The 126,802-nt window shown below is 40.9% G+C and overlaps 5 protein-coding genes and 1 long non-coding RNA gene across 9 annotated transcripts; 4 read left to right on the top strand and 2 right to left on the bottom strand.

Moving 5' to 3' along the window:
- Window positions 1–4,331: 4,331 nt before the first annotated feature.
- Window positions 4,332–13,066, bottom strand: LOC145457313 (uncharacterized). Of its 3 annotated transcripts, none has more exons than XM_080335510.1 (5): window positions 12,779–13,066; window positions 9,202–9,495; window positions 8,606–8,724; window positions 5,474–5,534; window positions 4,332–5,412 (listed from the first exon to the last, which is right to left on the bottom strand). In XM_080335510.1, the coding sequence occupies exons 1-5, from the start codon at window positions 12,868–12,870 to the stop codon at window positions 5,112–5,114; spliced, it is 867 nt and encodes a 288-aa protein (XP_080191636.1). In that variant the 5' UTR covers window positions 12,871–13,066; the 3' UTR covers window positions 4,332–5,111. The 3 variants fall into 3 exon arrangements, with proteins under 3 accessions (XP_080191636.1, XP_080191634.1, XP_080191635.1); XM_080335508.1 differs by having other exon boundaries at window positions 5,474–5,609; window positions 12,779–13,060; XM_080335509.1 differs by lacking the exon at window positions 12,779–13,066 and adding an exon at window positions 11,608–12,747 and having other exon boundaries at window positions 5,474–5,609.
- A 9,568-nt stretch (window positions 13,067–22,634) lies between these two features.
- LOC145457660 (TATA-binding protein-associated factor 172-like) lies at window positions 22,635–55,073 on the top strand. 2 transcript variants are annotated; one of them, XM_080335884.1, is made up of 42 exons: window positions 22,635–22,817; window positions 23,149–23,275; window positions 30,266–30,380; window positions 30,435–30,581; window positions 31,199–31,298; window positions 32,339–32,399; window positions 32,459–32,562; window positions 33,984–34,001; window positions 34,991–35,075; window positions 35,538–35,696; window positions 35,752–35,847; window positions 36,437–36,515; window positions 36,584–36,681; window positions 37,777–37,920; window positions 38,368–38,492; window positions 38,554–38,674; window positions 39,316–39,417; window positions 39,482–39,616; window positions 40,517–40,635; window positions 40,693–40,852; window positions 42,279–42,434; window positions 42,495–42,570; window positions 43,397–43,611; window positions 43,833–44,010; window positions 45,100–45,242; window positions 45,766–46,011; window positions 46,663–46,797; window positions 47,451–47,514; window positions 47,581–47,729; window positions 48,489–48,641; window positions 49,482–49,619; window positions 49,678–49,823; window positions 50,094–50,171; window positions 50,240–50,369; window positions 50,903–51,044; window positions 51,140–51,270; window positions 51,332–51,442; window positions 51,780–51,957; window positions 52,697–52,877; window positions 53,131–53,260; window positions 54,215–54,415; window positions 54,884–55,073. In XM_080335884.1, exons 1-42 carry the CDS (start codon window positions 22,795–22,797, stop codon window positions 55,028–55,030), a joined length of 5,346 nt encoding a protein of 1,781 aa, XP_080192010.1. In that variant the 5' UTR covers window positions 22,635–22,794; the 3' UTR covers window positions 55,031–55,073. The 2 variants fall into 2 exon arrangements, with proteins under 2 accessions (XP_080192010.1, XP_080192011.1); XM_080335885.1 differs by lacking the exon at window positions 33,984–34,001.
- A 175-nt stretch (window positions 55,074–55,248) lies between these two features.
- LOC145457659 (cilia and flagella-associated protein 47-like) lies at window positions 55,249–99,168 on the bottom strand. The gene is made up of 60 exons (XM_080335883.1): window positions 98,880–99,168; window positions 98,318–98,472; window positions 97,452–97,706; window positions 96,303–96,528; window positions 95,025–95,179; window positions 94,048–94,184; window positions 92,539–92,768; window positions 91,469–91,647; window positions 91,323–91,406; window positions 90,432–90,626; window positions 90,276–90,373; window positions 88,920–89,086; window positions 88,238–88,357; window positions 88,054–88,181; window positions 86,868–86,999; window positions 86,662–86,800; window positions 86,479–86,595; window positions 85,652–85,837; window positions 85,379–85,507; window positions 85,026–85,173; window positions 84,753–84,853; window positions 84,205–84,407; window positions 83,541–83,702; window positions 83,313–83,477; window positions 82,187–82,318; window positions 81,905–82,129; window positions 81,319–81,458; window positions 80,485–80,619; window positions 80,029–80,126; window positions 79,419–79,630; window positions 78,971–79,141; window positions 77,931–78,032; window positions 77,232–77,478; window positions 76,936–77,048; window positions 76,696–76,879; window positions 75,330–75,488; window positions 75,175–75,267; window positions 74,680–74,792; window positions 73,346–73,577; window positions 72,500–72,640; window positions 71,663–71,884; window positions 69,914–70,097; window positions 69,443–69,616; window positions 69,002–69,240; window positions 68,221–68,415; window positions 67,980–68,146; window positions 67,719–67,923; window positions 66,801–67,003; window positions 65,734–65,869; window positions 65,455–65,674; window positions 64,473–64,682; window positions 63,132–63,351; window positions 62,261–62,372; window positions 62,110–62,194; window positions 61,504–61,611; window positions 61,287–61,442; window positions 59,092–59,263; window positions 57,288–57,449; window positions 56,090–56,258; window positions 55,249–55,553 (listed from the first exon to the last, which is right to left on the bottom strand). Exons 1-60 carry the CDS (start codon window positions 99,027–99,029, stop codon window positions 55,335–55,337), a joined length of 9,816 nt encoding a protein of 3,271 aa, XP_080192009.1. The 5' UTR covers window positions 99,030–99,168; the 3' UTR covers window positions 55,249–55,334.
- Window positions 82,585–82,965, top strand: LOC145457661 (uncharacterized). Its single transcript, XR_013920952.1, has 2 exons — window positions 82,585–82,851; window positions 82,892–82,965. It is a non-coding gene; the product is annotated as an uncharacterized LOC145457661 (long non-coding RNA).
- Window positions 99,169–100,332: 1,164 nt separating the features above from the next.
- LOC145457539 (pleiotropic regulator 1-like) lies at window positions 100,333–102,469 on the top strand. Its single transcript, XM_080335757.1, has one exon. The coding sequence runs from the start codon at window positions 100,426–100,428 to the stop codon at window positions 101,791–101,793; it is 1,368 nt and encodes a 455-aa protein (XP_080191883.1). The 5' UTR covers window positions 100,333–100,425; the 3' UTR covers window positions 101,794–102,469.
- A 1,053-nt stretch (window positions 102,470–103,522) lies between these two features.
- On the top strand, window positions 103,523–116,905 carry LOC145457048 (uncharacterized). The gene is made up of 9 exons (XM_080335205.1): window positions 103,523–104,802; window positions 106,650–107,975; window positions 110,430–110,496; window positions 111,792–111,921; window positions 112,175–112,260; window positions 113,299–113,425; window positions 113,497–113,670; window positions 114,310–114,563; window positions 115,451–116,905. Exons 1-9 carry the CDS (start codon window positions 103,812–103,814, stop codon window positions 116,049–116,051), a joined length of 3,756 nt encoding a protein of 1,251 aa, XP_080191331.1. The 5' UTR covers window positions 103,523–103,811; the 3' UTR covers window positions 116,052–116,905.
- Window positions 116,906–126,802: the final 9,897 nt, after the last annotated feature.

Here is a 126,802-nt window from a genome sequence, read left to right on the forward strand (position 1 = left end):
CAAACCATAAACTAGATTCCGCTTATAGGATTTTGCATTTACAAATAACAGACACTCATTTTCGAGTTACCACCAATTTGTTCTAGCGTATGACGCATTCGCCAGACCTAATGTCAATTCCTTTGTGTACATATTTTTTTTCTTCTTTCGTTTATTGTTCTTTTAATAAAACACAAAAATTGCCTCAGATATGACCAATTCGCCATTTTGACTATATATTTAATCTAACCCTTAACGTGTTATCGATACACTATCTCATATATGGTTTCATTGCTATCATGTTGTATAAATATTGCAACATCAGGCTACAATATTGCATTTTAATTTGGTGTTATCGCCTTTCTACCAATACTTTATTAACTACACACTTCGACCTTACCACATTAAACCACACACTATGTGATATCCGTTGCAATTATTACGTTTCGTAATTGTACTGCTATTCAATGCATGTAAATTTCATTTTGTATTGTCGCTATAATCACGCCTTTTTAGCAGGAGGCGATGTAGGACGCCCTGCGCCCTCTCACGGTTCATACACTTTGTAAGATACAACATCATTATGGTACATCGCCCATATCTGTATATCACGTGACTTATATCTTTCTTCTCGCTACCACGTGACTTACCATTTATCAGCTCGTGCATCTCATTTTACAAGCTAGACTCATCTGCGATACCCTACTGTATATTCCATGCATATTCGACCAATATATCTATCTGAGGCAATACTGTCGTTGGATTCACGTTGAAGTTGTCAGACCAAGGACTAACGCAGGGACGTGTGCCTACTACCCTGAGCTAAGTATATCTACCCAGCCACCCATTACGTGGGACTCAGGTTACAACTCTAGCAGGTTATCAGACGACCCACTTCTTCTACAGTATTGACTCGGCTTGGACTCGATTCATTGCGCATGACTCGAGCCAAGTCATATGACTCGAGACTCAGTCGGCCAAGACCGACATTTCATTGTAATTTCGAAGAACAGTAAAGTAACCACTCTATTTTCTATGTTTGTAGTTTTCAGTACTCTTGATTAGGAATAGTTCGAATACGTTCCGAGTTTTTTTTTTAAATAAAGGGTATTCTACGTATCATGAATGAAACATGAAGAGCTTGAGATTGTCGCTAATTACGTCGCTACGGTTGTCAAAGAACACCTCTCTACCGAATCAATTACATGTTTACCAGTAATTGTAATTATTACACGTTTAACAGTAATTGTAATTGTAACTATAATTTGATATTTTTAGCATTGTGTAATTGTAATGTAATTGAAACATGCAAGGGAGTAATTGTAATTGAACTGATTTATTGTAATTGGACCAAATCTGCACTGAGTTGAGTTTTATGGAATAATCTGCCAAAAAGTAGTTATATTCACGGGCGAAAACGACAGTAGTGACGGACCGTTATATCAAGTTTGCATGGATAATATATTATTTACACAAAAGATATAATTCAAATATCAGTGCATGGTCGCGGTGTGCGGTTTCGCATTTCTGACTCAATAGGTCCCCGGAATCTAGAAAAACCTGAATCGTGATGTAATAAGAATACAACAAATTCAAAAGTCCGCGTTTGCAGTCTAATCTCTTATATTCCTACGCATAGGCTACACACGGCTAACGCCAGATTACGACTTATAAGCAAATGGAGCATGGAAATAAGTGAACTTGTATGATCGTCCCCGCCACTGTTTTAGCAGCGGTTCACAAGTGTATTCAACCAGCCAATCATCACCGTCAATTCCATTGTTCGCAAATCAAGGTGTTGCTACTTGCTAGAATAAAGCCCCTATGATCCCTGATACAATTGTAATATACTATTATCTTTATATGCTTGGTAATAAGTGAAAAGCGAAAAGTGACGCGTGCGGCCCGCGATCATTTGGAATGTTTGTCTATGTTTATCTAGACATTCTGTTGATGTGCTTACTGAAGCATTAGCAGTTTGAAGCGATCCCTAATTTTAAAAAGTTACAAATTCGTTTCCAATCATTTTGCATCGCGCGGACCCCCTGAAAATGCTTCGCAGACCCCCAAGGGTCCGCGGGACTAGACCTGCTGACCAATGCACGCAATGTGTATGTATACCATTTCAATTTAGTCATGATCGATTTTCTGTTGTTGCCTTGATCGTTTCCAAGTATACTGTTTTCGTTACCTTAGCCAATAAGTAACAGGCCCATCAAAGATTTTATGATGTGATGGCCTGATGATAAAGATGTGCCAACCCCTGATAATAATTTTGACAACGCACACAGCGCATGGAGTCGCATGTTGCCGAACGTGTGTCTCATATCATGAAAATGCCCTGTGCCAAATGCTAGCTATCCTATAAAATATTCGCAATCCCACAAACTACACAGTGCACATGCACTCTCCTATACTAAAGCATCCGAACGGTACATACGATTTTAGGTTGCCGTATAAATGTATTTTGTGGGGTTCCCAAAATCACGGTAAATCGCGCGGGGCGCGAAAAATATGTCTAGGATAATTAAAACCTGCCCCGCAAGACTCAGTATTATGTTGATTTATCAAATTTTTTTAGCTTTTTCATTGTGACAACTTATGTGCCATGTTTTGCAACAAACATGGCACATAAGTTGTCACAATGAAAAAGCTAAAAAAATTTGCAACAAACATGGTTATAATATGTCGGGTTCGTCGTATTATTTGGCGTGCCATGAAAAATCGTCGGGCTGGCAGGGGTTTGTCGACCCCTGGACTATGCGAACGCATCTATTCAATAGCCAGCGTAAATTAAAGGCATTTGAGTCTAATTCCTTTTATTACAATTTCATTGGCTTCTGTCGGTAATTGCAGGAAAATTTCATGAAAGCTTAGAGGGTACGATCGCTAAAAAGGTTAATACTGCTCTGTGATAAATCAATTAAAATGTGACCTGCTTATAAATGACGAACAATGTGATCGTTTTCCACTTTTAAAACCCCTTCTGAACTCTAGCAACTCGCTACTCCATCTGAATTCCAACTTGTGGAGAGCGATAAGCTCGCTTCGCGTTCTTGTGCCATTTGCAAGATCAGTCTAGTGCGATGTCTGTTTTTCTGCGGTTACGCAAAGGAACCGAATTGCCGCGATTAAATCGCTCCTCAAATTATTTGGTGTTCTAACCTTAGAAGATATGAGGAAGCTAGAAATTGCAAAGTTTATGTATCAGTTCCATTGCGGTCAATATATGTCCCTCAAATTTCAACGACTACTTCACCTCGGAGACAAAAGCGCACAAGTACAGCACACGCGCGTCAACGAAGAACAACTACCATATGATCAGGACTGAATACAAGAAAACGCACTGCTCTATCAAGTATGCCGGACCCCAATTGTGGAACAGCATCTCGCCGGCTATCCGACAGTCGTCGAGCATGTCCGCATTCAAGTCGAAATACAAGCAATTTCTTCTAAATGAATACTAGCCAGTCTTCAGGATTACCGGACCACGACCTCACGTCGACCTTGCCCTCCGCCACATGCCACCTCATTTTGTCGCTTGCGTCTTATATTCTCTGCATTAATTTTCATTCAGTGTGCATGCCTCTTCTTTACTTCGCCTAGGCCCTAGGCTAAGGTGGGTGTCTGATATTATAGGCTACTCCAAGTTGTTTCGACACCTTCCTATCTTTTCATTGTATCGCAGTCTTGTGATGTTTGATTGATTGATTGATTGATTAAATTGGCATCTCCGGATACGAATTGCAATGTCAAGCAGAACCGCGGTTTGAAAAATGTCTGGTTACTTGATACTCAGTGGTGGCTTTTGGGGTGGGCGAGGTGGGCGGTCGCCCCCCCCCCCCTGGTCGAAGGGGCCCCCCTATTCGGATTATGCGCTTTTTTTTAAGGATAATAACGAATAAACATGGAAATCCGTGTACCAAGCAAGAATATGATTCCGTACGGATCAGTCAATCATCATCAAATCTCTGCATTTGTTAGAAAAGTCCCGTATCCCGATGATGATCACGTCCCTGCATGCAGTAGAATTACTTAGTCTTGATGTAGTCTATCCTTAGACACATGCAATAATAGACATAGCCGAATCCAGCACCTGGCCAAACCTTAGCGCGGGAAAGGGGGGTCTGGGGGCCGGAGCCCCCCAGAAGTTACGATTTAATACTTATAGGGGGGCCCCCCGGTAAGTCTCGCCCAGCCCCCCCCCCCGTTCGTAAGGCCGCCACTGTAATGATACTACATCTGAATTTCAACTTGTGGAAAGCGATAAGCTCTCGATAAGCTTTGACTGACTCCAGCTATGTCGACCTGGCAATACACTCAACCACGACACACTATTAATTCACACTTCATTTTCGTGGCACTGTTCTTTATTAATGGATTGGAGTCGCACATGGCACGATGAACTTGCGGATTCGGAGATTAAATCCGGAACACTGAACTTGAATTTCAAATTCAGGTCTCTCTTCTCTATAACGATAAGCACCAGAAGTGGTCAAAGTAGTCACCGTCGCTACTCAAGTAGAAGTAGAAGTAACGTCGGAATTTCTACTCAAGTAGAAGTAAGAGTGGTGGTTCACAAGTAAGTAAGTAGGAATTCTACGCCTATTTTTGCCTAAAAACTGTCAAGTAGAAGTAGCAGTAGTCTAAAATCATAACTACTCAATAAGTAGTGAGAGTAGGCAAAATCTACTTCAAGTACTTCAAAAACTAAAATTAGAAATACTTATAGTTACTGACCACCTCTGATAAGCACTAATAGTTGCAACATATCAGCGAACGCAAATTGTCAAAAATTAGGAAATACACACTAAAAAAGATCTCACAGTTCGGCAGGATCATACGAATGCTGTCAGCTTAAAATTAAACTTTGGTATCGTATAATGTCAAATAATCTGAAACTCTAAAATATATTGATATAATATAGGCCTATATTTATAGTAAAATTAAAGGAAAGTGCATTGTCAAAAATAAAGCGCACGACGTTCACTATGTGGGTTGCGCGGGAGCGGTATAGCGTCAAGTCGATCGAATCTTACCCGTCCAACCCCAAGAACCAGGAAAGCGGGTTACTAACTTTGCAGCGTAAGCTCCGATAGCAGTTTAATTCATCATGTGCCAATGATGGGGAGTTACCTAATCTGTATTGGAGGATGATTTGCTTTTGTGAAGTGTAACCTATGTCTCAATTTCATACGCAACCAGTTTGTCGGAGGCATGCATTTCTTGGGCAGTTCCCTTGAGAACGGTCCTTGATTTGGTCCCAGTCCCTGCTTGTCAAAGTTTTTGTTATCATATGGCGAGAGTTGCCAAGTTAACTTTCGTTCGGTCTCGGACTTATCCGCGAACACTGCAGGGAAATGAGTGGCGGTGCCTTGATGGTCTTTTGGAGCTGCAATATCTTGACCTTCCTGCTTTTCTGCTTGATGAACCCTGTAAATGTTATGTATACGCCTATATATACACTCTTCAAAGAAATCATACAAACACTTACGACAGCATCATATTGATGTCAATCTCCGACTGTGGCGGTGTCCCAGGTTCTCCCACCTTTCCTGTTAAATTTTCCAAATTGGGGAAAACTGTGTTTTGGGCTTTCCAACCAGGAAAGAGAGTATCAAGCTTCAAGGCTGAACATGAACAGAATAGAAACGTAGGCTCAATAACATTTGATAGTTTTGATTATTAGATAGGGCTAAAACGCAGCAGCAGGACTGCGAGCTAGCTACAGAGGCTACATCACGTGACAGCCGATAAAATTGCAGTTCAGTATTTTTTCGGTACGGTATGGAGCCTGCTTAATGGAAGATGACCATTTTAACTCAAACGCGAAACTCGCTAGAATCTCACTAGATCTCGATTGATGACGTAGGCATAAACCAAACGAATTAAAAACACTTCAGCCGTGCTAGAATGCCGTTTGCCATTTAGCTGAATTATTTTCCTCAGGTCGGTCGATCGCTGCGAGATCAAGAAGAACGAGGAGGGTTGGTTCGATGATGTTCACAATAAGGTCATGAGGACAGTTTTGGAACCTCCCCAAATCAGCCTCGAATTTTGCATCGTGACGGAGTATGGTATTGTGACGCAACAACAGGGTCGAGTCAGTTTCTCAAAATACGGAAATGACACGACTCGGCTTGGACTCGAGTCATTGTATATGACTCGGACCGAGTCATATGACTCTAGTCTCATACGGCCAAGTCCGACATTTCATTGTAATTTCGAAGAATAATAAGTTGGTATTACGCCTATTGATACTGGTACTTGAAAATGCGACCAGAAAATGTTAAATTAGTATATTTTAGATGCGAACAGAGTTATAAGAAGTAGTTTTAACAAGATTTCAACTCAAAATTGAGCCGTCAATGCAATGACTTGGACTCGGACTCGAATCGTAATACCATGACTCGGACTCGATCCTCTGCTCGCTGACTTGGATCGACTCGGACTTGACTCGGCGGTGAATTAAGAATGACTCGAGTGAAAAACTGTAAAACTGAGATTGGCTTGTAACTCGGAGTGTTGTAACTTGGTTACATCCACAACCAGGGCCGTAACTGCCGCACCCCAAACCCCCCAATTGGGGGGGGGGGGGACCCGAGCTCGAAAGGTGGCCCCAAATTTTTTGGTGAATTAGCATAAATTATAGGTTTTTTTTAAACCTTATGCAACTTTTTCAAAAATTTTTCGCGCTGCGCACGATTTCAAGTTGTGAAATGGGCATATCGGCGTTGGCCATTACCGCGCCACGACGCACCAAGACATATACAGTATTAGGTCATGTATCACGCGACTCCAAGAAGCGAGCCAGAACGATCGGCAGCGAGAAACCTTGGCCGAAAAGGACTGCCCTTATGATGACCGAAAACTTCGTTATGTAGCCTATACGAAATACATACAGGTTTATTTGTTCATAGGCGCCTAAATGACTGGCGCCGAATGTTCCTGTCTTGGTAGTCTGAACCTCACAAGACAAATACCACCCCGCAGGGAAAAATTAGATGCCAGTGAAGAAAGACCAATTTGAAATCGTGTGATCTATTAGTTTAGTCCGTTTGGGCGATCCTATATTTTTTGATATAGCAGACAGGAGGTCACGAAGTAACATCATGTAACGAAGTCGTACCAATAACGAGTCCACCCGTCAGAAGATGTTTAATTATTATTTACGGGCTCTACAGTTTCAAAGACACCTCACTCGGATCTGCCGGTAAATCTGATTACATGAGTAGAGAAGACAAGAAATTGATAGCAATATATATGCAATTCCCGATCTTATTGACCGATTTTATCATGAATTATCAAACATTTTCGCGCTTGGCGCTGGCTAACTGAACAATACAGTATACAAATGTAATTTCGTGGCAAAAGCGAACAACGTGATTAGGAGGGGGTCGGTTTATATCACCCTATGGAAGCCCAAGACTCAAGTTTTTTGGGGGCCTGACGAAGTGCTGTTTCGTTCCTGCCAACGGGTATACACCCGGAGATGTAGCCTACAATTATTATTGGGGTCTACTTTTTCAAGCTCACCTTACTTAGCTCTACCGGTAAATTAGATTACGGAAGCAGAGAGAGGATAAAAATTGATAGCAATAATAAGCAATACCGATCATATTGACCGATTCAGTAACGGATTATGGAAATTTTTCGCCCTTCGCGCGATTAAGCAGGCAAAGCAAGTACACTAAGGGACACCCCATGAAGAAACAGAGTAGATCCAATGTAAACAGCGTATAGTCGGAGGGGGGTCTGGGGGGCGAAGCCCCCCAGAAGTCCGGTTTACCACCTTATGGGGGGACCCAAAACCAACGTTTTGGGGGGGCCTGACGAAGTGCTGTTACGGCCCTGTTCACAACCCTGTTCAAGTGCTTGACAATTTCGTCTGGAAGCAGGTGAGGAGCAGCGCAAACCGCAAGTGAATTGGTCATTGATGCGCAAGCGATTGAGCATTCACACTCTCTCTCTCTAGTGCGCTCTTACGCCTGAGCTGCACTGTGTTTTTTCCAGGCGGTATTGTTGGGTCACAAAACAAAACTCCGTTGCGATGCAACATTCGAGGCTGATTTTAGGGGGATGTACTACAACAACATATTTTGATTATTTCTACTATATTGCGTGATGTATCTACTGGAATTATTCATAGGTCCCTAACGTCGTTAAAATGAAGTTTTTTTTTTCATTTAATTTTTTAAATCTTTTTTCAGACTAAACTACTTCGTAAGGATAGACAGAACCAACTAGAAATGAAGATAAGTAGTACAATTCTAACATTTGAACAGCTTCTTGAAGGTACAGAACTTTAATATACTATTGAATAGCATATTCATATTGAAATAAACCCGAATATTTTCGGCTGATACTCGTCAGGGGTAATCGCCAGCAACTATAGTAGAGAATTCAAAAGAACATCTTATACATCAACAATCGTAACAATTCTAACATTCTGTGCAAAACACTGAATTTGCATACATGAGGGCACAAATTTGTTAAAATTAAGTTTTCAAGCTACAATAATGCCAAAATTTTGATTATTTTAGGTCGAAGACTTTCGTTTTGTAGGTTAAAAAAATCGTTCAAGTCGTTAGTCACGCAGAAAGCGTCCGCATGTTTGCTGATTTACCTGACGGCTGTACGATATCAAAATCTCCCGATTTTTGTGGACTTGTCTTCAGTTGCTTACGGCTGGCATCCGAGACCAGTTTATTGTAGCTACTGACGGACGTTAGGGGTATGGCGGTTCTGGAAAATGAAAATTTTGACACGATATAATTTCAATGCCGAATGCATATAGGCCTACATCCTACAACGGCAACCACGTCAAGGCCACGCCTATGCATCGTTAAGATCTGTATTATTGGTTATCTGCAATGCGCAACTTTATTAGCTAATGTTTTCGTTGCCTCCACAATATTTTCAATTTCATTTTCCTGTACCCCGGAATGAAGGCTATGAATACGGCGTGAATTTCAAATAGCGACATATGGTGGCAACAGAAAACTTGGAAATCTATAAATACATTACATATCAGATATCATTAGCGGTAATCCGGGTGGGGATTTCGAGTACCAACTACTAACCTATAACGATTATTACACGTCGCGTTTTCGTAAATCAATCATTTTAGTGAAATTTTCACCAGATCAAAGCACCACAAGATGGCGATCTTTCGGAAAGATACGACCTTACGCTGACACACAATAGCCGTCAATAGCCCACCTAGGAGGATCGTCTTTTCGCAAAAGAAAATGAGATTCGTTGAACGTTTCTTTGTATACATAAGGATGGCTCGGGGTGCTTCCAGCTAGTACGTTTTCGGGTAATTTCGGCAATCTATACGATATGGTTTGCGGTCGGCCGTCGCTGGATATTTTCGTCTCCCGATTGCGACTTGTTTGGTCGGCGGTTCTCCAGGCTCTCGGACCCCTGCGTGTCAGAATCACTTTAATTGGCGACCCTTCCGTCTTCGAGACTCGCGGCATCCTCTGCGACAGTGCTTGGTTTTGATTCCATCTGTCGTAATACGAGAGTTTTAGTCGGTCTGATGGTTTAATTTAGAAGTCACAATTCGACCGATATGCCCATCTCACGTGTTCATCGTCAGAAAACATGGTTCGGATATTAGCTGTAATTAGGGTTGCATTTAAAATAAATGTTGTTTCAAAACATTTTTTCAAACGTTTAATAATGTCACAATACCTTCGAAAAACATGTAGTATAAGCCTACGGACGATATATAGTCGACGTATACGATGTGGAGTGACTGAAACTCTCAAAATCGTCGTCAGCTCAGCATTTACGACACGTAGATATAGATAATTGGTGCTTAATGGGTGTTCTGATGATGACCGGCGACTATAACGATGTAGTCCCGGTTAAAGATATTTTTGGTCTGTCTATGACAGTAGTCGGGAGCCTTTTTGTCGAAGGAGCCATATTTACCCCATATTTTCTATTGACAATGTCAATCCACTGCGACGTCACAATTAAGGATTCGTGACGTCATGGCTATAAAAAGCATGTTTTAAACAACGGCCGTGTTTTAAACGTGCTTGTTTTAAATTGATTAGCTGTAGTCCTAATCGTAATCGCAATCGAGTACATTAAAGCAGTAATCGCCTGAAGCGTGACGCAGGAGGGGACTAGCACACAAGACCATCCAAACATCCGTATTCTTGATCGGTTATCAAATGTATTAGGACTGGCCAGTGGCCAAGGCATACCAGCAGAGAACGCTGTCAGCGTATCAAGACGCTTGAAATTGGAAATACATTGTGCATGCTGCAAGAGTGCATGATTGGACATTTGGACACGGCCTGTGAAAAATGCCAGATTCGTTATGTCCATCAAAATAACTACGCCATCGCATTGTCAATGAAGTTGACTTAAATCAGTGCTCGCCGACCTTTTTCAGTTCCCGACCCACTATGGACCACTCTTTCGATATTAACGTTTTAACCACTGCTCGTGGGGTCCAGTTTTTATGTTGTCAGGGTGTTCTAATTATCTGGTGGCGGCTAGCATGAACATTTTCTGGAATTCATGATTGAATTCGGTCGATGATATTGGCAATTGCATATATTACCATAATTTTATCTTGAAAATTAATATACATAATTATTTATAATTACATCTTCGGGCGGGCATGTTGATAGTTATTATTTGTCGCAAATTCCATGTCTTGGTGTGTTGTGGCGTGACATTGGCTGACACCGTAATGCCTATATTTATATAAATTATGGGTATTTTTAATTAGGGGGTGGTGTATCAATATTAAAATCAAGAAAGCTAATGACGTTAAATCGCCTCGTGCGCGAAGAAAATTGTAAAAAGTTGAATAACTCTCCAAATGAATACCCCAAAATTTATGTCGATTCATGAGATAATTTTAACACATCCCTTCGGTTTGGGCTGCAGCGTCTAACATATGATTAAAGAAGCATGAAAGTGGGCCGTGCTACCAGTCGGCAGATGCGGAATCATAATACAGAATATAGGCCTGTTGTAAATACCAATGACCATTATGGGCGAAGAACGTTATGAATATCACAACAAACGAGAAAGCGGGCATCCAATCAGCAAGTTCTCTTTTACATCGAACACAAATTGGTTGTGAGTAGCTTGCGTGGCGGCAATTCCTTGGTGATTATAACGACAAATCAGTATGGAGTGCTGCATTTGCCTATCAACGCTCGCAAAGCGTTTGGGGGAAGTAATAGATCCCAAGTCTCAGGCATACAAAATACGCACTGTCCGATTTCACTCTCCAATCAAATGACTGTCACGAAGACCTGGTTCACGAATTATCGTGAGCACAGCAGGGACGTGTCGCAATATAATTTAGAGCCGAACGCGTAGGCTATTTGCTCGTCTAATATCGAGAGGATAAGCGTTTGGAACATTCGGCAAATGTAATAAGAAACTTTAACATATAGAAATTCTTCGCGACCACCGGTTGGGAAGCACTAATTCTAATATTACTGGTGAATCATGAAGTTACTTAATTTCGAATATATGTTCTCGATTAATATTCAATAATTGTCGAAAAATGAACGAATATGTTCTCAATTAATATGCAATAATTGTCGAAAAATGAATTTAGCGTTAAGTAACATGCAGCCATACCTGATACTTGAAGGCGTTTGGAAAGAAGTCATATTCAAAGCTTGCAAGAATATTTTATTGCTGAAGTCGTTATAACGAGCAAAAGCTTAGTTTTCCTATTTATTAATTGTGCTATGCAAAATTGTCTACGGAAATCGCAACAACCTGTCTAGTAGCCACTGCACAAATTTCTCAAACATCCCGAATCTACAAAGAGATATGTAAATATTTTATCATATCACGTGAACTATAAACAAAAATAATATTTGCCTTTCGCCGAGAAGAATAACTCGAACTCTTGAAATTAGTCACAGCAAAATTAAAATATATGACGAGCTAAACCAGACATTTGTAATGGTACTTGCAGTTGCTACAATAAACAATTATCTTTTGCTGATACATTTTCACCTTTGCCAATATTTCTCACAACTGAATATCGATACTGATATTTATCGATTTGATCTGTCACTATAGCCCACTACTCTAAATATACATCCCATTCTAATAATTCAATATACTAATCTAACATTTCTAACCGACTACTGGCAGATGAGTATGGATCCAAACCGAAATCGATCATATAATATTAGTGCGTATTCTTATGTCAGCCAAGGATATCAAATTTCAATGGTGTTTAGCGCAAAGCACGTCGACTAATGTTCTTCGTGTAATACAAGAGTCTTTGATTACATTACCGAGCTTTCAGTTGTTTAGGCGCAATGATTTTTCACAAAGAAGAGAGTCATTTCCCGCCCATCAAATGATAACAACAGCTATCATCAATAGCGACCTTCTGAAACTACCATCTATATATGTAGGCTGAGTAGGCATACCCTTCCGAGAGCTGGGTGTAAATAGTTTCAAATCATGCTCGATGACATCGATATGATTGTTAGCACATGGATGCATGAAACCTACTCAACATTATACCGATCGCAAAAGCGATTGATTTATATTAGGGATGGACGGATGAAATCATTTTCCCAGCTGTGTGATAGCCTACATTGCACTCGAATTCAATTCGAGTATTCGGCTTCTGTTGGTGTATTGTTCTCTGCGCCAACGACAGCTGGGTATCATTTATCGTTGGAAGCGATACTTTTTGTTTCATCACTTTTGTCATCATTCGGCGCGCCTTTTCGTGCTTCACGAGGTAAAACCATTTATGATGAATGTATGGCCTGTATCTTACCGTAGTAAAAAGAGTGACTTTTCCAGATTTTTGCGATAACACCGCCATTCCGTATCTGGGCTGGTCCACGGTTTTCTGGTAGTAGATAGCATTATTTCATCCAGACATTCTTCTGCGAATCTGTTTGCTAAACTAGGCGTAAATACATAAAATCTTTTTCAATTGCCTCGACGAGCCACGCTATACTCTATAATCAAACACACTAGCCACGGTTTCAAACATCTGAGTTTTACAACCCTTCATTTCATGAAGAATATATTCTGTTATAATCCGTATCAACTGCTTTATGGTTGGAACGCCACCAGGTATAAACTTTTATGTATATATGTTTTACACGATTCAGTTGTAATACAATGAATCTCGGGTCATACTAAGGATATCACCTTGCTATTATAGAATGCGCGTAATATCTCGAGACTATAGCGGTTTACATGATTATTGGGTCATGTTTTCATTCAGTCTTAACCGAGCGTCTCTCAAAATTTGTTAGGTCCGCGAAGACTACACCAATCACTTCGAATTAAAATAAATTAAGTGGCATAATATGTTTCAATGTTTCATGCTTTCAGACAAAGACTGAAACAAGGAATCACATACACAGCTGTGTATCTCGTTCCCACAGCGCTTTACCGAATGGTGAAATTCGTCAGCATAATTTCAAATATATACTAGAGCAGGGGTGTCAAACATGCAACAGGCGTTAAACTAGGGTAAGCATACGTCCTCATTTAGGAGGATTTGTCCTCCGAGGACGCCTAAATGTCCTCCTTTTTGGCATTTCGTCCTCCTTTGTAACTTCTACAGCTAAGATAATGGACAGATTTGAGTGAAAATGGGCATAAATGACGCCAAATAGCTAATACGAACGTTTGAGCGGGAAATTCGTGGTTCGATCGAAAGTGACGACCTTTTTTTAATCAACTCACCAAATTTTTCAGCAAAAATAGCGAAATAAGCTGTTTTTAGTCTTGATCAGCTAACTTATCTAATTTGGTAAAAGTGACCTTCTTTCCCGATTCCAAAATATGGTAACCGTAGGTAAAACCCGATCAGACGCCAAACATGCAGCCCGCGGGCCGGATTCGAAAATATTAATTTAATTCTGCTCGTGGTCCTGGAGCCAGGGCAGTGGAGTCGGTAAATTTTACCACCGACTACAACTCCGACTCCGCACATTTTCAATGGACCGAATCCGACTCCGACTGCTGGGTCTTCAGACATACCGACTCCGACTCCGGTTCCGACTCCGACTCTTGAGTCTTTATAAATACCGACTCCGACTCCAACCCTGACTCAAACAGTATTACCAATTTACTTCGAAAATTATATGCCACAATGACGGTTAAATGACTATCATATAACCATTAAACATATGCAAACATATGATTAACGATGGCATGCAAATTTGTTTCATTGTGGCACAGCTCGAATTATTCACTATGCATGAACGATTGCCTTTCTAAATTTCCTTCCTTTTTTCATATTTTATCAGTTTTCATAACATGGACTCTCTAATAACCTAATATGTATATATCATTCGAACACGACATACATACGACATACTGTATAATTAAAATGTAGATAAAACAATCGAAGTGTTGCTCTTGTGTATGAGTCAGCAACTAATACAGAGATGCATCTTTCGCATTACACACTGTACTGATTACAAGAACACATACTCTCACTACTAATAGACATCGGTCATAAACGAAATTTAGGAAGTAGTCAAATAGCATATGTCTATAGTCATCATGCACTTAGTCAAGTATTCAAGGACTAGGACTTGCAGTCTTTCTTAATCATTTGTTCGACCCAAGCATCTAAGCTACGCTACAAATACTTTAAAGTTTGTTGAGTGGGAAGGAGCGTTTGGTTATATTTACATCAATTTTACAACCAGACGATATATTTGCTCTGTCACAATGTCATGGTATAATTCCAAAAATTGCATCCGGTCCTGATCCGGCAGTCGGGCAAAAATGTGAATTCGGACCCGGTTCTGTTTGAGAAAAACGTGCCGGATTCCTGTCCCGTGAAAATCAAAAATCCTGATCCTGTACATCTCTACTGGGACATATCATATCTGCACACTGAATGGGCCCAGACTCCATGCAGATATGCCCAATTGCCCATGGAGCTGATACCTACGCAATTTGTATTCAGACATGTTTCCGAACCGATATATGTGCATGAAGCAGGTTCAATCATGATCGGGACCGGATATAAACGCAGGAAAGGAGGCCAGACATGTTTCAGACCTGATATCTGCGCCCAGAGATGGTCCGGACCTGACGATATCTGGCCTCTATAGACACATTGCAAACATTGCGTAGCCCGAGATGGCATTGATGTGCGCGATGTGATGTTAATATCTGCGATATCTCAGTCTATTCACGGCGATATATACGACATGTATCAATAAAATGCAGTGTTGGGATCAAGTCACTACCTTCGAGTCACGAGTCATTGCACATTTTGACTCGAGTCAAGTCAAGTCACGAGTCAAGTCACAATTCAAGTCAAGTTGCCTTTTTGAAGTATGAGGCATGATTACGTCATTGCATTTTGCTATCTGTCTAAAATACAGACTGAGTGGTCATTGATTCTGAACAAATGAGCGAATATAAGTTAAATATAAACGCAATAAGGCGATGTATCGCTCACATAGACGTAGAACTGCTAAACGACGTAAGTAATTGCACAGCCTCAGTTTATAGTTGCTAGCCAAAATAGAGAACAGAGAAACGAATTGACAAGATGCAATACATTATCCATTTACAAATTGATATGATACAATTCAAGCCTACGCTAATGGTTGAGGACTATATCAACTCTATTTGAATTCAATTTGGTTAAGGAAAGAACAGAGAACAGAAATAGACATTTTGCTATTAAATTACTTTACTGTATTAGTTTACGACAACGTAATCTGTAAGTTTCGATCACTCCGTCTGCGGTCAATTTATGTGTGAGAGAACGATGGAGGTTCATTAAAGCGCACGATCACTGAAAGATTGGTCACTCTCACGGGTTACACCAGCATTTAGCGAACAGTCCGACCATATGCAAGATACAGGGATTTTTATCGACACCGATTACTTGATGACTTGAAATTGATTCGTGAATTTTGCTCCGAGTCACGAGTCAATCCACATTTTTGATGTGCCGAGTCATGTCAAGTCAAGTCATTTTAGCAAAGTGACTCGAGTCAAGCCAAGTCCTACAAAAAAGGTGACTTGAGTCTGACTCGAGTCAAGTCATGACTCGAGTCATCCCAACACTAATAAAATGTCAGTAGATCAATTTATCAACATCCACACGACTATATAACTGCCAGATTGTAATAGAGACAAGTGTACCTGTTTGATGCGGGTGTGACCTTCAAGGTCGTATCGATCATTCTTATTTGATGCCGAATACTGTGCATGCATATTGTCCGTACCACCACCATTGCCGTCTGTTTATTATGTATTTTGGTTGGATGAAAAAAATAAAGACTCTTTTTCTCTCTCTCTCTCACGAGTGATATCTGCGCCACCCGCGATATTACGTTTATCGTAGTACATCTACAGAACCCGAAATCATGATCCAGCTCTCCAGCCGTCCAGCAGCTGGATTCCAGCTTAGCCTCAGGTCTCAGCTCAGTCAGTTTCAGTTACAGGCCAGCTGTATAGAGTACAGTGGTCGCTGGGCGGTTCCGATAGGGCAGAACGTAGGACCAGAGTGAAGTTATCACACAAAATTCTATCACACAAATCGAAGGGTACCCACTAAATCTGACATGTAACAACATGAACGGTGGTATCATCATGATGATGGAACAATGGCGTATCCGGATAGCATATCCGGATTTGGACACTGACATATGATAGAACGTAGATAGAACTCTGTCCATACCAAATTTTATGTAGATCCGTCGCCAAAAACGTGTCCAAAATAGATAACCATGAATTAGCGCTTGTAATATTTCAACCAAATACGCGAGAAGCTCTCGTGTTTCGATGAGCGCAGTTCCGGAATCCAAAATTTGTGGTAAATGTCGACGATATCCCTAGACGAAGCTTGTATACCACCTTAATCGTGCCAAATTTTAAAGCTGTAGCAAATGTCTTAAGGGTCATAACCACCGCCGACTTCTAGGAAAAATTACCACATTTTGGCCAATCGCGTCTATGAGAATTGCCACCAAATCGCAAAAAACTCTCGTGTTTCGATGACCGCAGTTCCGGAAAACAACATTTGTAGTAAATGTCCACGATATCTCTAGACGAAGCTTGTATACCACCTTAATCGTGCCAAATTTTAAAACTGTAGCAAATGTCTTAAGGGTCATAAACACCGCCGACTTCTGGAAAAAATTACCACATTTTGGCGAATCGCGGCTATGAGAGAATTGCCGCGAAATCGCAAAAACCTCTCGTGTTTTGATGAGCGCAGTTCCGGAAGCCAACATTTGTAGTAAATGTCCACGATATCCCTAGACGAACCTTGTATACCACCTTAATCGTGCCAAATATTAAAGCCGTAGCAAATGTCTTAAGGGTCATAAACACCGCCGACTTCTGGAAAATATTACCACATTTTGGCGAATCGCGGCTATGAGAATTGCCACGAAATCGCAAAAACCTCTCGTGTTTTGATGAGCGCATTTCCGAAAGCCAACATTTGTAGTAAATGTCCACGATATCCCTAGACGAAGCTTGTATACAACCTTAATCGTGCCAAATATTAAAGCCGTAGCAAATGTCTTAAGGGTCATAAACACCGCCGACTTCTGGAAAAAATTACCACAATTTGGCGAATCGCGTCTATGAGAATTGCCACCAAATCGCAAAAAACTCTCGTGTTTCGATGAGCGCAGTTCCGGAAAACAACATTTGTAGTAAATGTCCACGATATCTCTAGACGAAGCTTGTATACCACCTTAATCGTGCCAAATTTTAAAACTGTAGCAAATGTCTTAAGGGTCATAAACACCGCCGACTTCTGGAAAAAATTACCACATTTTGGCGAATCGCGGCTATGAGAGAATTGCCGCGAAATCGCAAAAACCTCTCGTGTTTTGATGAGCGCAGTTCCGGAAAACAACATTTGTAGTAAATGTCCACGATATCCCTAGACGAAGCTTGTATACAACCTTAATCGGGCCAAATATTAAAGCCGTAGCAAATGTCTTAAGGGTCATAAACACCGCCGACTTCTGGAAAAAATTACCACATTTTGGCGAATCGCGGCTATGAGAGAATTGCCGCGAAATCGCAGAAACCTCTCGTGTTTTGATGAGCGCAGTTCCGGAATCCAAAATTTGTGGTAAATGTCGACGATATCCCTATACGAAGCTTGTATACCACCTTAATCGTGCCAAATTTTAAAGCTGTAGCAAATGTCTTAAGGGTCATAACCACCGCCGACTTCTCGGAAAAATTACCACATTTTGGCCAATCGCGTCTATGAGAATTGCCACCAAATCGCAAAAAACTCTCGTGTTTCGATGAGCGCAGTTCCGGAAAACAACATTTGTAGTAAATGTCCACGATATCTCTAGACGAAGCTTGTATACCACCTTAATCGTGCCAAATTTTAAAACTGTAGCAAATGTCTTAAGGGTCATAAACACCGCCGACTTCTGGAAAAAATTACCACATTTTGGCGAATCGCGGCTATGAGAGAATTGCCGCGAAATCGCAAAAACCTCTCGTGTTTTCATGAGCGCAGTTCCGGAAAACAACATTTGTAGTAAATGTCCACGATATCCCTAGACGAAGCTTGTATACAACCTTAATCGTGCCAAATATTAAAGCCGTAGCAAATGTCTTAAGGGTCATAATGTCCACGATATCCCTAGACGAAGCTTGTATACAACCTTAATCGTGCCAAATATTAAAGCCGTAGCAAATGTCTTAAGGGTCATAAACACCGCCGACTTCTGGAAAAAATTACCACATTTTGGCGAATCGCGTCTATGACAATTGCCACCAAATCGCAAAAACCTCTCGTGTTTTGATGAGCGCAGTTCCGGAAGCCAACATTTGTAGTAAATGTCCACGATATCCCTAGACGAAGCTTGTATACAACCTTAATCGTGCCAAATATTAAAGCCGTAGCAAATGTCTTAAGGGTCATAAACACCGCCGACTTCTAGAAAAATTTACCACATTTTGGCGAATCGCGTCTATGACAATTGCCACCAAATTGCAAAAAACTCTCGCGTTTCGATGAGCGCAGTTCCAGAAAACAACATTTGTAGTAAATGTCCCTAAAACCTGTAAAATTACTATAATATTAAGAATTGCAAGACATGCGGCTCCAAAACCAACCTATCTAAAGCCGACCGCGAGCGCAAATCACAGGACCACGATTCCTAACGTCTAGTACAAATCCATACAACTTCTGCTCCCACTACTCAATCGACAACCTACATCATTAGCAAGCAAATCAACTTTCAGTTTTGTCTTGGTTCCATTTTACTAAACTCCGTACTCATACTTCATACTAAACTTAAAACAGTTACATAAAAGAGGATTCAGCAATTCATGACATGCCGTGACATTGGCAGCCGGCAGCTACGTGCTTTCCATTTTGCCAATATGGAATCGGTGTCTCGTGCACATCGAAGATTCTATACACACAGGTGTGACGCTGAAAACCGTCGTGGTACAACAAATATATTACGCTAAACGTACCGAGATTCCAACCCGGTTATTTGGGCTATGAGGACAATCTACTGTAATATCGGCTGTACTGGCACAGCTTCAGTGATGGTGAAATATCTCAAACTTTATAGGGAAAACGCCTCATCAATTGCACCCCGCAGGGTACTTCAAAAACTGTACACTGTATACAGACGCCAGACTTAGTCATAATTTTCATTTATTTTTGACCCGAAGGTCTTTCATTCAAACCTACAAGGTGCAAGACAAGAATATTGCATCTTCATTACCAGTCATATGCATTTCCTGGTTCACCACTATACTCGCTAATACGCCTAATACCGGTATACCGCTCAACTAACAGTAAACTGTAAGCCATTCGACCTCACATTGGTGTAACTGGGTTCGGAAACATCTAAAATCTATTCCTACAGCTTAGAAAGTCTGCTAATTTACGGAAAGATAGCAAATTGTGCACCTACGTCTTCAACATGAACCAATTTACAGGCAACCAGTCGCGAGAAACAGGAGACCACAATCAGCGACCACCAAGCCAAAGCACTGAACTACATTTTAAACAACCTCTCGCGGTTGTTTACTTTTCGATCAAATTCGGCGCGAGTGAACGCTCATTGACGTTTCGGTGTTGGTGCTTTGGAAATATCTCCTGAACCCCTGTTTGAGCTCCAGTTTGGGTTCAAAACATGTTGGTGCATACGGCCCTTTATAACCAAGACTGTCAAGAACTAGAAAGACTGTTGCTGTCGTGCAGCAGAACTGCGAGATCAAATTACTATACATAGCTGCCGAATACGTTACTAAAGATATTCACTTGAAGTTCTGTTTCCTAATGAAAGTATACGACTACTAGGTGATTCTGTTCAAAGAAGTATTTACAAAGACATGAATAACACTACTAGGTGAATCGGTACAACGGAGTATTTACAAAGACATGGTGTGATAAATAACACGGTGAATAACACACTACTAGGTGATTTGGTGCAAAGAGTCAACAAAACTGCAAAATATTACTCGGAGATGTAAAGGGAGACTGCCGTATGTTTATATTCACTGATATGATACATTGTGTTACTTCACAGCAGTAATGGAGATGATGAGTAACAAGATCCTTACGGGTTATATCGCCAATTCATGTCTCAGAAAGCAATAAACGTCTGTGTCTTCGTATAATGCCTTGTGAGATTTCGTTATTGCACTGCAATGTCATATCCAGGATGGAGGATAGCGAAAGGTCATGTTTACATCGGGTGGGTCTGGAGATAGTAGGATTCCTGGCGCGATGGCTACATCAGTATTTCTTTGTCATGTAGTCTGACTCCTTCGTGCGAAAACTAGTTCATTTCTTTCACTGGTAACGGCTCTTCGGTAGGCCTACAGCAGTAATTTCAATCTGAACAGCAAGGTAAATAGCGATGTGAGAGCTCGCGATTTTCTGGCGATCCGTCAATATGTCGTAATGTTTTCTGTAAGTGGTCGTTGTTTTGGACCCTTGAGACATTCGCTACAGCTTTAATATTTGGCACGATTAAGGTTCTATACATGCTTCGTCTAGGGATATAAGGGACATTTACTACAAATGTTGTTTTCTGGAACTGCGCTCATCGAAACGCGAGAGTTTTTTGCAATTTGGTGGCAACTGAGACGCGATTCGCCAAAATGTGGTAATTTTTTCCAGAAGTCGGCGGTGTTTATGACCCTTAAGACATTTGCTACGGCTTTAATATTTGGCACGATTAAGGTGGTATACAAGCTTCGTCTAGGGATATCGTGGACATTTACTACAAATGTTGGCTTCCGGAACTACGCTCATCGAAACACGTGAGGTTTTGCGATTTCGTGGCAATTCTCATAGACGCGATTCGCCAAAATGTGGTAATTTTTTCCAGAAGTCGGCGGTGTTTATGACGCTTAAGACATTTGCTACGGCTTTAATATTTGGCACGATTAAGGTTGTATACAAGCTTCGTCTAGGGATATCGTGGACATTTACTACAAATGTTGGCTTCCGGAACTACGCTCATCGAAACACGTGAGGTTTTGCGATTTCGTGGCAATTCTCATATACGCGATTCGCCAAAATGTGGTAATATTTTCCAGAAGTCGGCGGTGTTTATGACCCTTAAGACATTTGCTACGGCTTTAATATTTGGCACGATTAAGGTTGTATACAAGCTTCGTCTAGGGATATCGTGGACATTTACTACAAATGTTGGCTTCCGGAACTGCGCTCATCAAAACACGAGAGGTTTTTGCGATTTGGTGGCAATTCTCATGGCCGCGATTCGCCAAAATGTGGTAATTTTTTCCAGAAGTCGGCGGTGTTTATGACCCTTAAGACATTTGCTACGGCTTTAATGTTTGGTACGATTAAGGTGGTATACAAGGTTCGTCTAGGGATATCGTGGACATTTACTACAAATGTTGGCTTCCGGAACTGCGCTCATCAAAACACGAGAGGTTTTTGCGATTTCGCGGCAATTCTCTCATAGCCGCGATTCGCCAAAATGTGGTAATTTTTTCCAGAAGTCGGCGGTGTTTATGACCCTTAAGGCATTTGCTACAGTTTTAAAATTTGGCACGATTAAGGTGGTATACAAGCTTCGTCTAGGGATATCGTCGACATTTACTACAAATGTTGGATTCCGGAACTGCGCTCATCGAAACACGAGAGCTTCTCGCGTATTTGGTTGAAATATTACAAGCGCTAATTCATGGTTATCTATTTTGGACACGTTTTTGGCGACGGATCTACATAAAATTTGGTATGGACAGAGTTCTATCTACGTTCTATCATATGTCCGTGTCTAAATCGGGATATGCTATCCGGATACGCCATTGTTCCATCATCATTATGATACCACCGTTCATGTTGTTACATGTCAGATTTAGTGGGTACCCTTCGATTTGTGTGATAGAATTTTGTGTGATAACTTCACTCTGGTGAACGTAGGAGGCAGGGTCCAAAATATTTAGTCAGTGGCGTAGTTACTGGTTGAATTTTACTAGCAGCGTGAATAGAGCCTTAGTGGCGTGACGAGTTGTCGCTTGCCATAAGTAGGACCGTAGTAGCGTAGGACCGACCTGTTCTGTCAATAGCATTCGTACTTGTTGTTTCAGTAGGTGGTCTTGCTTCCGCAACCTTCTATTGGCCTAGTGCGGGTCTGGATTCAACCTTTATGCATTATCCAATCTCTAAATATCTGGTAATTATCGTTTCAAGGTATAGTAGATGCATAGGCTTGGCTCTCTTCTGTATCTTCCTTCATACACTGCTCATATAATTTATGGATATATCTCAAGAAGAAATATTCAATGATTTGAAGGTATCTGGCGCAAGAGATCTCGATGGCTTCTGACATGTCATACAGGTAATTTCGGTTCCTGTACATTTCTGACGTGTATTTAAATTAACTCCCGCGCACGCCGTTGGTGCAATTTCTGACAAGTGACAACAATGGTAGGCCTAGTTTTTTTGTATGCTGTGAGATTTCCAGACTCTAACAGCTGTTTGTTAAAAGAATGGTTCACTAATTTTATATCTGATTACATCGATATCACTATATTTATTCCAAAACTAACATCTAATCAAGAGATTTGATGTTGTGCAGAGTAGGGAGGATATGAATAGTTTCATAATAAAAATTTTTAGACTGATCAATGCTGTTTTTTACCAATATTGATAACACAAATTGTTTTCAGTCGTCTGGACCAGTTGCTTACATTGCTTGAAAATGGAACCACGGAAGCAACAAGGTTTGGTGCCGCAAGGCAAATTGGGATGCTTCACAGAAGGTTTCCTCAGAATTTGGATCAAGTACTTGATAAGGTATTTGCCTGAGATCACAAAACCATCTTATGCTTCATTTGAGCTATCACGAATCATCTAATATGTAATTGACTATTGGATTGATCGCAAGGATTATTAAGTCACGGTAAAATGTATTTACACCAGAGTGAGTTTGTGGAAAAGAGACTGTATGATAAATTTCTATGACAGTGGTTTGCATCGTGTCGGTCACAACTTTGTGGGTTTGTGGCTAAGGTATTTTTTTAGTAATAACATTACCAAATTTAGAGATAGGGCCATTTTCGAGGAAGGTTGGTTCGATTGGTTTGAAATAAGGACAGATTTGTTTGAAATGAGGAGAGTCTCATGTTTGAAATAAGGATAGTCATGTCAGAAATAAGGATAGTCATGTTTGAAATGAGGATAGTCGCTATATTCACTATAAAGTCAGTTACAGTACCAGGCACGACTTCCCAGTGGTAACCCAGTCCGAACACATCCCAGACATGATGTACGAACACGCCCCAGACACAATGTCCGATTGGCAGCACAGGCCGAACACACCCCAGACATGATGTTCAAACACGCGCCAGACACGATGTACCAGTGTCAATACAGGCCCAACACGCCCAAGACACCATGTATGAAGGGCAACACAGACCGAACACGCCCCAGACACCATGTCCGAGTGTCAACTCAGATCCGAAACCAACCCAGACACCATGCTTGAATGGCCGAACATGCCCCAGACACCATGTCCGAATGGCAACACAGGCCGAACACACCCCAGATATGATGTCCAAACACACCCCAGACACGATGTCCGAGTATCAACACAGGCCGAACACGCCCAAGACACCATGTCCGAATGGCAACACGGACCGAACACGCCCCAGACACGATGTCCGATTGGCAGCAAAGGCCGAACACACCACAGACATGATGTCCAAACACGTCCCAGACACGAAGTCCGATTGGCAGCACAGGCCGAACACACCCCAGAAATGATGTTCAAACACGCGCCAGACACGATGTACGAGTGTCGATACAGGCCTAACACGCCCAAGACACCATGTCTGAATGACAACACAGACCGAACACGCCCCAGACACCATGTCTTAGTGTCAACTCAGATCCGAAAACCACCCAGACACCGTGTTTGAATGGCCGAACATGCCCCAGACACGATGTCCGATTGGCAGCACAGGCCGAACACACCCCAGACATGATGTCCAAACACGCCCCAGACACGATGTCCAGGTATCAAGACAGGCCGAACACGCCCAAGACACCATGTCCGAATGGCAACACAGGCCGAACACACCCCAGACATGATGTCCGATTGGAAGCACAGGCCGAACACACCCCTGACATAATGTCCAAACACGCGCAAGCCACGATGTCCGAGTGTCAATACTGGCCTAACACGCCCAAGACACCATGTGTGAATGGCAACACAGACCGAGCACGCCCCAGACACAATGTCCGAGTGTCAACTCTGTCCGAACACAACCCAGATACCATGTTTGAATGGCCGAACACGGCCCAGACACGATGTGCGATTGGCAACACAGTCCCAACACCCCCCAGACACGATGTTAATAAGGTTAGTCATGTTTGAAATAAGGTCAGTCTCGTGTTTGAAATAAGGATAGTCATGTTAGAAATAAGGATAGTCATGTTTGATATAAGGATAGTCATGTTTGAAATAAGGTTAGTCTCATGTTTGAAATGAGGATAGTCATGTTAGAAATGAGGATAGTCATGTTTGAAATAAGGATAGTTGCTATATATTCACTATGAGGTTAGTTGTAGTACCATCAGGCACGATTTCCCAGTCCGAACACATCCCAAATCCAGTCCGAACACATCCCAGACATGATGTCCAAACTCGCCGCAGACCAGGGTTGTAACCAAGTCACATGGTTCCAAGTCACGAGTCAATCATACTTTTGTGATTTTGACTCGAGTCGAGTCGAGTCATTTTCAATTCATCACAGACTCGAGTCCGAGTCCAAGTCACCGTTTAAAGGGTCAAGTCCGAGTCATGGTGTTATGACTCGAGTCGAGTCCAAGTCACAGATTTGAAGTCATGTTCAACTCATGTTTTCAATCCTGCTTGGGTGATATTGAATTCCTTGTTTGCGAAACATGTTCATTTTGTCCCTATCAGAGTCTTGGCACGTGTTTATTTAGGCAGATAACGGACAGGTCTTGGCTAGGGCTGGGCATAGTGGTTCGAGTACTCGAATCTAAATCGAGTGTTTATTTTGATGATTTGAGTCGAGTAGTAGAAGACGATTTTTTCGAGTACTGAAATTATATGCTCCTCGCAACTGAAATTAATTTGCTAACGAAAATTATTGGTTTGATACTATTTACCACTTTTGAAGCCTTGAAACCTTGATTGGCCGTGTCGCAACATAAGAGACATAGTACAAAGCTGCGAACGTTACTGGAAATAACACATTTCCGAAGTCACGATCATCCCACAACATTGTCAAGAAGTGTAATGAAATCGGTATGGACGAAAAAATACCGAAAAATCGTTAATGTGACGGATAACAGGCATTATGTTCTTCGTGTTGGCATAAAAGGGGCATATTTGAACTTTGACATAGTACATTCTGTTGTGACGCCATAATGAGTGATACTCAAATACTCGACTCGACTCGAAACATTTTACGTGATTCAGAATCGAATCACTTAGATACTCGATTTTGCCCAGCCCTAGTCCTGGCCTCATTTACCGATGCAAAATATGACTTTATTAATCTAAGAACTTAAAATCAAATATCTCTCTTGTCAGTCTGATACATCACCAATACAAGTATTCAGTTTTTATTATGAGCACATCGACGATAGCTCACGAATATCTGATAGAGAACCAACGAATTCACGTCTACATACTATCTGATAGAGAACCAACAAATTCACGTCAAGATACTAGTTGATAGAGAATCAATAGATGCATGTTTATGTAGGTAGAGGTATTTACAACAGGCCAGCATGCTGTAAAAGCGTGCATGCAACTATGTGCATTGTGCAGTGACAACAGAACAGATACCTTTTGATTATACTAAAGGTTTTCCTAATTTCATTACAGACTACATCGCAGTTACAGCATTGGATAAATAATTGTACAATGGGGCTGTTCAAAAACATTTTTTTCAAATTTTCCGGCTACTTCTTAAAATTGCTAGATTGCCTAAAAAATCAAATTTGGCTCAATTCCAACCAGTAGAAAGCAATGCTATGAAAGAAAATTTTAGACTAATTACAAATAGAGATTTTCGAATTTTACCGGCTATCTCATGATATTGTTACATTGTGTAAAAATATGATTCATAGCAAATTTGACTCAATTCCAACTAGAAAAGGTGAAGTTATTAGAGTAGAATGTTTTGGTTATGAAAAAATAGTCGGCTTACTACTATGTAATTATATTATATGAAAGAATTTCTCACTAAAATACTCCATTTATTTTCAAATCCAAAATATTCTCCTCTCACATCATTGATTCCACTTTTTTCAAATTAAGCCAGATTCAGTGTTCCTTTTATGCAACATGACAATTTTATCAAGTAACCACCCAGTAAAATAAAAAAGAAGTTATTTTAGAACAGCCATATTGTACAAACATCACACAACATTAGCCATTCATCATTATACTCACGTGCACAATGCACATACCTAACAAAACGTCAAATGGACGAGGGGCATTGTGTGTTTTCACAGACAGCAGATCAAATCAATGAGTTACACCTCAAAAATACTAATGTGGAAAGGAGATCCTCAGATATGTTAAAGCGGCATAGCCGTAGAATGAATCCACATCTACTGAATACACGTTCCACAAGTGCACTAGATGCAGGAATTGACAAGCATTTTTGAACCACACTGAAGAGCATTGAATACTCATTCTTTCTAGTCGCCCAAAAATGCAAAGAATCATCGCCTTCAAATCTACACATGAGCATCTGAGTCATTTCATTGGCTCTAATTTAACTTTGCTTCAGTTGTTTGCCTGTATAATTGAAAAGTCTTGAGTACTTTAATTGCGGAGGATCTATATTACCTCTTCATCACTGGACGATTTTGTACAATGCATTATTGCTACTATGTATCATTTTCTGTTGTTTTTACAGTGGCATATCTGATATCAGACAAGTGCAACGAAAGCAGTATTGACAAATAGCGATGTCGACAGAATTCGTCGGATGCGTTGATCTAGCCATTACGATTCGCAAATTTCTTCATCTTCAAGTCATATAAAATAAGCCGAGTCAATGACTTGGGTCGAGTCATGCGTAATGACTCGAGTACAAGTCGAGTCAATCCAAATATTGACTCGAGTCGAGTCATTTTCCCATTTCAAGAAAATGACTCGAGTCAAGTCGAGTCATAAAAAAATCGTGACTCGAGTCTGACTCGAGTCGAGTCATGACTCTAGTCATTACAACCCTGCCGCAGACACAATGTCCGATGGTCAACTCAGTCCGAACACAACCCAGACACCATGTTTGAATGGCCGATCTCGACCCAGACATGATATCCGAACACGCGCCAGACACGACGACTGAGTATCAACACAGGCCGAACACGCCTAAGACAGCATGTCCGAATGACAACACAGACCGAACACGCCCCAGACACAATGTCTGATTGGCAAAACAGGCCGAACACACCCCGGACATGATGTCCGAACACGCTCCAGACACGATGTCCGAGTGTCAACACAGGCCTAACACGCCCAAGACACCATGTCTGAATGGCAACACAGACCGAACACGCCCCAGACACGATGTGCGAGTGTCAACTCAGTCCGAACACAACTTAGACACCATGTTTGAATGGCCAAACACGCCCCAGACACGATGTCCGATTGGCAGCACAGGCCGAACACACCCCAGACATGCTGTCCAAACACGCCTCATACACGAAGTCCGAGTATCAACAAAGGCCGAACACGCCCAAGACACCATGTCCGAATGAATAATTGACCAGGATAATGAGAATTTTATCGAGCGATCATTCGGAACAATGCCGATTTTCAGATTTCAGACTTGGACGGCTATATTTCTGGGTGGTTCCGTTGACCTGCCAGCTTTAAAATTGTATTTCCGGAATAGCTTTCGATCAAGGTCGGTATTGTTAAATTGGGGTTTCAAAGTTAATGTATGAGTTCGGCCAATACTAATGTCCCTTGCATTTATTGCGGGTCGCCTGTGTTTGCCGCTGGGCTCATTTGACAAGGACCGTATTTCAAACATGACCAACCTTGTTAACATCGTGTCTGGGGGGGGGGGGGGTGTTGGGACTGTGTTGCCAATCGCACATCGTGACTGGGACGTGTTCGGCATGTGCTGCCATTCAGACATTATGTCTGGGGCGTGTCGGCCTGTGTTGACACTCGGACATCGTGTCTGCGGCGAGTTCGGACATCATGTCTGGGGCGTGTTCAGCCTGTGCTATTGCCATTCAAACATGGTGTCTGGGGCGTGTTCGGCCTGTGTTGCCAATCGGACATCGTGTCGGGGACGTGTTTGGACATCATGTCTGGGGTGTGTTCGGCCAGTGCTGCCAATAGGACATCGTGTCTGGGGCGTGTTCGGCCATTCAAACATGGTGTCTGGGTTGTTTTCGGATCTGAGTTGACTCTAGGACGTCGTGTCTGGGGAGTGTTCGGTCTGTGTTGCCATTCAGAATAGTGTCTTGGGCGTGTTAGGCCTGTAATGACACTCGTACATCGTGTCTGGCGCGTGTTTGAACATCATGTCTGGGGTGTGTTCGGCCTGTGCTGCCAATCGGTCATTGTGTCTTGGGCGTGTTTGGACATCATGTCTAGGGTGTGTTCGGCCTGTGTTGCCAATAATCGGACATCGTGTCTGGGGCGTGTTCGGTCCGTGTTGCCATTCGGACATGGTGTCTTGGGCGTGTTTGGACATAATGTCTGGGGTATGTTCGACCTGTGTTGCCATTCGGACATGGTGTCTTGGGCGTTTTCGGCCTGTGTTGATACCCGGACATCGTGTCTGGGGCGTGTTTGGACATCATGTCTGGGGTGTGTTCGGCCTGTGCTGCCAGTCGGACATCTTGTCTGGGGCATGTTTGGCCATTCAAACATGGTGTCTGGGTTGTTTTCGGATCTGAGTTAACACTAGGACATCGTGTCTGGGGCCTGTTCGGTCTGTGTTGCCATTCTGACATGGTGTCTTGGGCGTGTTAGGCCTGTATTGACACTCGTACATCGTGTCTTGCACGTGTTCGGACATCATGTCTGGGGTATGTTAGGACTGTGTTGACGCTAGGACATCGTGTCTGGGGCGTGTTCGGACATCATGTCTGGGATGTATTCGGACTGGGTTACCACTGGGAAGTCGTGCCTGGGGCGTGTTCGGACATCATGTCTGGGATGTATTCGGACTGGGTTACCACTGGGAAGTCGTGCCTGGTACTGCAACTGACTTTATAGTGAATATAGCGACTATCCTTATTTCAAACATGACTATCCTTATTTCTGACATGACTATCCTCATTTCAAACATGAGACTCTCCTCATTTCAAACAAATCTGTCCTTATTTCAAACCAATCGAACCAACCCTGTAGCCATTTTCAAGTGGAAAATTGTATCGCAAGGTACATAAAAAGCTTCGGAACCACTTCTCTATGATGTAGTCGTAGGTAACCAATATGCTGTTGAAATATGTTGTTGAAAACTGTATGCATGATTTTCATGCTAAGAAATTCGTTATTCTTGCGTACTACAAAATACGGCACTTTCTGCTAAACAAATAAATACTGTAAAATTTTGCGTTACATAGTTGAAGTAATTTTAATGTGGGCAAATCAGATGGCGCCATCAACAGTTCTGCACTGGTGCCATGTCATAGATTGATATATACCTGCGTACTGAATGCTGTAAAATCTCTAAAATTTGTTTTTGAATTTGTGAAGCCATGTTTTGTTAGGATCGAACAAATAAAAATATTGCTTTTTAATGGATGAAACGTTAAATTATTATTCAGATGATGAGCTTTGTGAAGAAAAAAGAATGGAACACGAGAATCGCGTCTGCGGAAGCAATAAAGCACATCTGCATGGAAGTTCCACAGTGGAAGCCGGATCCAGATTTGCAAGAAAGTAAGAAAATTTACAGTGTATTTGAGAGGTGCGATTCTCACGCTAGCACTACAGGCCCGGTCTCAGCTCTCGGTGAAGTGAACAATGACGGCTCTATGAAGATGAAAATTTCTCAAGTCGACGTGAACATGCTCATGACGCGTTCGAAATTTCTGCTTTCATCGTCTGGGGAGGAGTTTGAGCACATGGACCTAAGTGAAGGTAATGGAGCAATGTGGAGCGAAAAATATAAAAATTGAATTTAAAAAAGTGGTCTTGATAGATGGTGCCAAATATCAAATAAAATACTTTCATCATGATTTTGGTTCGTGCACCCTCTAGTAGCCGTGCAAATTGACCAAACGAGCCGAAAATAGGTACTTTTGCCATATCTTGATAACCGCTTACACTAGAAGTAGAAAGCTAGTGTTCTGGGCTTAAAAGGTACAGAAGTAACAGGCTTCCATGTCACTTCCATAGTACTTCCTCTTAAAAAGGTAGAAAAAAAGTTACAATTAAATTATGCAAGTAAAATTAGGCACTGATTCTGTGTGCGCGATGTCAAAAGCGTGTAACAATTGTTCTTCTGACTCTGAAACATACCCCATCCATCAACTAGAACTACTTTTAAAATGTTACTTGAACAAGGGAAGACCCCTTCAACTTGAAGTATAAATACAGCTCAGGCTACAAATGTATCCGGCTAGAAATGCATGTTAGAACTTGCGAGAAATCATAACGGTATTAATTGGTCTGCTGTAGCTTTGACACTGAAAATGTGATCTCTGAAATCTGACCGATACCGCCGAAAAGCTCTAAAAACCATGCAACGTATTCAGGTCGTACCGTGGCTCAAGCCAGACAGCAAATTGAGAAGAAGATGGGGTTATCGGTGGGAGGGAATTTGTCACTGGGTATTTCTTCGAAAGACCTGTTCGTGTAAGTCTATTTAATGACTGTGTACAATAGCGCATACTGGCAGATACGGTCGGTGTTGAAGTACCGGCACTTCTGCTTTTCGGGACTGGTCTAGTACGCTTTGTGAATTTTCACGAACTCAAGTGTGCATGTTTTCACGCAATTTCCGCTTCCACTTGACAATTTTTGATGCAAAACTACTTTTTTTACTGATTTTTTACTCGTAGGCTTTTTCGAAGTTGGATAACTTTAGTGAGTAAAATTATCATAACAACTGAGTCGCGTAATCATGGCGACAGCCAACAGTAATATGTAGGCCTAATATATATTTCCAAAATCGCCCCATCCTCGATCATTTTGTCGTGACCATTCGTATTGCAATTATGAAAGAGGCCAACCTCGGATTTACTATTAAAAGATTGCGACACCTCTGCCAGATCTACTCGATAAAAGTAACCGCTTGATTAATTTTCAGACCTTGCCTTTTCTGCTTCTACTGGTAGTAGTTTTAGCACGTCTCGTGAATCACTATTTCTACTTGTAATTGAGTATAAATTTACATCATTACTTCTACTTCTACTTGAAGAGCACTGTTGACTATTAGAAAATTTTAGTAGAATTAGAATTATAGCTGCATAGTTATTTCAAAATTAGATTAGAATTAGAATTATGCCTACCCTGTTTTTTTTTTTCAAATTAGATTAGAATTAGAATTACTGAATTCGCGAAAACTTGGACGTTGAATTTTGTTGATATCAAATCATGATTCACTCTTATTAGCATGAGAATAGCAAATGGCTGTAAGTGTAACAGCAAGCTTGGCTTGTATTGCGCTATGCAGTTATCTTGTAGTGTTTACAGGAAAACTATAAATTAGATTAGGATTAAAATGACAGCAAAGAAAGATTTCACAAATTAGATTAGAATTAGCTTCATTGCATTTCGCTCTAATTATCTAGTGTCCAATTCTGCCTCTGCGTACTGGCTCAAGACGGGGTTGTAGCCGCTGATGTTTCGTTTGTTTATTAGTGCAGGATTTGAAATGATCTTTTTACGCTCAGAGACGAGGACTTGATGCCGGTTGCGTCGTCAAACGCGGGCGATAACGTATCGTCGAGCAAGGTATGCCGAACGAAACTGACGTTGCGATGGGCGACTGCGACCGGTAACTTTGTTTTCAGGCCAACGCTAATCAAATCACCGAAAAGATGAGCAGCCGCGAAAGAAACCGCGTTAAGCGTAAAGCGAAGTTGTTATCGAAACAAGTGACAGCGGAGTCGACGCAGTGAGTTTTTAATGACGCATAAATAGCACCATTCTTGATTGATGGATACTATACTACTACTCTATAGCCTATTTTTGATTAAGTGATCTTGTTTACTTTTAAAATCAGTTAAATTCTGGCGACCAGTGACATTTGACTTGTCATTTTTTGAGCGATGCAAAGGGTTTAACCCAGGGGTGGGCAAACTACGGCCCGCGGGCCGCATGCGGCCCGCAACACCATTCTGTGCGGCCCGCGAGAGTCTAAAGAAACTTTTTAAAAACATTGATAAAATGCGTACTAAAAATCGAATTAATGCAGGGACTTGATTAACTATTTCTTAGTATATTTCACCATGGTAATTCTAAGACAGTGGTTCTCAAACTGGTGGGCGGACCCCCCTTGGGGGCGTGAAAGCCTCTGAAGTGGGTGCGAAGCTGAGCTCGAATGAGAAAAAAATTTCGCGCTTCGCGCGATTTACATCCAATTCAAAGTTATTGCTCTGTATTTAGTCTGAATTACATATTTAAAATTCTCTCATCCACAGTCGTAACTTTCCATGCCATCAAACTACCCGTTAGGTTTGCTAGCATCCTGGTTGCGTTTTGTGATATGATGATAAGGGGCGCGAAATCTATCACCATCATAAGAAGGGGGGACGTGTCTTAAAAAGTTTGAGAATCACTGATCTAAGGTAAATACTTGATATCACAGCGGGATAGCTACAACGAGATTGACATAATTTGGATCACGATTGGGATTTCAGATTGGCCAATCCATTTTTAATTATTCCAGTGTTGTGTTTATAAAAAAACGATTAGGGCGTGTCTTAGGTAGCTTCGTTTGTATGCGTAGAATTGGGTATTTATATTTTTTCTACACATAGTAGAAGCGTGTTTGAAGCTAACATGGTTATGATGCTGTCAGCATTGTGTGTCCTGGAACTGAACCAAAAGTGGACTTAGTAAATCTATGAACAGATCGCTGCTCGCAGATTTAAATTTCAATCCTGTTTTAAGAATCGGGCCAACCGCGACTTTCATCTCTACAGTTTTGACAAATTGGTTATTGAGGTCCGCCAGCCTATGAAATCTCGACACTATATGTTTCTGACGCGTGTATCATCAAAGCAATGTTTGGCTTGTTTTAAATAACCACTTACGTATATTATCTCCATGTCCTCACTATATAATCAAATATCAATATTGCGTTTTCGTTTATAATCCCAATTTTATACAGTGCGGCCCGCGAATGGATTCAGATGTTGAATGCGGCCCGCGAGCTCAAAAGTTTGCCCACCCCTGGTTTAACCAGTCGGTGATCTTGTAGGATAATTCAACTAAATTCAAGTACAGTGCCCAAGAGAAAAGTGATCTCTTTGGGCATTTCATTTTGTCTGGACTTGCACATTTTACATTCGTGGATGCTATTTGTATCTATAGAGAGCTGATTGGTTGGATGTAAGTACTTGCTACACTACACTTTTTGCAGTGCTTCTGTTTTGAGACGGACTATTCGCGCATTTGTGTTCACCTGCTACAAATCGTTGGTTTGAAAAAAGATGGTGTCAAAATTTGTCTGTGCTTCTAATCAAGTTGTAGGTTTACGATACGGGTTACCGTCACCCGTAATTGATACGCAAAAAAAGGCTGCGTTTCTACTGATTGCAGGTTCTATTCTTAGAGCTCTCTTGAATCACTGGCAACTTGGAACGTTGTCCTTGTTTCTACCCTTTCAGAGAAGTGCATATTTGCCGGGAGAATTTGTACTCTACACATACAGTGCAACTGTGTTTTTCCTGTTTGAAATTCGATTACCAGTATGGATTGGACTCCTTAAATATGATTTAATGATAGTGCTACGTCAACATTTTGTGTGTTTTCGCCGAGTTTCAATATCACTAATCAGTGTAATCACCATCCTGTTGGGGAATTTTGTTATCGCACTGTGCATTGTTGGGCTTTCACGAGTGTTTGGGTTTCAGTTTTTTGGTTTTACTGGATCTGTCTTCAAAACACGGAAGGATGTAGCCTATGTAATAGTTTAGTCTTCTAGGGAGGAATCGGGAATTTTTTAATTATGAATGAAGGACTGATGAATTATATATTGATTGATATCAACCCGGGCTGCTTATCACGCGCAGTGTGATTGATTAGATAATTAGGCATGTATGTTAATGATGAGATTGGTAATTATATTTCGCTGCTGTTGCATCATGGTGACTACTGTGGTCATTCTAATTTCTGCGTGATGAAACAGAATGGGTAGGTAGGGTAAGTCGTTGGCGTGCTTGAAAGAAGAGCGAATAAATTTAATGCAGCACCAATGATGTATGTAACAGACGCAAGGTTTGCTTGTAATTGTGTAGGCCGCATTAGGCGGCTGACATAATTTCAAAGTGTGTTGATGGTATGAATGTGTCGCACTACCATGTAGACATGCCTTGCAGAGTACTCGAAGCGAGTAAGGAGAAAAAGAGAAAATTGGACGATCCGTCTGAAGCGAAACCGAAGAAACACAGAAGTACAAAACCGGTATTGGGTTCATTTTTTTTGCACAATCTCAACATGGTGACATCAATACGCCAAACATGATTAGATAATCCATTTCTAATCGGCAGGATACCGTATTTCGGATCCAAATATATCCCAAGCCTGAAATTCTTCTCCAAAAGTGCGATTATGGTCCGCCATCTTGGATGTTGGATCTCAAATTAAATTTCAGAATCACTCTACAATTTCTCGCAATAATTCTAAGGCTTTGATGGTGTTCGGGTTTTGAAGAACACTTATTTTTGTACAATTGAATAGTATATTGTATGGTATCGCATATGAATATACCTTCCAACTGCATATTGAAGTTCTGCGCCTCTATGAAGCTCTACATATTTTTATTTACTCTTAATATTAGGTTAAATATAAAATTACAATGAAATACATATCAAAATATGTAAGATAACATGAATTTATTGTCAAACATTATTACTTTTGCAATAGGGTGTCGAATGGCCTTTTACATGGATTTGCAAAGAGCTGCTGGAGGCCTTGTTCGACCCGTCCTGGGAGTTCCGTCACGGCGCCTCGCTCGCGATACGAGAAATTTTAAACGTGCACGGCGCTGGGGCTGGAATTCAAGCTGGATGCGCCAAAGCGAAGGTAACCTGATGAAAAGTGTGTCTGCAGCAAGACTTGATTTCTGATTGTTTGCCAGATGCAACGTGACAATTTCGATTGGCTGGAGGATGCCGCCGCCCGTCTTCTCACCGTGCTCGTACTGGATAAGTTTGGAGACTTTGTATCCGATCAGGTAGATCCAGAGGTCATGTTTGTTCTTTCAATCCTTGGCTTTTGATCGCACGTTATTGCGGTATGACACCAACACAATCTTTTCTGCGTCCAAAGTGTAGAACAATCACCGCTTAGAAGATTAGAGTCATTATATGCTCGATTTGATATACATATATATAAGACGATTCTTGTAGCCTGTGTGAGTAGTTGCCAGAATTGCTCAAAGTAGTCATGGCTGTTACTTGAGTAGAAGTTGGAGTAATATCTTAAATTTCTGCTTGACTACATGTAGAATTTGACGATTGATTAACGATTGATTTACAATTGATGGCACTACAAATGGGTGCAATTTTCGAAACATAATTCAGGTACCGTAGTTGAGGGAGCTGGTATGACAATTTCGCTCACAAAGGCGATACTAACAGTAACATACCCCCACACTACTTTCTACGGTTCGGTAAGTCTAAAAATAGAATTTCTTCGTTACTGACCACCTCTAGTCGTTGTGGACTTGTGGTATTTGTCTACTAGTGATATATTCAGCATCTCGACGAGTTAGCAATTGATTTTAATATCGACTAGTTTTTTGAGCGATGATAAAATTTCAGATGATAGCTCCTGTGAGGGAGACCTGCGCTCAAGCGCTAGCGATCACGGTGAAGTACTTGCACCCTGATATCGTAGCCGGTGAGTTCCGCATCCTCGACCGTGCCGGTGATCCCTTTGAAATTTATTTGACGCCACCTGATTTGCAGATGTCATGAACGTTCTGGCCGCCATGTCGCGCCAAAAAGACTGGGAAGTCAGGCACGCCGGTTTTCTGGGGATGAAATACATTCTTTGCACAAGAGAGGTGAATTAATTGTAATTTGTCAGGCTTGTTGTTTTTTTCGGTTTATGGTACGATGCAGAGTGGTCGCAATTATTTCGACTTGAGTGAACTGGTTCTTACTTGTTATACTTATGAACCACTTCAAGTTGAATAAATTGCTGAGGGGAGTACAGAGTTGTGAAATAAAGGCCGAAGTGTGGCTGGTCGGAGATTATGAAGATTTTAACAATTGCATCCGTGCCATCGACTGGTGATTTACTGACACCAAATGGGATTGTCAGACGTCAGTGGAATTTACGAACTGCGTAAAAGTGCATGAATAGGGTCTTGGAAATGACTTGATTCTGACATCTCGATCTATGTATGATACAGTCATCAGCAGCAATCGATGATCAACTTGTATAAAACGATGGTGACTTCATAGTCGCTCTTTTTTCGGTGCAATGGCGTCCATTTTGTACAACAGTGTTTGGTAACCTACGAAAAATGTCATTTCAGCCCTTCCTGCACGGTTTAATACTGTATTTGATGAATTGCTTTGAATAATTTGTAATACAAATTCTGCATGCATTGTCTGCTGTCACGAACCGGACAATTGATTTTCTGCTTAATTCAGCAAAAAGTGACCGGAACCAAAATTAAGTAGAGCCGACTGTTCATATAAGAGTGCAGGCTGATAGTCTTTAAGGGTCCTGTTACTTATTTCCGTTAGCACATAGTCCGTTCATTAATCCGCCCAATTATGATATCAATGCTCCACAAGAATCACATTTCCAATCTCGTAATACTGGTGTCTGGTACAATGAAAAATGGATCTCATCCCGTTAACATGGGTATGATGCTTGTCATCAATGTAGCGCTGCATGTTAAACCATGAATCGATTCAGCAATGTGGATAATAATGATCTCGTGATACCAGGAAAATGGCTTGAACAAACAACAATGTCTACATACAGTAGACTATACAATGTAATTTTGTCTAAGCAATTACTCTGCCATTACAATATTTGGTATCAAACCTTTATGCCTGCATGTATAATTCACTTTTCCCCATCACGAAGACTGGCGAACTGCATTGTATCGAATTTATGAGATGTATGAAATGTTTTGTTTCAGGATCTCTACCCTAAGAATCTTCAATTCGTTCAAACGATGATCCGCGGGTTATGCGATGATGACGGCGACATTAGAAGTGTTTCCGCCGATGCGCTGGTCCCGTTGATAAAGCGATTGGGAAGAGAGAGCATGCCGATGGAAAATGTACGGAATTTGATGTTATTTCTTAGTATGGATTGCAGAAAAGTGTGGTATTGATACCAGCAATATTTGTTGTATGGTATTGATATTCTTTCTCAGTGTAAATCGCAGAAAACTGTGATACTCGCGTTATTGGTTACACCTCACACCTCAGTGATTGATTGCTGTTGTTAAATTCACACTGAAGTTCACTGAGCATCAGACTTTTGAAACATTGCTTAGTTCCCGCACCTTTGAACTTATTGTGCTATCTTATGTTGCGAGCTACAAGTCACTAGACACTCTTCAGTCTTCGTGTAACTGATTCCTACCAGAAATAATGTTATTGGGCTCATGGAGAGATTTCTTATTCATAGGAACGATAACCTAAATTCAGGTTATGAAATTCTGACTAAACATTGTATTTTACAAATCCATACTTTTCCTGAAATTTTCATATCATATCTTCAGCTGTCGCAATTAGCTGGCATTTTATGTCATGCCCTGCAGGATATTGACGACTTGACGGCGTCTACTCGTTCAATACTAAATCTTCTAACGGAGCTGGTGGCTTCTCTCGATGAAGAGCAGGCCAGGTAACAGTGCTTTTCTTTAGGGATGATCACGTTGAATTTAATGATTTCATTGATTGTACAGCCGTATTTTGGATGTGCGGAATGTGTTACAGCGACTGTGGTTGCTTATCAAAAACCCGTCGCCCGTGAAACTGGCCGCCCTGCAGACGATATTGGCCGTTCTCAACAAATTTGAGTCAAAGGTGACGTGATGTTCTTGTGAACTTTTGTGTTGTTATCTAGGGTTTTGATTCATCGCTGATTCGCAATGAATATCTATCATCGATGAATTTGAAGTTGTAAAGTTGCAATCTGTGCCGTGGATTTGGTATCATGCAGGCTCGACAGGGCCGTGTTTATATCTGAATTCGGTTTCTGATATATAGAGAGCACTTTGCTGTTTGACTGATAAATCTTGGTGCTCTAGTCTATGCGCTTGAGCGGTGAAATGCTTGATCTCTACCTGTCAATATCGTATATCCGACCAAATAATTGATAAAATGTAGACTATTCAAAATGATTTGAAAAGCATATTTATGCGAGACCTTCAAATTCACAGTGAATAATAATTCACAACGATTTTAAAATAATAGTTTTGCGTGCTACCTCAAAACAACGATTACCAATCATATAATGTCTATTATTCAAAATGATTTGTATTCAACGCGACGATTACTAAATTATGGACGAGAAGGAAATATAGGCATAGTCGCCATTCCAATGTCGTTGTGTACAATTATACGCTTCTGCGGGTATTGGTGGCAAATTGGCAATGTATCCGAGTAAACTCTCTGGGCATTGGTCGCGTTGTTATATTTGTACTGACCTCTGACACGTGCTGCAGACCGTCGATTGGTTCTCTACGATTTCCGAAGACGGTTTCTGGAGCCTGTTGGAATGCTGCATTTTCGAGTCTGATCAACGCATTCAAAATCTCACTCTCAAGGTACGAGACTTTTGTGCCGAAGGTTTGTCTCTTTTGCCTCTTCACTCCGCCGATTTTTCTCCAGGCCTGGGTCAGTTTCTGCCATCAAAATCCGCGAGCGTCGCTGGTCAACTTCTGCGTGCACCACCTGGAAAACGTGCTGTCGCTGGTGTCGCTACCTGAGAATGTTCCGATGCCAAAAGACTCGTTACAGTATTCGGTAATGTGTAGAAATTTTTGTTTAGAGGTTAGCGGTTTAGATCGAAGGCTGGCAGATTCGAGTCAGACAACAGTCCCTTAAATGAGTCACGAGCGATTTGGCCATTAACAAACAGAACTGAGCAAAATCGATAACTTGACTGGTTCCATTCTGAAGCTTCGAGTCGAGTATTTTAGTACCACTCATTATGATGTAATTGACTGCTTTCAATTTAGAAATAAAACTAATACGCCGCTGAATATAGCTTTCATTTGACCCGTGGGGAAAAATAATTGCACACCCCTGAAATATGTCAATAATGACAGTGCGGGTGACTTGGGACTTGTGTTCCTGAAAGATTAGAGTAGCTTACGCAAGTATTGTAGGTTATGGCTGTTTCTTTGGCGTCGGTTTGTAACGTCGCAACTCAAATTGATTACTCGATACGCTATGTTTTGAAATGTACGTTCACATAGTTGCGTCATAATGACTCGTTTGGCTTTGGTTCTGGGCGACTTCCATTTCCACGACCGGTTTTGATGCGAAAATTCTGAAAAAACCATTGAAGACCATTTTAAGATCAGCATTTTTCGCCTTCCTCATAGTGTGCTATGTTGCCCTGGCTTATACATTCTTGGGGATTTGCACAATGATTTGGCAGAAATTTCTTGCTAGACACTGTCCCTTCCTACTACGACTACCTGCCAGGTATTGGGGCTGGGCTCTTTGGTGGCTGGTGGTCGCGGGTTTTATAGAACCGTCTTAAAAATTTTTACAAAATCGGTGAGCCAGTTAGCATTAATGGTTACTGTTAATGACTTTTTAAACGGAACAACATTTTCGAACCTCACCGTCGATTGTATAACCATGATAGTGGTCAATAAGTATAGTCGATAGGTGAGCTATCATGCTGTTGTACAGGAGGAAACTACACGCAATGCAGATGCTACTTCGAGATACATTGGCGGCGCCCCAAACCTAAGGTCGGCTGGAGAATCTCGCAGCGAGATCGTTGCGAAAACGCGTTCGGCTGCGGCGAAGTACATTTCATATTGTTCTACCGCGCTGGTAGTCGGTAACAATTTTCTCGGTTTTAGAATGTGCGGGCTTATGTGCGGTCATGTCGCCCACGGCGCCGACGGTGAAGACTATGTTGTCGGCACTGTCGTCAGTAAAATTTTCGCGTACATTTCGTCTCGCGGAGCGTACCACCGCGTTGTCGGTTGCCTGGTGTTTTTTTACTGGTATGAATCAGAAGTGAGTTGTATTACGTTACGTTGACCTGGAGCATCTTTTTGTGATACGGAGCTTGCTGCCGACTCCTTTTTTAAGCTGGTATGTGTTTTACCAGACGTTGTCAAAGTGAAAGTGACAGTAAACTTCTAGTCAATTACAAATAGAAGTACCAATGAATGTATGAAATGCAGCGTTGGGATCAAGTCACTAACTCCAAGTCACGATTCATCTCGAGTCATTGCACATTTTGACTCGAGTCAAGTCGATCGATTTTCGAAGGTGACTCGAGTCAAGTCAAGTCACTCGTATTTTTTATGGTGACTCGAGTCAAGTCACGTCACGAGTCAAGTCACGATTCAAGTCAAATCGAATTTTCGAAGTATGAGTGTTGATGCAAAGTCATTACATTTTGCTAACTGGATGAAAGACAGATTAATTGACCATTTATTTTGAATCAAATAACGAATATAAAATTAAATATATGCAAAAAGGCGTTGTATCGCTCACGCACACTTAGAACTGCTAATAAAATGGGTGATTATCTGCTTATAGCTACATGCTACAGCCTGTTATTATCAGCCAATATAGAGGATCGAATATGAATCCCCGAGAAGTTAAACAAATTGATATGGTACAGTACGTACACTACCCATCTACACATCCGTGAGAATATAAACGCATAAACTATGTTCGTTCGATTTAAATTATACACGATGGTTGGTAAAGGTGAGCACTGCGTAATGTAAACACTGACCCGTCTAAGAAACAAAGATACGTTGCTATCAGATTCATCTACCTCTACTACGACAGCGTAAGCTGTGATAGTTTTGTTCAATTTACAATCAGTGAATTACTGGTTGCCCTCACAATTGACATCGGCGTATCGTGAACAATCTGAACATACATAAGATAAAGGTGATTTAATCGACACCGTTTACTTGATGACTTGAAATTGACTCGTAAATTTTGCTCCGAGTCACGAGTCAATTGACATTTCTAAAGCGCCGAGTCAAGTCAAGTCATTTTTGCAAAGTGACGCGAGTCAAGTCATACGAAAAAGTTGACTCGAGTCAAGTCATGACTCAAATCATCCCAACACTGATGAAATGTAGCAAAGTCAGTGGTATGTCTAAAGGTAAATCTGTCTGAGAAAGTTCATATGCATTTAGCAGTTAATTATAACCAAATTGACCAAAGAAACTAATGTAGCCGCGATTTTCGTGAATGTATTCAGTTACCGTGGTTGCCCAGCTGTTGTGACAATTCCACTCTTGAAAATGATGCAAGCATTCATGTCGCAAAGTGACTTCTTACTTCACAAAATCTAAAGTTTTGCCGAAAAGAGTGGAAGTATTCTAAAAGCGTAACACTCATGCTGTGTAAAATTTAGTGCGGGCTTTTTACGGCCTTTCCTACGTTGTAATATTGCCAAACTTTCCGCCTACAGAAGTCGACCCCTCCTCCCACCATATTTTCCGGGCTTCTCAATTCGTTAAGCGAGGAGCTCTACTTCAACGAAATCACGTCGCTCTTTGTTCAAGTGCAGTCCGAAATTCGCACGGCCTGTCAGCTTATCGCCGATAAGGGACTCGACTTTCGATTGGTAAGGAATGTCCATGGTTGAGAGTGATATGTTAAAATTACCATCGCATTCCTTTGCTAGGGCCTGCAAGCCAAGCAGGTGTATACATTTGAAGATGCGATTGCTTTGCACAGCGAATTGGAATCGATGTTACGCAGTGAGTTATATTTTATCGTCTGCTTTCGTGGAAGGTGCTTTTGTGCTTTACATAAACACTTCTGATCGAGCAAATATCTCTTAATTCATTTGAATAGTATATTCATATTGAAACGAACCCGAATATTTTGTGATACGATTGTTGATATACATTGTTCTTTCCAATTCTCTACTAGTTGCTGACTATATGAATACACTATTCAATTGTATATTGAAGTTTTGTACCTCCAATGAACATGTCTTAATTCGTCGAGCAAAACTTGTTTATGTTTGTTTTTTCATATTTTTTTCGAATATGAATAACATCGGTATTGCTGATTCAATTTTGTAACTATGTTTTTGCTAAACCTGGCATTTGAGGCAGAGACCTGTAGAATTACTCGCAACAACTTTGTTAATTTATGATATTAACAGGTATATTCAATATTCATGTTGTAATGCATATTCATTGTATATCAACAATCTTTCCAATTCTATACAATGTTCCCTCCGATTCTCTACTAGCTGTACCCCCAAGAAGCTCTTTGATTTATTCACTGAAGAATGCCTCAACACTTTTGAAACATTTTGCCAATGTGGTGTATCGTTTCCGATTATTTATAACCTAAAATATGACGTTATTAGCATTTGTCGTGTACCCTCTACCTAACGGAAGGAGCCTTTATTATCTTGGGATACTAAACCAACATGTGTTTTCGATCTAGTTCCTGGATTAAATAAAGCAAGTGTGATGAAAGATGTTGCGCCACGTTTTGTATTCTGGCCGAATTCAAAGGAAGCTGGGATATGGAGACGAATAATAAAAAATTCCCTGCACTGCCTCGCAGATACCGATTTCGCTGATCTGAACGAATGCGACAAACGTCTACATTCCATCGTGGTCGAGGCGCAGACGCGTAACGTGAGACTGCAGCGTATCGTCAGGAGCCACGTGATTCAATGCCTGTCGAGCGCCAGCTATCGGTCCGACGACCCCGTTCAGTCGCTACTCCAAGTGTCGAAACTTAACCCAATCATAAGGCCTCTGATGGACGGGCTCAAGGTAAGGGGTAGGGTACCGCTGCGTGTCTTAATCCACTTGGTGGCCATCTACGGAAACTCAAATTTCGAATGGTAGACAATTACTCTATGAAATACTAGTTAACAATACTGGATGCGGTGTGGTGCGAGTATTCCCTATGATTTTCGAATTAGGTTGGATGAAATTCCAGTAGAATTGAAATTATGACAAATCAGTTGATCTTTCCATTTCTGATCTTTTAGAAAGAAGAAAACCTGGTCTATCGGAAGGTGATCTCGCAATCGATGGCGTATCTTCTCGACCTGTTTCGACGTCGCGACCCATGCCCCAATCCGAAGCTAGTGCGAAATATCTGTCTTCTACTGTGCAGCGATAAGCGGACGTTTCCGGATTTGTTGGACCCGGCCGCGGTCGTGACAAGTTAGCATTTCCTTTTCCGTCGATTATTTTGACTTGAGGCATTTCCTAATACCAGCGGTGGTCAAGTTGGTCAACGTTGGACGTTGGTACTTAGAGGTACACGTAATATCGTAAGTTTTACCAAAATAAAAGAAGTGATTTCAGAGACACACCAATTCTGCACCAAGTGGAAGTAAAAATGGAAGGAATTAAAGTACTTGAGTAAGTGCTTTCAAAAAGTAGATTCGAGAGATTGTACGCAGTTAATCCGATTGGCATCTCTGCTAAAGTCTCAAAAATCACTAATGTCACAGCAAGCAGGGAAATTTTCGACAATTTCACTCATAAATGGATGGAAACATTTCCCAAAACTGCTTTTTACTAGAACAGGGCTGGCCAACCCGTGGCCCGCAAGAAGGTTTTGAGTGGCCAGCAAGGTAATTTCCGAAATTTCTAATATTATCAAAAATGGATTGCACAGATTGTGAACTTGCAAGGCCAACCAAAAATTTGATTAGTCTGGCCGCAACATTTGAGATGTGATGACTAAAATATCAGTTCCGACGCATTAGCAGATCCATGAGCCACTAACATTTTGGTAGATCTTTGCACACATTTTATCGTCAGGTCAAAAAATGTTCTAACCACAATTGAATATAAGTAGTACAATTCTAACATTATGTGGGAAAACACCTAATTTGCATACATTAGGTCAAAATTTGGTGAAAATTAAGTTTTCGAAGGTAAAAAAATGTCAAAATTTTGATTTTTTAGGTCAAAATCTTCAGTTTTTGAGTCAAAAAATATTGCCAAAATACTTGGTTTCCCTATAATGCAGTTAAGGAGAAACGGAATTAGTCTAAAATCATGACCACTTGAGTACTTCCTTACTGACCACCTAGTGTTCCTTGAATTGCATTGATATCTTATTTTTAATTCCTACCTAAATACTTTTTCGTACGCAATTTTGTGTACCAAATTCATCGCATCGGTTTGGTATAATACCCGTGCGGTGCATAAGCTGCTTTGATATTTCGCGTAATGTCTACTCGAAGAAAAGTACGTCGGTAATCCGCCTGACAGCCGTGATTGTGTGATTCTAATTTCCAGGTGATGCGTTAACACAATGCATGTGTTCTAGAAAGGACGCGACCAACTATTGTATGTTGTCTTTGCTCTACAAGCATTCCGTGCTGACGGATTCTAAGAGAAAGAATCTCCCTTACAGCGTCGCCGTCGAAGCCGACCAGAATGTGAGCCTCACAGATTTTTGTACCCAAACCACGATGTCATATTATGGGATGCTGGTTATGGTGGAAATATTCTGAATTGGATTTGATATGACGTGGTCATAAATGTTATTAAAATGGTTAGCACCCGAGTGGCATTCAAATTTGGTGAATTTGAAATCTTATTAGTTACATCTTGTTTCTTCACGGACCTATTATATTCAGTTCCATGCGGTACTCAAAAATTTGCTCAAACAGTAGGCTACTTGCTTTTTCAATTGTATTAAACATTAACTTCATGTTGTTAACTCTTCATTAGAAGATTTTCGAATAACTGTCATCAGTATCGAACGTCTGTGTCAGTAATACTGCAAATCAAATTCGAATCGAAGGAAATATTTTGTCTGTGTGAAAAAGCAAACAACTAGTAGACAGCGTGGTATGGTAGTGATGTTACTAATTTCGATTCTGTTATTATATCGTAGCATAATCGCTACAGAAATAGAACTTGCTCTTTGTATAATTTGATGTTTTATTTTAAATTCAGGGCAATTGCGACATCGCCAGGGCCGGCGCGTTGGCCTGTTTGGAGAGTGTGTGCCGCCATTTCAAGGCGGATCTATTCGAAAGCTTGCCAGTTTTGTGGGACATGATATGCTCGCCGATCACGAGTCAAAACGTGCCCGAGGCGTCCAATAACAGCAGTCCGGACAAGTTCAAGGACACCATGGTAGCACTCGTGATTTTGCAGACCATAGTTCCTATCGTCGACGAAACGCTTTTACAATCTAAGGTGCGTCATGTTTCTTCAAGTTACTTGAGTTCAAGAACGCGGCGCATCGAATGATTATTATTAACAAGAGACTCGGATTGTATTTTTGGAGCGTGCGTACACGAATAACTCCTTGTACCGTTTTTTAAAGCAAAATTACCAGATGTTCAATCGTTGTAAACGAAGTATCGTTTAAAAAATTTGAATTTCTTCTATACTTAAATTCAATGAGAACACTATGAACGCTGAGCTCTAGAGCTTCGATTTCATGATCATGATATCATAGACATACTTATCGAGGCAGTACTCCTTCGTGAAACTCACTACCAGTGCTGCGTTGATGCGAAAATTGTAAAGTTGTTTTGCGATACAGATAGCGAGAGCCTGGGACTTGTTGTCTGTAACTACCTTCAAAACTGGGATTGCTTCTACATACAGCCCATAAAGCAGTGGGTTTGCAGTATGTACCTGAGGAAACTTTATTAATTTTGTTGCCAAAGTAAAAGTTCTCTGTCATTGACCAATAGAACTGTGTATAGTTACCTGGGCACTCGATTGAAGTCAAATATTGCTGGACTCGGAACCGCTACCCTCGACTTACCCAGCCGCCAACGACCGTACAAAGCGTTGCAATGATTCAGCAATTTGCCAGTTGTCTGTTGTCTTTTGCAGGTTCTACATCTTCTTCCGTACTTATCGTCTCTTTTGTATTGCACATTTTCTGCCGTCCGTTACATGTGCGGCCGTTGCTTCTCCGTACTGGCCAAGCGTAGGCCGTCCGAGGTTATGGAGACCTTTTTGTTGGAGGTTAGTCGGTCGATCTCGCGATACTCGACTTGAATTTTGGGCGGGAAAATTTTGCACAGCTTACGGACGTGAATTGTGGTAATTCCTAATGATAGAGAGTGGTCGTGGGTCTAGTTTTGCTATTGCATGAACGATGTGACCATGACAACTGATGACCAAGACCAAATTGACCATTATATAATTGGAATTTCCTGTTTTTGAACAGCTATTGCTGCTCTTTCAGAGTAGTAATTTGTGATTATGATAGTCCGCGAATTTATGTCGCGTCGCCCAAATTTCGGTATAAAGGAAATCAAATATCAATTGTAAAAGTCTGCAGAGTGTCGGTATTGCGAATAACGGGCATTTTAAAGATTGTTCCCTCCTATTCGTTGAGACTTCATGTGAAAACCAACCGGCAAAACTGCCTAAGAATCGCCAGCCTTACAAGGAAAAGCAGAAATGACCAAAACTTTTGCTGTCATTTGTATCATTTTGTAAATTCTTTTGTAAAATTTGTTTAATAAAGCACTAAAACTCATGCAAACTCGCTTTGCAGATATAGATACAAAAATGAAAGAGTGTTTTGAATGGATCCTGCAATCTATGTAGCAGGAAAATACCAGCCATAAATATGATGGAACTACTTGAAAGTCTCAAATTTATGTATTTAGATTATGCCGTTTATCGAGTCGTCCGATATTTACAAGCGAATGGGCATCGTCGAAGCGATGTCGGGTGAGTGCATTTTCGACTGCGCGTATTTTTAGGCCCGAGTGTTATCCCTTGAACGCTTGTCCGTAGAAATCATCGACCGTCTCGGCTGCGAGGTGCTTCCGTATTCGATTCTTCTCATCGTTCCTGTGCTCGGGCGAATGAGCGACCAAAATCATCAAGTGCGGCTTGTGGCCACGAAATGCTTCGCCACGCTCATGCAATATATACCTATCGAGGTAACTACCAGATGTATCTTTGCGATTAATGCAAAAGGAGTGTCACTGTGTGTAGGGGCAATCTTTGAATATATATTCAGATGTTTCACGTGGTTGTTATCGCAATTTCACTCGTAAAAGCAATGCAAACTCATCACAAAATGCGCACTGCCACAAGGACTTCATTCTCGATTTATCATGAGCGCCAAGAGCGTTTTTGATAGAAACTCGCCCCGATTATTCAAAATTTAATGCCTGAAACGTCATATTTTGTGATACGATTGTTGATATACAATATTCTTTCCGATTCTCTACTAGTCGCTGACGATTATCCCTGACGAAAATATTAGAGTTCATTTCAATTTTAATATAGGCTACCATTCAATTGTATAGGCTATTGAAGTTCTGTACCTCCAAGAAGCTTTTCATGATCAGCAAAATTAGTGAGGTATGCAGTCTCTTTTGAAAACAGGACACATGATGCTGTTTTGTAGATTAGTGAAAATGGGTGATGCGTGATAGCTGTCAATTACATTGAAATGCCAAAAACTGTTGTCGGACGTTTAAAAATAACTTGTCAATGAAAAATGTCGCTTACCCAGTAGTGCCACTGACAAACTAAAATATGTCGCCGAGATGCTGGAAAAATCCCCAATTATCGCATGATCCCCTTCGGTTACTGCTCGCAGGCATACGCGATGATATTCCGAGCCCTTGTGAACACGACAAGATAAAGTTTGGTCGCGTCGAACACTTAATTCCAAGAGTTTGTTTCGCCAGTCAACAACGCCCGATTCTCCGCGGCTGTCTGACAAGCTGGCGAAGAAACGTATCGAAGACAGGAAATTCATCGAGCAATTACTCGACACCAGCCTGCTGGAAGAGTACAAGGTCCCGGTTTCGATCAACGCTGAGCTACGACCTTATCAGCAGGTGAGAAATTTATTGTGATGCAGGGGTTATTTCGCCAGGTTCTTACGGCAGTTTAACTCATGCAAGCAATGCAAACATTAAACATAACCGAAAACTGATTTCCAAATTGTATAGACCAGTGATTCTTAACCGGTTTTTCAAGGGTACGCTAGGACTAAGTGAGCTGGTCTCTTGGGTTCCGCAGAGGTCAAAACAGGCATATGATTTGTGAGGACTAGCTCAAGTTTGTGGCACTAAAACCGCGAGAAAGTTACACCTAATTTTAACAAAACTTGCAGTAAAAAGTTGCATTTATAATTTATTCTTCAATTATACTAGAAATAGTTGATAGCATGTTTTCTAAATCACTCCTTTACATTTTGAGCAATATTTGATGAAAGTTGCAGTAAAAATTTGCGTGAATAAACAAAAAAGTGGCAAAAAGTTGCATTATGAAAGGCCTGCAAACATCGTAAAACATCATACTACATTAGTTCTGAGTATCTAGAAAGCTGCTGGAAGCTGTAAAAAAAGAAGTTGCAAAAACTTGCCTGCCTAGACTGATGAAAATTGTCTTTTTGTGGTTTTCTTTTAGCATTCTGATGGTGTTCTGTTCATGTGTACCAGTAATCTATAGTAATATATTAGATGTGTATTATGGTAGATTGTTGTTTTTATGACTCAACGAAAATTAGGGGCTCCACGAAGGCTTGCTGGCGTTAGTGTTCCGCAGGTTATTATAGGTTAAGAACCGCTGGTATAGACTAAGTAGTCATGCCTAAAAATCTGTTAAATTTAAGTGGACCTTGTCTAAAAAGTACAGTTCTGCATTTGACGCTGTATCATAACTTTGATCTTTAGGACGGTATCAAGTGGATGGCGTTCCTGCAGCGTTACAAATTGCACGGCATATTATGCGACGACATGGGTCTCGGCAAGACCCTGCAGACGATATGCATCCTAGGGTCCGATATATTCTATCAGAAAGAACGCCGCAAGGTCGGTGTTTCGCCCCGATTTTTCCAACCCCGTTTTGTGTTAAAAATAAGTTGTTCAGGCGAAAAAGGGGGAAAAACCGCTACCTTCACTCGTGGTCTGCCCGCCGACTTTGACCGGTCACTGGGTGGACGAGGTGGAGAAGTTTTGCGATTCGAAGCTGCTGACGCCCTTGCACTACGTCGGGCCGCCGAGCGAGAGAATCAAGTAATGATAGTTATATAAAGCAACGATCTCTGATTGTTAGACCCTTTCCGTAGCCTCGTTCAACACCGTAATTTGGTGTTGTCACTTCATGGTTGTATAATTTGATTGGCTTTTCCACTTTAATATACATAATCAAGTTTCCCTTTCTCAGTAGAGATGATGCTGCGATCCCTGATCGTCAATCCACGTAGTTGATATCAATGTATAACTATTTTTGGCACTGTTACTTTATCTGTCTTGTAATAATTACTGTTTTTTTGCATTCCACAGACTGCAATCCACTCTGCCACACCACAATCTCGTGATCGCATCGTATGAAGTCGTCCGGAACGATATATCTTTCTTCAGGTACGCTTTCCCGTGTATCTTGGCCAGATTGAGATAAAAATTGTGAATGCCGTGTCGCATCGTTGCAGCCAACATTCCTGGAGCTATTGCGTACTTGACGAAGGCCATATCATACGGAATTCCAAAAACAAACTTTCCATTTGCGTGAAATCGATCAGAGCCAATCATCGTCTTATTCTCACCGGGACCCCTATACAAGTAAGTCGCTCACTTGGTATTGCGAGTACGATTTTCCCTAACCCTGATCAATACAAACAAGTCATTGATCAAGTGTACGCGAATTAGCTTGATTTGGCGACTGTATCCATATTGAGATCAAAACAACAAGGCTGAAAGACACTCTCGTGTCGATTACAAAGATATAAATTATATTCCGCTCAGGGCACTGGTGAATATAAAAACTATAGTGTCTTCGGACAACCAGAGGCGGCAAAATACGATAATGCCTACAGACCAGTGATTTCAAAATTGACTTTCATTTTTTTCCCCGATCTTACTCCTTGAATGTGTATGTCATCAAATTTCTGCAGCGTTGGGACTGGTATGATGGCAGTGAATAGGCGGATATTGCGGACTTGCATCGTCTGTATAAGATTTGCTGGTCAAGTACAAGGAATCCTAAAAAATTTAAATAGAATACGCAAATTCAATTCATCGAATAATTCTAAGATTATGAATTTGTTATCGCTCAATGCTCATTCACCAATCACCAATACCCCGCTCTTTTTCAGAACAACGTCCTGGAGCTTTGGTCGCTTTTCGATTTTTTAATGCCCGGGTTCCTCGGATCCGAACAGGAATTTAATATCAACTACGGAAAGCCGATTTTAGCGAGCAGAGACGCCAAGAGCTCGTCGAAAGATCAGGAGCAAGGTAAGGCAAATTTTACCGCTGTAAATTCATGATTAAACCGATTTCCACCAGACAATGTGTAACGATATTACACGACATCACATTCTCTCTGACAGGCGTGATCGCCATGGAATCGTTACACAAACAGGTACTGCCGTTCATGCTGCGGCGTATGAAGGAAGACGTTTTGCAAGATCTACCACCGAAAATCATTCAAGACTACTACTGCACCCTCAGCGCGCTGCAGGTGAGGGCGTAGTTTGTTGACAGACGATTCTGCTATATGGACCGTTGCATTGACGTTTCAGGTTCAACTTTACGAAGACTTTGCGAAAACACGAGCCTCCAGGGAGTTGGAATCTTCAATCGTTCACGCCGACAATCAAACGCAAAGCAATCGTGGCTGTCACGTCTTTCAGGTTCGTTTTACGAGTGTGTTGTCTTTTGACGTTTGTTGCATTTTCGATTATGATTTATTGTTTGAAATCGACACTGCAAATCTGACTACTCTGTGCGCCGTGTCTTTAAAATCCACGTCCTCATTTGTCGTTTTTCCCTTTTTCCTAGTCAGCAATTTTTCGAATATTTTCTCATTTTGAAACACCACTCTTAACTGCACGAGCACCTGAATACTCGACTCGGGTGCAAATTTCATACTCGGCTCAGAAATGAACCAAATCAGATACTTGAGCTTGTCTGGCCCTAGTGGGGACCCCTGAATAGACGCTGTCGCGTCAAAATCGATTCTTTTTTCAGGCTCTGCAATATTTACAAAAAGTATGCAATCATCCGTCTTTGGTGCTGACGTCGACACATCCCGAATATCAGGCGGTCGTGTCTAAACTCAAAGAGGACAATTCGTCCCTGCACGACATCCAACATTCGGCCAAACTTGTGTCGCTTATGCAGCTGCTAAACGACTGCGGTATCGGAGGTATCGCGGATCTCATCTTTCTACCTAACTTAGGATCGTTGCGATTTCGAGGGCAGAGTACTGCTACTTTGTTAGAGCAGTCGATTATGTTTTTGCCTGACACTGCCACTTTCTGTTTCGTTTCACTTTGATTAGGATTACCATATATTTAACATCCTTATTCAAGAAATCTATAATGTCCTCTGAGGACTCATCAATGTCTTATTTTTAGCAATTTGTCCTCCTTTTATAGCTTTGTGAGCCACACCATCGTACAGAGACTAAAAAATGCCATAATATACCTGAAATCTGGATTCAGGCGGCAAGGTCGGCTAAAAAAGAACAGGTCACCACCAACCCATAATACGTGGGAGAGGATCATTCGGGAGTAGAATCAGAAAAAATGACCTATTTTTAGTCAACACATCAATGGTAGCAGTAACATTTTCAAATTCCCCGTAATAATGAATGCTGCTTCATCTTTTGTGATTTGTTAAAATGTCCTGTTTTTCCGAACTCAGAATATGGTAACCCTGACTTTATTGGTTTTTGAGATAGATAGGAGGTATATAATAGAATGTACCATTAGGACGAGACATGAGATTGTGTGCATTATGTTGTAATCGGAAAAGTCTTGAGCAAACTTAAATACCGTATAGCTTAGTCGTCAGTCGGTGATGCCTGCCAGAATTCGGCAGTTGAAGTTTTTAAATTTAATGAAAATCTATCTTGCGTCCGTCAACGTTTCCTTTCTCTGCAGTGCCAAAGACAAACTGCCTGACGTCGCTGATGACGCATCACCGAGCGTTGATATTCTGCCAGCACAAGAGCATGCTGGACATCGTCGAGCACGACCTGCTCAAGAAGCACATGAAGAAGGTCTCGTTCTTGAGGCTGGACGGGTCGGTAGCCGCCAATCAGAGACACAACATCGTTTCAAGGTGAGTTCCGTGTTCCTGTGAGCTCCGATTGGGAGAATAAATCGAGATTTCTTCCCAATATTATGTGGAACTTGCGTCCTCTATAGAAAAATATCGAACGGTGTAACAAATGTTATAAGTTGTGGAATTTTCTTGTGAGCAATGCGCCATGACTTGATTCATTGTGATGTAGCAAAGAAAGATGTCATCACAATGCCCCCATTTCTCTCTGCAGACTGTTGTTTATCTTGTAATTTTAACCCGTGCTTCACAGGTTCAATACCGACCCCTCCGTCGACCTGCTGTTGCTGACTACGAAAGTTGGCGGGCTCGGTCTCAATTTGACCGGGGCGGACACGGTTATTTTCGTGGAGCACGATTGGAATCCTACCGTTGATATTCAAGTATGTCGTCTACCGACAGACTGTACGCCACGCGTCCTGGGCATAGCGTTTCCCTTATCAATTTTGATGAACCAAGTATTGGAATTATACTCCTTATTTTATGAATGAAAATTGCCATTCAGCCTTTAAACCTCGATCCTAATTAGTATATCATTCAATACATGCAACAGAAGGCTGCCCGCGTTTATGACTACAAAATTAAGCAATCTCTTTGCCTCGATTTTTCCAAATTTCATGCCAGTGATGTCATATTTGGTGATACGATTGTTGATGTACAATGTTCTATCCAATTATATTGAAGTTGCTGACAATTACCCCTGACGAGTGTCAGCAGAAAATATTTGGGCCCATGTCAATATGAATATACTCTTCGACCAGATGTCTGTGCACCAGTGACAAACCTGCGGTATTGTCTTAAATTGCAATGACGCTCAGCAAATTTTTAATAAGGTATATCTAAATAAATGTAACTGGCATTATTCAATTCATGATCACATTGAAATTACATATCTGGACGCTTGAAGCTTGCTGTTATGGTGTCATAATGAATGATGCTTGAATACTCGTTTCAAATCTTTCAGGCACCAAATATTACCCAGCTCTGCTCCTCTACACATAATGGAGCTATGTAATGGGCAGTTGTGTTTCATCAGTGGCTTTGATTTCTGTCCTATTTGCCTTTTAGGCGTTGGTTAATAGGTTCTAGGATACCTACCAGTTTTCATTGTAGACTTGTAGGAAATCGTCTTCCTGATTTTTGAATTGGATTCACTCGTTGAGATATTCAGGATTTGTATGGTACTGTCGTTAATTATCTTCAAACCTGTATTTTCTATCAAGTTCAAATCTCAAACCAGTCTCTGATAGTGACCGACTGTACTTGGCGTAAATATCCTGATATGACAAAATATTACGTTCTATTTTTTTTAAACTTCAATTATTTTTTTAACCCAGGCCATGGACCGGGCCCATCGTATCGGACAACGGCGTGTCGTCAACGTTTACCGTCTGATTACGCGCGGCACCCTGGAAGAGAAGATAATGAGCTTGCAGGAATTCAAAATGAAAGTAGCCAACTCCGTCATCACGATGGCCAACAGCCATTTGCGGAGCATGGGAACGAATCAGCTTCTGGACCTTTTCGTCATAAATAAGGTACGTGTTCCAAATGTTGGTTGCTAGGTGATTGTCCAAGATATATTTGATTTTGTGGTACGATTGTTTTTATACAATCTGATTTTCAATTCTCTACTAATTGCTGACGATCACCCCTGACGAGTGTCAGCCTAAAAGATTCAGGTCTATTTCAATACGAATATATATTTCTATTGTATGTTGAAGTCAATTAAATTTTTGGTGTCATTAGAGCTTCTAAAGTTCAGTCTGTATTGTAAAACAAGCTTGTTTCATCAAGTAATTACTAATTTGTGAGCAACGTTGATATAAGTTCCATATGCCACACAATCAATATTGACTATTTACATCTCTATTGCGTTGTTCGGAGCCATTATTCGAAATATAGATGTAATTTTGTGATCAACATCTAATGTTGAGAAGTTCAAATTCAAATTCCCGACAATGTAAACGTGTTTGTCGATAATTTAGCTCGTTCTGATTTTGCAGGTTGACAAAAAGCAGAGCAAATCTTCGGGCGACAAGACCGGCAAAGGTGTACGCGCTTTGATAAACGAACTGGGCGAACTGTGGGACCAGAATCAGTATGATTCCGAGTATAATTTGGATGCGTTCATTGAGAAACTTGTGTTTTGATCTTCTTTTCTATCTACGACAATACACGGGGAGGTGGATTTTACGCGGCATTCGTTTTTTTCTCCCCGAATTGTAATCTACAGACAGACAGGTGACATCAAAGAGGGCATGAACCTCCCTACTGTATTCTTCCTTCTCAAGAGGTTTACAATCCCTATTTACTCCCAAGGTACATATTCTTGCTTAAAAACCGTACAAAGCACACACATACAACCAAATTCAAAACAATCTCTTTAATATAAACACTACTCAATTAAAATATATTATTATTTCTTTGCCTAAATATTTCTATACATCATAAAATTCACGTTAATTTCACAGTTAGAGGAGCTCCCTTCACGGGCGACGAGACGGCGGTCGCCACGATTTTTAGGTTATTTTTAACGAAATTAACTCGAGGTCTCTTCATGGTTTGCTTGGTGTAGCGACCGCCAAGATTAGCCAAAATCGTAGACTGGCCGACGGGCGTTTTGTATTCCGGCGCGGTGCCTAGTACGTCGTAGGTCCACTGCATGTCCAGAGTCTGTAAAGGGGAAAAGCTTATCGCTATTTTATGACGAGAACGGTGTCACGGTGCAGTTGCTGACGTTGCTTTTATAGTAGTAGAACAAATATAGTAGCCATGTAAAACCATCCAGGCTAAAATTATCATTCAAATATGTACCGTTAAAAGGTAGGTAGGAATGTTACCGCCCGCAATTAACAGATAATGACTAGCGGTGCTACATATAGCTGGAATATCCAAACTATATTATTTGGTCATGCAGGATAAACTCGGCAATTTCATTCACGAAATTGGTGTGAAATGATAGAAATCTTTTTATCTTTTCGGCTTGAAAAAATTTACAAGCATATCAGTAATTTGAAGCGAAGCACTGTCAAAGAAGTGTAAGTAGCATTACTTTGGTAGATAAAACCAGTTAATTTATTAACAATTTCATCTTAATTGCACACGAAAGTAGGAAGTATTTCACCACTGACCAACACCGGACAGTAATAGCCCCAGTTCAATCTGAAATCTATGTACAAAGTAAATGAATGATGAAGATTTTAACGTACCTGTACGATAAGTTTTCCTTTATACCCTCTGCCGTACATCTTCGGAGTGAACGCGACCGATATCTTGGTGCCTTCGGTGCCCTGCGGCAGCATTTCTCCCACTTGCGGGAACACGGTCAGTTCCGGGTCGCTACCGGGCATGAAGAAAGCGTTAAACGACGAAGGGTATCTGAAACAGAAGTTGAACGTGTTGAAAAATAGCCTACAAAGTGAAACGATTAAGTCATCAGCCTTGAGCTGATTCAAGTAATGGCGGTGTGTTCCTGGTGAAAAATGTGGTGCAGCACTGGAAGGTCCCAAGAAGCCAAGCTCACAAAGGCCAGGGCAAAGAACGAATTCGAAAAATGCACGCAATTCCAGTAGAAATACACGGTCTATTCCAAGACGGTCAGTAGGTTGCACCTTCCCGGGGCTTGGGTTTAACAAACATGACAAGATGGTGGCACAGTTGGCTAATGACACGCGAAATAAGGCAAGAGACAGATGGTTCAAATCTTCCGAGCTCAGGATCAGCACAGCATGAGAACAGGGGTGCTCCGGGGCCTTAAAAAGCTTTAAGTAGAACTGTAAAGACATGAAATCGACTCATTGTGGCAGGTTAGTGAGCTGGTAAAGTTGGCTAATGCACCCTGCAATGATTCCAGATGTCCCTGGTTCAAATCTCGGGGCTAGGTAAAGTGATGATCGGGATGGGCAGAAGTCATTTTTCACGCAACAAAGTGACGATCCTTAAGAAGAAGTATAAATATGTACAAACTGTTGAAGGTTAGCAATATAGCAATGTTGGTCGATGTGGACACCACAACTTAGAAGAACTTGCACATTCAAATCTTGGGTGCTGGTGTATTTTGAATAGAATGTCTTCGTGACAAGGTTCAGCAGGCGTATAAATGCATAAAATCTACTACACATGACGGGTTGGTGTGATGGCAGAGTTGGTTAATGCGACGAGTGTCTAGCATGGCGTTGCTGGTTCAAGTCTCGTCACAAGCACGGTTAGTAGTGATGGCTGCTGCTTGTGCTCTTCCCTGTCAAAGGATGCTGGGGAGACAGAGAAATCTTGGACATAGTGTGAGTGATTGCAATGCAACCTGCCATATGTGAACGAAAATAACAGGGGGTTTGCCATTTTTCCCAATGTATTCTGTCAAACAGTGTTGTGGAATACCCGTGGCCGCTACAGAATAACAACACTAACCTGGTGGGGCTGAATAGCGTGAACGCAGTTATCGAAGGTTTCTTCAAGCCCGCCGCTTGAATCTCAATCACGTCATCTGCTGCGCATTCCGTTGCCTTGACGATGATCGGGAATTTCCACATTCCTCCAGTAGTTGATGTCACAGTGAGAGTTATCGTGTGCCTGCCAAAAATGGAATAGCTTTATCAGATGAAGTCAGATAGAAATCAGAGGCGATCGGGCTATATAGGAAAATGCAAAGTATCACAATTCAGCAAACAAAAATATATGAAGGTTGATTACTTCTTAATCATGATATAATTTGAGCACACAATCTCCAGTAGCACCAAGCACACAATATAATGAGACGGATCAAAATTTTGAAAATACATTCAGTTACACTGCGGGTTTTTTAAAACTATTTTGTTTAGTTGCTGACGATTACCCCTGACGAGTGTCAGCCGAAAATATTCGGGTTCATTTCAATATGAATATACTATTTAAAACTATTTTGGTCGCGGACCCCTTCAAGATTTGTGGGCGGTTCCGCTTACCCCCATAATTTCAGAAGCCGATGAGTGGAAGGCGCAACTGTATTTAGGATATTCCATTCCTAAAATGAGATAACTGATGACTAGGGCAAAAAAAGTCAAAATTAGGTCAAAATTGTAGCGTTAGGTCAAAAAATGTCAAAATTGTAAACAAAGTCAAAACTTTTTTACAACCTGCATTTCGTTTGTATCGTAGATTTTGCACTGTCGGTGAACTTATCATTTGACATTTTACAGCTTGTAGCCTACTTTATAGGCCTACCGTTGTAGAGGGCCCATTGTGAATCATAAACATTCAAACAATACAAATAGGTTGACATTGTGTTATGCTCAACGTACCGCAATATACTAACTGAAGTAAGACTGCGTGGGAATTGTAAGGTTGTTATATAAAGAAGCGCATGATGAAAAATTGTGATGTAGACACCATTGTCAAAATGAAGCAACATTGGTGTGTCACCAGCCAACAACTGCCACAGTTGAAAGTTCTTTTTCCATTCTTGGCAAGCTACGTAGTAAGGACAGACACTGTCTACCCGAGATTGTAGGAAAGTATCTTTCGTTGTACTACAACAGAATTTAATTATTTCTACCATAACGCGTGATGTAACTACCGGAATTCTTCATAGGTTCGGATTACATTAAAATAAAGTTTTTCATAAAAAAAATTGTCAGTTAATAAGTCAAAAAAGTTTTTTCGTGCCAAACTACTTCGTAAGGACAGACAGTTCCAACCAGAAATTAAGATAAGTGGTACAATTCTAACATTATGTGCGAAAACACCTAATTTACCATTCATCTGGGCAAAATTTTGTCAAAATTGAGTTTTTAAGGTCAAAATATGTCAAAATTTTGATTTTTAGGTCAAAATATTGCGTTTTTTAGGTAAAAAAAATCGCCCTACTGATGACTATAGACATGGTAGTCCCAGTCACTCTCGAAGGAGAATCTGTTTTTGTACTTTTTGATGACGTATAGCCCCTTTTTACTGTCCCCTAAAACTAGTTTGCGTACCCCAGTTTAAGACCCCAGGTTGTCATGACAATTGCAGTCATAATAGCAATGCAAATACATCCCGAAACTACCTTATACTACTAAATCCAAAGTGTAATAACCAAATAGTTCGGCAAAAAACAAACTATCAACTGACAGTGGATCAGTAAGTAGTGCAGGCAGGCAAAATATAGTCAAGTCCTCTGCAAAAGTGGCAGCAGACTGCTGCTGAAATGTTACGTAGCACATAATGTTCCTGCCAGCTTCTCAATAACACTCACTTGAACGTTCTGAAAGGCGCGAAGATAACGTTAAATATGAGGGTGACGATTCCCGAATGTGGATCTCTCTCCTTCCTGACGATACTCAAAGTGAGAGTGGGCTCCAAAAGTGCCTTGGTATGCTCGGAGGGATACTCGACAGAGAAAGTAAACTCGTCGGTAACTTGACTTCCTGCAAAAGTATTTAGAAAAAGGATTGATCACATGCAAAAGGCGAAATAAATAACAGACGATGGCGTGACAATCGCTGTTGAGAACACCAGGTTTGTAACCAAGTCACAAGGTTCCAAGTCACAAGTCAATCTCGCTTTTATAGTTTTGATTCTAGTGAAGTCGAGTCACTTTCAATTCACCACCGAGTCAATTGTTATTGTTATGAGTCACGTCCGAGTCCAAGTTATTGTAGTGACTGTTCACTTTCGAGTTAAAGTCTTGTTAAACCCACTTTTTACAACGCTGCTTGGTGATATCAAATGCGTCGCATTGATAATATACTAATTTTTTTCAGTTATAACAGTTTCTGGTCGTGTTTTCAAGTACCAGTACCATTAGATGAAATACCAATAGCGTGGTAACTTTACTATTCTTCGAAAATACAATGGAATGTCAGTCTTGGCTGTACCAGCCTCGAGTCATATGACTAGGTCCGAGTCATGTGCAAGCCGAGTCATGTTCTGTAATTTGAGAAAGAACTCGAGTCAAGCCGAGTCACCTAAAAATCGCGAGTCGAGTCATTTTCCATATTTTGAGAATATAACCCGAGTCAAGTCGCGATGCAAGTAATTACAACTCTGCAGAGCACTTGCATACAGACGGACACACACACATAACACAAAGTTTCACAAGATAACATAGGCTCCTGATTCTCTTCAATTCGTATGCCTAGGTCAGGGGTGGCCAACCTTTTCAGCTTAAGGGCCACATTCGAACGACGGACTATTGCGCGGGCCACTAGCCGCGCGAAGCGCGAAAATGTTTTGAAGTTCATAGGTCATTAATATTGTCACTTGACTATATTGCGGGCCTGCTGTATATCGCTGGGCTCATGTGTCTAGGTTTCATAGTCGACGGTCTTTCTGCGAGCGCAAACGCAAGGTCGCATATGTTGAACGACACTTTGTCTCGTAATCGCGAATATAGTTAGACTCAGTCTGATACATTGAGCGTTCTTTCATTTTCACAAAGGAGCAACAATATTAAAAGCAAGAAATCGAGTGACACCATGTTGCGCGAAGTGTGTAAAAAATTTTTACTTTTGATAAATCTATCGCAAATTATTCTGCTTTATTGTAGTGTACGAAGATCTACCAAAATGTGACTGGCTCATGGATCTGCCAATGCGCCGGAACTGATATTTTAGTCATCACATCTCAAGTGTTGCGCCCAGACTAATCAAATTTTTGGTTGGCGTTGCAAGTTCACAATCGGTGCAATCCATCTTTGATAATATTTGAAATTTTGGAAATTACCTAGCGGACCACTCAAAACCTTCTCGCGAGCCACGGGTTGGCCGGCCCTGGCCTAGGTGGTCAAAGTAGCCATCATATGTGCTAAGTAGCAGTAAAAGAAACACTGCAAATTTCTACCCAAGTACATGTAAAATTGGTATTCAAGGCTTAGTTTTACAAGTATTCAAGGAAAGGAGGAAAGGCCGTAATTTATTTTTGTCCTTGATGTTTTTGCGGCATATACACCGACTCATGATAGACATACACACGATCTGTGCATATGCATACCATGAGTGCATGATATGCATATGCCGCTGGACAAGGAAGGTGCAGATATAGCCTTGTATGGCTTTCTAAGTCTTGCACCACGAAGGCTTAGTTTTGCTTTAAAACCAAAAGCTGTGAAGTGGAAATAGTCTGGTATCAACACCACTGTGTATTCTAGGCTTAGGTTTGGCAATATAATACTCAAAAACTTGACTTGAATCAGAATCGAATTACCCGGGACAGACTTTTCCAACTTAGATTACAATTAGAATTACAGCTACAAAGTTTTTTCCAAATTAGAGTAGAATTTTGCCCAGTCCAACAATCCTTGAACTCGACCAGATTTCGAAAGTTTAAAAAATGGATGGTACGAGACTTTGAGATCTTAAGAAAGCCACCGTTTCAAACACAGCTGCTTTTCGTATGAAAACACCGAACCAGACGTAGTCTTTTGACGGTACCAAACACAGCCAATCCCACCTGCACTTTTGCTGGGACTCTTACGCTTATGCAAAGGCGTCACCGCACGTAACTTTGTCATCTCCTGCATGTGGGACGCGCTCGGCACGGCCCCCGATAACGTCACTTCCAGTCGGGCTTCGATGCGGCTTCTCGCTTGACAGCGTAGCATCGCCTCTGCAATGAACGGGCGTGTTTGTTTTGTTCCGTCAAATGGAATGGTGAGTTTGACACTTACTCTGGCTTTCATCGCCGTGCACTTCCGGTATGCCATGTATCGGGTAGAGCCATCGGACGGATTTGATGCCGTCCTGACGCTTTCTGATTTCGGCTTGATTCGAAACGCCTTAGCAGAGAAAAGTACGTGTATGGGTTTGGATCTTTTTAAGGAATACATGACATCTCATATTCTTTATGATGTAAACATATGATGTCACAAACATGAAAAACATACGACACAATGCCTACGTAAACAACTTGCGAGAAGGCGGTTGTAAGAATTGGGCAAGGTGGAATTCTTTAACGATGACCTGACGATATAAATCCATTATGAGGTAGTGAACCCATATGCTGTTACAATGCCTAAATCAAAACCTTTGGGAGGGACTCTTTAACGATGGTATGAAGTCGCATATCAATTGTGATGAAGTGAAAACATATCACATCACAATGCTGAAGTTGAAATTGTGGGTACGGGATTTTTTATGTTGTGACGTCACAAATCCATTATGATGTAGGGAAAACATAGGATGACAATATGCCTAACGTGATATCAGCCGTATTTGTCAAAAAGGATTACGATCTCCCACAACCACATCAATAGTCTTCAGAATATCAATGTTACCTGCAATAAAAGACCCGTCGTCGTCCCACCCTTTCTCATCTTCTCTTCGTAACGAGATGCTGAGCGTTCCCTCGTACATTTTCATCTGAACGCAAGTCAACACCAATAGCTCAACACGGTGTGCCCGTGCCATCGATGAGAACACTGTTACCTTATCTGGCGAAAAGGTGAGCGGAATTTCGATGGATTCCATGGGACCGAGTTTGATACTGGTGGTGTGTTTTAGCAGAAGGCAGAACGCCGAGTCTTCCGTGATGTTGTTTCTGTGAAGTACACAGTGGAAGTTGATTTAGCAATTGCCTTCTCGAACAAAGAATAAAGTTTTACGATAAAAATAATCACGCCAATGCTGTAAAGCTGATATATCTCGAATAAGTACATGAACATGGCCTTAAGGCTTGATACGAGCCCTCTAGTTGCATTAGAAATGAACTTTCGCATATTTTGAGCGTCCCAATGACCTTATTTGTGGCAGATCTCCGGCCTTTGTGCTATATTCTTAGTTCTTTAAACAGTTTTATTAGTGGTGCAGAAGATTTGCTTCAAGAAATTGAGAAGTTGGGATTGCTGGAGTCACCACTTTTAAAATAACTCGAATCATGTGGAATAGTACACAGCTGCCCAATGATTTATGATGCCACAGCGACAGTATCTTTAAATTGTGAAAATCTAATTGAACTGACACAAATATGGACTCAAGTCTAATTTGGAAGAAAGCTTCAATTAACAACAACTCAATAACAGGCCCAAGTTAACTTAAAAGCATATGTAGCTAGTACGAGTGATAATGTAATAAGATAACGCGAATCCGCAAATGAATAATGCAAAATACACAAGATCGCGATACAATGAAAAGATAGGAGGTGTCAAAACGGCTTTGTTGAAACACTAACGGGGAGGTATTGTTGTTACGAATGGCAACAGATATTGAAATCATCAAGAGAAGGACAAACAAACATATAAAAGCACCATCAGTGAAATTTTTATCACAAAGTTTCAGAGACAAAACAAATGCCACAAACCTGATCACAGATTCGGAGATCTGATTCATCGAATGGTCCAAATCGGTGATGAAGATGTCAGCGTACACCGTCACGTTCGAAGGATTTTGGAAAGGTACGATGAGCGAGGTGTGCGAATTAACCAACGCGCTCATGCTCAATGGCTCCATCGGTTTTGGCACGTGACCTTTCCCGCTCAACCAGAACACCATATCCCCCAGCTCCTTACAATTTACCATCACTGAAATCAAAATGTAAGCATTTGAAATGTGTCGTGACGACTTGTGTACGGGATGTTCCGAAAAGTAAAAAGGTAGGTAACTAGCCAGTAGCGATGGTAAAAGTAGAAGCTGAAGGAAAATTCAAGTCAATTCAATATATTGTTAACAATTTCAGCATTTCAATACACCACAATACTGCGACACTATGAAAGATAGGAAGGTGTCGAAACGTCTTGGAGTAGTCTTCGAAATCAGACACCCACCTGGGCTAAGCGATATAAAAAAGGAGACATGCACACTAGGGCTACATAAGAAATGAGTTTTATATTTTTTTTATTAAAAATTAACGTAAAATTTTTCAAATTCTACTGGCTACCCCATGAAATTGTTAGGTTGTCTGAAAATACGATATGCAACAAATTTGGCTCAATCCCGACCATTCGAAGCGAAGCTATTGATGTTCCAAATTTCGGATATCAAATCACAGCATTTACGGGGGGTAGATCTATAATATATAGTGAGATAATTTGCCTCCGTAAATACTATGTATTTCAAATCCAAAATTTTGCACTCCAGTCTCTTCGCTTCTACTGGTTGGAATCGAGCTAAATTTTTTGCTCATCGTTTTTTCAGTCAACCGAACAATTTCGTGGAGTAGCCAGTAAAATTTGAAAAATTTTTATATTAATTTTTATTAAATAAATTCAAACTTATTTCTTATATAGCAATGCTTCTATTGGTTGGAACGGAGCCAAAATTGGTGTGCAGCCTTTTTTTAGGTACGGTAACGAACAGTTTTATAATGTAGCCAGCAACATTTGAAAAAAAGTGATTTTTGAACAGCCCTAGCACACTGAATGAAAAGTGAAAGAAGATAATTGTAGAAAGTAGTATTCCAGGCCTAGTTGAGCCAAAATAACTGGAAACTGTTTAGAAGTGGAAGTTACCACTCGTCTAAGCAGTGCAAGGAGGCCAAACATACTCAAGTATCCAAAAAAGTAGAAGTAATTTGTTACTGACCAACTGTGTCAGCCAGCAGAATATAGCTCATCTTTTGTGTGTAGTATTCAAATATTTGTGGTGAATATCTCAAAATCAAAAAATGTTCTTCAAAGTGCCTACGAGAGTTCACGTAACAAACCTGTAGCGGAATGGTTGTATTCTCTGAGACAAGTGGGCGTGAACTGAACCGGAACGTCCGCTTGTGACATCGGCGGCACGACAATGATCGGCAATTCGTCTTCGCAATCCACGTCCAACGAGAAGTTGACGCGGTTGCTGATTTGAGCGGTGGCGATAAACGGCTTGTTGGTCGTGTTTTTAACGCTCATGTACTGCCTGGTGGACCGACCTGAAATATGAATTAATTTGTAGGATTCGATACCATGTGAATTCACTGTGCATGCTTCTTATTTACATGCTCTATGCCAAAGTAGGTGTTTGATTAACAGATTGATTAAGTCATTTCGACTTTGATATGGGGATTTAATTGTCATAAATTAAAAATTCTTACATTTCGCTTTGAGTTTACATCATACAAAAACGAAAATTAGAGTCATCGGTGGGTATGCTATATAAGCCAATGCCAACTTTGACTCGTAGACCACAACGGGATTTATAAAATTATGACGTACCCAATATGATTCAATTGTTCAGTTCATTTCATTAATAATTTTATCATTTCAAAATGCTGCAAGACTGCTTTCGACAGACACCCACCTTGGCATAAAAATTAAAGGCAGCACAAGATAGAATGAAAAGAACAAGCTATCAAAATGAAGTAACGTCTGTCGACTGGTGAAATATGCCCAGAGCTGACCATCTACTACAAGAATACAGGGAGTGCGTGGAAGGGTTGAAGAAATGCAAATAAATTTGGGAGTTAGTGAGGTCAGTATTAAAAATGTCACAGGCAATATGTGGGCAACAGGAAACCATTTTCTGATATGTATCTCACACCATGCACTCATGGTATGCAGATCGTGCACATCATGAGTCAAGGTACATCAAAACATCAAGGACGAAAATATGCACAGTCCTATTCCCTATTTCGAAATAAGTATACATCAAACGCGGTAGGAAATTGACACAAAAATAACAATGTCAAAAACCAGAACAATTACCTAATTCGCATTCCATCTTTGGTAAGGTAACGGGAGCCGGCGAAACAGCGTGCAAGTCAAGCTCGTACCAAAATTCGCCAGTGGCCTCGCTCTGGAAAATCAGCTCGGCCTGCGTGTTCCCGATCACGTCCGGCGAGTACGTCAAGTGGTACGTGTGCACCATAGCCGGCATAATCCGTACCGATTTCGGGCCGGACAAATCCTTGTGAGAATAGGACGCCTAAACGATAAAGTGTTTTGACACCGTGGAAAGTACATCGGTAAGCGTAAGTGACCTACCGTGAATGCGATGGGGCTGGTGGTTGGGTTACGTATCGGCAGCTCCACGTCGCAGCTTTTCTGGGCGGAACATACTACTTCCAGCTTTTTGACTGGCGGAGGTGGGGACGCGTCCACCAGTAATGTGTACCAGACCCTGGAATAATAAAATTAACCAGTCAATATAGAGACATGGTTTTCAAATTAGGGAATAATATGGGAGTGTTGCAACGAAGTACCTAAAAAGTACTTTTTCAAGCTCTATCTACATCTGCTACTTACTCGAGTGTTTTAGGACTACTTCCACTTCTACGAAACAGTTTTTTAGGCAATACTACCATATTTTCATACTTACTTTTACGAAGCAGAAAGCAGTTCTATGATAAGTTTTCACTACTATTACCAGTGACTAATTTCTGAAATGTGTGTAATATAGTTCCTGTATCGCAGTCAGGGTTGTAACCAAGTCACAAGTTTCAGAGTCACAAGTCAATCTCACTTTTATAGTTTTGACTCGAGTAAAGCCGAGTCAGTTACAATTTATCTTCGAATCAAGTCCGAGTCCAAGTGAGTAGAGGGTCGAGTTCGAGTCATAGCGTTTTGACTCGAGTCCGAGTCCAAGTCATTATGTTCTCTGTTCAGTATTCAGTTCAATCCGGTTCAACCGACTTTTTTCAACTTTGCTCGTGTGATATAGAATGGCTCGCATTCATAATATCGTAATTTTCCTCAGTCTTAACAGTTTCTGGCCCTATTTTCCAAGACTGATATACGATATACCAATTATGTGGTGACCTTACTATTCTTCCAAGTTACAATGAAATGTCTGTCTTGGCCGTCCTAGTTTCGAGTTGTATGATTTGGTTCGAGTCATGCACAAGTCAAGAGTCAAGTCGAGCCATTTGACGGATTTGAAAAAATGACTCAAGTCGAGTCACCAAAAAATCGCGACTCGAGTCGAGTCATGACTCAAGTCGTTACAAACCTGCCGTTACTTTTACTTCCACTTGACTTTCAGGAAGATTGGGACTACAGTGGCATTATTGAGAAATTAGTAGTGTTGTTTTGACAGGACATTATGTGCTTACCTGTACTTATTCGTGTCCGAGCTTTCGTCGCTATTGAGCGATGCCGTCTTAGCCTGCGGAACCGCATATTCAGAATCGGGATCCGAGTCAGAATCGGATTTGGGTTGCTTGCCATCCCTGTCTTCACCTTGGAAGGACAAGACGCCCGTGTATTTGCCGCGGAACCAGGGACACAACTGGAACGTGTACGTCGCTGTTTGTCCCTGAAATTGAGAGGTATTATTCACAGCGGGCCGGTTGAGTATGTGTAATCTGAGCGTAGCAATGCCCATTAGTACAACAAAGAAGGATCTTCGATCAGCGAAGTGACGTCACGAGCATAATGATGTCACAATTTCAAAATACAAATAGCAAAGTCACGTTATGCCTCAGTGTTACTATTGTGTCAAGGTAAGCTGGGATAGGGAGCTGAGTCTTGAGTCGTTAACACGATCAATGAAGAGTTAGGAGTCGGATTTGCAGCAAGATTTCACCGATTCTCGATTGGGTTGCAACTTACAAGTATAGCTTATACTAAGGGTTGGACTCCGACTAGTTACTTTAATAAAGAGTTAAAATCTGCCCGAATACTTTCGGCTAACACTCATCAAGGGTAATCGTCAGCAACTAGTAGTAATTTGTCAGTTTTTAAGTCAAAAAAGTTTTTCAGGCCAAACTACTTCGTAAGGACAGACAGTTGCAACCAGAAATGAAGATAAGTGGTACAATTCTAACATTGTGTAAGGAAACACCTAATTTACATACATAGGTCAGAATTCGGTAAAAATTAAGTTTTTGAAGGTCAAAAATGACAAAATTTAGATATTTTAGGTCAAAATCTTCCGTTTTTAGGTAAAAAAGTCGCCTGACTTTAATATATTATACTGCAATGAAAATAGTCCTTAAAGCAATATGTTGAAAAATGAGCAAACGACTTACCGATAGCACGGTGATGGTCGGAGGTCCGTCCAAGAACGGCAAATCGGAAGACACTTTGTATATGAGTTTCTTCTGAGAATAGTTTGGCACGTCGACAGACCTAACAAAAGTCTTGTGGCACTGGCACTGCACGTCCAAGGCGGCCAACGCCAACGGCCTCTCTCCTATCCCTTGCAAGTGAAACAAGTGTTCCGTTCCGTCGGATCTAAATAAAGTGGCGTGCATGAATAAAAGTTACTACTATGAATCGGGAAGCCTTACTTGTTTCGAACCATGAGTTTGCCTTCAATCTGACACTCGTACTGGGGATTGAAATTGAGTGGATAGTACACGGTGGTGCCGCACTTTGCTAAGAGATTTTTGGGCGCCGAAAATCCTTCGCCGATCAGCTGGCATTCCAATTCCCAATCGTGGTCCGAGGCATTTTGCTGCAAAGTATATTTTGAATTTTCTGTTTCCACATGGAAAAAATTTGAGTGCATACGATAATAAAAGTGCTTACAATAGGGATGTTTTGCGTTATCGGCTGGTGCGCGGGAGTTTTGAACTCGAAATGAGCGACGGTGCCAGCGGGTGTGACGGTGCATTCGATTCTGTACACCCTAATGTCTCCCGGCGAGCGAAGAGTGATGTTACACGGATAGTGGCCCGGGCCTCGCGGCCTAAATCGCACCAGAATCGGGACAGTTCCGTCGTCCTGAATACACAAAATTCGATTAGCGTGGACTCAATTTTTTTTATGATTTATTAAACGGAACACAATAGACAGGCAGACAGACAGCTGCTCAGTGTTCACATTATATAATCATAATAATACATAGGTCTCAATGCCACATACATAACTAGAATTTGTGACTATGATGTGATTATTCTGTTATTTATTGCTACTTGCTAATCACAATTATCCGGTTACTTTTTTAAATAAAATTTACTACTTTTAATAGAATCGGGGTCAAATTCATTTCAAACAGGCCTATATGGCAATACCTCTCAATTTCAGGCAATAATGAAGTGCAACAATTTTTCTGCATAACTCAATGAATGAAATTCTCACCGTAAATACTAATTTTTTCAAATCCAAAATGCTTCAAATAATTTCACTTGAACGGGTCGAAACTGAGTCAAATTTGTGGTGTTTTTAGACAATCTAAAAATTTCATGGGATACCCAGTAACATTTTTAAGAAAGTTCATTTTTTAACAGCTATATTGTACATATATATATCCTATATATACGGTATATGATTTGACATATTTACTGTTATTCATCTCATCGAATCATACCTGTCTGTCATTAGGACCGTATTTGGAGCCTTTAATTTCCGAAGCAGGCAACGGCCCAAATGTTAGAGGCGACGGTACGCTGAGCGTAGCGGGTATATCAAAACATTCCGACGATGACTCGACGCTGAATAATGTCCCAGTGGGTACAGGCGGGGCAGACAGATGGGGAATCGGCTCGGGGTAGAGCTGGTTACCCAAAGCGGCCACGCCAGCTGTCACTGTGCCACTGTACAATGTGCCTGTAAGTATTAAATAAACATTTTCAGACATACGCCCCGATAAGGTCAAGGGTGGTTCCAGCAGACATTGCTGTTACTCTGAGAAGGGTTTATGACTTACTTGCGGGCATAAAATTACGGTATAAAAGTGAAAACTCTGCCGTACCATTGGTTAGTCGCTAACCACCTCAAAACTAACGCTATGCTGGATATGATAATTTACCAGTGATGGCTCTTCTCTCTTTTTCCTTATCTGACATTCTCTGATGCGACGCTAGCACGAGCGCATTCTCCTTTGCGGCATTGGTAACAGGAAGCAAAAGGGTCTCGGCCAATTCCGTGCCGGCTTCGCATTTCCAGTACACGACTCTCTCATCCCCGCCGAAAAGACCTTTCCCTAGAAAAACATAAAAGAGGTCGGTAACAAAGTACTTCATTCACATGGTTATGTTTTTGGCTACTTCCACGTCTGCTACAGTTTTCGCGGCACTTTGGATTTTGAACAGTAGAATGTAGTTTTGGGATATGTTTGAATAACTTTTATGAGTGAAATTGTCACATCGACCTCGCGAAATAGCCCCTGTAACTGAATAATGAATATATTTTCGAAAATTGTACCTATTAGTAGCGTTATCAGTCATATTACGTTAGTCGTACAGATACACCCTATAACTTATCAAACGTAATTTATTACCACTTTGTGCAGCTGCGGCACTCGAGATCCTGACTGATTGCGGGGACTGCGCGTTGAACGGCACCGGCGAAGGCAAAGGCAGCGTCGCAACCGCTTCGATGGCGTACAGGAACTCTCCGACATCGGGACAGCTGAATAACACCGAGCAGTACTTCTTCCCGCAATGAAACGGCAAAAATTCGAGCTGAAATGAAACACACAGTCAAAACCCTCAACAAACGAAACAAAGCATTGAAAACATCGGAATTCTGCTATTTTCAATAAGACGGCGCCGTTCAGCATTGCCCATTGGGAATGCTAACTTCATTTTTTTTGGCTCTAACATCTCATCAGATTTAGGGCACTGAACTACATAAAATGGCTCACGAAATTAGATTGAAGCGTACTCGGGAATACCCAGTAAGCGGCAGATGCTAACTTGGCATTCAGGGTGTTTTGAAAATCAACAGTTATTTTACACTGGACCGATATTCATTGTTGTAATTACTGAACTGCCAGGAAGTAGCACAGCCCAATTACATTCTAGATCAGGTGTTATTGACCTAGGGTCTGCAAACCCCTCAATGTTGAAACTACCATACAAACGATAAAACTATTAGGGATGGTGTGAACGTGCGGTTCACATTCGTATTCTGTGCGTGAACCTGGGAAATTTGTAGGTTCACGTTAGCAAACGAACCTTGCTAGGTTCTGCACTGTGAACCTTTTTAATATATTACAATTTTACATGACATTATAACATATTTGGTTGAAATTCTTTGCATTTCAACTTCGGGCCACCCTATGCGTGGCTCTGGCAGCATAAAACAAATCAACACTAAACGGTGCATGCATCTTGCCAATCTCAAAAGTTTTACTTTCTTTGTTACAAAAATCTGCTTTCCGTTTGTGAATATTTAGTGACTCTCTGCTGTGAGCTTGACCCGCAATCCCACAAAACCAAGAACGAAACGTTGTCTAATGTAAAAAATCTAGCAGGCGTACGGGATCCATCTTGATTTGACATGTTTATTGTGTCATAAAAACCAAATCCGTGCGATTGGGGTGTTGTCGTCTGTCAAACTTGTTTATGCGGTAATATCGGTAGCAAGTATAGAAACCTGTTTTACACTGTGCTCAATATCAATTTAGCAATAGTCAGACGCCGAATACATTGTCCGGTCTGGACTAGAACGTTAAGGCGTGAGCTCATATTCCCATGCAAATCCTCATCTGAATTGTTGGCAAAGCGAATGAAGATATTGATTTTATGGGAATATTATAGCATTTGATTGCTCGAATTGATATATCGACGTTAAAAAATTCAGCATGTACTTCAGTATTGTGGCATGACGTGGCGTGAGTCGTCGCTAGGTATCGTGTACGTACACTGTACATTAATATATCACTTCACTGAAATGTAGGGTTGGAATTAGCAATAGGACGTCATGTGACGTTATAGGTTAACGTTAGCATTAACACAGAACCTTTCCCAAAAACTATATTTCGTCTTATTTTCAGTGCTCAACTGCTCACCACAAGTCAAAATAGCCAGACAGAAGATATGAACACTAAAACACTCCAACTAGTCATCAGTTAGTGACGAGGGCTAGGCGAAAGTGATTGTATCTTTTATTATCGTCTTAGTGATCAGGTAGCTTTATGGACCAGAAAGCTCTGAGGCACTAATTATGATCAGGACTCGGCCTTCCAAGGAATTAACTGATATCTACAGAAGCATACCATGACAAAACAAGGCGAGTAGCCTACCTTCAACGTTGTCGGCGTCTCTGTCTCCAAATACATGTGGCTTTCCTTGCAGAAAAACGCCGTCAGGTAATCGCCGCCCATCCTGTCTTCAGACGACGATCTGTAACGTCTCTGTTCCCCGTTGTCGCTGGTTTCGTCCGGAGATTCGAAAGATGAATAGCCTTGCGTTCCTTCCCGGGTCTGCCTCGTCATTTTCTGACCGTGGTCGGTTTTCGATTTCACCTGAGTCAAAAAAGACAGGATTGATTTTCAGAGGAAGGTCAAGGTAGTCACCGCTGCTACTCAACTAGACGTAGAATTAACGAGATAAATTTCTACTAAATTACACGTAGAAGCAGTAATTTTAGGATTCGATGTGAATAGAAGTTGAACATGGGTCAGTCGACCATAAGGAATGTGCGAACGCTGTTTTCGTTTGGGTTCGTTGCACGTCTGCGCCCCCCGCGGATCCGAAAGGGAATGTGCTTGATATTCCCGAGCCCCGACATGGAGATTGGCGCTTCGACGCCCACTGCGGCAACACAACTGAACTCAGAGACGCTGATCTGACTTCTGGTAAGCAACGGAAACCCTAGCCATTGCCCTGAATGTCGAAATGAAGAAATGTAAACTGATACAGCTAGATGGCGGGGGAGTAACAGGTAGCCATCCGCATTAATCAGTACCCAAGAAGTAGCACTTGGTTACAAAAACCTTGGTGACCACCGTGCTAAAGAGTTCTAAAGCCGTGAGTTTTGTCACATTATGTCATGTTACAACAAATTGTCAAAAATTTTTTCAGTCTTGTCCGAGTCTGTACCGCTCCATGTAACGACAAATCTAAAAAACGTAGGTTACCGATTTTATCCTCGACGACAAGGTGCTTTTCTTGCTCTTCACACTTTGGACTCTTCCGAGATCGATCGGAGTCGGTACGGAATCGCTCGACTCGATCAAAATAATTTTGAAATTTCCGCCTTCCAAGAAAGGGTTCACGACCTGCAATGACACATCGAAACCAGGTCAGGGAAAACTCACAAAATGTATCTTCAAATTTTGGCCTATGCAATGTCATAAATGAATTTGCCAAATCTGTTTATAGGTGAAAACAATTTGCAATCTACAGATTTATAGTGCTTTTGCCCTTGACTACGGCAATCATTTGCAATGTTCTCCGTACCAATTCAAATTATTGATATTAATTCCAGAGCATACGGACTATACCTGTGATAGCATTTTACAAGCAGTGTTGACACAAGTATGTACAGTTGTACGCATTCAAGACCAAATAGAACCAGATTTACTGAATGCATACTAGACTGTGCTTGAGATTACGGACCACGACACATCGCCGACCAAGATAAATAAGTACATTTTCATTCCTTATCTTTCTCAAGTTATCTTAATTTACTTTTCATTCAATGTGCATGTGTAATTGTGCATGCCGCATATTTACATGTTCTTCTATTAATATCTGTAGACCAAGGCGTGTGCTTGATCAAAAGACAATTCCAAGCCGTTTCGACTCTTTCCATTCTTTTCATTGTATTACAATCCTGTATTGTTTTGAACCGATGAAAGTTGCAATAAATGATGATTGTGGTAACAACTTACGTATCTCCAGTACGTAAATCATTATTTGGTCCATCAATAGAGCAAAAATTTTAAGACTTTTCATTCGTGGCACTTTTAAACTTCACACACCTTCAAGTCAATCTTGGCCAATTGGTAACATGCGCTCTGACACTTGGTGGTATCGAGTGGCGTGATGTCATCCACAATAGTCTCGAGATTGAAGACCAAAGTGGCGCCAACGGCTAGACCTCTCGTGGCTGATCCGGTGTATGCCGCCTCTCGCCGGCTTACAAGTATCAGTACTGCTTCGGCGGGACGCAAATATCGACTTGTGAATCCTATGTCCAGGCTCTTAGCAGATCTGAAATATTATTGCTGTATGCACTATGCAGCTTACTTTCTTACATAAATACATATTTCTATGAATGGGATGAGTATTATATGCTAATACAATAGACAATTGAATAGTATATTCATATTGAAATGAACCCGAATATTTTCGGCTGACAATCGTCAGGGGTAATCGTCAGCAACTAGTAGAGAATTCGAAAGAACAGCGTATATCAACAATCGTAACACAAAATATGACGTCACCAGCACGAAATGTCGAATACGAGAGCGTTCAATGTACTATTTTTAGATGATACACGAACTCTTTTTGTTGACACAGCCTTGGCTGGTGTATTTTGATAAAAGTCGACTCCAAGGCACACAAATGAAAGTGTGAGCGACCCTTTCCGAGTATGCGAAATCTGTCGTCTCGATAATTTTTCACACAGGCGGGATTATCCAACAAGTGCTTGCCAATTGCAGAATTTATGGCCTTTGATTGTTCCGCATCAATCTTGAGCGGATGAGTTAAGGGTGAGCTTTTCACCGAGCGTGCTCTAATGAATCTAGGGACATGCTGATTTATGCGTTCCTGCAAGCGCTTTGACGTTCTTCCCACGTAGCCACAATCACAGTGACACTTAAATTCGTAAACTACATTGCTTTGCTGAAGTGCGGGTAGCACGTCTTTACGTGTTGCGATTGTTGTTGTTGTGTTACGATTGTTGATATACGCTGTTCTTTCGAATTCTCTACTAGTTGCTGACGATTACCCCTGACGAGTGTCAGCCGAAAATATTCTGGTTCATTTCAATATGAATATACTATTCAATTGTATATTGAAGTTCTGTACCTCAAAGAAGCTCTTCTGATACAATAGAGTAGGAAGTTTGTAACTTCACACGAAAGCATAAAAGGTAAATATTTGACATCATGCATACTCTTGATACTTGCATGCTCGACTCGAAGCCTAATATAATAATCAATTCGGTATCAAATCAATCAGGTACTTGATTTAACCCAACCTTTAATTTATAATAATTGTAATATCTGAATTAATTGTCAAATATTCCATATTCCATTTGGCATTCGGCTGTCAACCTAGTTAATCCCGAGCAGACAATTTAAATCACCTGGGTGGTATTGTGATTTCATTTCCTGCCGGCACATGAAAATCGGACGCGTCGCGGCCCCACAAGCTAACTCGGTACACGATTGATCGGAAGCTTGGATTTGTGATTCTGACCTGCGTCAAGATTTGGCATTTCAGATTCCGTAAAAGTCAAAATTAAATACGCGCAAAAAAAGTAATAGCGATTTACAGGTTATTTAATGCAATAGGATTGAAGTACGAGCCTTGAAAATTTACATACAGCTAGTACAGGGAACACAATGTAGAAATCAACATATTACTCAAGCATTGGAGAATTGGATTACCTCAGGCAAAATACTTCCGCCATCAACAGAAATATCCTATTCAGCATTAACATAAGATTCTACACACACGCTACACTTCATAAATCGTTATTACCAAAATGGAAAGCGAGCCTAGGCAAGTAGCCATGCGTAATCAACCTCATTATAGCTATTTCATGTGACTTGAAAATTATTCGCCAAGTAGCAAATACCTGTCTTCGAACCAGACTGTGCAAAGATCCGCTGAAAAATACTTTTGACCTGGTAGAGTATTGCGGCAACTGCTGGTAGAGATGGACGCAGAGCTGTGCAAAAACGAGAGATGGTAGAATACGGAAATAGTTCTCGTCACATTGTCGGAACTTACCAAAAGCAAAGTAATCGGATTAGGATCGGTGATGTCGGTAGCTTGGATGTCGTAGTCCAAGCCAATTTGGGCCAGGGCGTTTACAACGATTAAAGTGTTGTGTAGGCACTGCTCGGGTGTCGATGGCGAGGTGTACATGTCGGCAAAGAATTTCTTATTCTAAAGAAAGCGAATCGATAAATGTGCATTGCAAAATGTGAACAATCTGCAATGTCATTCAGTCAGCAGATTCTAGATGAGAGTTCCCAAACTGGGGTCCGTACAGCAGATGAAGAGGGTCCACAATTAGAATTGTTTTAAAGATTGCGATTCGATAAAAAAAGCTTTCCTCGGTGTAATGCTTGCTTCATTATTAGTCTTTAGTTAGCAAATGTTTTAAACATAGCTGCACTAAGACGCTGTACTAGAAGAAATTGTCATTAAAAAGTCTTTATACATTAGTATTTACCGAATATTTTTAAACAATACTTTTAAACAATATCTGTCATCAGTAGGGCGTTTTTTTTTTGACATGTCAAAATTTTGTCACAATTGTAGCGTTAGGTTAAAATTTGTCAAAATTTTTCATAAAGTCAAAAAATTTTTGACGTCTGCATTTCATTTGCATCGTAGATTTTGCACTGTCGGTGAACTTATCATTTGATATTTTACAGCTTGTAGCCTATTTTATAGGCCTACTGTTGCAAACGGCCAATTGTCTGCTCATTGTGAATCATAAACGGTCAAATAAAACAAGTACTGTAGGTAAACATGGTGTTATGGTCAACGTACCGCAATATCCTAACCGAAGAAAGACTTCTTGCGCATTGCATCATTCTTATATGAAGAAGCGCATGATGAAAAATTGCGATGTAGACAACATTGTCAGATTGAAGCAACACAGCGTGTCACCAGCAGTGTACGCGCAACTTGAGTGTTGTCAGCCAACAACTGCTGCTGTTGAACGTCCTATTGGCAAGCTTCTTAGTAAGGACATGCACTTTCTACCCAAGAATGTAGGAAAGTATGTCTTGTTGTACTACAATCAAAATCTCAAGATAATTTTGCAATGTCTCCACCCGGCGAAATTTCTACAAAAGTTTGGGGACCGCTGTTCTAGACAGACATATTTGATTTTTAAATCCTAAAAATTAGTCAGGTACTAGTACACCGCAGTGTCAGGGAAAAAATCTGACGTTATTCCCAAAGTAACTGTTATTGATTGAAACGTCACTATAGTTAGGTAGCCATTTTTGTGATGAGTTCATTGAAATGAAAAATTTCATAATCATGCAATATTTTTCATACAGTGACGCCATTAAAGGATTGTTGGATATAAATGTTGGATTAATTCGGCGTTTTTGTTGGTAAATAGAAATTGTCTTACCAGCCAAGGGCAATACGCCGATGTCACAGCGGCCAAGACAAGCCCATCCAGTAGATCAAAATCAAAGTTAACGACCCAGCGAGACGGAGGTACGCCGCCCCGGTCGATCGTTTCACCCCAAACTTTGTGCCTTTGATTCTCGTAATGCTGATTCATCCAAGCCAAGATGGCCCTTTCTCCAACACTGCCACAAAATGGGTTTTAACACAGTGACAGCGCTACAACAACTATCTTCAATACCTGTATACGTTGCTGGCTAGCGGATCTGTGTTAAGGGGTGGTAGGCTCCGTGTTCCGTCGACACCTTTGACGTCTTTGTTCAGCTTAGAGGTGATACGCGACAAAACCAGCACCTTGGAAACAAATTGCAGCTTGATCAAATCACTTGGCGTTGGTATTCAACCTATTCCCGTAATCCAAAAAATAGAAGTACCCCGCTACTGATCACCTACGTCTTCAAATAATTGATCATTCCGATTCAAAGTTTTTGGCGCGCATCTACAATTTGCAGAGGCATTTTCAAATTGCACACCTACCTTTATTATCTGCAACAGCAAGTCGGTCCACGCCCTTTTCGACACAGACTCGAACAATTCCTCCTGTATGTTCATGAGAGAAGCCGTGATCTTGTCGTGGGCCACCGAGTTGATGTCGCTGAACGCGCTTTCGCTGCTGTGCCCGTCCTTTCTGGCTTCCCTCTCCAAATATTTCACCCAGCGTCGGTAATCTTTCGGCGTGAAGAGAAATTCCGGACGTATCGCTGCCACGGACGCTCCCTGACCCCTTTTGTTGAGGCAAAGGCGTCAATGTCAACGTCCCTTGTAGGCAGGGCTGGATTAAACCCTTCGAGTACGCGAATCCGCCGAGTATCAATTGTAACGATTCGAGTCAAGTAATGGGAGTCGCCTTATATATATTTTGTTGGCGAAAAATATAGTTTCAATACTTCATTTCTATCGCTGGAGTTTCGAAGCCTCGGTTAGCAATATCTTAATATAGAAAACATGCTGCGTATGGCCACAAACATTCATGGAACAACACTTGTGTCCCGTCGCGCCCAAGCCTCGCAATGGTGACGAAGCACTACAAAATAGACACGGGTCCAGAGATAATAAATGATGACGCGTAACTGATCACATTTTACTCATGGCCACGCAAAACACAAGTTAGAATATTTACTATTACAACGTCATGCATAAGTGGTACTACAATCCTCAACTCGGCTCAAATCTTACTTCAAAAACGTGAGCAGAGTAGAGTGTTGCCAGTGAAGCTGTATAACTCGCTCGATCGGGTCTCTCGGCAACGGCTGGTTGATCGGAATCCCGGGCACTGCCCTAAAGATACATTGGAAAAATTTAATATATATAATATAACGTGTCAAAATAGGATTTTCCTGGAATACCCGATTACAAAATGAGAAATCGATGAAATTATCAAGCATGTCAAGAAATCTATCAGGATAAATAGCAGCAGCATCACAAAAGGCTTGAAATGAACGGCGCAAAGGATCTGGATAGAAATTCTGAGTTTCCGATTTGAGATTTCTGATTGCGCGTTTCCCACAGAACTGCAGTCAGATGCTATCGAATTATGCAAGAAAATTAAGATAAATCCGTATGGAGTTTTGTTGCGTTACATTATCCCCGAAAGAGAGCGTTATTATTAAGGGCCAATCGAAAAGAAAACTGAATGGATCCAGACTTTGCATTCGTCACTCCGCCACATAATCACACGCAAAATGTGACCATAGGTGGTCGGCCACAAAGAACTTCTACTTTTTCAGTTTTTTAAGCAAAACCAGGTCAGCACATTTGTTATTTCACTTACTCGGAAATCGCTACTTGTATTTGCCCTTGAATTAAAATTTACGACATTGCTTTTACTTGAGCACCAACGTTGACAACTTTGACCACCACCTCCGAGCATAACTAGGACTAGTACGCTGTTTATTTTTGTCCTTGATGCTTTTGCGGCATATACACCGACTCATGATAGACATACACACGATCTGTGCATATGTATACCATGAGTGCATGATGTGCATATGCCGCTGGACAAGGAAGGTGAAGAAACAGCCCTCTAAGGCTTTCTAAGTCTTGCCCCACCCTCCGCGCTATCCCGGTAATGATGAGCACCAAGCGGGAAAGTCATGGATACCAGTGTTACTAATTAAGTCTTTGGTCTGACCCGGCCGGGGATCGAACCCATGACCTACCGATCAAGAAGCTGGACGCTCAATCATCACGCTAATTTCAATCCGCGTGTGCCTCACCTCCCACACAAATGGTGCAGCATGTCGTAGATGGTTTTGACGTCTTTCTGCAAATTTCCCGAATCGCCAGTCCCGAAATTCGCCTTTTTCCTGGTATCCCGATTTTGATTACCTCTGTAGCTGCTTATAGGCGCGTTCTCGCTATCGTCGTATGGCATTCGCGTGATCAAACTGTAAATACGCACTCTCGATCATGCAAATGTGTGAAGAAAGGGGTCAGTAATGAATTACCCGATTAACTGCTGAAAGTATGCAATTCTCGGCAGAATTTACTTCTCAAAACTACTTAATTGAGTACTTTTCTGACTTTTCATTTTCTTCTCCCACTTGATATAATTTTGAGACGTCTTAGAGAATGCTAATTGTACTTGTACAATTTACAGGGTAACTTCTACTTCTACGTGAGGAGAAAGGCTGACTACTTTGACACCAACATCGGGACACTCACTTGCGCACAGTGTGTGGTAGCGTTATTGGGAAAGGACCGCCCGGCCAGCCGTAGTTTGAAAACCATCTCTGAACCGCTTGTAATACTTCGACGTGAAAATGTGCTTCCAAAGAGCTGTCAAACGGAAACGCAGCCGATCCCAGCGACCTGGACACCAGACCTTGACGCGCGGCTGCGTGCATTTGTGATTTATCGACAGCGGCTAATAATCCCTGAAAGGAGAGAGGGTATATATTTGTCAAACGTGCGAATCAATAACATATATAAGCAAAATGTAATTGGGTGAAATATGATATACATATAAGCAAGGTATAGACGAGAGGCTGGATATATCAGAGTCGTCAAAGCTGAGCCATTCTGCCACTACAGAAGTCATACGCTCAAAACGTTAAATTAACTAACAAAAACACAAATGTAGGAAAAGATAATGGAAATAATGAGAAATTAAATGATAAAAATAAGGTCCACGGCCATTGTAAACGCAATTTAGCGGTAGCCTGAGAGCAGACAGTCGCACATTGTGTATTTTCAAGTCACAAGAAGGTAAATTACGAAGCCTGAAATGATATGTCGATTACTAGATGACATTGAAGCGATTGCATTTACGAACCTGTTCGTTGGAGTCGGTAACTTTCACCGGGCTAGAGAATTCAGTTTCTTCATTTCGACTTGAGGTTGCTTGCCTTGACGAGGGTGACGACTGAGAATCTGATGAAGATAGACAAGTGAGAAACAACGGGGTGGTGGCGTACGATGTTTCATGTGATTAGCAACGTTGTTTTGCACGAAACTAGATATAAATGAACATCGGAAATCCACACGTCTATCTTAGGAGTGTTCATAATCCTTATCACCGATTACAAACTTGCATATATCTAGTTATAAGGAGAACGCAGTTGATGATCACGTGAAATACCATAAATGGGGAAACGAATCATGGTGAACAATTCTCGATGCGAGTAAGAAAGTAAGCTAGACCGAAACATTGAATAAAATGCCTTGCGCTAGAACATCGAAATTACCCGGTAATTCATGCTGATATGTTTGCAGAGGCAAAAAAACGTACCTGACGTGTTATTGGTAGAGCTATCATATGTGGACGAAGAAGCGCCAAATTGTGAGCTTGTAACGCTGGTACTTCCAGTTGTCGACGGACGATTGGGTGACACACACGGAAGTATTACGGCTTCTCCGAAACTCGCTGAAACAATATCAACACGTGAACTTCCGGAGACAAGACACTTATGAAAATGGAAGTTGAGGTTTTTGTGCGAATATTGACGTCGGGAACATTTTTATGTCACGACGCAATCCGCAGTACCATTATTCTCATTCGGATACTTTTTCGGGGTATTGAAGTAGTTTTGATTACTTACGATACTTACCCAAGTGGCTGTTTCTATATTACTTCCTCTTCTACTTGAACAGAAGTTTAAACAAAACTACTTTCATTTCTCGCCTTGGATTTTCAAAAGTATAAAGTAGCTCTGGAATAAGTCTGCATCACCCTTTATGAGTGGATTTGTCACAAGAACCACATATTTTCGAAGATTGTAGTTATTTATAGTATCATTAACCATGATGCATTTGTCACGAAGATGCATCTAACAATTTCTAAAGTTGCGACCTCCGATTACCTGCTACTAAATCTTCTTATACGAGTATCTTTCAGGCCTTTCATATTCTAAGATCACTAGTGGTAATTTTGACATGTCTTGAAAATCGCTACTTGTACATCTAATATAGAAGGAATATACAGCGTTACTTCTACTAAGTGGCAGCGGTGATTTCTTTGACCAAATGTGTATTTAAGAAACTGTGCCACTCGCCCACACAAGTCAATAGCAAAAGAAGATTGATTTTGAAATGTCTCAGTCCACAACATGGCTCGCATTCTTACCCGCGTTCATCTCACGTGCCTGACCGTGAATTGCTTTGTCTTGCTCGCATACGATCTGATGATCGTTCTTATGGACGGCGAGAAACGGGTACACAGTCAGCAAGCAATTGTCGGCCGTTGCCGTCACAGATATTGAAAATCTGCCAAAGATGACAATCGGTTAGAGTCCGCTAAAATGAAGTATCGCAAGACTGAAATTATTCACACCTTTTCAGGCACTATATTATAAACGAGAAACCTCGATTGGCGGTTCACGGCATCAAAAACTTGTGGGACAAATCTATGCACGTTAGTGGAACTGATATTTCTGTGACGTTGTGATCAAACCACAGTGTTATCATAAAGTGCATTGAAGTAGGTCATTATTTTTTTATGGTCGCATACAATGTACGTATTTGAACCCTCCACATCATCCATACTGCTATGACGACATAATCAAATCACTCAGGTATTCAATTTCGCCGAGTTCTAGTCATGAACAGTTATTTATTATTACCTAAATATGACTAGCTCATTATTGTAAACTTTTTACTACAGAATGTTGCAACACTTAAAACATATGACGCTACCAACATAGCAGGCTTACTTTCTGTTCTCAAAGTCGGAAAACACAATTTCGGAACACGTCGACAGCGGTCTCGGGCTGGAAAACCGCAGAATGCACGGCAGGATCGCAAACGGCTGATCCGAATTAGAATCGTCGAAACGCTTCTCCACAGTCGAACCCTGAGGAAATTCGAGCGAAAAGCACTGCACTTGCGTGCCGTCCAGTAGCTCTACGTCGGGAATGACGTGAGTCAGGTCGGTTCCACTGCAAAACGATACATTATGAGGTTGATGAACGAGAGACGGATTTTTAAACACTTACACGTGATATCCAGTTGCGATGATGTTGAATTCGGCGTACACAGCGGTTTTTAGAGGTACCGGAGTCAAGACTAGAGCCAGCGGATCGAAGGCTATCTTTGGAGGGTGCACGATTGCTGACAATTCCAAATATCTGCGGTGGAGCAATACAAAATCAAAATATACGGACAACGTGATCACTTGGTTGGTTTCCAGAAGAGCAAAAAATTGTCTACTTTGATAGAACAAATTTACATCTTTCTTGCAAAACACGCCATCACCCTTCTATGAAACGGTAATTAATATTCTGTTTTTATTTCCCGCAATATCTGGAGTACATAGCATGCGAAATCAGAGCAAGATCATTTTCAAGAAATTGTAGGTACTTGTACATTTATAAGAAAGATTGAAAGAGAGAGAGAGAGAGTCTTTATTTTCATCCAACCAAAATACATAACACACGGCAGTGGTGGTGGTACAGAAAATATTCTTGCACAGTATTCGGTATTAGATAGGAATGATCGATAAGACCGTGAAGGTCATCTAGTCTGATCACACCAGCATCAAACAGGTACACTTGACTCTAAACAGTCTGGCTGTGAAAAATGTTACAGTAGTTAAAAAAATAAAATAGAAGAAAAATTAAACGATGGTAGCAAATGATCAATGAAGCAATGTCTGGGCGAGGTAGGGCAACAGTGTTAGTGTAACGACAAGAGGTGATCAGGTAGGGCTTTTTTGAATCTATTATAAGGCAATTCACGGATATGTGGTGGTAATGCATTCCAGATGATAGGTCCCGAGTAGTCGATAGATCTCTTACTTAGGTTGCTATTGGGTGGGGGTAAGTAGATATTTCCTTTAGACGAGGATCTCGTGTAGTGGGAGTGGACATTTTTGGCAGGCATGAAGAAGTCATCAAACACAGGAGGCAAACTATTGGAATGTGCGAAGGAGACAATATTTAAAATAGAAATGATCTTCCAAGTAAGGTAATAATAAAGCCATTTTACAAATGGTGATATAATACGGAACAAGAGTGAATAGACTTGAAAACGAATCCTATCGATTTGAATCATCTGTCCCAGTACACATTGGCTTTCACTCATTTCAAACAACAGTAATTCACATCTCATATGAAGCCGCACCTGTGCGGTTCTTTGTTAATCCCAACGAGGTACAGCGGCAGCTGGTAGTGAAAGCTACCGTTTCTTCTCGGACAAAACAGAACGGTGATCTCGCATTCCTCGTTGGGTTCCAGAGTCCCTTGGATCTCGGTAATTTTGAAATTTGCTCCGCCAGGCTTCATGAATCTGAGACGCGAAACATTACTTTAATCGAGCAGTTCGTGTATGGAATGTGATGGCGATGCTTACACAAACGACGCATCTTCCAGAAAATTTGCGGCTTTTTTCGTGTCAATCTTCCATTGTAGGGTTTGTTCGGAGCAGTTGGTTAAGTTTAATACCTTTCTATCTTCCACGGCATGGTCGGGTTTAGCTGTTTCTAGTATTTGGGGCAGAGCAGAAAAGTCCAGTCTGCAAAAAATGGTGATTTTGTCAAAAATCTTGTAGCAATGAAGTCGGCTAAACGGAACACCCTGTTTACACTGGCAGTAAGTCAAACTTCTTCAGTCAAAACATCATTGTTTACAAAATTTGTCTCACTCAGGACTGAATTTGCTACAGAAGCCTTAGGGGAGATTTTATCAATTTTATGAAATAACGCTTCAAAGTGACCATTGCAAAGACAAAAATATTGATGATAGAAAGGTAAAGATGCTACGTCAGGTCAAGTTCCTCTTGACAAAACATCGCTTGTGTCATATCAATCATTCGATGAAATATATATATATATATATATATTTCCATCAGGTAAAAACACTACAAGACTACTAAGCCATATAATGATCGGAACTGCGTAAAGTAGATCAATAGAATGGCCATTTTGGTGCGCAGACTGGCTGAACCTAATGCAACTTGGAAGGTTGATGATCAGACCGGTATTCAAGGGATAGTCAATGGAATACAAGATAAGAACCTTGATGTTGACATTTTCAGCACTGGACGTAATGCGGTTGCTGTGATCCTGCGTCCTGGTGTAGCGATCGTGTACACCACTTGCTTCGGGCTGACGATGTGCCTCTCGGAAGGTGCCGGGGTGGGTGGGAAAGAGCTCGGGGTTGGCGACGGAACACTGGATTTGTTTATTGTCACAGGCAGATTAAAATCGTAGGATGCGATCTGAAGTAAAAAAATAATAGATTACTCAAAATTTTATGATACATTGTAAGCGTGGTATGCAGAGATGGTAACTAGTCATGGTCAGTAATGAAGTGCTTCTACTGTTTTGGATTATTCATTAGATTTTGCCAAGTTGCGCTGCTTACTCTTGAGGTACTCTGTGATGATGTTTTGGGAGAAGTATTTCTCATCTCTACTCTCAGTACCCTATTATGAAAAATAGATCGTAGAATTCTGTCTGAGATTTGCCGCATTGTATGCATAACGCAACGTGTGGCTGTGAAGCTTTGTGACTACACAGAGAATTAGAGAAAAGAGTGACATTATGATAAACATGCTACATACCGAAGTTGGTAAAAATTTCAATTTGCATCGTAGCGTTTGGTGTCCAGCCAGTTCTACAGAATAAGTGTTCGGAAGCAGCTCCAAGTCTGCATTACGGTCACCTGTGATAGGAAATTAACGTTTCAATAAATCAATATCACTAATATTCCACGAATGTTACTCGACTTGGTCTACTGAAATTGTATCTTTCCGGCAATCTTTTCGCCCGAAAGTAAGTGTACAGTATGAAATTGTACGGTACAGAATAACCGTTATTATATCATGACAACTTACTATTGACTTCATCCTCTGGGAAGGAAAGGTGAAAATCCATATGTTTCGATAGGTCAAAGTCGACTGTGACTCGAGTCGGCGTAAGATTAGTCAAGTTGAAAGGAAGAATGTTGTCGCTGTTGCAGAAAACGCCACCAAACTTGAAAGCCTGAAACAAGATCTCAAATAAGGAAAATAAACAACGCAACGATCATATTATCAAACCCTAAGACGTGTGGGGTTGCAAATTTTCAAGCAACTAGAGTCATACGGAGAACTAACTCATTTTCAGGTTATCGAGCGTTTGAAAAACAATATCAATATTGTGGCTTGAATCATGACTTCACAACTAATATCACGATAGAAGTCATTACCTTTTCATCAATGTCCACACAGGGTGGTTCTACCGTGCCACCCATGCGTAAATCGATGGTCTTCCACCCACGAATGTTAACTTTGATCCAGGTATCGAATTTCATCACTGAATTCGGTTGCAAATATACCTAGAAATAGAAGTAGAATAATAAAAATATTAAAATAAAAGGAGGAGTTGAGCCAATGACTGGTAGTACCTCTACAGACTCCAGAATCCAGACTTTCCATCAGACCCCAAAAATAATACCAACCGACTAAACCAGCTTTCTCACCTTGAGTTCCGTATTACCACCGACTGGAATGCTACCGTGTACAGGTGCGATCGACACGCCGGGGAAAGGGTTTGAATTGACCACATAGAAAAGAGCGTGATTCTTGCCGTGGTTGCGTAGTACGGCCGTTCGTACTGTTCTCATGTTCAGCGGGACGCTTCCGAATTGAATTCTTCTTTGCGAAAACTGTCATGATAAATAGAATCAATCGATTTGTGGACAACAACACACTGCGCAGCACGGATTACTATAGCGAACCTATGATTTCCAAATGACTTCTCTTCATATTTACTATCCGAAATTATCAGCCCCAGTAGCTGAATTACAAGATCATTGCACCTTCTTAAAATACTAGGTGTAGCGTAGGTGTACTAAACTTGAATATCGCTATCAAGACTACATTCTTTGTAGCATAAAACTTTTTTGTGCCCCTTTTCAAGAGGCAACAATTATTACATCAAATTATCCAGATATAAGCTGACAAAAGGAGTCCCTCTACATTCCTAAATTATTTGATTACTATATACTGCTATATGTCTGCTCAACGTCTTTTTGTACATTGTATAACTTGATCACATGCATTTTATTTGTTATGACTACCTCTAGTTAGCAGTACAGTTGACTTCGCCAAGCGTTTTTTTTAAATTACACTGTTACGTCACACTTCACCAAACAGTTTTCATTTGAATCACGATTCATAAGCTTATTATTGTGATGCTAACTCATGATAAGGGGACACAAGAAAAGTCTACGAGTTAAATCTAAAGATACTGCAATGAAGATAGCCTGGAAAGCAATATTTAAAAAATCAGAGTCTGATAACCCACCTGCACGTTTGTCTGTCCCAGCTTTGCATTGCAAGCCAGTTGCAGAGAGTTTCCGTCACGCACTTCTAAAAGAAAATTCCCGTCCAGAGGCGCAAAGTAGCTCGGGTGAAACACGACCTTTTTCGAAAAAATATCACTGTGATAACATAAAGTAGGATTGCAAATTAGACGTCAGGCACAAACCTCGCATTTCAGATCTTTGAACGCTTCCACAACACCGCCAGCTGGTCGAATCGAAAACGCAGTTCCACGTTCAGTCAGGATTGGCGACCATGAGAATTCAGCAGCGTAATTACGTCGGTTGTATAACGTCACGACGGACCTGTTCAAATCATTACGAGAATGGTGAGAATACGAGGTTATGGGAGTCGAGTGCCGTTTACGGTTACCGGTATCCTGCTTCGGCTGGCGATTCGAATGTGGGTTCCAACTCTAATTTCTTTGTACTCAACTCCAATGCGACAGGCACGACGTTGGCTAATACGAGAATGTGACCGTCGTTTTTCCCATTCACGGTGTACCTAAAATGCAAATCCATATCAATACGTTAATTGTCGATTTGTATGAGACAGCAGACCCAAAACCTGTGCCTAAACTACTCGTCACCTTTAGAATGAAAGTTGCGATGAATTGCAAATCTGGATACATATTTAAATTTTATTAGAGTTACATTAACATCACTGTTAGCAAAGTGTAGAAAGACATGGAATAGACATAGGTGATCTGTAACGAAATATTCTACTTCTTTGGAGTACTCTGTCTACTTTCATCACTTACTCTAGTGGTTATGTTTCAAGAGTACTTCCGCTTCTACTATGGGAGTTTTTGAAGTTTACCTACTGTAACAGATCCCTGTTATCGTTCAACCATGAAATGTGTATATCTCGTAACAGAGAGACATCCTGTTCTAGAGTAATTTGCCTCTAGTATAAAACTACTGATTCTCTCGTATCAGGAGACTCATTTGCTAAACCTACTTGTAACAACGTCTGAAATATATTCGTATGTCTTGCGTATATCTGCGTCTTAAGAAGATCTCACCAGGATACAGGATTCCAGGTTAAGTAGTCAGCCAGCTAAACCTATAATACTTTGGTTAGCTATACTTCTACTCCCAGCAACATTATACCATGTATTGTTGCACTACCAACTTTTCAAATTTCATATTTATATTCATTTCATAGCATGTTAAAAAGCAGTGTTTGCATCAGTCATATAATGAAATTGTCATAGTGTCTGTCACTGTGTTACAGTACCAAAAAGCAATCTGCATAAGTCGTGAAGATATATCTAATGATTTAGAAAGATGTCACTCATGAACATCCAACGAAAGTACACGGCACCTCTCCCGAATTTGATATACTTCTTCAAACTACCTACTTGAGTAATTTACAATTCTTAAAATTTCCTATTCCTACTGGTAATTGAGTAGAAATTTACGGCATTACTTACTACTTGCTATTTGTATTTGAATGTCATTGACGGCTACTTTGACCAGTGTACGTTGCATATTTTGGAAACTGACCAAAAATTTACAAACAATCAAGAAGGTGTTTATCAAAACTACAATCCTACAAAATGGATCTCTGAAATCTTCCTTCGTCCTTCGATTCGAAAACCAATCCCAGCTGCGCTTTCGAATTGGGCGGCAGAACTTGAGACAGCGGAGAGGTCTGTCGCAGCTCCTCGCAATTTATCGTCACCTGCCGAAATATGACAAAGTGATTCGCGGGCTTTTAAAAGACATGCCGTCAAGTACCTGAATGTGAATGTACTGGTTCAGGTTGTTGATGATGTTCAGATGTTTCACGTTGGTGGATCTGGTGCACACTTGACAGAAGTCTATCGTCGGAGGTCCGACAATGATCTTATGAAGATCCTGGTAAAGGAAGATGAATTTGAATATTTTTGCCGGTCTTGTAGACCGAAACTCACAGACTGGGGTTATATAGCAGTTGAAAAGGGTCCAAAATGAGAATTTGCTAATACTTTTGATTCGATAATAAAGCTTACTCAGGTTTACTGCTTGATTTATTATTAGTCTTTGGTTAAGGAATGTTTTGAACGTATTATCTGTAACAGAAGCAAAGATTACTAAAGTGATTTATGACATTTTTTTTTGTTTCATTATTCCTACAGCATTCTTCGATTTTAGTAGGGCCGCAAAATATCAAAATAATTACACTTGCTTCCATCAAGCGAAATTTTAGAAAAGTTCGGGAACCAATGTTCTGAACAGAGTACAAACAGTAAATTTTTAATGCTACGATCTCGTAGGAAAAACCTGATTGAGTGCGTCGGTACTGACGACTTATACACATAACACAGTGCTCATTAACCTTTTGGATTTCCTAATTGCCAACGATTGCACCCCGATGGGTGTCAGCTCAAAAATATTCGGATTTATTGCAAATATAAATGTTGTTAAATTGCTAGTTAACCTGTGGGGAAAGTTCTCTCAGGCAGTCCGCTTTTTCGTTTCTTGTAGTCGGAACAGCGTTGAGCCCGTCGCTTATGGGTCGTGCAGCCGTATTTCTTTCGGCGGTCGCCAACGTTTTCGTTGTGAGAAGTTGGGTACTTTCGGGAACAGCTGGCACCGGCGCGATGTCTAGATAGTTATAAGTAGGGCAATTGTTTTTGACATATAAAAAAAAAGTCAAAATTAGGTCAAAATTGTAGCGTGAGGTCAAGAATGTAAAAAATTGTAAACGAAGTCAAAATTTTTTTACAACCTGCATTTCGTTTGTATCGTAGATTTTGCACTGTCGAGGAACTTATCATTTGACATTTTACAACTTGTAGCCTACTTTATAGTCCTACCGTCGTAGACGGCCCATTGTCTGCTCATTGTGAATCATAAACATTCAAATAAAACAAATAGCTTGACATGGTGTTATGCTCAACGTACCACAATATCCCAACTGAAGCAAGACTGCGTGGGCATTGCATGGTTCTTATATCAAGAAGCGCATGATGAAAAATTGTGATGTAGACACCATTGTCGGAATGAAGCAACATGGTGTGTCACCAGCAGTGTACGCAGTAATTCATTGTTGTCAGCCAACAACTGCTGCTGCCGAACGTTCTTTCTCCATTCTCGGCAAGCTACTTAGTAAGGACAGACACTTTCTACCCGAGAATGCAGGAAAGTATCTTTCGTTGTACTACAACAGATTTGAACTATTTCTACCATAATACATTTTGTAACTACTGGAATTCTTCATAGGGCCAGATTTTGTTAAAATCAAGTTTTTTCATGAAAAAATGTGTCAGTTTTTGAGGCAAAAAAGTTTTTTCAGACCAAACTACTTCGTAAGGACAGAAAGTTCGAACCAAAAATGATGATAAGTGGTACAATTCTAACACTATGTGGGAAAACACCTAATTAGGTCAAAATTTGGTCAAAATTAAGTTTTTTAAGGTGAAAAAATGTCAAAATTTTGATTTTTAATGTCAAAATCTTTCGATTTTTAGGTAAAAAATAAATTGCCCTAAAGCATAGGTAGTCAGTAACAAAGTACTTTTACTTTTTCGTAGTACTAAACAAGACATTGCATACTTGCAGTACTTACTCAGGTGGTTCTGCTTTTCGACTACAAATTACTTCAGGACTTTCCATACCTGCCATTTTCTTCTTCTTAAAGTGAATTTGACATGTCTTACACATTGCTACTTCCACTTTGTAATTGCAACGTAGCTTCTACTTCTACTGGAGTAGAAACACTATCTACTTTGACCACCTCTGCGTAGAAGCTTCCAGCGAGATTTTAGCCGCATCAAAGTCACTAACAAGATACCTGTGGCGTCGATTTCTCTGGCTGAAATTTTCGGAGGCACCAAACCTTTGCCGGGCGTAATGCCTAGATCGGTGTCACTATTGTGAAGCATGAATTCTCTGGCAAAAATAACCGGGAGTCAGGCGAGTGGATTGGAAAAGATTTATCAATGCTCACTTGAATTGCGTGCTTTCTTTTCTGTCCACGGCGCCTTTTCGTAAATAGTCAATGTACTTTTGTTTGTGCTCTTTAATTTTAGCGTCTTCTTCGTCGTCGTAAGTGTAATCGGGGTCGGTGTACGTGTATCGTGGCATGTTCGTGAAAGGGGTTTTGTAATTGATATTTTGGTCGCTGGGACGGATGCTTTGGAATCTAAACAGGCAAGAGCGAATGCTTTAGAAATGAATTTTTTACATGCAAGTAAAGTGGTGTGTATGACGGATATCATCGCCAAAACATCGCACTTCTCGCTCAAATATTTTCATAATTTGCACACGTAAAAGATTTAAACTGTGTTTTGCGTGGCAACAATACGAGATATGCTGCAACTCGGGGTTGTCAAAATATTGGTTGACTCAAATCGACTGGGACCCGACTCTACCGTGATATGTTAAAATACCTCACCCCGACCCGAAATAGCTACTCAACATTACTTTTGACCCCGCGATACTTAATAGGATGGGTAGCAAATATGGCATTGAATAGTAGAAAATATTCATTACCATATTAATCGTGAATCAAATTAAGGGCAGAGATCAGAAAGTTAGCTTATCCGCGAGAGTGCCAATTTTCTGATTAAAACTTTTATCCGTGACGCATAAAGTTGGATTAGATTTCGCGCTAGGATCCCGAGTCGTCTAGTGAAATTTTAACCCAGCTAAGTAGGTGCCACGATGAACAGTTTTCGAACAGACGATTAGTATTCGCCCAGATAAGCAAACTTTATGATATCCGCGTTTGATCTAAGATGAAGATAATTTTCATGAAATCATTAAAAATGATATATGCATTGTGCGACCACAAAACAACGTGTTTCCGAGTGTATTTGAGCAAAATAAATTACAATACCTGTCGTCTGGGTGTACAAGTATAGCGCTCTTATCTGCAATTCTCTTGTTCTTGATGATCGTCTGCGGCTTGCTCTTGGGAAATCTATCAAACACCACTAAGTTTGTAGACAAGGCTAACAACAAGAATAGCTGCATTTGTAATACCGTTCCTGCTGCTTCTTATAAACGGGCCGCGCCGATGCGATATACTGCATCGGAATCTCCTGGAACTTTTTAGACGAAATTTTCCATTGCTCGGAATCCACAATGTCTCCGATAACGTCGATGGCTTGAACTGGATTAAAATTCCCAGCTTGCCGTGGACGAAATGTGACAATAATATCCTGAAATGAATTGAAAATTGAATACTACAAATATAAGACAATCAAGACTCCCACAGTAGTTAAATAGCATGGTGGATGTAGCGGATGCAGAATACTATAAAACATACATAATCTAGTGATATAATCAGCTTTAGTCTATTCTTTATTATTGCTGATTTAAAACATTATTCATCATGAAAAACAAATGTCGTCACAAACAAACACGTCGTCCAAATATCATATGATCGACCGAAAAGATCATCGCTGCATCAAGTATGCCGGACCTGATGTGTGGAACAGTATCCCGCCGGCCTTTCGACAGTCGACGAGCATGTCCACATTCAAGTCGAAATACAAGCAATTACTACCAAATGAATACTAGTCCATCCTCAAAATTACCGGACCACGACTGACCTATCGATCTCGCCTTCCATGACATGCCACCCCATTTTTGTCGCTTGCTTTTTTCTATACTATCTTCTTTACTTTTCATTCAGTGTGCATGCCTCCTCCTCTTTACATTGCCTAGGCCAAGGTGGGTGTCTGATTCTATAGACTACTCCAAGTCGCTTCGACACCTTCCTATCTTTTCATTGTATCGCATTTGTGGTGTGTTGAACTGATAAAATTGCTAATAAACCAATGATGATGATGATATCAGAACTGTCAGTAGCATAGAGTCAAAATTGTACCAATTTACAACACTCACCAACAAAATTATCAACTGATGAAGTAACTGTTGTTTTTTACCATTGTAAATGTGTTGTTTCAATGACTGCATCAACCTAGCCAACCAACAAGGTCACGACTAACCAGTTCAGTAGAACAAATGCCCTGTACACATTGATCACATAAGTATAATGATCCATTATTCCGCATACTGCCGTTCACATCAAAATCTTCAGAACTCACTTTAGTTTCGCCAGCCTTGATTTTGACCGCTGGGGGAGACACATCGAAGTGAGCTATTTTGCGAAATTCAACTTGAAGCGGCAAAAGCGCCGATTCATTCACGATAGAGCATATCCGCTGATCCATGCAGCCACATTCGATATCTTCGAACTGGATGACATTACTCGGGACGATGTTCATCAGCACGGGCACTGCCGTAGCTGTGACAGCAACTTCCACGTGTCGTTTTGCTGAAATAAGCAACGCAATCAATGCAAGTTGATGAACTATATTGCTTTAGTGTCCAAAGTTAGGCACAAACATTCTTCAAAGAGTTTGCCTCATTAGTTTGATGACATTTTCATCCCGCCGAGAGATGTTCACTCTCAAAATACATACCTACTTACCCCCACCCAATAGTAACCTAGCTAACAGATCCATTACCTATTCAGGATCTGTTTGCGCTTAAGCATTTCATCTGTTAATCTTGATTTTAGTAATCATTTGTACTCAAGCCTTTTCAGATAGGCTGTTCTTACCACTATATAAAGCATCTGCAAACCACCATTTGTTGGTTTTTTACGTTGACGCAAAATTAATTGTAAATCTTACTTAGTCTTACTTTGGTTCCTAGCTTACGTTAATCTTAATTCTGTTACATTCGTTGGCCGTATGTTGCTATTGCTGTGTTAAGTGTCAGCTATCTTCATCAAGTTGTATGTTGCTGTTGCTGTACTATGTGTCTGCTATCTTCATGAATTCGTATGTTGCTGTTGCTGCACTACGTGTCTGCTATCTTCATCAAGCTGCATGTTGCTGTTGCTACACTATTCGTCAGCTATCCTCATTCGAATTCGACTTGAGCGTACTATTATGTTAATAAAGTTGTGGAACGCGTGTATGAATTACAACAATTAGCATCCGTAGATAACCCCATAGACAGGCTTCTTAGCCTATAATCGGTAGAGCAGGATTTAGACTGCCGCACAGAAACAGGATCTATAATTTGGAATTCACTACCATAATGTATCTGAAAACTGCCGTATGATAGATTTTAAAAGAGTTTACTTGACTATCCCCTACTGTCATTTTAACACTGTTACCCTACTTAGCCCAGACATTGTTCTTATTTTATATATTTGTTACCATTACCTAATTTTTTCTTTCCATTTTGATTACCGCTTTTTACAACCAGGTAATGTAGAGACAGTGTACTTGTTTGATCAGACTAGTTGACCTCTGAGGTCATATCTATCACTCTTATCCACTTTTGTTTTCAGCCAGTATTATCACAAAAGTCAATTTTTTCAGCTGGTTTCATTACAAAAAGAGATTGACAGTAACCGGTAACGCCCACCGGTTCTGTAATTTTGAGGTTCTATAGAACCGGAACGAACCAGATGAATCCGATACCGAATACCATGCATGCGTTTTTCTTCTCTATCATCATTGATGATGTCTGTTTTTCTTGTATTTCGGTTAGATGAAAAATAAAGACCGATGAAGTATAAATTTTTTTATCGTACTTACGTCTTTCGATGCTCGTAAGAAAACTGTCATTGCTCCCGATCATGTCGAACGATAAAAAGAGAGAGAAATCCTGTCTCGGAGGTGGTTTTTCCGATGACTCCCAGCCGACGAGGGATCCATTAAATCTTGGGCTGAACCTGTTTTGTAGTAGGAAGCTGATTATTAACAACGGATTTCCCACTTGTCAGGTGTACTATTACAAATATTTTCTCTTTTTTTGGTGATTTCACTCGATAAAGATTTTTGGGAAAAGCGCTTGATCGAATCTTCAACAAAGTAAAATCATACAGCCTAATCTATACTTCTGCAGGAGTAATTATATTGAAGGTAGTCAATGTAGTCTATGGGGGTACGCAGTAGAAGTACTTCTTGATTACAATTGTAATTGCATAAACTTCATGCAGACAGTTGATCACATTCAGGTTCAATTACTTCAAGTCAGCTTCTGAGCAAGTATCATTAACAACCGGAGGTGGTCAAAGTATAGATTTGTGTAACATGCACAGGTAATGCTGTAAATTTCTACTCAATTAGAAGTGGCAGTGGGGATTTTCAAGACATTCGAAAACCAAGGAGAAGACGTAAGGTCTGATTTTTTGAGACAATCGCCGCCGACAGTTATTAAAATTGCAAGATGCATCTTTGCGACTAGCCCAGAAATGACTGTGGACGAGGAAATTGGGTGTAACTTTCAAAGATATACTATGTTACAATCACACATGGTTTTCATGTCAATTCAATTCATGACCATGATGCAAAACGAAATATAAAACGAAACAGTACTTTTTCTTCAAAACTTTAGAAGTAGAAGTATAACAACGTAACTATTTGAGTAAGCAGTCGAAGTAGTCAAGTAGACAATACAAACTCGAGTTTACTGAAAAAGAGGAAGCATATCGTAATTGACCACTTATGTTTAACGAGTGCTTTCGCAACACCAGCGATTCCCTCATTTTGTGAAATGTTATCGAGCACACCGAAACGAAACAGGAACGCTTTGGTAAGCTCCGATCTTCCCCTGGTTCGGAATCACAGTGATAAGTGACGTCAGGTGATCGTACGCTTTTCCGCGGATTCTTTCCATGGGCGACGTCGCGAGAGTAGCCGCAGTGGATTTGGTTAAATCGGCACCCTTCAAAAGTGATTGTTACCATGAGCGCATGAATACTCAGAGGTGGTCAGAGTAAACAGCATTGCTACTCAAGTAGAAGTGGAAGTATTGTTGAAAATTTTAACTCAATTACAAGACGAGTAAAAACTACATCGACTGGAAGTACAAAATGGACACTGGACAGTCTATATTAGTGGTACGCCTCCCACCATCGAAGTCATTTCAAGGGGTACGCGGTAAATGCATTTCTTTTCAAGTACGGTATAATTGCAGTTTTCGCAGATAGTTAACGTAAATTTTTTCTAATGCAAGAAATGTCTTCATCGAGGGCATAGGAAAATACTTGGTGTCATTCGACTACATTAATTATGCCTGGTTAGTGTGTGTTAGAATCCTCCTCTGATTAGATCATGAGCCGCATCTGTTTGGAAATTTTCGGGCCGACTTATTTGCTAACTTGCCCGTGTTAATAACCCTATATACATTTGCAGCAAAGTTGAGTCTTTCGTTAATTTGTTGGCTTGCAAAAAACAATTGAACCCGGACAAAGGTTGAGAGCCACTGTTCTAACTATTAGGTATTTTCAAAAAGTAGATTCGATCGAGAGCCGCATACTTTGGGCAGTTAATCAAGGTCGGCTACTGTCAAAATTTCAAGCTACAACAAGCTACAAATAGACACAATTTTTGAGATGATATTCAGTTGTTACGTATTCATAAAAAGACGCAAACTTATCCAAAAACTACTCTCTACTTTTCAAATCCAAAGGAAAAAGGTACCTTGAAGTTGACTGAAGACATAACCACTCGTGCAAGGAGCTCAAGTAGGAATCATATTAGAGTACATCGATCAAGTAGAATTTAAAAAATATATTCATTATTAAATATATCAGAACCATTAAAATATCATTAGCGGAAAAGGAATTTCAAAAACTCGCATCTAACTACGTTGTACGTATCCAATTATGACCCTGAAGACTATCGGCTTGAAAAACATCGGGTTTTAATATATTTATATAACAAATATATTATGAAAATGCATATTGAAGTTATGTTCCCCAAAATGTATTTTGAAAAAGTAGAAGTACTTCGTTACTGACCACCGTGTATAATTTGAATACTAGATGCAAAGTATATAATCTCACAGCTTCTTGTCCATCCACGTCCTCCTGTAACACGGAAACCCATTGTACATCATCCGGGCCGTTGTTATGTAATGTGGCGTGATATATCTTGTCCGTCCCGTAGTACGCCGGACCGAACGGCACGCATTTCAGTGGTTTACGTTTGTCGTCCAACACTTGCAATTCTTGCTCGACTATCGAGCCCTTGATGTGCAGCTCCGTGTCTTGCAGGCCTTCCAATTTCACTCTGTAATTGTGAGTTTACGATCTATTAATGGAAATTTGAAGGTAAGACTTAAGGAGAAGACGTCTCTGACAACAGGCGAGACGCAATGACAACACCAGGTCTGACGATAGTCGCATGCACCAGGAGGTGGTGTCACTAATAATGTACTTTGACTCTTTCAGTGTACTCAAGTAGGTTTTGCCTACTTGGAGTACTTACTCGAGTTGTTACATTTTTCGACTGCTTCCACATTGACTTGAACAGATTTCGAAAAGTGAAAAGTAGTTTTCGGAAAGGTATGCATCACTTACGTGTGAGATTGTCAGAAAAACCGGGCAAAACAGCTCTTGCATCACGTTAACTGAATATATTTTCAAAGATTGCAGCTATTTGTAGTGCAAATATTTATTTTGCGTTAGTCGCGAAGATGCATCTGCTCAAAGTATGCGACCCATCAACTAAATCTTCTTTACAATATCAATTCTCGGACCTTTCATATTCTTCTTCCACTTGAATTGGTCTTGACATGACATTCAAATCGATATTTTGCTTGTAATTGACTGGAATGTGCAGACGTTACTTCTACTCCCACTCAAGTACGAATGCTGACTACTTTGATCACCTCTTAATGTACCGTTTGAATTTATTGAAATACAGTGAAACTAAATTTGAGTTATATTGGTCATAAAACACAAAACGGTTGTGTTGGTCTGTTGCTCTGTTATTTCTATTTTCGATTGTGCCATTTTATAATTATTGACACTCTCTCTTTCTAAAGAAATCGGTGCAGAACAGAATCGCGGGATGCTAAAACAGTACCGTAGCTTGATTTACTCAAATGCAAGTAGAAAAGCAAAGAAAATTTAAGCATCATCGTGAATAATGTTTTTCCTCTTGTAAAAAGTAATTTTTGAGCCAAATATATTGAATACCGGGCTACTCACTTAGCAATTTCACTAATCTCGCAGGGTCTTTCAGTGACGATCTCGACCTTGATTAACTGGATCGTTTTCGGGGCAACTTGACCCCTTTTCGGAGCAATAACGAACGGTAGTTCGCCGTCGTAGGTGATTTGGAATTCTCCCGGTTTAGAGCCGTGATTGATCAGAGCCACCTCTTTATGAATGACTCTGCTGTTGGCTACCACTACTCCGAAATCCACAGGTCCTTCAAGATCAAGCAGCGGAGTTGGTGTATATCTGAAAAGCGCAATAAATTCTTGACAGACGCATTCAAGTAACTTCATGAAATGATATGTTTCCAAGTAGAGTAATATTGTTTAAATCTTCGTAGCCATTCAATAGGTTTGTAATTAAACTTGATGAAAGCAGTTCCTCAAGCTCATTGCTGAAATTCCTGCTGTACAATTTTTAATTACGTGTTTCTGATCGGAAAGTGAACCATAAAGATCTACTGCGTTGGGATCAAGATTAGCGAAAGCTTGTAGGGTCGAGCAATAAAATTTATAACCAGAACAAATTATTTTAATTCTACCGGAACCGTTGAAGTAATTAGTTGGGCCCCATTAACTTGAACACAATATGCAGCTTGCGCTTGCCTATGACTGAAATCATTCAATAAGTTGGAATGTATTGTTTGCAAACAAATTAAATTCAACCGTCAGTCTTTACGATACCATAAAGCTGTAGCAAACAGTGCTTGAAATTTTTCACACTGTGCCTCACCAACTATAATGCTGTGCCTCCCTTAATGAATTCTATCATGTATTCCATAATATTCTATAGTTCACGAAGCACAGATTTGAAAATCCATCCTACTGATTTTAGGCATGAAATCAATCTTGACTCACGCATATAAAGGTATCTCCACAATATCCTCGTCGACAGCGAGAATGATACGATCTCTTGCATCTTCTGCGATGTTGCTTTCAAATTCGACTGTCGCATGGAGGACGAGACCCGGTGCAACTGGATGAGTGGGGTTCTCAACGATGAGCCGAAATTTCTAGAGAAATTTTGTGAGAGTTTGGTAGGAGATGCACATGATGTGCTACTATAACAACACTAGGACTATATGTACTGAATTATTTGTACATTTGAATGGATATCATATAATCTCTCTTGTTTTAATTTTTTATATATTTTATTTTACAATATACCATGCAGTTATATTCAAAGTAGATTTGATGTAATTGTAATTCTAAGCATAGAATAGCTTGTTGCTATAAAATAGGATTCTGATCCAAGAAAACCAGCTACTAAACATTGCATCTATACCGCGAAAACATATTATTTTATGTGCATATTGCCCATAATTTTGCTTCGGAAATTTCGCATGGCCAAAATTGAAATAAAAAGAAATTTTCAGGATGATGTGAGGTGATATCCTGAGATAATTTTATTAAGACTCACTTCTGTCACTGGAGCGTGGAATCGAATTTTCTTGCTACCTTTACTGATAACAAGCACCTTTAATTCTGTTTGGAGAACTTTCCCTACTTCTGCATCGGGGAATTCGATGATCGGTGGCTCTATCCGTACACCAGCCACATCTCCGTCCATTTTTATCTCTTTTATTCAATGTTCTGACATTGTCCAAGTATAATTGCTGATAACGTTTTGTCTCAACGAATATGTAGGGATGAGACAAATAAGCTAGCACTGTTTACAGATTTCCCCTACATACGCATCATGATCAGCAAAACGATACCATGGCAACCGCTTCTTTCCACTTCATTGATTAAAGTCGATTCTTGAACATTGCTCAGTGATTCCGACCTTTGAGAATGCCGATTTTTAGTAAATTTCTCATGTTTACTGAATACAGGATAAGTTTTGGCAATGTGGAGATATTGCTGGACTGCAAATCCAAATAGGATATCCACACTATACGGCAGGGCTTCATTGGTTGGGTCCGGCCCGGTTCTGATTTTGTAGTTTCGCGTTCGCTATATGTAAATCGTGAAGAATATCAAATGCATCTCCCACTGTGCTTCCACAAGGGCCATTATTTACTGCAATTATCACAACGCACATGAAGATGTACATTTGTTTGACAACAACTATTCGCATTATTATCTTATTGCTTCACACATTTCACTGCCTGGTACAGTGCAATAAAGAAAAAAAAATAATGTGTGATGCGTTCGGAATCACCGCATAACACCACTGAGCTATATAAACACATGCAAATAGATTTCTAGCCGCTGCAGATATGTAATCAAAATTTCGTTTGCATTTGGGGCATATGGTGGCGCTATCGCAGCACACTAGTCACTGAAGCATATCGCCACAATACCATTCCGTAACTCGACGTTATCGATGCGCGTTTCCGTAACTGTTTTTTATGGCAGTTTTCGTATAATATTAGGAGTCCGTCAGAGTGATTTTAGCAATTATTTTATGCAGCATTCAGATAATTATTTTTAGCTTCAGTTATTCAACGATTTGACCGTGATTGCGGGCAATAGATACCTGCACCGGCGTATTGCTGCTATATACATACACGCAGTTTCATTCGTTTTATAAATATGAATATTTTCGTTTATTTCAAAATATCCCAAGATTGCGATGAAATGAATTGATAGGAAGGAGTTGAAACGGCTTGTAATATTTCTTCAATCAGACACCCACCTTTGGCCTACAACATCTGAATGTGAGGCGTGTGCAAGGATGAATGAGAAAGTAATGGAAGCCGCCCCTGGAAGGTTACATAACATGAATTATAGACAGCCAGACAGAGACAGGCAATCAAAAATGAATGGCATTACAAATTCATCGATGCATGATTTATTTTTCCCTTTAAATGATCTCATATAACATCAATCATCGTGCTTATTTAACAAATATATAGCCTATAATTTATATGTCTCTATAGAATAAATTTTAAAAAAAGTAACATCATTTAATTGTAATTTACAGACATTCTGAATAGCAACGATCATACAGGTTCCGAAAGATGTCTGAAGAAGTCACCAAGCACTCGGTCCACACTCTGGTATTCCGTTCCTTGAAGCGATCTCACGACATGTTCGTCTCCGACCAAGCGTCTCCTCTCGGAGTAATAAAGGAGGCCGCCATGATTCGTAGAAACTCTAAAATGCGCAGTGCTTACGGTCCCGTACTTCACATGCCGACAAATAGAGAGACAAAGACCAAAGATGAACGTACATCGACAAAGAACAAAGAAGAAAGTAAATTGGTATCAAGCAATCACGATATGGAAACGGATAATGTCCAGAATAATTTCCAAAAAGTAGACAATTCTGGAAAGGCTTTGGTCGCAGTTAATAATAACACCAAGTCATTATCAGTAATGCGTAAAGCGCCCGTAATGCCAAAGCCCAAGTGGCATCCGCCATGGAAACTCTACCGGGTTATAAGCGGTCATCTTGGTTGGGTAAGATGTGCCACACTTGAACCCGGTAATGAATGGTTCGCCACCGGTTCCAATGACCGCACCATTAAAATCTGGGATTTAGCCAGCTGTCAGTTAAAACTCTCCCTAACTGGTCACATAAGCACAGTACGAGGACTTGTGGTTAGCGCTCGCAATCCATACCTGTTTTCTTGTGGAGAAGACAAACTAGTCAAGTGCTGGGACTTGGAACAGAACAAAGTAGTGCGACACTATCACGGTCATTTGAGTGCTTGTTACGGCATGGATCTCCATCCGACAATTGACATTTTAGTGACTTGTGGACGAGATTCAGTCGCGAGGGTTTGGGATATGAGAACAAAAGCCAATATCATGACATTAGCGGGACATTCCAACACCGTAGCGGCCGTGAAGTGTCAAAGCGTCGAGCCTCAGATCATCACCGCATCGCACGATTGCACGGTAAGGCTTTGGGATTTAGCTGCCGGGAAGACCAGAGCAGTGCTCACCAATCATAAGAAAAGTGTCAGGGCACTGGCATTACACCCACGCCAGTACACGTTTGCAAGCGCCTCCCCTGACAATATAAAACAGTGGAAATTTCCCGACGGAAATTTCATCCAAAATCTCTCCGGACACAATTCCATCGTTAATTGCCTCGCTGTTAATTCCGACGGGGTGCTGGTGTCTGGCGCTGATAATGGAACGCTTCATATGTGGGACTGGCGTACCGGGGCGAATTTTCAGAGGACAAAGGCACCTGTGCAACCGGGGTCCCTTGACAGCGAAAGTGGAATTTATGCTGCTACCTTTGACCGTAGCGGAAGCAGGTTGATAACTTGCGAAGCTGATAAGACAATCAAAATTTACAAGGAGGATGAAGAAGCCACGGAAGAAACCAATCCTGTTGTGTGGAAGCCGGAGATTGCCAGACGAAAAAGGTTCTAAAGATTAACGGCTTGGATCAATCGACTGGATGGCGTGAGCTGTATTCGAAGTTTACGTCGATATGCTGCATTCTAAACAATTTAATAGTTTTTATATGCAATGAATTGAATGCCTCGACTAGGAAGCAGTCATGTCCAGTATTTTCAACCAAATGTCTCTGGAAATATTGTATTGAAACAAAATTGTACTATGGTATATTGGTACCACTACTGCACAGGGCTGGTCAGTGACAAACTTTATGGAGGCGGAACCACTTTGGACAGCATGTTCAATTTGTTCATGTGTGTGAGTTTTTATTGATTTCATTCATACCGCCACTGAGCTATTAGGTGTGTCACCCCACAAATTCACTTTTGATATGGAATGTCCTTGTACTATGTACGATTGTACGTACACAGATTGACATCTATGTCAATGTCACAAGTTCTGTTTCTTTCACTACTAAAATAAAATGTTGATTCAGGTAAATGATTTTGTAAGTTTACTGAAAAATCGCCTGTGTTTTTTATCCACTTTGTAATACCGTGATAGTAAATCACAAGGGCTATTTAATGTATTTATATAATTTTAATTACATTGCTGACTCGACCGATTTAGTCCGTGGATTCCGTGTTTCTCGTAACGGAACGCTTGTTGATGTTAGGATGCATGGTTAAAATAAACTGCTTTTATTGAATTTGATTTGACAACAGCGTGAATGGTTACGAGCTACGGCATAAGGAAAAGGTGAGAACGGGGATAGATCAGTGAAGGCCTAGGGCACAGTCTAGGTGTCACAGACATTCAAATGTTGATTTCAGAGACGGAAAGAGATAAATCACTTCATATACCTACCTAATCGAATCGTGTGGTCGTGTGAAAACAGGGTAATTCGAATACTTTCCGCTTGGTGTCGCAGGTTATGTTCGGTGGTGAAGCTGATTGAAGCACTCACTCATAATTAAGGATCATGATATTTGTGAAAAAGCGTCTTACACTGACGGATGACGAATGTTAATTACGTATCAATCGACACGCGAAGCCCACATAATATATATGCGGGGGATTTCGAAGTCTTGTGTCGATTAGAACAGCAAATACCGTTTCATTATGGATTTATAGGCTATAAGGTTTCTTCCAGGGTGTCATAAAGCTTTCCGACCGTAATGCGGTCTTTCACGCGCGCAGTCCCGGACTATCCCAGTATATAGCTCTAGAAAACATGCACTTAGTCTCCGTGATCAGAAGTATAACCGATTTTGATTCTAGACTTGCCCTTTCTATTTACTTCGGACTAGGCGGGTATCATAGTCCTACGCTGCATGCTGTATTTGCTGGTATATGTGTGTCAGTGTGGTAAAATATCACATCACGCATGAGTTATGACTAGGGCGATGTTTTTTACCTACAAAACGGAAGATTTTGCCCTAAAAAATTCAAAATTTTTACATTTTTTGACCTAACGCTACAATTTTGACAAAATTTGAATTTTTTGACATGTCTAAAAAAATCACCCTGGCTATGACAATAAGCGATTGAAACGTACTCCTAATATTGCCTGCAAGAACTGGATAGACGAAAGGATATTTATTGGCTTATTGAACCTAAAGTCCCTTTTGTAACGTCATTCAACAGATATTAGATTTTAAATTAGTTTAAAATGAAATGTAATAATTGGAGAACAGCTGCGCGTTAATAACAACCAGAGCACAGTGCATGCTGTTTGCATGTGACATATGCAATATGCATTTACAACTTACCCGGCAGTATCGACACGAGTCTTGTTGAAGCGACAGACGAAGCGGAATATTCGCGTTTTGCTTAACGCCATTACTCCGCAGAGCATGACGCGGCGAAGCGAGGCCTTCGGGGTCCGTTCACAATCAGATATCGCCAGACGCTGTACAAGTAGCACGAATTTTCTACATAAGTAGACAGATGCGTGTGCCGTGGTAAAGAAAGAAAATCTCTGGTTGCGTCTCAGAATCTGACACTATATTTCTGCGGCGAGGTAATTCCAGTCAGGAAAGAGTTCCAAAATGTCAACGGGAAACTACGACGATGGTGAGATATACTACGATAATATGGAAATAGCGGAAAATATCCAGAAGGTGAAAAATGCTAAGGCAAAGAAGAGTAACCCGCCAATACCATCTCAGCCTCCACCTACGATCGTCAATAACCCGCCTCGATTGCCTCCTAAAAAGAAGAATCTCGGAAAGCCCCCAGTGATTATCACAGCAAAACCACCCACCAAACCTTCACTATTGAAGAATAATTCCAACAATATTAGCTCAAAGGATAGCAAAAAGCAAAAGACACCGCCAAAGCAGCTTTCGATACCGAATCCATCAGTTCAAAGCACTCCGAAGGACAAGGGAATTCCGTCGAATTTTTCACCTCAAGTCAAGACTTCACCTTCGCCACCAGAATCCACGAACAGAGGAAGCAAAAAAGTAGTGCAGCAAATCTCAACTCCACCGAAGAAGAACGCCATCCCACAATCCCCGATAAACCCTAAACCCTCGCAAGTGTGGAGTCATCCGAGCTTGCTGAGAACAAGGTCTATAGTTGAAGAGCCTTTAGCTCCTATTGTGGAAGAAGATACGGCGTCGGAAATATCGCCAAGAAGCAGCATTGCCGATGAATATTCGTTACAACATTCTCGAAAGAATTCCGAGGACGGATCTGCTCGCTGCGATTCCCAAGAGTCGATACCTAATGCATATATCCAATCTAAATCTAATATTACGAAACAAAGAGAAGTGATATCGTCGTCGAGTGGTGGCGGCTTCCATTCTGGTTCTACATATTCCAACACTGGTCAAGTACAGGCAAATAAACCCAGTAAGGAGTTGGAAATTGACGATGACGGCTCCGTAAAACCATATGGCATGGTCGATATACAACGTGAAAACAATCACAGCCTCACGCACAATGGGATTTCGGCAAGATCTGGTCAAAATCGACAAGAATCGGATTTTCCTATGAACGAAAGTCCGGAAACTTCCACGGCCTTAGATAAAACTGGTGAGTAGCCTTATGGGTGAAATTATATGTGCTAGGCCTATGCTGCTGCACAACAGATTACGTGCAGAGGTTTTGTCTTTTATAGTTGTTTATTACGAAGACTCCACTGTCATAACGACTCTCCCGATATAAAGAGGAGAAATTCACGCGATTTGGTGATTTATGACAGTAATGGCATCAGTATCATCCCAAATAGAAATACGCTGGGCTGCTATTGCAAAGCTTTGTCAGTTAACGCTTGCGGCAATAAGGCTAAGTTGTATCGATACGAATATTAATATTTTTATTAGCAACTTAAATCTTCAAAGTTTGCGGACAACTCGGGTTTGAAGCCTAAACTTGAATTATCCATATTAACTATTTATAGACGCAAACACTCGGAATTCCCGCCATTCTCGTGGTCACGTACAAGACGCTAGGAATTTATCTGCGTTGAATGTTCAATATTCATTTATAAGGCGATTGATCCTTGCCAAAAGTAAATTTATATTAAGCTACATGAAATATCTATGAATATTTTATTGCTTTTATCCATTCACGTTACATGAAATTCGATGATATGATTCGACCCCTCTGTCCCGTAACATGCGATACGTCGCCACATTAGGCTGTGTGTGTAACCTAACTTCAGTTTACTCTACTTCCCCCGTTTAGTAAATAGATCCGACGCTGTATCGTGAAGTGGGGCCATACTCCGCGACCAGAATCAGGTATTTTGGACACTAAAATTGAAGACACGCGCTAATGCAATACAACAAAGAATTCGTAAGGGTTATCAACAAATCCACGCAAAATCGCCCACCGCATCGATCATTCGGCCCGTATCAATTCCGTTCATAAATGATATACATGCCTCATTTCCAAACTGTGCAATGTATAGTGTATATCTATCTGTGATGAAGGGATACTTTCGCTCAAATTCAACGAATTAAAAACATGTACTATATAGGCTTATTTGCAAAATGATTGACAGCTCGGAATTAAAGCAACATGCCTGACTTGGACAAGTATATAATTTTAGTTGTTTAACTCGACTAATTAGAACGAAACGTCGATAATCCAATTCTAATCTAATTTGTGAATTGTTTCCATACTCTAATTTTGATTCAAATCCACTTTTTTTCTGAAAATGTTACAGGAGAACTGTATAGTTAGGGTTGCATTTAAAAAACTGGTGGTTTAAAGCATGTTTTAAACTATGTTTTAAACAAAGGCCCTTTAAAAAAAATTGTGTTTTTCAAGTCGTAAAATCAAGCCATAATTGTGTAAATACTTTCCAAAAAACAAGTTGAATGAGCCTGCGGACAATTACCACCCGATATAGCAGACGTATACTATATATGGGATGGATGGAACCCTCAAAATAGTCGGTTCAACAGCTATAGTACGTAGATATCTCGTCAAAGGAGCTCTATTTACCCTATATTTTCAATTGTCAATGTCAATCAACTATGACGTCACAATTGAACATTCGTGACGTCATGGCTTTGAAAAAAAAGAATAAAAAATAGGGCCTTGTTTTAAACATGTTTGTTTTAAATTGATTTTTGCTTTAAAAGAAACCCTATGTATAGTAGTGCGAAACGAGCTAAGATTAGTGTACAGACATTTTCCGTTCTTATGCATACGACAATGATCTCTGATTTGATATCAACTGAGCTTAATTTAGTTTGGAATTCAATTTAATTATTAAATTTTTGCGAATTCAATAATGGTAATTGTGTGTAATATAGCTATATAATTATAATTATGATCTGATTTGGAAATGCTAAAAATTTTCTAGTTGTCATACACTGTTGTATGCATATTTATTTATGATATTCTGACGATCATATATTTGTACGAAGGTACACCAAGCCTAGCCCAAGAAGCATCAAGAAACCATGCCGATTTGGGTCACAGCAGCGAAGATAGCGGTAGCGGTGTCTGCGCCTACATGTCAATCCCCATCCAAATGCAGACAGGCAGCTTCGAAAACGCACCTCAAAACAAAGCCAGAAATGAAAAACCCGCGGTGAAGATCACCAACGACAAGGGCAAATACAAAGACGACGAATACATCTACGACGAAATCCAGGATTACAACAAAGACGCCGTCTCTTCGTGCGACGACGCCATGCAGAAAGCGCTGGACGACATTAACGAAGTCTTGCAGTCCATGAATATAGAAGGCATCACGAAACCGATACCGCAACCCAGAGCGAGGCGTTTCCCTAAGGCGGCCGACGAAACGCCAAACTCAGAGGGCGTCGAGTATGATAATTTCGCAAGTCAAGCCGCAGAGCAAACCAAACTCGAACCAACCGGGCAGTCATCTGGTGGAAGAAAATACAACGGAGGACGGCAGGAAATGGCATTGCCTGCGCCTCCCGAACCACCTCCTTCCCCAAGCTTAAACCCTAAACGGGTTGATACGAACATCACTAAAAGCTCACCGACTCCCGTGCCGAGAGTAGATGTTAATTTTCAATTAGGCAGGCCTTCGTCGGATGAAAGCGACTCGCGAGACCAGAATCGCACGGAAAACAAACCCAATCTGCAAGACGTAGAAACACCAACCTTGAATGACAAAACACATCAGCCTATCAGACCTTCGAAATCAAGAGAGTCGATCGCAAAGCGTGACTTTGAGTCGTCCTCGTCTCGACGAACTTCTCGGGATGTTGAAGAAAGTAGCGAAGCCGATTCGTGTAGTTACAGCGGTAAACAGAGCGACACGACCTCCGGTATAGTGAAGTCAGCCGGTAACTCGATGAGCTCGCTGGAAAATCTGAGAGGCAGCACGAAGTCTTTAGGCCGAAGCAGCTCGTTCGATCGCAAAAAGTCGTCGTCGTTCAGGTCCAAGTTCAAGTTCAGAATGCGCTCGAAATCGCAAGACAGATATCGGGAGGACTCCGATTCCTTGGGACATGTATCCGGAGTCAGCGACGCGGAAGAAAAATCCAAAAGCCCGCGGCAGAGAGGTTCGCGATTACGCCGACGTCTGTCCCGCAAACGAATGGAAAACAAGGAAGCAGCTGAGACAAAGAGCGTGGAAGAGTTCAAAGTGACGTCACAAAGCCGCCCGTCTCCATCCGTCAGTTTCATTCGGAAGCTGCTGAGGAAATCGAAACAGAGCAGCAGCGAGCGGCCGGTCTCGTACGGGAAACCTGTGATAGCGACACCCACTACAGGTTAGGGTTCGTCAGTAACGAATACTTCTACTTTTTCGAAGTAATCAAGTAGGTTTTGCTACATCCGATTATGCTTACCAGTTTTTGGTTTTTAGGAAAATCTAGGCCTATTGAATACTTACTTGGATATCGCTGCTTCTGTTTGTACTTGAGAAAAATGCACGACTTTGTTTCCCGACGGCTCCGCAGCAGCAAGTGTTAAGTTATATGATGAAAAACTAAGCCAAATCTAAATCAGCTGTGATATTAAGAGGTATTGATCACGCTATTCTCCAAAATGCTATTGTCTCCCAGTTTCACTGATAAAACAAATGGAATAATGTAAGGTTGAGATTTTTCTCCCAACCGTGAATATATTCCACATAATTTAACGTCGGTACAGCTCAAAGCAAATATCCGTGTGATTTTTTTTAATCCCCGGTTCAAAACATTCCGCTTGCAAGCATACCGGCATGTATAAGAAAGTAAAGAACGCCTTGTTTTGGAAACGCAGCCATTCAAAGCAAGGCAAGATTTTTATCACGTTCGTAACAAAGGATCAGGTTTGCCATCGTTTCATCGGAAACGAAACGCCAGACCTGCATCGGTGTGACGCAAATGCAGGCGCTCGAACATATCGCGCGTAAGACGCTGATAGGAGTGTTCTACGTCACATTTAAATAGAGAAAGTGTCTGCACAATGAGCTTCTACGTACACTGTGTTGTCCACTTGAGCAGTCTCTATCCGTGGGTCAGTCTGATATCCATTTATAGCATTATCGACACTATGCGGAGAATGTGTTTTCTTTGAAAATACGGATACACGGAAAACTCCATTGCATCACCATTGACGTGAAAAAATGACCTTAAGCGTAACGGCACATTTTTACTGACCATACTGCATTTCATGAAAAGAGTCTCTAAAGATGATAGCAGCTCACATAGCATTTAAAATGCCGATCACATGCTTCTACCTTTAACAGAGATTTTCTCATTTTAAAAGGCTGCACTCACGAACCGCCACAAGGCCCGACAATGTTGAATCAGAAACGAAGATTTATTGCGATTTGGCGTTAGAATTAACTGTTTTAGATGCGATAATTACAGTGCGGTGTCGCGAAATATCAGTGAGAATGTCTCACAGCTGCTTTTTTACTGACATATCAACTTCTCTTAAGTAGGTTGTGCGACGTCTTATGACGGCTATTTCTATGTTCGAATAATTGAACACGGCGCACAATCTACTTGAGATAATAGTCGTCAGTATAAACAAGGAATCGGAATATTAAACATGCGAAACACAACACCACCAAGGATAACGCCGTAAATAAATCGCGACGCGTATAGGCCGTGCAGGTAACAGCAATATAATGTATTGATATAAATTTTGCCTGGGAGTTTTCTATCGACAATGCGAAAATACGCTGGCCATTAGTCGTGAATTACAGGGTGGCGGTGGGACGTTACTTCCGAAAGATCATCCCCCTAACAGCAAGACGTCTGTGACTTGCGTTAACTGTAAACAATTCGGCATACCTGTATCACGCGTCATACATAATAACGCAATTACCATATTTACGATAGAGATGGCGTAGCACTAAGTTACTTCTCGCATCGGACTACATCGCTAATGCGGTCAAAGTGCCTTTCACCTTGCAATTGTTCAATGAAGTGTTACGACCTCGTAAATATGATAAAGAAATCTCTATTTTTGAATTATTATCAAATGGAATTGCATGATATATTCTGAATTTAAATACATGTAAGGGATATTGACCGATCAAAAGTGCGCCGAAACGGATTGTATGTGACCACTGAATTGGTAATATTATTTGATGATATTTGAACAAGTGCTGAATATTTTGGTACATGCCACCGTATATCCATCGTCTATATTTGATCAATGCAATATACATGTATTGTATTTGACACAAGCCTCCATGACAGATACATTGACGATATTTTCCATTGAGTGCGATATAGTCAAATCTTATCCATTAGCATACGCAATATGGAGCACTTAGAATGTTTTGATATATCTTTCTCAAGCCACGTTAATACCCTTCCACGCGTGCAGTATTTTGCTTACATTGCTGAAGAGCACCATATAACAGCCCCAGTGTTGGTTTCCTTTGTAAAGTCGCTTCGCTCTTACTGAGATCCATTTACCATGCAGTTGAACCCATTCGTTAAACGTGGAATCAAATTCCTGGCACCAGCATCACTCAACTGTATTTTGACCTAGTATTACTTTGAGGACTTTCGTTCGATTCGGCGGAATAAGCTGTCGCTTTTCCCGACTCGAGGCTTTGTTTTCACGGGTAACGGATTTCACGGTATGCGGCATTCGCGGAAAAGCGATGATCGGACAATAAAAGTAAATCTCGGAGTAATCGTCGACATGCCTTGTTTAATGCAAAGCAAAACTAGTGCCGGTATGAATCAACACTGTAATAACACGAACTTATTTTACAGCGCAAATCAGTAACGAAGTGAATGCCGACATCTCAAGCCCAACTTCGCCGCAATCTGAACCAGCGAGGTATGATTTTCATGATTAATGAGACATTCATAGCAGTTGGGTAATTTCCTCAGACATTATCGTTACAATCATTGTCCTCTGGCATTTGATTATATCTACATCGGAATATGCTTTTCACACGGGCGCACGCACGATTTTAAAACTCAACAATGGTGATATAATAATTATTATAATTGGCGCTTCAATGTCAATTCTCGATTCGTAGTACGAAAACGCTTGGATATGTTTTGAACTCTCCTGTGTCGATAAATCATTAGCCATCGACTTATGTTGTAATACAGATTAATGTTATTCCTTTGTTATACATAGAAGACTATATACAGACAGGTCTAAGCAGCGGTACCATGTCATGCACGCCGTCGACAACATGACACACACCTCGGAATTTAACGCGTGAAGCGACACTCCGCGATCTCTCGGAAGTAAATTCCAGCCTACTACGGTTAAAATCTGTTATAGTCTGATATAAGATATTTCTGTTATCATAAATCTTTTCACGGCTGGGAACCTGGCGAAACTGCGATATTTCTATACTGGCGCGGAGATAACGTATAGAATTTCAATATTCGACATATCGATATATCTATCGCGGAAATTAGTACTGTACTTTCTGTTATATAATTTGAAGTGATGGGGGTAATTTTTAATATCCATCCAGTTACCTTATGCGTTTTTACCATACGTCCAACGCGCATGCTTCGCGAATGCCTTCTTTCGCAATCACATATATGATTAGTAGAGCGATTTTTTTAACAAGTCAAAATAAGTCGAAATTTTGTCAATATTGTAGCGTTAGGACAAAAAAGTGTCAAAATTGTTTACAAAGTGAAGATAAGTAGTGCAATTCTAACATTATGTGCGAAAATACCTAATTTACATACATGAGAGCAAAATTTTGTCAAAATTAAGTTTTTTTAGGGTAAGAAATGTCAAAATCTTCCGTTTTCAGGTAACAAAATCGCCCTAATTATTGGATAACCACATTCAGAATAGTTTCGGTACGGGCATAAGATCTGTTGATACTGTGATAAGGCCAAATTATCAAACAATGTATAACCAAATTTTGGCTTTGATTAACGGATCGGCATCGATATACGTTAAAATATCTCCTCTAAAGTCTAAACACGCAAGTCTCTGAGATGAATCACAACTACCGGGCCGATAAGTTCATTGATAGCGATCGTTTTGAACTACTCAAAACAACAACAGTCGAATTCCGATTGCACGGCGCTCGCGCGACCTCATTTGAATCATCGACTATGCCCAGAAACATCAATGCGTGTTCTTCGATTCAGGGATAAACAAATGGTTTCACCGCCGTCGCGGCGCGCGAGGAAAATGCTCCACCCGCGAGCGGCGAGAGACAAGGCCATGTCTGATTCATCGAATTCCGATATGGACGGCGATTACCGAAGAAACGTACAGGTACACCAGCACCATCATATCGCATTTCTGAAGAGATATATACCCTGCTATGTACTTAAATTACGCAAGGCACAGCTTAGCGCTATCCGCGATCGGCTGATACGATGTGCCTGATAAAACTAGTAAATCCAGATGTCTCAAAACTCACCTAAGTATGATACCAATTTCTCTGTAAGCGATGCAATTTGTTGTTGTCGCAAAATCTGTCATCTTGATTGATCAGTATGTTAGTAATGTCGGCTTTCTTGTTCAGAGTGAGACGTTGAAGCAGAAAGATGAATATTTGGAGCCGTGTGATCCTCGCGACACAAGGGCGAGCGGTGATTCCTCGAAAGAAAGGTAAACAGTTTTGAAACATGTTCAAACTGCTTGATTACTGCTATGTGCCGCACAAAAGCCAAAAACGAAAGTGGATCACGTTATAAGTCGACAGCCCGGAAATAAGCAATAAGAATGTCGACCATGTATTAAAAAGACGAATGATTTACCCAAAAATAACTTTTTTCCCCAGATTTCAGTGATTCACTGATTAAATTGTCAGGTTACCCTAGAAAACGCTGCACACCAAATTTGGTTCAATTCTAGGTGTAAGCCGCCGCAGAGCCAAGTTAAATTTTTATTTTATTATGTAAAATTTGAGGAGCTTCTTGGAGGTACATCAATTTTTTCTGTCAACCCCATGAAATTGTCGAGTTGTCTTCAAAAACGATGCAAAACAAATTTGACTCACTTCCAACCTGTAGAAGTGAAGTTATTGCAGTTGCAAGTTCTGGATGGCATTGACGATGAGTTATCCTGGAATTATTTATGAAAAACTCAAATAACAGCAAACCATATATTGCGAAAAAGTAGAAGCGCTGATCGTTACTGATCTCCCCTGCTCTTACCCTAATGTACTGCAATGTTTCGGCCTACAGATTTAAATCAAATTATTATCATTGTTGCTTTGCCGTGCGCACGTTTACTGCATGGCAGCTAGTAACCATTACACACTCCCAGGTCCCAGCCCAATCGCTAGATTTGGCATGCAATACGCAGCTTTGCGCCATTCGGTAATTAAGCAACAGTGCGGCAATGATACCATCTTCATGACGTTCTCATGGAAGCCCGCGGCCAGGATCGGATTGTACTGGTAACGGGCTTTTCAACGTGTAAATGCAATAAAAACAAACATTCGCAGAGCTATCACACCGCCATGTTCGACATACACTCTCGCGTTACACACGGCAGTTCACCGCCACCGCTATCAGTGCCAGTCGAAAGCAAATTAGAGCCTGTCAATCGACACTTGAGCTGGCACTGTTAATTATACCGCCTCGGAATTCCGTCGGAATTTTCGGGAAGATAGCTTATCATCCGAACAACCGTGTATTTCAGGGGTAGACGCATGAATCCTTATCGCTCAAAGCAAGCTCGTGACAGATTGGATTCGTCGGGATTGAGTAGTCTGCATCGCGAAAAATACAAGGCACTCGTGTCGCTGAACGCACAGACGCTGAAGAAGGTATTGAGCAGCAATCTCAAGTCCGCCTACCCGTCCACGATTTATGAGATTTTAAATCTCTAATTTTGCAGATAACGGAGAAATGGTTGAAAGAATGGAGAAACAAACTGCCGGTCGGGGGATTTCTCATCACGTCATGGGCGGACATCGTGATAGCATCCAAACATCCGCAATGTACGATCGGGAAAACGGTGATTTACGAGTCTTACTTCGCCACAAACCCGGAACATAGATTGGCGTGTCAGGTAATGTATACAAATGATACCGCGCAGATATTTCCTGTGTCGCGCGTAACGGATGGCTGACATCGCATTAAGAGGCGACTCCGAACACCCCAATATCTACTCAGAAAATTATTCGTTTATTTAATTTTAGGGTTTTATTATTACCATGCGAATAAACTAATTTGTTCGAATGTTTAAGAAAATCTGCACCCAGAAAGAAATTAAGTTTTTAAGGTCCGCCTACGTGAAAAACTTAATAACTTCTGTATCTGCAACCGCACTTTTTAGCTAGGTTTGGTTCGATTTTAAAGTAGTTAGAGAGTATTTTAACAAAATCCGACTCCAGCCAGTGTGTGTTTTCCCACCTCCGACCCCAAAGGGTGTTAAAAAATTATGTGGCTTATGCTTCGTCAAGAGAAATTTAACGAAAATCTGACCCTGACTCGATAATTCTGCTCTGTTTGATGTTCAGTGCATCAAACAGTATCAGTTTATTAATATTTTCGTCATTTCAAAACACCGCAAAACTGCGATAGAATGAAATGACCTATCATCAGTTGCGTTTCACTGGCTAAAGCCCGGACAGATCACTGCTCCTATGCCAGCTAGAGCTCACTCTTTACGCATCTTCCACCCACGATTCCAAACATCTCTCTCCAGATCTTCGACAGGAAAGACGTCAACGCCCGCCTCATCGCGCAACTGGAAAACTGTTCCACCTTGACCGCGCACCCGACGCTGTGCAGCGTGTGCAGTCACTTCTACTGTAAAGTACCGGGTTCTCTGCTATATCCGCCACGGGAGGAAAGTCACGTGGAAGCCCTGTGCGTGGTGTTGTCGAACGTTCCGGCAGCTTCCCTGGCGACTTATATAAGCCGATTGCGAGAAGTCAAAGATCCCAAACAGAAACACAAGTACGTCATGTTTGTGTTTTTTGTTACGAGATTCTAACCTCGATAGTAAGAGGTGGATATAGGCCTACCAATGATGTGACTTTTGGCGAAGGTGGTGAAACTAGTCATCGTTGGTATACTCAAGTCGAAGTCAGTCAAATGTAATAGTCTAGTATAGACTTTCTCCGATACATGACACTTTTGATATATCGTGCGATTTATATGATACAAGTATATGCTATGTCGCGACACGCCACAAAACCATATGAGTTCCAACAGTTCAGCGCATCGCAAAATACAAACAGACCAACGTATGTTACCCATTCCCGAACTCCTGTAGCGATACACTGTTGTATTAGCTAACTATATGCTATTACTGCTATGTGCCCATAGTCCCCACCAAAATATATAACTCGTCCGTATGCTCTAATTTTAATCCATAGCTCCAGCTGCTAAATCCCAACAGTTCCATCGCACGATGGCAGCACCACCTTTATTATTACACAATCATCGTCACGGCTACCACGAATGATCATACCCGAAATGTTATCCTATGTTGCAGAATTTGTTCTATCTTGCGGTTCTTACTTGTAAATCGGTTTTTGCCCACATTTTGGTATATCGATCGCTCATTCTAGTCCGTGACGTACCTGGCCTCAGAGGCGAAAAGCGTCACTCAACTTTTCATCAATCTGTAACCCTTGCCAATTCTTCATCTACTGCAATTCTGTAATCTGACTTCTCCATGTATTGCATAGGAATAACAATTTGACTGCATTACTGAAATTTTAAAAAATTTACTCCAATCTCGCCATTTTCCTTTGGGTGCAGGTTGCTCCCCGGATTATGTGTGTATTGACCAGTTTCTTACTGTGAATAAAGAATAATAATAATACTATCATTTACAGACAAATTCTCCTGATGCTCCTGCAACTCCTGCAAGCGATGGACAACCTGTCCCGGTCCGGATTCCCCCCGTCGAACATCACAGTCGACAACCTCATCGTCACCCAAGACATGGGTCTCCTGCAGGTCATGCCGCACATGGACGCCTTGGACCACTCCGCAAACGGCCCAGTCAGACCGAAAACGATGGTCAGCCAGTTCTCGGGCGTGCTGTCCTGGACTTTACAAATGGCCCTTGATCACGAAGGCATGTCCACCCCGTCTTTTCCGCTGTACTCGTATCTGTCCGCGATTCTACGCATTTCCCGCGCCATCGTAAACAGCACACAAGAGCTAGAAGTAGGTGCGCTGCAGCGGCTGGTGCAGTGCTCTTTGTGGGGCCCGAAGTCACGCGGAGAAGTGAGCGTGGCCAATGAGGAAACTTTCGACACGCTCTCTGCCTGGATTGAGGTGAAGCAAGCCGAGCTGGTTAATGATATAGCCGTGCTGTTCACGGCAAAGTCGGACGTGTTCCCGATTTACTTGTTTTATAAGCACGAGTATTTCTCGCGGATAGACCCGCGGACATTGTTTCAGAATCTCAGAGTGCTAGGGAGAATTTAAGCCTGTGAATGACACATAGGTGGTCATAGTAATCAACATCTGTACTTTCGTACAAGTAGAAGTAACGGTGAAATATCTTCTGAGTTACAGGTAGAAGTATCAATTTCCAAGACAAGTCAAAACTAGTTCAAGTTGAAGTAGAATATGGAAGATCTGAAAAACGTTCAAGTGTTGAGCTCCAAAAGCTGGATTTGATCTTGAGGTCGCATAATTCTTCAGTTAATCGGAGGTGGCAATTATGCTTTCGCAATTGCAGGATGAACTTCGCGATTACCGAAAAATGACAAATATCATTATGCGAATCCGTACAGCCTTCGCAAGCATATTCACTTATTCAGTTACCGTGATGCGGAGTTACAGAAGCTATTTCAAACTGTTCTCAAGTCAATTTCACTCACAAAAGGGATGCGAATCCACCCAAGACTACTTCCAACTTTAAAATATCCAAATTACAAAAAGTAAATAGTGTTGCTACACTTGTAAGCTGGAAGTGGAAGTGTTGCGAAAACATAAACACATGGTAAGTAGAGCAAGTAGGCAACACTCCGAAAAACTTCTTTACTGACCACCTCTGGAATGACCATAGTTTCTAATTAGGTCCGTGTATGAAATGCTATTTCTGCGTGCTTGATAGTAGCGGACCTTGTTTTGTCGCCTTGCACTGGCATTATTTGCAGTGATATCTTTTTTTTTCGCTCTTCTTTCGATCGTAAACCGCCATAAAAGTACAGTTTGGTGGACCAAATGTGAATTAACATGTAATAGTGTACACTTATTACTGTACCAGTAGCGTTTTTGAAATTTGTTCTACACTGTATGAAATGGGAATAAAAATGTATCAGGCTTTGCATGAATGTAGGTTCCTAAATTCTCGCGTCGCCTCAGGCCCACATATAGGCTACGCCAGGGCTAGCATGTGACTACCGCACCATCCACCAAGCTGGCAGAGAGTTGTAACCGCAACGAATTTCGAAACTCTTAGACCTGGTGTAAAAGGCCATAGTAACCGATCACAATACTAACAACATCAACCAATAATTGAGGATGCAACGGTAGTATCAGTTTATTAATATTTTCATCATTTCAAAACACCACAAAACTGCGATACAATGAGAAGATAGGAAAGTGTCGAAACGACTTGGATTGGTCTTTGGGATCAGATAGATCAGTGGTTCCCAACCTTTTACGACTCATCGCCCCCTTTTCAAGCTCAACGCCGATCATCGCCCCCCAGATTTCGTGAACCGAAAAATCGGTATACAATCTGTGATCATCGGCGGGTTGACTAGAAAAAAAAAGTCAACTTTTCGGCTCGATGTCGAATTTTACACTTTTTCAACTAAATTTCCGTGGGTTGACTAAAAAAAAAAAAGGTCTTTTCTCCGACTTGACTCCTATATAGCAGTTTTAACGCATCATCGCCCCCTTCGCCATTTTCGCCCCCTAGGCCGCCAAATCGCCCCCTGGGGGCGATATCGCCCACGTTGGGAACCACTGAGATAGATCATTGGCCTATATGCGAAGTAGAGAAGAGGCATGCACACTGAATTGAAATTAAAGCAGAGAATATTAAAGGCAAGCGACAAAATGAGATGGCATGTGAAGGCATACCGGTCGTAGTTCTGCGGGACCCGGGTTTAATTCTGTTCGACAAAATTCAATCATGATCCTGGTTTCGTATCTACTGTCAAAACCCGAATCCGAAATATCATGTTCAAGGCTCATGAGCAACGATGGCACATGTTGTCGTTAATTTTCCAGTTGCACCTTGGCTGTGCATTCAAATTTGCCACCAAGGATACTACGAAGTTGCGGTGGAATGCGGGGACCAGAAGAGTTTATGTAGCCTACAGTACATTCAAAACGTCGAAGTAAACGAATAAAATGCCACTTTCATGAATTAGAAATTCATAATCCTGTCCGGATCCGGCACTCGGGTAAAATCAGGAATCTCGATCTAATCAGCAAAACTTGGTTAGATTGCTGGCGGGTTTGAATCCAAAATCTTGACCCTGTACTGTACATCTCTAACACACTATATAGATTACTAACTTACGGTTCGTAATCTATAAACAGTAAACACACGCTACACGTAGGCTACATTGCAATGTATAGCTTGTTGTTACTGCCATCAAGTGACAAGCATCGAAGTCATTCAATGAACACTTGATGAGTTGATGCGTAAAAATAAAGACCGTTAAAACCTTTTGCGTTATCTTCGATCGCTCGCTTTGTTAGGATGTCTTTCGCGAAGGCAACGTGAACGATTGACGCTCACCCTCGCTACCTATCAGTGTAAATGTGTATTCAGATTCTAATGCAGACCGAGGAGTTGAATTAAGTATCAATTACTTGGTAGCAACAACTCCTATCCTGGGAGATTATGGTAAGAGAGGTGACGGAAATTTTCGATAACTGATATATGACGTCACACGAGTCGAAAGGTATCACTATTATATGTCTGTGTGAATCCGAGTTAGTGTTTGTGATCTATCTATGAGTCTCATGGTCATAGGATTGCATGGGTTATAACTTACAAGTGAATTTGGCACATACCAAGTGCCGAGTGCCGGATTCGCCAAGTGGCGAATTCAGCAAGTGCCGTATATCACAATTCACGCTCATTCAGGGAAACATTCATTTTCAAATTTAATAATACAGTATTGAATTGATGCATCGCTTTCATAATAATGATAATAATAGGTTATGTATTTCTAATGCCAAATTCACTGTTAACGGTATGATTACGTAACTGAAACTGTAAACAAATCGAGTGTAAACCTTGAAACGTTACGAGTGCGGATTACGGGTGCCTCATTTTAAAGATTATTTTACTTCAGTATACCACCACAAACAACTTCAGTATATGGAGTGGACCGAACCTTGAACAAAGTGACCAGACGTCACAGTGACCTCATTCTATAAAACATGGCTTCATTCAACGGCGAGAAACTATATTGAATTGTGCGAGCCATATTAAATCTCAAACAGCTAGACGTGCCTGTTGTAAGACTTCGGCACAATAAGCTCTTATTTAGGCCATCAATTGAAGTTGAGATGGTAAATAGTATACACAAGAAAACGCGTGCTTTCTTGGTGCGCTGATCAAATACCGGTCATTCGTAGTTTGAATTAACCGACGTACATGAACCAATTGAGTATCATGAATTGAAGCTGTATGTTTACTAGTCACGGGAATCATTTAATGGGTTGGAATTAATTTTATCCTAGACTAGATATTCCTAGCTGTAAATTTGGTTGTCACGAATTCCTTCTTCCATATGGTGATCGGTGATACACCCTACAAACTTTGAATCGTTAATAGCTGATCCGATTGCTCTTTGTCTTCATGCCTATAATTGTATGTGATCCCATAACAATATAGTACTAATAAGAGTCATTTATGATTGGAAATATCTTCACCTAACTGAGGAAATGCAATATACAGTGAAATCATTGTGTGCCTTGAAGACAAGAGTACAATTAGCTGATCTATCAAGCGGCCCCTGCTCACAGATTAAAATCTCCATTCTACGATTTAATCGACAGCATCACCAAAACTAACTTTCATCCTTCATTTTGAAAAATTGGTTATGAGGATGAACAACTTCCAACTGTCTATTTCTTCGGCCACTTCAAAATCGAATAAATCAATAATAATAATCGTCAGATTATATTTTCATCTGCCCAAGACACACACACAATGTACAATGCGATATACAAGACACACAATGCGATGTAATGAACAGATAGGGGATGCCGAACGACCAACCAGTTGGGGTCTCTGAAACTGGCATCCACCGCGACCTATGCCCGATGTCACAGTCTTCTTCGATATTATTCTTCGTCGGTCCTTTTTAGAAGCTATTTTTGCTATTTTTCTTTCTTTATCGTGTCTTTTTTCTAGGCTTTTTTTCGCCGTAAGAACAGTGACACAGGGAACGAGGGGCCCAGAAAAACCTCCAACAGCGGGAATGGAACCTGGTCGCCTGCGTAGATGGCGCCGATGCTCACAACTACGCTATCTCCCCCAAATGATAACCTTTTGAATAGTTTCGATTTCATGTTTCACTTATAATCGTCATTAATGCGGCCTGCGATGAGATTCATATTCTGAATGCGGCCCGCGAGATAAAACGTTTGTCAACCCCTGCTGAATATTGCAGGCCCATATGTAACAACATATAATTTCGGCAAGCCTGTTGAGACCCATACACTCGACCAAGACCCCGGGGTGGAGATTCCTATTGTATAAATATTGTAATGCATCATATTCTCATGCGTAAGGCGTTCATGTACCAGATTGATACTCTATCAATTCCGGTTCACCTCAAAGGTTTAACAGTCAAAACAAATGGTGGAATGTCGTGAACTTGGATACTGTTTCTCATTGATTTCTCTCATTGACAAGAATTTATTGCAGTGTTTAAATTTAACGGGGTGCCGATATATCATCAATGACCGTTTCATGATCGCCTTAGCAATGGGTGCAGTTTTGACCATTTACATTGTACATAGAAAGGGCGGTTAAATTTAATATAGGCCTATACGAGCTCGATAGAACGGAATGCCCAAGCCAATAGTTATACACCAATACAAATAACGGTTGTATTTTTATTACAAACGTTTGCCTTCTGTTTTGACAAGAGGGGATGTTATAGAATGTTATAGAATATATTAACATCGTTATGGTGTACAAGGCCATCATGAGCGATGAACGCCATACTGCTGTGTTTCAAAACGTGATGATGATATTATTAAACCTTCGTGGCTTCTCGAAGGCATCGCTAAAATCGCGATATTTTTGGGGATCTGGAGGGCTTAAAGCTATAGTTATTGTAGTTATTGGTTATGTATATCTGGGTAGTATATACCCCATTTTATATTGATTTGAAGTTAGCACGAAAGCACAGAAGGATTTTAATTGAGAATTGTATGACAGGCATTTGGTAGCGGCGGTTATTTTATAGCAACGAAATGTTCACAGTGATATCTTGGTTTGCGAGAGGCAGCTGCCGACTTAACTGTGCCACGGAGCAAACTAATTTAGTTGCTGGTGGCAAATTTCACACACAAGTAGTGTTGACCAACCATGCACAAAAATGAGGTCGTGTCGGACGTGCAATATGCAGCTCCTTTACTGCGTTCCATACGAACAGCGAATGATGTCTATGGTTAAGTTGTACGCTATTTATAATTTCGAGTGTGTCCGGTGCTACGCGAACACCGGACGAAGAAGTAGGCCCTCCAAGCGGACCAGCCAAAGGATTATTTGTCTTGGCGTGCGTTTTGACGCATGATTTATGGCTCGTACGCGGTGATATCAATTTCAAATTTTATATTTGTTCAGACTACCCTACGCAGCGGTATTACCAACAAAGACGATTTTGCAATTACCGCTTGTCATATAGGTTCCCAAGGTTTCAGTGGTCCTGGTGAGAATGGGTAGTATAATCGGAATAACATACCCAACGCTCTCGTTATTAAATCTCATTCGAGTGGGCGATTTCGGCTAGTTATTTGACACGCAAGTATATGTCTACTTGATTTCAATAGAGATTGCCCGTCACATCTTTTGTCTTGGCAGCAACCCAACACCCCAAGAGTCCACGGAGGTCCCGTCAACACAACCAGTTCAGTAGTAAGATACGCTCAATTGCTCACTGATACTTTTTCGTTCGGATAACAGTATGAAGTAATTGGAAACAAGTCGATTCGGACAACATATCTCCGTATCTCATAGTTGCCAATGGGCGACAGAGTAATGACATGAAATTTCGATGTCTGTTTTTCAATTAACGTCACTAAATACACAGAACCGTAATATAACATTGCAAATTGACAGGAAACGCCAATAGGCTGTTTCAAGTGCCTGGAACATGTTGAGAACATATCGGAAGTAGACTGAACTTCCAGCGAGTTGTACGGCAAAGGGGGAAGCGCGCGGAAATAGCCTGGTCATTGGTCAATCTAAGTCTTATAGAACATGTGTTGGTAGAATATGGCCAGTTATCGGTAGGCCTACTTGTGCAGTACAATGATATAGTTTCACCTGACAAATTCAAGGATTATATGCAGATATAGATGCATGTCAGATTATTTGGATTTGGCATTGCCCTATCCTATTTCAACACTGCTATCAACTGCGAGATCTTGTATAGAGACCATTCCTAGAGAGTGACCACGAAAACTGTAGTAGCCTATCGCTAACGAGCGTTGAACGCGCTTCAAGAACTTGCTTACTATTTACCTTCATCGTTTGACAACAAAGAGTGTTTGATCTCTGGTTCCTTGAATGTAAATATCAACGGGCAGAATTAGCAGAAAAGCCAAGTCAGTGGAGATGGAGCTATTCATGTAGTTACACGGGCTCGGTTAAAGTTTAGTAAGCTTAGATAGCAACATCTCGTTATTGATAATGGCTGCATAGTGCATAGTGCATATGCATTATGATAACAATTTTTAAACATATTATACTCGTTATCCGACAGGACGGGAAACACGCGCCCCACCTTGCATATATTTGTAAGCTCCTATTCGTAAGGCAGTAGATGCGCAGTGGAACAGGAATCGAGAAACCGATATAACTATACGTTGAGTCTACGTCAGGGGTAACCAACACGCGTCCCACGAGGTCGTATTTTGCGGCCACGACTTGATTTGAGATTTCGGAAGAAGGCCAAGAAAATCATTTTGAAATGCTGGAATTGATTATACAGTTTCAACATATTGCTGTTGTTGTTGTTTCAAAATAAACTATTTATATTCTCCTGCGCCCAACATCACAATTCCTCACTAACTAAAACGGGTTTGGCGATGGCAAAAACATTCCATCGAGGGGGAATCAGCAGATATGAATGACCATTTACCATCGGGCATGGGCATATTGCCTTGACGTGCAATGGCTCAAACACAGTAAAGACCGATGGACGCTTAGAAAACGGCTTAGGGCTTTTTCATAAAATCAAGCTTTACGTGGAGATGGTCTTTCAGCTAGTTACATGTTCCGCTAGCCCCGATATCGATTCCTTAGTCGCTGAAAAGCTTTGCCAGGTATCTTGCACAGCTCAGAGTTCAGAATAAAATGAAATTGATGATCATGATTTTTGTTGCATTTGTATGCCTTTGATAAAATATGACTTCTTTTGTGGTAACTATGCCCATCGCCTATGTTAGATAGCACAGCGTTGTACTAACATGAAGTTTTAAAATGTGGTTGCTAAGCTGTGTGCCTGTGGCCTATTTTACATCGAAACCGAATTCACGCGGCCGGCGGCCGCTACGAAATTTGAAAAGTGGCCCGCGACCCGTTTCTAGTTGGCGACCCCTGGTCTATACGTCATCTTCATTCGATTTAGTACTGATGCACATTGCTTGTTTGTTCAATGAGTGCATCATTCAATTCATTATAGCGCACTGTGCGAGCGATCGCCGGGCACTGCATCAATATTTAACTATAATATTACCGAACACTACATATCATGCACAAAGAAGTACGGTTTAACCGTAGGTTTAGAATAGCAGATTTGCAAAAGGACAATATGATTACATCTTATAAAGACTAGATATATAACTTCATGGAATTAGTAACATTGTACGTTTTTAATGCGGAGCAAATGCCAAACTAAGTAAGGAGTCTTATTATAGTGCTGCACCAAACTGCTTTGGCTTACTTGGCTTTGACGGACTGCTTACCAGGGCGATTTAGGAGAAAGTCAGGAAAGACGAAGAAAAGTCGTAATTTGGTTACGTCATAGAATACGGATATTGGAATATGGCATACGGAAAGGACTTGTACAACGTACGATGCATATCTGTATACCATTGTAATGTATATTGTACACTATGACGGGAAGTATGCCTACATACGAGGTAACCAACCAGCGGGTACGAGGTCAATTTGTAGAATGGCATACATGAGCTCGCCAGGTTGAAAAAATCCATATAGACATTCAAAATACCCTTGATGGAGCTACCACCGCATTTGGAACCCGTAATTACGCCACTTACAATTTCGGATTTCCGAATTGGAATATTGTTTTGATTATTTAAAGGCCGGGTGTTGATGAAAGTTGTATAAACAGTGTTTTGATTGAGAGAGGTCGTGGTTTTCACCGTTACCAAAACCATTCTGTCTAACAACAACATCTAGAACTTCAAAACGGAAGACTGGGGTTGCCATCCTGGATGCTATATTATAGTCGGTCTACAAAGAGGTCCCACAACTCAGATTTCTGTGTGACGAGATAATGTGTTCTGGAATTCCCATTCACTCCCCACCAACGATTATTATCGGCGCTGAGCGAAATTGTAAAAGGTCTTTGTGTTGGTTTTGGCAAATGAGGCCAACAGCTTCTATTGTTGTTGTATTTTAAACAGCATACTCTTCAAGAAGTAGTGCCGTCAATCGAGCCATTGTAAATTCATGTAGCCGTTTCTGGATTTAATGGTAATCCGTTCTGGCACCGCTCCAGCTATATCGAGTAGTTTTACCTTGGTTGTCAGTTGTCGGCAACGGGCAGAGAAGGTGTATACACAGTACTCAGCTTCGTAACGCTTCAGTGTATTATATGACAGGTCGAATTTTTCCTTCTAGTCAGATAACATATCTTCGGCCTAATGTGTTCCTTCAGTCAGGCAGCAGTAGTAGTTCTTTATAGCGTCATCGTGAGTTCCCTTTAATTCAAAGCTGTACGCAGTATACTGCCTACGCACATGACACGTATAAAATTGTACTATTGAATGGTATGTTCATTTCAAACGAGCCCGAATATTTTCGGCTGACACTCTTCAGGGGTAATCGTCAGCAACTAGTAGAGCATTGGAAAGAACATAGTATATCAACAATCGAACAATAATATTAGGGATGGTGTGAACGTGAGGTTCTCGTTCGCGTTCTGTGTGTGAACCTCAAGAAATTTAGAGGTCCACGTTCACAAACGAACCTTGGTAGGTTCTGCACTGCGAACCTTTTTTATATAATACAATTTTCACTTCATTATAACATCTTTGGTTGAAATTTATTGCATTTCAATTGCGGGCCACTATGTGCATGGCGCTGGCAGCATAAAAAATATGTATATACTTTATACACTAAACGAGCATGCACATTGAAAATCTCAAAAATTTTACTTTCGTTGTTACAAAAGTTTGCTCGAATATTTAGTGACTCTCTAGAGTGAGCTTGACCCGCAATCACACAACATCAAGAGCAAAATACACTACATGTAGGTAGTCAGCGAATGATGCTTATTCGATCAATCAATTGAATTGATATCGTTGTCTGATATGAAAAATCTAGCAGGTGTACGGGGTCAATCTTGATTTCAGATGTTTATTGTATCATGAAAACCAAATCCGTGCGATTGGGGTGTTAGCTACTGCTGTATAACTTGTTAATGGGGTTATATCGGTGGCAAGTATGGAAACCCGTTTTACAATGCTCAATATCAACGTAGCAACACTCAGACTCCGAATACATTGTCCGGTCTGGCCTAAGCCGTTAAGGCGTAAGCATATATTCCCTTGCAAGTCCTTGTCGAAATTGTTGGCAAAGCGACGGAAGATATTGATTACATGCGATTATTATATCATTTGATTGCTCCAGTTGATACATTTGGCGACGTTTAAAGCGTCAATATGTACAGTACAGTACTTCAGCATTGTGGCATTATGTGGCCTGAGTCGTCGCTAGGTATCATGTACAATGTACATTAATATAGGCTATCACTTCAACACTGACATGTAGGATTGGAATTCAGGGATATATAGAACTATAGAACTATATTCCACAAACCTGAACCTTTCAGAGGTTCACACCATCCCTAAATAATATATAGAATGTTCTTTCCATTTCTCTACTAGTTGCTGACGATTAACCCTGACGAGTGTCAGCCGAAAATATTCGGGTTTATTTCAATATGAATATACTATTCAATTGTATATAGAAGTTCTGTACCTCCAAGAAGCTCTTTAAAATTGCACTATACGGACAGTCATACAATCGTACATAGACAGTGGACACTGTACACTGTACACTGAACACTGAACACTATACAATCCACTCTTTATCGGTAATTATGATGGCAGAATCCAATCGACATTCTTTTACATAAAGTAATAATAATAAATAATGTTCTCTGCGATTCTCCAGGCCGGCTTGGCAGTTTCAAATAAGCTGACGGGTACGTACTGCATCGTTTATGAACTATTTCTCATGCACGATAAGCAAAGAATACCACCTACGCAGTGTGCCACATTTTATAGTTATGTCATGTAGTCAGTTGGTATCAGTGATATTCTAAAGCCTCTTTTACTTCGATCTTATAGTAGAAATCAGCTGTGGCATCGTAGCCGATGAGAATATTCAGATTTAGCGTTTACTTAAACAGTGTCGCGTCCGTATACACGTAGGTTTCGAACAGGGTCAGAGAATTATTTGGAAATACAGATAACCAATTCACTTTGTTTCGCCATTTATTACATGCGAGAATAATCCATTCAACACAAATCTTCCCCTAATGGCGCAGATGCACGGCTTTGAGCATTTTAAAATGTAACCCCCATCTAATTATAGCGCCAGCATTGTATGCCTCAGTCTCACGCAAGTTAGCAGTTAGTCGCTGTCAATGATATTAAGGTATCGTACACTATCAAGATTGACTGATGAGAGAGCAGGGTAAATCTATTATACAGATGACCAAGCGAGTTTGCTTTGCTCCTATTTATTGTCCAACATGTCGATCCAATGA

This window comes from Botryllus schlosseri, chromosome 15 (genome assembly GCF_051294905.1).
Source record: "Botryllus schlosseri isolate E-star chromosome 15, Bs_hap1, whole genome shotgun sequence".
Lineage (NCBI taxonomy): Eukaryota > Metazoa > Chordata > Ascidiacea > Stolidobranchia > Styelidae > Botryllus > Botryllus schlosseri.

What these genes read in the sequence shown, in the direction of transcription:
- LOC145457313 (XM_080335508.1), bottom strand. Translation starts at nt 12,870, where the DNA reads ATGCTATCTACTACCAGAAAACCGTGGACCAGCCCAGATACGGAATGG. An exon ending in AAGTCACTCTTTTTACTACG is followed by an intron (nt 9,496 to 12,778) that starts GTAAGATACAGG and finishes GTATTACGACAG; the next exon opens with ATGGAATCAAAACCAAGCAC. An exon ending in TGATATCGTACAGCCGTCAG is followed by an intron (nt 5,610 to 8,605) that starts GTAAATCAGCAA and finishes GTTCATGTTCAG; the next exon opens with CCTTGAAGCTTGATACTCTC.
- LOC145457660 (XM_080335884.1), top strand. Translation starts at nt 22,795, where the DNA reads ATGGCTTCTGACATGTCATACAG. An exon ending in ACGCGTTCGGCTGCGGCGAA is followed by an intron (nt 40,636 to 40,692) that starts GTACATTTCATA and finishes TCTCGGTTTTAG; the next exon opens with AATGTGCGGGCTTATGTGCG. An exon ending in CCCGGCCGCGGTCGTGACAA is followed by an intron (nt 44,011 to 45,099) that starts GTTAGCATTTCC and finishes TCTAATTTCCAG; the next exon opens with GTGATGCGTTAACACAATGC.
- LOC145457659 (XM_080335883.1), bottom strand. Translation starts at nt 99,029, where the DNA reads ATGGACGGAGATGTGGCTGGTGTACGGATAGAGCCACCGATCATCGAA. An exon ending in TGGGACAGACAAACGTGCAG is followed by an intron (nt 85,838 to 86,478) that starts GTGGGTTATCAG and finishes TTATCATGACAG; the next exon opens with TTTTCGCAAAGAAGAATTCA. An exon ending in ATACAACCATTCCGCTACAG is followed by an intron (nt 63,352 to 64,472) that starts GTTTGTTACGTG and finishes TTTTGATTTCAG; the next exon opens with TGATGGTAAATTGTAAGGAG.
- LOC145457539 (XM_080335757.1), top strand. Translation starts at nt 100,426, where the DNA reads ATGTCTGAAGAAGTCACCAAGCACTCGGTCCACACTCTGGTATTCCGT.
- LOC145457048 (XM_080335205.1), top strand. Translation starts at nt 103,812, where the DNA reads ATGTCAACGGGAAACTACGACGATGGTGAGATATACTACGATAATATG. An exon ending in GATAGCGACACCCACTACAG is followed by an intron (nt 107,976 to 110,429) that starts GTTAGGGTTCGT and finishes CTTATTTTACAG; the next exon opens with CGCAAATCAGTAACGAAGTG. An exon ending in AACATAGATTGGCGTGTCAG is followed by an intron (nt 113,671 to 114,309) that starts GTAATGTATACA and finishes ATCTCTCTCCAG; the next exon opens with ATCTTCGACAGGAAAGACGT.